General features: G+C 45.2%; 1 protein-coding gene across 2 annotated transcripts; it reads left to right on the plus strand.

Annotated features, from left to right (window-relative positions):
* The first annotated feature begins 40,800 nt into the window (after positions 1-40,800).
* On the plus strand, positions 40,801-106,005 carry LOC143815041 (interferon-induced GTP-binding protein Mx1-like). 2 transcript variants are annotated; one of them, XM_077293850.1, is made up of 16 exons: positions 40,801-40,887; positions 42,567-42,674; positions 43,480-43,594; positions 45,863-45,912; positions 52,082-52,277; positions 58,018-58,155; positions 58,275-58,429; positions 74,133-74,271; positions 78,258-78,456; positions 78,730-78,808; positions 79,572-79,694; positions 81,608-81,749; positions 93,901-94,059; positions 102,775-102,851; positions 104,370-104,582; positions 105,047-106,005. In XM_077293850.1, exons 1-16 carry the CDS (start codon positions 40,822-40,824, stop codon positions 105,278-105,280), a joined length of 2,193 nt encoding a protein of 730 aa, XP_077149965.1. In that variant the 5' UTR covers positions 40,801-40,821; the 3' UTR covers positions 105,281-106,005. The 2 variants fall into 2 exon arrangements, with proteins under 2 accessions (XP_077149965.1, XP_077149966.1); XM_077293851.1 differs by having other exon boundaries at positions 42,576-42,674.
* The last annotated feature ends 20,513 nt before the right edge of the window (positions 106,006-126,518 follow it).

The raw sequence follows: 126,518 nt of genomic DNA on the forward strand, positions 1-126,518 counted from the left end.
ATGTACCTGGAAAAATATCTCTCTAAAAATATGATTCCAAGGGGCCTCCGAGTTAAAGTTGTGCCAACCTTTCCTGTGGACGATACAGAGTTCATTGCTGAATGGGAGGAGGCCTGTGGATCATGTTCGGTGGCGTTAATGAAATTGCTAATTGGTTCCAACATTAAGACCATTGAAGGTCTTGATAAAGACATAGATTCGGCATTGTTGGAACTACGTAGTAAATGCTCTGAGGAACAGTTCAAAGCTTATGAGACACAGATGGATAAATCTCTTGAGATGGTTGTAAAAAGGATTAGTGAGACACAGACTTCCAAACTAAACAGGGATACGAGAGACTATCAGACCCACAACATATATCAGTGGAGAAAACCATCATCACAGCAGCGTCAGATACAACGGAGTGTATCCATTACATGCATATCATCAAATAGCACTCAATCAGACGTCTCTACATCATCGATGGTTACACGTAGGGTTGAGCGACTTTTATTTTTATAGGATCGGGTCGGGTTTCACAAAACCCGACTTTCTCAAAAGTCGGGTCGAGTGAAATCGGCCGATCCTATAAAAAAGTCGGGGTCGGGGTCGGCCGAAACACAAAATCCAATGCAGTGCAATGGGATACTATGGTTCCCAGGGTCTGAAGGAGAGGAAACTCTCTCTTTATTTTACACTTAAATATGGATTCCGATATCGCAAACATATCGGAACTCGGTATCGGAATTCCGATACCAGATTCAGAAGATCGCCAACCTCATGGCCGACCCCACACAGGGGTCGGGTCGGGTTTCATGAAACCCGACTTTGCCAAAAGTCGGCGACTTCTGAAAATGGCCGACCCGTTCCGCTCAACCCTAGTTACACGTTCTGGTCCTGGTTACAATAGGACAAGAAACCGTAATTATCACCCATATAAGAGATATAAACCTCGACATTTTGAGACATCGAGAGATGAGAACAAGGCAATAAATTTGAGTGAATATCCACTATCTGAGGCTGACTGTTCGCTTTTACATAGGGGATTGTCTTTTTCACCAACAGCTGGGCTGGATCGGTTTACAGTGGTGAAGGACTTACATTTATTTGCTCGTTCATTATTATTTAAAAGATATATTTATGATGACAATCTCCATCAATTGTTTCCCACAGAAAGCGAGCAGTCAGCCTTAAGAATATTGGAAGAATTGTCCAGGGAACATCATACAGAGGAAGGAGGTATGATTCCACAATCTATTCGGGTGCGATCTAAAAGGTTTCCTCCACTGTCCAACTGTGGAGCCATTGACACGTTTGTTAAAGTGGTCAGTGAGGAATTGACACGGATTCCTCAGTCTATCCAAAATGATAATCTATCTAGACATGAGAGAGTTCGGCTAAAACAGCTGAGAGATCTCCCTGGTGTTGTGATCAAGCCGGCGGACAAGGGGGGTAACTGTTGTGAATTCCGTTCTTGGGCTCCATCCTGTGGCTATGAATGGTATTTTTGGGAGTTCTGCTCTTGGGCTCCCTCTGGTGGTTTCGAGTGGAACTTAGCAGCTGCCTTCACTAATCGGTTCCCTGGCCTTGTTATTTAACTGGGCTCTAGTCTGTAGTCTTTGCCAGCTGTCAATGTTTTCCTGTTGGATTCAGTCCTCTCCTGGAAGTACTCTGTTGGCCAGTCCATTTCAGCTTAAGATAAGTTCTGCTAGTTCTTGGGTGTATCCCTGCTTTTGACCTTCTGTTCAGGTTTAAGTTATGTCTCTTTTGTCCAGCTTGTCATTATGAAATATTCAGGCTAGTTGGAAGCTCTGGAGTGCAGATTTGCCCCTCCACACCGTGAGTCGGTGTGGAGGTTATTTTTGTAAACTCTGCGTGGATTTTAGTTTTTATACTGACCGCACAGTATCCTTTTCTATCTCTGTCTATTTAGATAGTGTTGGCCTCCTTTGCTGAAATCTATTTTAATTTCTGAGTTTGTCATTTCCCTCTCCACTCACCGTTAATATTTGTGGGGGGCTATCTTTCCTTTTGGGGGTTTCTCTGAGGCGAGATAGTTTTCCGTTTCCATCTTCAGGGGTAGTTAGTTCTTAGGCTGTGTCGAGGCGTCTAGGCAGAGATAGGAACGTCCCACGGCTATTTCTAGTGTTGGTGTTAGGAGTAGGGATTGCGGTCAGTAAAGCTACCACCTCCTCAGAGCTTGTACATTTTACCCACCAGGTAATTTCTGTGCCGCTCCGTAATCACCAGGTCATAACTGTGATTGTTGTCGGTGGAGCTGCCACCTCCTCGGAGCTTGTCCATGATTGGTTTTACCCACCAGGTCATCTCAGTGCTACTCCGTAACCACCAGGTCATAACAGGTAACATCGTGTTGTGGCCTAGGACAATGTATGAAAAAGAGGCCATGCGTCAATTGTTAAATCCAACTTGTTATAAGAAACTGACATATAACCCCTTGTCCGGCTACTGTACAGAACTCAGGGAGATCCTCAGAAAAGCCACTGTTAGTGGCATTATTACAAAGGAATTGTGTACAGCATTAGTTGTAGCAGAACCCATGGTATCATAGTTACATAGTTATTAAGGTTGAAGGAAGACTTTAAGTCCATCTAGTTCAACCCATAGCCTAACCTAACATGCCCTAACATGTTGATCCAGGGGAAGGCAAAAAAAACCCATGTGGTAAGAGTAAGCTCCACCATGGGGAAAAAAATTCCTTCCCGACCCCACATACGGCAATCAGACTAGTTCCCTGGATCAACGCCTTATCAAGGAATCTAGTATATATACCCTGTAACATTATACTTTTCCAGAAAGGTATCCAGTCCCCTCTTAAATTTAAGTAATGACTCACTCATTACAACATCATACGGCAGAGAGTTCCATAGTCTCACTGTTCTTACAGTAAAGAATCCGTGTCTGTTATTATGCTTAAACCTTTTTTCCTCCAGACGTAGAGGATGCCCCCTTGTCCCTGTCACCGGTCTATGATTAAAAAGATCATCAGAAAGGTCTTTGTACTGTCCCCTCATATATTTATACATTAACATAAGATCACCCCTTAGCCTTCGTTTTTCCAAACTAAATAGCCCCAAGTGTAATAACCTATCTTGGTATTGCCGACCCCCCAGTCCTCTAATAACCTTGGTCGCTCTTCTCTGCACCCGCTCCAGTTCAGCTATGTCTTTCTTATACACCGGAGACTGTTGTGAATTCCGTTCTTGGGCTCCCTCCAGTGGTTGTAAATGGCACTTTTGTGAATTCTGCCCTTGGGCTCCCTCTGGTGGTTTTGAGTGGAACTGCTGCTCCTTGGGTTTAGCATTAGCAGCTGCTTCCACTGATCGTCTCTCCTGGCTCTGCTATTTAGCCTGGCTCTAGTCTTCAGCCAGTGCCAGCTGTCAATGTTTCTTGGTTGGATTCAGATCTCTCCTTGGATTTCTCTGATGGCCTGTCCATTTCAGCAAAGATAAGTCCTTGCTTCTTCTTTTGATTGTCCATTTGCTGTGGACTTAATCGCTCAGCTCATGTTATGTTTTTTCTTGTCCAGCTTGTCAGTATGATATTTTCAGCTTAGCTGGAAGCTCTGGGGAAGCAGATTTGCCCTCCACACCGTGAGTCGGTGTGGAGATTATTTTTGTAAACTCTGTATGGATTTTTAGTTTTTAATACTGACCGCACAGTATCCTTTCCTGTTCTGTCTATCTAGATTAGTAGTGGCCTCCTTTGCTAAAATCTGTTTTCATTTCTGTGTATGTCATTTCCCTCTCCACTCACAGTCAATATTTGTGGGGGGCTATCTTTCCTTTTGGGGATTTTCTCTGAGGCAAGATAGCTTTCTGTTTCCATCTTTAGGGGTAGTTAGTTCTCAGGCTGTGACGAGGTGTCTAGGGAGTGACAGGAACATCCCACGGCTACTTCTAGTGTTGGTGTTAGGATCAGGAACTGCGGTCAGTACAGATACCACCTCCTCAGAGCTCGTCCCATGTTGCTCCTTAACCACCAGGTCATAACAGGAGACCAGAACTGTGCACAGTATTCTAAGTGTGGTCGAACTAGTGACTTGTATAGAGGTAAAATTATGTTCTCCTCATGAGCATCTATGCCTCTTTTAATGCATCCAATTATTTTATTTGCCTTTGTAGCAGCTGCCTGACACTGGCCACTGAATGTGAGTTTGTCATCCACCCATACACCCAGGTCTTTTTCATTGACGGTTTTGCCCAGAGTTTTAGAACTAAGCACATAGTTATACATCTTATTGCTTCTACCCAAGTGCATGACCTTACATTTATCCCCATTAAAGCTCATTTGCCATTTATCAGCCCAAGCTTCTAGTTTACATAAATCATCCTGTAATATAAAACTGTCCTCCCCTGTATTGATTACCCTGCAGAGTTTAGTGTCATCTGAAAATATTGAAATTCTACTCTGAATGCCCCCTACAAGGTCATTAATAAATATGTTAAAAAGGAGAGGGCCCAATACTGACCCCTGTGGTACCCCACTACTAACCGCGACCCAGTCCGAGTGTGCTCCATTAATAACCACCCTTTGTTTCCTATCCCTGAGCCAGCTCTCAACCCACTTACACATATTTTCCCCTATCCCCATTATTCTCATTTTATGTATCAACCTTTTGTGTGGCACCGTATCAAAAGCTTTTGAAAAGTCCATATACACTACATCTACTGGGTTCCCTTGGTCCAGTCCGGAACTTACCTCTTCATAGAAGCTGATCAAATTAGTCTGACATGAACGGTCCCTAGTAAACCCGTGCTGATACTGGGTCATGAGGTTATTCCTCTTCAGATACTCCAGTATAGCATCCCTTAGAATGCCCTCCAGGATTTTACCCACAGTAGAGGTTAAGCTTACTGGCCTATAATTTCTGAGTTCAGTTTTTGTCCCCTTTTTTGAATATTGGCACCACATTTGCTATACGCCAGTCCTGTGGTACAGACCCTGTTATTATGGAGTGTTTAAAGATTAAAAATAATGGTCTATCAATGACTGTACTTAATTCCTGCAGTACTCGGGGGTGTATCCCATCCGGGCCCGGAGATTTGTCAATTTTAGTGATTTTTAGACGCCGCCGTACTTCCTGCTGGGTTAAGCAGGTGACATTTAATTTGGAATTTTTATCGCTAATCATTTTGTCTGCCATGGGATTTTCTTTTGTAAATACTGATGAAAAAATTCATTTAGCATATTGACTTTTTCCTCATCCTCATCCACCATTTCCCCCAGACTATTTTTAAGGGGGCCAACACTATCATTTTTTAGTTTCTTACTATTTATGTAGTTAAAGAATATTTTGGGATTATTTTTACTCTCTCTGGCAATGAGTCTCTCTGTCTCAATCTTTGCTGCCTTGATTTGCTTTTTTACAGAATTTATTTAATTTTTTGTATTTATTTAATGCCTCCTCACTACCTACTTCCTTTAACCCCTTCATGACCCAGCCTATTTTGGCCTTAATGACCTTGCCGTTTTTTGCAATTCTGACCAGTGTCCCTTTATGAGGTAATAACTCAGGAACGCTTCAACGGATCCTAGCGATTCTGAGATTGTTTTTTCGTGACATATTGGGCTTCATGTTAGTGGTAAATTTAGGTCGATAATTTTTGAGTTTATTTGTGAAAAAAACGGAAATTTGGCAAAAAAATTGAAAATTTCGCAATTTTCACATTTTGAATTTTTATTCTGTTAAACCAGAGAGTTATGTGACACAAAATAGTTAATAAATAACATTACCCACATGTCTACTTTACATCAGCACAATTTTGGAAACATTTTTTTTTTTGCTAGGAAGTTATAAGGGTTAAAATTTGACCAGTGATTTCTCATTTTTACAACAAAATTTACAAAACCATTTTTTTTAGGGACCACCTCACATTTGAAGTCATTTTGAGGGTTCTATATGGCTGAAAATACCCAAAAGTGACACCATTCTAAAAACTGCACCCCTCAAGGTGCTCAAAACCACATTCAAGAAGTTTATTAACCCTTCAGGTGTTTCACAGCAGCAGAAGCAACATGGAAGTAAAAAATGAACATTTAACTTTTTAGTCACAAAAATGATCTTTTAGCAACAATTTTTTTATTTTCCCAAGGGTAAAAGGAGAAACTGGACCAGGGACGTTGTTGTCCAATTTGTCCTGAGTACGCTGATACCTCATATGTGGGGGTAAACCACTGTTTGGGTGCACGGCAGGGCTCGGAAGGGAAGGAGCGCCATTTGACTTTTTGAATGAAAAATTGGCTCCAATCTTTAGCGGACACCATGTCGCGTTTGGAGAGCCCCCGTGTGCCTAAACATTGGAGCTCCCCCACAAGTGACCACATTTTGGAAACTAGAACCCCCAAGGAACTTATCTAGAAGCATAGTGAGCACTTTAAACCCCCAGGTGCTTCACAAATTGATCCGTAAAAATGAAAAAGTACTTTTTTTTCACAAAAAAATTATTTTAGCCTCAATTTTTTCATTTTCACATGGGCAACAGGATAAAATGGATCCTAAATTTTGTTGGGCAATTTCTCCTGAGTACACCAATACCTCACATGTGGGGGTAAACCACTGTTTGGGCACATGGTAAGGCTCGGAAGGGAAGGAGCGCCATTTGACTTTTTGAATGGAAAATTATCTCCATCGTTAGCGGACACCATGTCGCGTTTGGAAAGCCCCTGTGTGCCTAAACATTGGAGCTCCTCCACAAGTGACCCCATTTTGGAAACTAGACCCCCCAAGGAACTCATCCAGAGGCATAGTGAGCACTTTAAACCCCCAGGTGCTTCACAAATTGATCCGAAAAAATGAAAAAGTACTTTTTTTTCACACAAAATTTCTTTTAGCCTCAATTCTTTCATTTTCACATGGGCAACAGGATAAAATGGATCCTAAAATTTGTTGGGCAATTTCTCCTGAGTATGCCGATACCTCATATGTGGGGGTAAACCACTGTTTGGGTGCACGGCAAGGCTCGGAAGGGGAGGCGTGCCATTTGACTTTTTGAATGGAAAATTAGCTCCAATCGTTAGCGGACACCATGTCGCGTTTGGAGAGCCCCTGTGTGCCTAAACATTGGAGCTCCCCTACAAGTGACCCCATTTTGGAAACTAGACCCCCCAAGAAACTTATCTAGATGCATAGTGAGCACTTATAACCCCCAGGTGCTTCACAGAAGTTTATAACGCAGAGCCGTGAAAATAAAAAAATAATTTTTCTTTCCTCAAAAATGATTTTTAGCCCAGAATTTTTTATTTTCCCAAGGGTAATAGGAGAAATTGGACCCCAAATGTTGTTGTCCAGTTTGTTCTGAGTACGATGATACCCCATATGTGGGGGTAAACCACTGTTTGGGCGCACGGCAGGGCTCGGAAGGGAAGGCACGCCATTTGGCTTTTTGAATGGAAAATTAGCTCCAATCATTAGCGGACACCATGTCGCGTTTGGAGAGCCCCTGTGTGCCTAAACATTGGAGCTCCCGCACAAGTGACCCCATTTTGGAAACTAGACCTCCCAAGGAACTAATCTAGATGTGTGGTGAGCACTTTGAACCCCCAAGTGCTTCACAGAAGTTTATAACGCAGAGCCATGAAAATAAAAAATAATTTTTCTTTTCTCAAAAATGATTTTTTAGCCCACAATTTTTTATTTTCCCAAGGGTAACAGGAGAAATTGGACCCCAAAAGTTGTTGTCCAGTTTCTCCTGAGTACGCTGATACCCCATATGTGGGGGTAAACCACTGTTTTGGCACACGTCGGGGTTCGGAAGGGAAGTAGTGACGTTTTGAAATGCAGACTTTGATGGAATGCTCTGCGGGCGTCAGGTTGCGTTTGCAGAGCCCCTGATGTGCCTAAACAGTAGGAACTCCCCACAATTGACTCCATTTTGGAAACTAGACCCCCAAGGGAACTTATCTAGATGTGTAGTGAGCACTTTGAACCCCCAAGTGCTTCACAGAAGTTTATAACGCAGAGCCGTGAAAATAAAAAATGTGTTTCCTTTCCTCAAAAATATTTTTTTAGCCCAGAATTTTTTTATTTTTGCAAGAGTAACAGGAGAAATTGGACCCCAAAAGTTGTTGTCCAGTTTCTCCTGAGTACGCTGATACCCCATATGTGGGGGTAAACCACTGTTTTGGCACACGTCGGGGTTCGGAAGGGAAGTAGTGACGTTTTGAAATGCAGACTTTGATGGAATGCTCTGCGGGTGTCAGGTTGCGTTTGCAGAGCCCCTGATATGCCTAAACAGTAGAAACCCCCCACAAGTGACCCCATTTTGGAAACTAGACCCCCCAAGGAACTTATCTAGATGTGTGGTGAGCACGTTCAACCCCCAAGTGCTTCACAGAAGTTTACAACGCAGAGCCGTGAAAATAAAAAATCATTTTTCTTTCCTCAAAAAAGATGTTTTAGCAAGCAATTTTTTATTTTCACAAGGGTAACAGGAGAATTTGGACCCCAATGTTTGTTGCCCAGTTTGTTGTGAGTACGCTGATACCCCATATGTGGGGGTAAACCACTGTTTGGGCACACGTCAGGGCTCGGAAGGGAAGTAGTGACATTTGAAATGCAGACTTTGATGGAATGGTCTGTGGGCATCACACTGCATTTGCAGAGCCCCTGATGTGCCTAAACAGTAGAAACACCCCACAAGTGACCCCATTTTGGAAACTAGACCCCCGAAGGAACTTATCTAGATGTGTGGTGAGCACTTTCAACCCCCAAGTGCTTCACAGAAGTTTATAACGCAGAGCCGTGAAAATAAAAAATAATTGTTCTTTCCTCAAAAATTATGTTTTAGCAAGTAATTTTTTATTTTTGCAAGGGTAACAGGAGAAATTAGACCCCAACAGTTGTTGCCCAGTTTGTCCTGAGTACGCTGGTACCCCAAATGTGGGGGTAAACCACTGTTTGGGCGCACGTCGGGGCTTGGAAGGGCGGGAGCACCATTTGACTTTTTGAACGCAAGATTGGCTGGAATCAATGGTGGCGCCATGTTGCGTTTGGAGACCCCTGATGTGCCTAAACAGTGGAAACCCCTCAATTCTAACTTCAACACTAGCCCCAACACACCCCTAATCCTAATCCCAACTGTAGCCATAACCCTAATCACAACCTTAACCCCAACACACCCCTAACCACAACCCTAACCGCAACACACCCGTAACCCTAATTCCAACCCTAATCCTAACCCTAATCCCAACCGTAACCCTAATCCCAACCCTAACCACAACTGTAACCCCAACACACCCCTAACCCTATCCGTAACCCTAACCACAAGCCTAATCTTAACCCTATTTCAAACCCTAGCCCTAATTCCAACCCTAACTCTAATTCCAACCCTAACCCTAAGGCTATGTGCCCACGTTGCGGATTCGTGTGAGATTTTTCCGCATGATTTTTGAAAAATCTGCAGGTAAAAGGCACTGCGTTTTACCTGCGGATTTACAGCAGATTTCCAGTGTTTTTTTGTGCAGATTTCACCTGCGGATTCCTATTGAGGAACAGGTGTAAAACGCTGCGGAATCCGCACAAAGAATTGACATGCTGCGGAAAATACAACGCAGCGTTTCTGCACGGAATTTTCTGCACCATGGGCACAGCGGATTTGGTTTTCCTTAGGTGTACATGGTACTGTAAACCTGATGGAAAACTGCTTCGAATTCGCAGCGGCCAATCCGCTGCGGATCCGCTGCCAATCCGCTGCCAATCCGCTGCGGATCCGCTGCCAATCCGCTGCGGATCCGCTGCCAATCCGCTGCGGATCCGCTGCCAATCCGCTGCGGATCCGCTGCGGATCCGCTGCGGATCTGCTGCCCATCCGCTGCGGATCCGCTGCCAATCCGCTGCGGATCCGCTGCCAATCCGCTGCCGATCCGCTGCGGATCCGCTGCCGATCCGCTGCGGATCCGCTGCGGATCCGCTGCCGATCCGCTGCGGATCCGCGGCCGATCCGCTGCGGATCCTCTGCAGATCCGCTGCGGATCCGCTGCGGATCCGCGGCCGATCCGCTGCGGATCCGCGGCCGATCCGCTGCGGATCCGCTGCCGATCCGCTGCCGATCCGCGGCCGATCCGCTGCGGATCCGCTGCCCATCCGCTGCGGATCCGCTGCCAATCCGCTGCGGATCCGCTGCCAATCCGCTGCCGATCCGCTGCGGATCCGCTGCCGATCCGCTGCCGATCCGCTGCGGATCCGCTGCCGATCCGCTGCGGATCCGCGGCCGATCTGCTGCGGATCCTCTGCAGATCCGCTGCGGATCCGCTGCGGATCCGCGGCCGATCCGCTGCGGATCCGCGGCCGATCCGCTGCGGATCCGCTGCCGATCCGCTGCCGATCCGCGGCCGATCCGCTGCGGATCCGTGGCCGATCCGCTCTGTGTGCACATGCCATAACCCTACCCCTAACCCTACCCGTAACCCTAACCCTACCCCTAACCCTACCCCTAGTTCTAACCCTAACCCTAGTGGAAAAAGAAAAAAATATATTTTCTTTATTTTATTATTGTCCCTACCTATGGGGGTGATAAAGGGGGGGGGTTTATTTATTATTTTTTTATTTTGATCGCTGTGATAGAACCTACCACAGCGATCAAAATGTACCTCTATGAATCTGCCGGCCGGCGGGCGCACTGAGCATGCGCCCGCCATTTTGGAAGATGGCGGCGCCCATGATGGAGGCGGACGGGGACCGGGAGCCTCGGTAAGTATAAGGGGGGGGAGATCGGGGCACGGGGGGGGGGCGTCGGAGCACGGGGGGGTGACATAGGAGCAGGGGGGGAGCGGGCAGGAGGACGGGAGAGCGGACAGCAGGACGGGGGAGCCGGCAGGCGGACGGAGGGGACCGGTCCTTATAACGGTGCACTGGGGGGGCGATCGGTGGGGTGGGGGGGGTCACCTTAGTGTTTCCAGCCATGGCCGATGATATTGCAGCATCGGCCATGGCTGGATTGTAATATTTCACCATTTTTTTAGGTGAAATATTACAAATCGCTCTGATTGGCAGTTTCACTTTCAACAGCCAATCAGAGCGATCGTAGCCACGGGGGGGTGAAGCCACCCCCCCTGGGCTGAAGTACCACTCCCCCTCTCCCTGCAGATCGGGTAAAATAGGAGTTAACCCCTTCACCCGATCTGCAGGGACGCGATCTTTCCATGACGCCACATAGGCGTCATGGGTCGGATTGGCACGGGTTTTCATGACGCCTACGTGGCGTCATGGGTCGGGAAGGGGTTAATTCTCTAAATTCTTTCTTTTTGTCGCTTATTGCGCCCCTTACAGCTCTATTTAGCCATATTGGTTTCCTCCTATTTCTAGTATGTTTATTCCCATACGGTATATACTGTGCACAGGTCCTATCCAGGATGCTAATAAACGTCTCCCATTTTCTTTGTGTATTTTTATGTCTCAGGATATCGTCCCAGTTAATTGCACCAAGATCATCTCTCATCCGTTGGAAATTTGCCCTCCTGAAGTTTAGTGTCCTTGTCACCCCTCTACTACACATCTTATTAAAGGAGACATGAAAACTTATCATTTTGTGATCACTATTCCCCAAGTGACCTCCAACCCTTATATTTGCTATGCGGTCTGGCCTGTTGGTTAATATTAGGTCTAGCAGTGCCCCCCTCCTTGTTGGGTCCTGAACCAGTTGTGAAAGGTAATTGTCTCTCATAGTTGTCAAAAACCGATTACCTTTACTGGAACTGCAGGTTTCTGTTCCCCAATCTATTTCAGGGTAGTTGAAGTCCCCCATAATAATGACTTCTCCTTGAGTCGCAGCTTCATCTATTTGCTTTACGAAGATATTCTCCATTGCTTCCATTATTTTTGGAGATTTATAACAAACCCCTATCAGTATTTTATTATTTTTTCCCCCTCCCCTTATCTCCACCCACAGGGACTCTACATTTTCATTAGATTCACCTATATTATCACGCCGGATGGGTTTTAAGGTCGATTTTACATAGACACACCCCTCCCCCTCGCTTATCTGTATGGTCATTTCTGAACAGACTATAGCCCTGCAAGTTAACAGCCCAGTCATGGCTCTCATCCAGCCACGTCTCAGATATCCCCACCATGTCATAATTATGCTCCAACAACATTAGTTCTAATTCGTCCATTTTGTTGGCGAGTATACATGCACTTGATGTTCCTCTCTGTACCTCTATTCTTTCTTAAATTATTAACTATTTTAACCCACCCCCCATGCCACCGCCACCCCCAACTTCCTTATTTGTGCCCAGGTCTCTATCTGCACTATCTTCCCCTCCTATAAAATGAATACCGTCCCCCCAATCCCTAGTTTAAACACTCCTCCAACCTTCTAGCCATTTTCTCCCCCAGCACAGCTGCACCTTCCCCATTGAGGTGCAGCCTGTCCCTAGCGTACAGCCTGTAGCCAACTGAGAAGTCGGCCCAGTTCTGCAGGAACCCAAACCCCTCCTTCCTACACCAATTCTTGAGCCACTTATTAACCTCCCTAATCTCCCGTTGCCTCTCTGGCGTGGTGTCATGAATCCCAATGGCTAGGGATAGCACAGGACAAGCAAAGTACAAATATATTACGGACGAGCTCTAGGGTGATGGAACCTGGGCTGACCGCTGCCCTACGCCTGACAAACGCAACTAGAGATAGCCAGGGAGCGTGCCTACGTTGGTTCTAGACGCCACGCACCAGCCTAAGAGCTAACTAGCACTGCAGAGAAAATAAAGACCTCACTTGCCTCCAGCGGAATGAACCCCAAAAGATATAGTTGCCCCCCACATGTATTGACGGTGAAATGAGAGGAAGGCACACACATAGAGATGATATATATAGTTTTAGCAAATTGAGGCCCGCTGTAAACTAGAAAGCAGAACGATACAAAAGGGGACTGAGCGGTCAGCAAAAAACCCTAATCAAAAAAACCATCCTGAGATTACAAGAACCCATGTGCCAACTCATGGCACATGGGGAGAACCTCAGTCCACTAGAGCTACCAGCTAGCATAGAGACATAATAAGCAAGCTGGACAAAAAAAACAAACAACTGAAAATCAGCACTTAGCTTATCCTGAAAGATCTGGGAGCAGGTAGGCAGGAACCAAACAGAGCACATCTGAATACATTGATAGCCGGCAAGGGAAATGACAGAAAGGCCAGGTAAAATAGGAAACACCCAGCCACTGATGGACAGGTGGAAACCAAAGGCCGCAACCCACCAAAGTCACCCAGTACCAGCAGTAACCACCAGAGGGAGCCCACAAACAGAATCCACAACAGCGTGGCACGTGGTACAGGCAGTATTTCGGAAAATACCACGTTGGAGATCCTTGCTTTCAACTTGCAGCCTAATTCCCTGAAATCATCTTTAAGGACCTTCCACCTACCTCTAACTTTGTCATTTGTGCCAATGTGCACCATGACCGCTGGGTCCTCACCAGCCCCTCCCAGTAATCTGTCCACCCGATCAGCGATGTGTCGGACTCGAGCGCCAGGTAGGCAGCACACCGTCCGACGATCCCTGTCTTTGTGACAGATTGCCCTATCTGTTCCCCTAATAATTGAGTCCCCCACTACCAGCACCTGTCTGGCCTGCCCTGCTCTCCTATTTCCCTCCTTACTGGAACAGTCACTCCTCCGGCTTTCAGAGGACATGCCTGGCTGAAGCAGTGCTACCCCTGTACTGGTACCCCCCTCATCTGCCAACTTAGCAAACTTATTGGGGTGAGCCAGATCAGGACTAGCCTCCCTGGCACTCTTCCCTCTACCCCGCTTTCTGAATGTCATCCAGCTACCTACTTCACTGTCCTGCAGCTCCATCCTACCATCCCCCTCCTCATCTATCCCATTGAGCGTCTGCTCTGTGAGCAGAAGACTCCTCTCCATGTTGTCTATGGATCTCAGTGTTGCCAGCTGCACATTTAGATCCAGAATCTGGGATTCCAAATGCACAACGTGCTCACATCTCGCACAGCAGTATGCACCCTCGACCGGCTGGTCAAGGACTGCATACATGTGGCAAGATGTGCACTGGATGGCATTAACAATAGTGGAGCACATTTCATAATGAGGATTGCACCACACAGAAACGTTAAATAAAAAATAAATACAAGTATTAATTAAAAACAGACAGCAATTCCCCCCTTGGAAACTCCCTGATTACAAAGTCACTGAATCACAAGTCACACTTACCGCCGTCCACACTTACGCTCAGGTCACACTCAGCTCGCTCACACTCGCTGTGCTGAAGATTTATAGATTTTATTTTTTTTCTCTATTTCCCTTCAACAACAAGCCACCTTCCTGTTCAAATGCACTTCCAAAAAGGACTTGAGCCCCAAACAGCTGCCCCTTATAAACCCTTGATTATGACTGCCCACCCTAAGTTAACCCCTTGTGAATATAGCTACTCCCAATTCAGCAACTCACACAAATTCACACAGGTATTTGTTAAAGGCCTTCCAAATACCTCCTCACTGAATCACAAGTCACACACTTACCGCCGTCCACACTTACGCTCAGGTCACACTCAGCTCGCTCACACTCGCTATGCTGAAGATTTATATATTTTTTTTTTCTCTATTTCCCTTCAACAACAAGCCACCTTGCTGTTCAAATGCACTTCCAAAAAGGCCTCCCTCCCTAAGACACACAAAAATATTTTGACACCTCCTGGACGTCCCATAGTGTCGGGGAGAGGTAATTACTTAGAGTGCATCAACAAATGGATAGATTCGATCCTACAACCTCTCGTTGAGGAACTTCCCTCGTTTTTGAAAGACACCAATCAGCTGCTACGTAGGGTGGACGATCTAAAGTTGAGTGATTACATGATCATGGGAGCAATGGATGTGGAATCACTATATACTAGCATCCGACATAGTGATGGCCTGGCAGCCACGGAATTTTTTTTATCCACATCCAACTACTCCCTTGAATTTCAAGGTTTTTTCTTGGAGGTGTTGCGATTCACGCTCACTCATAACTTTTTCACGTTTAGGGGGTCCTTTTTCCTGCAGCTCCAGGGAACAGCCATGGGGGCGGCCTTTGTGCCCTCCTATGCCAATCTGGTCCTGGGGCTGTGGGAAAGGGACCTCCTACAGTCAGACGGCCTGTTGTCTATGGAGCGCGTCCTTTTATGGACGCGCTACATAGACAACATCCTCATTGTCTGGCAGGGCAGCCGTGAGGCCTTCTTTGGGTACGTGGATGCTTTGAACAACAATGATAGAAACATCAGATTGACAGCAACATCGAATAGTTCCAGTATTGAGTTTTTGGATGTGAGATTAACCAAAGATAGGGCGGATACCATCTAAACTACGATTTATAGGAAACCTACCGCCACCAACATGCTCCTACATGCTTCCTCCTCCCATCCAGCACATATGTTCCACTAGGTCCCAATTGGGCAATTTTTGCGTATACGTCGCATCTGCTCCACTACTGAAGAGTTTGAAGCACAAGCTAGGGATCTTAAATCCCGTTTTAAAGAGCGAGGATATAGCAACCGCGCCATCAAAAGGGCATATTTACGTGCGAAACATAGTGACAGGAACACACTACTATATGAGAGCCATGAAAGAGGGGATAAGTCTGATATTAGATTTGTAAACAATTTCAACTCACGGGCAGGAGCCATACGCAGTGCACTTGAGCGCGCTTGGCCCATTTTAAGAACAGATTCAACATTGGCTAAATTATTACCTAATCGGCCTTTGATCACATAGGGCAAAGAACATGCGTGATCATCTTGTACGTAGCCATTACGTGTGTGATCCATATAGGACATTTTTGAATGATCCAAGAAATAGACCAAGGGGAGGTTGTCGTGCCTGTGGCCAGTGTGTGGCTTGTAAGAATGTTGTGAGGGAGGACACGTTTGTGGACTCCTCTGGACAAAAAAGTTTTAAAATAACGAAATCAATCACATGCACGTCTAAAAATGTAATATATTATGCGTCCTGCCCATGCCCACTGATTTATGTGGGGTTAACCACGCGACAATTAAAAACGAGGGTGAGGGAACATGTCCGGAGGATCGAGGCAGCGGCACAGGAAATGGACATCCAATCGTTAAAAACGATACCCAGACTGAAACCATTAGCGCCTTGAAACAGGGTAAGAGCCCTGGCCCTGACGGGTTTTCAGCAGGCTTCTACAAGTCGTTCAACACGCTGCTCAGTCCAGTGTTCCTGAAAGCTTGTAACTCTATCTCTCTTGGAGGTTCTTTCCCCTCACAGGCACTCACCGCTCACATAACAGTTCTCCCCAAGCCTGGTAAAGACCCTTCTACATGTGATAATTACCGCCCGATCTCCCTGATAAATCTAGATATTAAAATATATGCAAAAATGTTAGCAAATAGATTAAGCCCTCTCTTACCAAAATTAATAAACCAGGATCAGGTGGGCTTTGTGCCAGGACGCGAGGCGAGAGACAACACGATTCGAACTATCTCTCTCATTGACAGGGCGGAGAGGGAGGGGGACCCACTATGCATCATGTCAATTGATGCTGAAAAAGCTTTTGATCGGGTCCACTGGGAGTTCATTTCTCAGACTCTAGAGGAAATTGGCCTAAAAGAAAACATGCTGAGCAGGATCTCCGCTTTGTACTCCTCTCCTAGTGCCCAGGTCAAGGTAAACGGCGCATTATCGGATGTATTCCCGATCAGGAATGGTACAAGGCAGGGGTGCCCACTCTCTCCCCTCCTGTATATTCTAACAATGGAACACTTAGCCGTGGCTATGAGAATAACCCCTCAATTACTGGTATAAAATTACATCCTGAAGAACATAAACTAGCACTTTTTGCGGATGACATTCTCCTATATATCACGTCTCCCTCCACGAGCTTACCAAACATTATTTCGGAAATACATAAATTTGGACTCTTAAGTAATTTTAAAATAAACTCCCACAAGTCCGAAATCCTAAACATCTCACTCCAACTCCCCTTGGTCGATCACCTAAGGACGGTCTTTCCATTCAAGTGGCGCTTCGACTTCCTCACCTACCTGGGTATCAAAATTGCAAACAAAACGTCTAAACTGTTTGGGGCCAACTTTGCACCAATCTTATTAAAAACAAACTCGGATTTGGAGAGGTGGCACAGGCTCCAATTGTCTTGGTTGGGTAGGATCAATGCAGTCAAGATGGACCTCCTGCCTCGTCTCTCATACTTTTTTCAAACAATTCCCCTATACCTACCAGCTTCCTTCTTTTCCCGCCTCAAACAAATAATTACCCGTTTTATTTGGTCTCACAGTCGGGCGCGTATTTCATATACGATATTGAGTAGATCTAAACTGACAGGTGGATTGGGCCTCCCGGATCTTGCGATCTATAGTTATGCATCAAAAGGAACATGTATCCTGGACCTTTATCACAGTAAAAATAGTAAAAAGTGGGTGAACTTAGAAAACGATCTTAATGGAAGAGACTCCCAGGTTGTTCTTTGGATGGGTTGTAAGGGGTTGGGGTCAGACATCTACATACCCTTCCTCACACGAAACATATTGCTCCTTATCAAAAACAGAAACAAAGACCTTCAGATTACAACTATCCCGGGCCCCTTGATTCCAATTTATGATAACCCTGCTTTTCCGGCGGGGCTACATAAAGAGATGTATCTAAACAAGAGAAAAGAATCCAAACCCATTATACACGATTATTTAAAGGATTCTGGGATGAAGCCCCTTCGGGAATTATTCCCAGAGGAAGAAACACATTCTGTTGATTGGTTCTTTTATGAACAACTTAAAAGCTATATCCACGCAATCTCTAAACAAACCAATATTACCAGGCCATTATCTTCCTTCGAGAGGCTTTGCATATCAACAAACCCTCCGGATCATACTGTCTCGCTGCTATATAAAATCTTCCAAGGAGGGAGGGCTCCACTGCAGGGTTGGCCAATGTTTTTCTCAAAATGGGAGGGTGACCTGGGAAAACCCTTGTCATCAGAAGATAGGGAAAAAATTCTTCTCTTCTCGTCCAGATCGTCATTATGCGCGGTATCACAGGAGAGGAGCTATAAGATTCTAGCAAGATGGTATAGATGCCCCTCCATGGTGCATGCAGTGTTCCCTACAACCCCTTACATCTGTTGGAGATGCTTAAAGGAAATAGGCTCTTACATGCACATTTGGTGGGACTGCCCTCCCATAAGGAAACTGTGGTTGGCCGTCTTCAAACTTCATAATAGGTTGTCTATTACACAGATCCAACCTTCAGCAAATCTAGCATTGTTGTCTTTATGTGACTTGTCGATATCTAGGTTCAAGAGGGGCATCCTTAGACACTTCCTTACCGCAGTTAGGAACCTTATTCCGCGTTTCTGGAAACAAGAAAAATCTCCCTCCCGAGCGGAATTTGTAGCTGAACTTAATAACATATATAGAATGGAGCAGCTGATAAGTCAGTCCTCAGGCAATGTAGAAAAAGCATATATCACATGGGCGCCCTGGATTGCTTTCAGGGAAACTCCTGATCTCGATCTCTGGATTTCCGGAACCTGATATATCATGTGGCTCACTCTTGTGTACTCTCGGGCCGTTTTCTCGGCCTGCGCCCTGTCCGCTAGACCGGATGGCAGCCTTACTCCCTCCCCGCATCCCCCGTACCCCTACCTATCACTTTCCTCTTCTTTCTACCCCCTTTTCTTTCCCTTATCTTACTTCTCTTGTTTGTCTCTCTCATATTCAGTTTGACTATACAGTATACTTTGGAATGATTACAAAGAAATTCAATAATGATTATTGTGTATCCCTGCCGTTAACACTTTATAATTTTGGGATAATTGACAACATTGGTAACAAGAAAGTTATATTACAAGACTTAAATGTTGTAACATTATTTCACTTGATTAATTTGTAACCTCTGCATATTATTGCACAGATTTACTATTTTGTATTATTCGTCATTATTCTTTATTGCTGTGACCAATAAAATTGATTTATACAAAAACGATACCCAGACACTTTAAGGCACATCATAATTGCGATAGTAGTGTTTTACGTGTCAAGGGAATTGATATGTTAGAGATGGATATAAGAGGTGGGAGGATTTCACAAAGATTGGCATGGCTCGAAACTCGGATGTGGATGCTTAACAGTATCCACCCCTATGGACTTAATGAGACCTTAAGTTTTGCGTCGTTTTGTGATCTTGGCTGCAACACGGAAGATGGTGGGGTACGCAGTAACATGCATTTGTGCGTGATTTTAATATTGTTTTTAATTTTTTCAGATATATTTATATTTGGATACGTCAGATGATACTATGTTATGTTCTGAGTCCTTTTACGTCCACCTTTGAAGATCTATGGAAGTCGACATCAGGAGAATATTTATTGAACTCAATTATGTTGTTCAGCATGTGGTCACCGGACATATTGTTTTAATGTATATATGTGTATGTAATGTTTATTTCTTGTTTGTTCATTTGTTTTTCTTTATATGTAAAGTCTATAGGATCTTTTAGGGTTATTATTCTGTTATGCATATTGATAGATCTGCTGTTGGGTTATCATGCTGTCACCCTTGGCACTATGGGTGTTAACTGCAGCATGCTATATGGCGGCTTTGTCCGGGTGTTCTTTGTATTTTGCCCCCATTTTGTACACTATGGTCATTGCATTAGTGCACAGTCCTTTACCTCTCGGCGCCACTTGTACGCAGGCGTGCTGGGCACCGCTGCTCTAGGCGGCTTGCGGCGTCTTTATACTTGGGCGGTTGCCATGACTTTGGCGGCGCCCCTGCATGACGTCGCCGCCGCTGTGAGTCGCAGGTTGCCTTGGCGACGCCTGCGTCACTTCCGGTGTGCGCCGATGACGGTATTGGCAATTAAGGATATAAACCCCGGCAGTAGAATTATCTGACACGCCCCCTGACGAAGGAGTTTCTCTCCGAAACGCGCGTCGGGCAGACGTGCAGTCCATGGATCTGGCACACATTTGATAGCCGCTCGGACCAGGTAATGTACACCATAGCAGCTTAGTCTGCCTAGCAATACTGGTAGCTTTACCATCCTGGTTCTAGTGGGTATGGGGTAGCGATTATTTAGTGATGTCTGGTATATAAGTACTGCCGGTCTGGCCTCCCACAGTTGGTTACCCTGGATTCTTTGTACCTCTGGGTTCGTTCTATGCACTAGCTCATTATCTGAACCAATTGGGGCATTTATAGTGGTCTTATTATTTATTCCAGGGCACTTTTGGGAGGTATATCTTGATACCAGCTGCATATTTAATAGTCACTTTGACCAGTTTGTTCTACCCCTCATATTTACACTAGTAGTCTACAACAGTGTGCCAGTTCATGGTTTGCGGGTCTATTTTTTGCACAATAGCATTCTTTCTGTGACTGACACGACTCCGTCATTGCGTTCCATGTTGTGCTCCATTTATTACTAAGTTTTTATGTATGTTTGCATTCAATAAAGATCTTTTCATTCTAGTTATCCTCTATTGGTCGTATTTTTGTGGTTTCCACAATTCCCCTATACTATGTAGCAACGACTGAGTTGGTAGTAGTCCGGCAAAGTGTGTAACATTGGGAGCACACAATTTTTCTACCTAGGTTATGTTGCCATATAATACCGTTAGTTTGACATTGCTCATTCACTTTGCATTTTGTTAATTGATAAAAAGAAATAATTAACAATTTTATTTTTTATAGCATTATTTTACTTTGAAAACACAAAAAAGCACAGTAAAACCAAAAACACTCTGTTGCAAAAAAAATCACAGTGGACATCAAGTGCTAGTAAAAAGATGGAAAAAACAGGGTATTTGGTTGATAAATTTTTTGCAAAAAATGTATATTAAGCTGCTCTACCAATCGCCAAGGTATACCCACATCAGAGCAGTCCTAACTAATGTATGTAATCCCTATCTGATGTATTTAAAACCTGGTCATATGTACAATACCTGTATGAGCAGGATTCAGAAAAGGAATGTCCATGTGGACACGCTGGACAGAACGGCTCCTGTGCGCACAGCTCAAAAAACAATTATGTGAAACCAGAACACATGAGCTGCGCACACAGTGAACAAGCCAGTCTCAAACATGTCTCTACTGGCTTGTTCACTGTGCGCGGAGCTCATGTGTTCTGGTTTTACATTATTTTACTTTGCAGCATTTTTGCCACACATGGCGAAAACGTTTGCACAGTGTTATATATATCTTGTTAAACAAGAGCGGAGTTTCCATCCCTCTAATCTAGTAATGACATCAATACTTGAGCAAAGACGTTGGCAAATATAGTGAATAAGGCAGAAATGTTCCTGGGGCGATGTTGAAATTATTTCCTGGTATTCTCACCACTTTCTGTGTGAGGACCCTGATTTCTGGCCCAAACTCAGCAGCCTCATGTGCATCTCTGTGATCGAGACCGAGCAGAACGTTTAATTACAGAGCGGCTAATTACTTTAGAAGTTCCAGGTTGATATCCATTCTTTGTTTGTGTCTGTTTCCTGCTGATTTGGTTTCCCAATTCCGTTTGTTATTTTTATTACCCAGCTGAGTATTCGTCATATGAGGATTGTGAAATGTGTGAATTATCTCCAGCAGAGGAGGCAGAAGAAACAATGGAACGTTCCCCACAGCGTGGTTACAGCAACCACTCCAATAAATACGCCTATAACAAGGCTAAGCACTCAAGGCGTCATGATCTTGTATAACATGTAGGAGGCGAGAATGAATTACAGGGAAGGGGTAATGATCGACATGATTGGGACTTACGGAGGTGTCACCTATGATAATGAAGGTGCGATATGCGATCTGCCCTCTGCACATTAGTTCTTATGTGTATATGTATTGTCTGATTAGTGAATTTAGTATGTTAGTAACTGCTCTCACTAGTGTAATCTTACTTCACCCCAGAAGAAGACAGATGGCGAAACGTACGTCGGGGGTTTTTCCTGGGTCTAACGCTGCAGTCCTGCTCCTGCACAGGTATTAAGTTACACCCTTTCTCTATCCTATGTGGATGAATTGATGTTTCATTATGTGATTCAATTTATGAATAGTTAATGTATGACCTGGAAGTTTGAAATCAGGTACTCTACAGAAGATTATACTTACTTGTTACTGCGTCATTTATGTGTTTTGTGGTGCCACCTAGTGGGCTCCCATTGTTTTTACACAATTTTGTAATTTTTTCCACTTTTCAATAAAGAATTGATAATGTTGTTCACAAATACAATTCTCTACTTTTCTTATATGACTTATACTATTACTATGAAGCAACATTTTTAGATTGCTTCAAATCGTGTCCTTGTCATGGCCATGCAGAATATCGGTGTGCTGTAGCGGATATCAGTACTCCAGTATGGCCGAATCTCTGGTTTTCTGATTACGCCCATACGCAGCACAATGCCCCAAAATGTCATCATTTCTGCTGCATTTACAGGGGCCCATCTGGCGTGGGATTTTGAGTGAAAAATTGATGGACATATAAATTTTTCTGGGCCACAATATTTATTATTTCCTCGATGAAAAAGAAATTGAAAAAGTCAATTTCAGTGAAGCGTGTAGCATTAAATTGGATTCCTGAGCTGCCCATGAATTTCGGAATAACAGGCTCATAATATTTTGGGGGGTGCAGTCCATATGGGATCGATTGCTGTAGGGGTTGCCTGGGTCTTAGGGCGCCATGATGGGGGGCCCTCCTCACTAGATAGAGGAGGATGACAAATAGATGAATGTGAGATCTTCCTCACTGCCTGAATCCGTACCTGAGGCAAGGAAAGTGTCTGCCTCCTTTGGTGAATGGCGTCTCCTTCACGAATGGGCCATTTTTTTATCCATTGAAAAACTGGGGATGTGTGTGAGTCGCCCGCTAGGGCCATGGGGTACTCGGTACCGGGTCCAATCCTTAAAGGGCTGTGTCACGGCGGCGGCGACCCGGTCCGTGGCCCTGGGCGCCCATGTTAAAGGGAAGGTCTTTAAAGGGGTTTTTGAAATTAAGAAAGTTCGTGACGCCACCTGTGGTATTCGGCCAGTGGGGACCGACGCTGCTTAAGGGGGTCCTCTGGGGTGATGTTATGGCAGCTGGATGGTATAATTTCCCACAGGTGAGGTGTATCCCCAGGGCTCCCGTGTGTAGATGGAGGATGGTGAGTGGTGCAGTAAAGAACGAGGACACAGATGTACAGTCTTTTTACCTGGTTTACTGATGGTAGCAGGCAGCCACAGTCCAGGGCACCAGATCACAGGTACAGGCAGGGTCCGGCAGGCTTGGAAGCGAGTTCAGAGTCCCCTTTACCAGGTGGAGTTCGAAGCCTTCCTCATAGCCCGGTGGTGTTATAGTCCCTTACTGCCTATGGCTTTGTAGCAAGGTCCTCTCAGTTATCTCTGTCCTTTGTTGAACTGGGACACAAACCCGTATGACAGGTGACTCGAGCCTTTTTACAGGGTCTCTATCACGACCCGGGCTCTATGTGTCACTGTGTCTCCTGGGTGTTAGGGCGGACAGGTGATGTATAATCCAGCTGTCCTGCCGGTTTCTGCTATGTGTCTTAGAGTCCCACAAAAGCTTCGGTCTTCCGGCTACCAGTGGGCAGTACGGCGGCTCAGTGGTTAGCACTGCAGCCTTGCAACGCTGGAGTCCTGGGTTCAAACCCCACCAAGGACGACATCTGCAAGGAGTTTGTATGTTCTCTCCGTGTTTGTGTGGGTTTCCTCCGGGTTCTCCAGTTTCCTCCCACATTCCAAAGACATACTGATAAGGAACCTAGATTGTGACCCCCATTGGGGACAGCGATGATAATGTGTGCAAACTGTAAAGCACTGCGGAATATGTTAGCGCTATATAAAAATAAAGATTTATTTATTAATCAGGGATGTAGCCCAGTCCCAGCTATTCTCCCCTGTTGTCACTCTCCTGTGCTTCGCTCTCCTGCACGTTAGCTAAAAGCTGTTCTTCCTTCTGTATCTCGCCATCTAGGAGCTACAGCACTTCAGGCTGTACGGCCCCTAACCCATCCTTCTGCCTCAGACTGCTCCAGTCTGTTGTCCGGTACAACTGTCTAGCAACTGCCTAGCAACTAACTCCTCCTACCGAACAGAGAGAGCAGCTCCCCTGAAATCGGGTGTAGAGCTCCCCCTTCTGGCCTGGAATCAGAATGGTGTTGTTTGTGCTTTGTGGTTACCTGATAAAAGGAATCTTCCATTGCTTCCAAGCGTGACATCACTCTCCCCGTGAGGAAAGCAATGCCACTGTGACAACCAGGACCCTGGGGCATTACATGTGTGTAAGTGGTGCTTTTACACTTGTATTGTGTGAGGCGTGTGTAAAGGCTACTATTTATTATAAAAAGCAGAGGAGAAAAAAGTAGAGAAAAAAATAAAAATAAAAATTTTGAAAGAAACACAGAAGAAAAAAATGAAGAGAAAATCAATGAAGGTGGAAAAAATGTTTATATAAAAAAATCAATTCCATGTTCACTATACTTTTTTTTTTGCAAAACAGATTTCACTACCACTGCGAAGTACACTAATGTGCTAGCTAAAAATGTACTAGTTACATAGTTATTGAGGTTGAAGGAAGACTTTAAGTCCATCTAGTTCAACCCATAGCCTAACCTAACATGCCCTAACATGTTGATCCAGAGGAAGGCAAAAAAACCCCATGTGGCAAAGAGTAACTCCACCATGGGGAAAAAAATTCCTTCCCGACTCCACATACGGCAATCAGACTAGTTCCCTGGATCAACGCCTTACCAAGGAATCTAGTGTATATACCCTGTAATATTATACTTTTCCAGAAAGGTATCCAGTCCCCTCTTAAATTTAATTAATGAATCACTCATTACAACATCATACGGCAGAGAGTTCCATAGTCTCACTGCTCTTACAGTAAAGAATCCGCGTCTGTTATTATGCTTAAACCTTTTTTCCTCCAGACGTAGAGGATGCCCCCTTGTCCCTGTCACCGGTCTATGATTAAAAAGATCATCAGAAAGGTCTTTGTACTGTCCCCTCATATATTTATACATTAAAATAAGATCACCCCTTAGTCTTCGTTTTTCCAAACTAAATAGCCCCAAGTGTAATAACCTATCTTGGTATGGCAGACCCCCCAGTCCTCTAATAACCTTGGTCGCTCTTCTCTGCACCTGCTCTAGTTCAGCTATGTCTTTCTTATACACCGGAGACCAGAACTGTGCACAGTATTCTAAGTGTGGTCGAACTAGTGACTTGTATAGAGGTAAAATTATGTTCTCCTCATGAGCATCTATGCCTCTTTTAATACATCCCATTATTTTATTTGCCTTTGTAGCAGCTGCCTGACACTGGCCACTGAATATGAGTCTGTCATCCACCCATACACCCAGGTCTTTTTCATTGATGGTTTTGCCCAGAGTTTTAGAATTAAGCACATAGTTATACATCTTATTACTTCTACCCAAGTGCATGACCTTACATTTATCCCCATTAAAGCTCATTTGCCATTTATCAGCCCAAGCTTCTAGTTTACATAAATCATCCTGTAATATAAAATTGTCCTCCCCTGTATTGATTACCCTACAGAGTTTAGTGTCATCTGCAAATATTGAAATTCTACTCTGAATGCCCCCTACAAGGTCATTAATAAATATGTTAAAAAGAAGAGGGCCCAATACTGACCCCTGTGGTACCCCACTGCTAACCGCGACCCAGTCCGAGTGTGCTCCATTAATAACCGCCCTTTGTTTCCTATCCCTGAGCCAGCTCTCAACCCACTTACACATATTTTCCCCTATCCCCATTACTCTCATTTTATGTATCAACCTTTTGTGTGGCACCGTATCAAAAGCTTTGGAAAAGTCCATATACACTATGTCCACTGGGTTCCCTTGGTCCAGTCCGGAACTTACCTCTTCATAGAAGCTGATCAAATTAGTCTGACATGAGCGGTCCCTAGTAAACCCGTGCTGATACTGGGTCATGAGGTTATTCCTCTTCAGATACTCCAGTATAGCATCCCTTAGAATGCCCTCCAGGATTTTACCCACAGTAGAGGTTAAACTTACTGGCCTATAATTACCGAGTTCAGTTTTTGCCCCTTTTTTGAATATTGGCACCACATTTGCTATACGCCAGTCCTGTGGTACAGACCCTGTTATTATGGACTCTTTAAAGATTAAAAATAATGGTCTATCAATGACTGTACTTAGTTCCTGCAGTACTCGGGGGTGTATCCCATCCGGGCCCGGAGATTTGTCAATTTTAGTGATTTTTAGACGCCGCTGTACTTCCTGCTGGGTTAAGCAGGTGACATTTAATGGGGAATTTTTATCACTAGTCATATTGGCTGCCATGGGATTTTCTTTTGTAAATACTGATGAAAAAAAGTCATTTAGCAGATTGGCTTTTTCCTCATCCTCATCCACCATTTCACCCAGACTATTTTTAAGGGGGCCAACACTGTCATTTTTTAGTTTCTTACTATTTATGTAGTTAAAGAATATTTTGGGGTTATTTTTGCTCTCTCTAGCAATGAGTCTCTCTGTCTCAATCTTTGCTGCCTTGATTTGCTTTTTACAGAATTTATTTAATTTTCTGTATTTATTTAATGCCTCCTCACTACCTACTTCCTTTAATTCTCTAAATGCTTTCTTTTTGTCCCTTATTGCGCCCCTTACAGCTCTATTTAGCCATATTGGTTTCCTCCTATTTCTAGTATGTTTATTCCCATACGGTATATACTGTGCACAGGTCCTATCCAGGATGCTAATAAACGTCTCCCATTTTCTTTGTGTATTTTTGTGTCTCAGGATATCGTCCCAGTTAATTGCACCAAGATCCTCTCTCATCCGTTGGAAATTTGCCCTCCTGAAGTTTAGTGTCCTTGTCACCCCCCTACTACCCATCTTATTAAAGGTTACATGAAAACTTATTATTTTATGATCACTATTCCCCAAGTGACCCCCAACCCTTATATTTGATATGCGGTCTGGCCTGTTGGTTAATATTAGATCTAGCAGTGCCCCCCTCCTTGTTGGGTCCTGAACCAGCTGTGAAAGGTAATTGTCTCTCATAGTTGTCAAAAACCGATTACCTTTGCTGGAACTGCAGGTTTCTGTTCCCCAATCTATTTCAGGGTAGTTGAAGTCCCCCATAATAATGACTTCTCCTTGAGTCGCAGCTTCATCTATTTGCTTTACGAGGATATTCTCCATTGCTTCCATTATTTTTGGAGATTTATAACAAACCCCTATCAGTAATTTATTATTTTTTCCCCCTCCCCTTATCTCCACCCACAGGGACTCCACATTTTCATTAAATTCACCTATATTATCACGCAGGATGGGTTTTAAGGAAGATTTTACATATAGACACACCCCTCCCCCTCGCTTATCTGTACGGTCATTTCTGAACAGGCTATAGCCCTGCAAGTTAACAGCCCAGTCATGGCTCTCATCCAGCCACGTCTCAGATATCCCCACCATGTCATAATTATGCTCCAACAACATTAGTTCTAATTCGTCCATTTTGTTGGCGAGGCTTCTGGCATTAGTATACATGCACTTGATGTTACTCTCTGTACCTCTATTCTTTCTTAAATTATTAACTGTTCTAACCCCACCCCCCATGCCACCGCCACCCCCAACTTCCTTATTTGTGCCCAGCTCTCTATCTGCACTATCTTCCCCTCCTATAAAATGAATACCCTCCCCCCCAATCCCTAGTTTAAACACTCCTCCAACCTTCTAACCATTTTCTCCCCCAGCACAGCTGCCCCTTCCCCATTGAGGTGCAGCCCGTCCCTAGCGTAGAGCCTGTAGCCCACTGAGAAGTCGGCCCAGTTCTGCAGGAACCCAAACCCCTCCTTCCTACACCAATTCTTGAGCCACTTATTAACCTCCCTAATCTCCCGTTGCCTCTCTGGCGTGGCACGTGGTACAGGCAGTATTTCGGAAAATACCACGTTGGAGGTCCTTGCTTTCAGCTTGCAGCCTAATTCCCTGAAATCATCTTTAAGGACCTTCCACCTACCTCTAACTTTGTCATTTGTGCCAATGTGCACCATGACCGCTGGGTCCTCACCAGCCCCTCCCAGTAATCTGTCCACCCGATCAGCGATGTGTCGGACTCGAGCGCCAGGTAGGCAGCACACCGTCCGACGATCCCTGTCTTTGTGACAGATTGCCCTATCTGTTCCCCTAATAATTGAGTCCCCCACTACCAGCACCTGTCTGGCCTGCCCTGCTCTCCTTTTTCCCTCCTTACTGGAACAGTCACTCCTCCGGCTTTCAGAGGACATGCCTGGCTGCAGCAGTGCTACCCCTGTACTGGCACCCCCCTCATCTGCCAACTTAGCAAACTTATTGGGGTGTGCCAGATCAGGACTAGCCTCCCTGGCACTCTTCCCTCTACCCCGCCTTCTATCTGTCACCCAGCTAACTGCCACACTGTCCTGCAGCTCCATCCTACCATCCCCCTCCTCATCTATCCCATTGAGCGTCTGCTCTGTGAGCAGAAGACTCCTCTCCATATTGTCTATGGATCTCAGTGTTGCCAGCTGCACATTTAGATCCAGTATCTGGGCTTCCAAATGCACAACGTGCTCACATCTCGCACAGCAGTATGCACCCTCGACCGGCTGGTCAAGGACTGCATACATGTGGCAAGATGTGCACTGGATGGCATTAACAATTGTGGAGCACATTTCCTAATGGGGATTGCACCACAAAGAAACTTTAATTAAAAATAAATACAAAGTATTAATTTAAAAAAAAAAAAAAAACAGAAGCAATTCCTCCCTTGGAAACTCCCTGATTCCAAAGTCACTGAATCACAAGTCACACACTTACCGCCGTTCACACTTACGCTCAGGTCACACTCAGCTCACTCACACTCGCTGTGCTGAAGATTTATAGATTTTTTTTTTTTTTTTTCTCTCTATCTCCCCTCAACAGCAATCCACCTTGCTGTTCAGATGCACTTCCAAAAAAAGGAAATGTTTTTCTTTTGTTTTTTATAGCTCAAAAATGAAAAAGTCATTCTACACCAACAAGCAAGGCTTTCGACTACCATAGAAAAAAAAAGGAACCTGAAGACCCAAATTTTCCGACAAGCGTACACCACACTTGGATTCCTGGTCCTTCCTGGCAATGTACCTCTCATCTCATATCATGTATTTTAATCTGAGCACCGGCATTTGTTGTGCCATGATGTTGCCAATTACACAAATAAAGCATTTTTTCATTTTCTCATTTACATGTTGTACTTAATTATGACCTCATGTTTGATGCTTTCTTTTTGTTTTGTTTTTTTATTATGTACACCCCTTTTCACATGTAAAGTGCCATGGAATGAATTATAATAATAATAATAATAATCAGAGCGTTGTGGTCACAGGAAGAATACGAATGCTCAGTGCAGGACCCGTGCACATGGAAAAGGCGCAAGAAAAGTGGGCCAAAAATACAACTGGGATTGGCGGGAGGTGAGGAACTGGAACATGGATTTGGGAGCTGCTGCTGTGATCACAGATTGGTCACATGAGCCACAGACGGCACAGGAGTTCGCGGGAGGCAGATCGCACTGGCCACCCAAGGCAAATTGTTTTTCTCAGATACACAGAGGATCTGCACAACCGCTCTGCCCGCCAGCTCGGAGAAAAAGATGATCGCTATTTTAAATCCACCCTTTTGGCACCGATTGGTCAGTAACTATTCAGCCAATCAGCGCCAAAAGGCCTATTCAGCTGAGGTGACGTCGCGATCACCCCATCCATTGTGACTACTGTGATTGGTGCTCTCAGACAGCATGTATCACATTGATTTATTTTTTTTTCTAACTTTATCACTTCGTTGTGATTGCCTGGTCAGAATTGATCAGCCAATCAGAGTAATTGCTGACACCGGGGATCGGTACAATGCCCCAGGGCGACGTGCAGGGATGGCCTGCTGTCAGCGTGCGTTGGGGCAGGTGGACCAGGACACAAGTACCAGACCCCCCCTTTCACTAACATACCATCTTTTGTGTAAGTACTTATGGATCGCCCCCCAAAGGCCGTGGGGTACTTAGTACCGGGTCCTTTGGTTCACAGGGGGATGTCATGGTGGCTGACCCGGTCCGTGGCCCTGGGACGTCCGTATAAAAGGGAAAGGTCTTTAAAGGGATAAAGTTTATGTTTGTGACGCCACCTGTGGTATTCGGTCAGGGTGACCGACGCTGCTTTAAGGGGTCCGCTGGGGTGATGTTATGGCAGCTAGATGGTATACCATCCCACAGGTGAAGTATGTCCACAGGGCTTCCCGGTGTGTAGATGGTGCTATGGTGAATGGCGCAGAGAAGAACGAGGACACAAGGTTGCAGTCTCTTTACCTTTACTGAAGACTTCAGCATCCACAGTCCAGGGCACCAGATCACAGGGCAGGCAGAGTCCGGCCGGTTTGGAGGCAAGTCCAGAGTTCCCTTATCCAGGTGTAAATCAGTAGCCTTCCCTTGCGCTGCAGTGGTGTAGTCCCTTACTGCCTATGGCTTCACATAAGGGTCTCACAGATGCGATGTTTCGTTCTCTCTGTCCCCCAATATAGGATAGGACAATACCCGTATGACTGGTGACTTGAGCCTGTTTATAGGGTCTCTTAGATAACCCGGCTCTGTAGGTGTCACCGTGCCTCCTGGGTGTAAGTGCAGACAGGTAACCTGCAATTAGCTGTCCTGCCGGTCTCTGAAATAAGGCGTAGAGGTCCTTACTCCCTCGGTGTTCCCGCTACCGGGATTTTGCGCCTCAGAAGGAGACAGCTTGAGCAGGGCTGGTCCCCTTCTGGTATCCTCTCCTTTGCTTTGACTTCCTTCACGCTCGCTACAATACAATTCTGCCTTTCAATGTCTCTTTCTGGGAGCTGCAGCTCTGAGGGCATGCACAGCTCCGCTGACCCTCTGTCCTCCTCAGACTCAGAGCTCCCCCTGGTGGCCTGGAGTGTGAATGTGTTGCATGTTTGTGATACCTGGATGCAGTTATCCTTCTTTGCCTCCAAACGTAGCATCACTCTCCCCGAGAGGAAAGCAATACCACTGCGACGACCAGGACCCTGGGGTGCCGCACTTACCTTATGCATTTTTTCACTAAACTATTTAGTACCAGTCATGACACTTGTTAGTTGACTTTAATTATTCTGCAGATGGGGTTCTTTGTCATATTTGGAATCTGTGGTGTTACTTTACATCTCTTACTTTGTACATATTACTGGTGCCACTTCTAGGAACATTCTGTTTTGGTATATGTATGTCTTTTGTATTTAAATCTTTTTAAAGTATGTTTAATAAATTGTTAGCTTTCATGAGACCTTTCTGCGACATCTAAGACACTGGTATGCATTTAGCAGTTCCTCAACACCTTCAACATATTCTGGAGATTTTTGTTTTTCTGAGAAGTTTTCACAGATCCACTTGAAGCTTTTCCAATATCTCAATTCCTTGTCATTTAGAGTTCCTTCAAACACATCTCTCATAAGTGTAAGGGGTTCATAAAGACGGTCTTGTGCCCCAAACACATCCCGGTTAACTGTGTGTATATTGCTGCCTTTTAATGTCGTTAAACCGTGTATTTATGGTTGTATTTAATATTCCGTATCTAGTGCTGCTATTTGTACATTATTGATAGGGAAAGTGCAGTACCTCAGATATGACACTAGATGGGGGTACATTAGGATATATAGTTATTTAGGAGGAGTCAACCATGAATAAGATAGATCGTTTTTCCCTTTTACTAGGAGAAGGGCTACAGAGACAGGGCTGATCACTCCGCAACATTGGGAAGTGGGAAGCCCAGCCATCCACGGCCGATGGGCTAGAAGCACAGCAGCATATGAACGCAGGTTGCTCTAAAATGTGGCAGCTTACTACTTGGGCAGATGCCCTCATGTCTGTTACAAAACGGACAAGGGAACTCCTGAATGAAGTGAAGCTGAACAGGGAGGATGCTGCAGTACCGGTCGAGACGGTACGACCCAGGTATCAACTGAAGGACATAGGGAAGAGCACAGGGAAAGCGAAATATTTGAACTGTGCAGAACTCTGTTGATGCTGTAACTGGTGGGGATGTGCTGTGATTGGAAACAAGTAAAGTTCTATGTTTAAAGTTGGAATTGGACTCTTTCTCTTTATGTGAAGAAGTGTCTCTGTGTCTAAGGGAGGCCTCTGAGAACCAGGCAAGTGAGACATATCATGTATATGATGCGGATAGCCAGGGTGCGCTAAATCAGACACCTTTGCGGGCCAGTACTACGGCCCTGGCTCCTGCTCACACAAGCTCTCTGATCTGAGGAGCAACAAATACCCCTTCCTTCAGTTTTGCTGGTGAAGTGCTTTAGAATTTCTGTGAAATGTACTGGAACCCTTGTGAATTTGTCTTTGCCATGGCTTTGACAAACTTTTTAATCAATCCCAACTATATATGTAGTGGAGGAAGAAAGATTTTTGTTGGAGCAAATAAAGGATTATGCTGAACATTGTCTCTACCTGGAGCATAGACGTTTCTATTTCCCCAATCATGATGAACATAATGCTCTAGTGTATTTCTACTGTCCCATAAACACAAGAAGCAACAATATTTGGTGGTCCCTTTCCAATCTCCACAGATATTCCATTAATGATGCTTATATTGTATAGCAAACAAAACAACTGACAGATATTCATAAATTTCCTTTAGATGACATGAGTGAGCAATAGGGATTGATGGTTTTATATTTCCATTGTGAAGCAACACTGCTTTCAAACTTCTCTGGGATGAGTCAATAAACAATCGCCAATCTGCAGCAAAATACTCTTGATTCAGTTCTTCATAGAGGCCATTCACATTGTTACAGTACACCATTGGTCCGTCAACTGTGAAAAATTGTGTTAAAGTGTTACTTCTGTTTCGGTAATAACACACTTTGACATCATCATGAAGAAGATTCTTCTGTTTTAACCTAGATGCAAGAAGTTCAGCTTTATCTTTTGACAATGAAAGACCAGATATCACCTCCCTACTAACCAAAATCCCTCAATGTCTGTCCACTATTTCATCCTTCTTCTCCGCTAGATTTCTGAAACTTAACATGGACAAAACAGAATTCATCATCTTTCCCCCATCTCACGCGAACCCCCAACGAACCTATCCATTACAGTAAATGGCTGCCCACTCTCCCCAGTCCCACAAGCTCACTGCCTCGGGGTAATCCTTGACGCTGATCTCTCCTTCAAACCACATATCCAAGCCCTTTCCACTTCCTGCCGACTTCAACTCAAAAATATTTCACGAATCCGTACATACCTCAACCAAGAATCTGCAAAAACCCTAGTCCATGCCCTCATCATCTCTCGCCTTGACTACTGCAACCTCCTGCTGTGTGGCCTCCCCTCTAACACTCTCGCACCCCTCCAATCTATTCTAAACTCTGCTGCCCGACTAATCCACCTGTCCCCCTGCTATTCCCCGGCTTCTCCCCTCTGTCAATCCCTTCACTGGCTCCCCATTGCCCAGAGACTCCACTACAAAACCCTAACCATGACGTGCAAAGCCATCCACAACCTGTCTCCTCCATACATCTGTGACCTCGTCTCCCGGTACTTACCTACACGCAACCTCCGATCCTCACAAGATCTCCTTCTCTACTCCCCTCTTATCTCCTCTTCCCACAATCGTATACAAGATTTCTCTCGCGTATCACCTCTACTCTGGAACTCTCTACCACAACACATCAGACTCTCACCTACCATCGAAACCTTCAAAAAGAGCCTGTAGACCCACCTCTTCCGACAAGCCTACAACCTGCAGTAACCACCGATCGACCAAACCGCTGCATGACCAGCTCTATCCTCACCTACTGTATTCTTACCCATCCCTTGTAGATTGTGAGCCTTCGCGGGCAGGGTTCTCTCTCCTCCTGTACCAGTTATGATTTGTATTGTTTAAGAATATTGTACTTGTTTTTATTATGTACACCCCTCCTCACATGTAAAGCGCGATGGAATAAATGGCGCTATAATAATAATAATAATAATCTCGATGAGATCATTTAATTAATATTGAGTAAAGCGTTCTGGCTGCTCGGCTGCTCTATCAGGTACATACTCATCTGGACTTGAGGTCTCCATGTCTTTGCCAGTAGCTTCAGCTCCATAGTCTTCATATTCTATTTCATATTCATCCAATCCGGACAACGGTGATACAGGAACTGGCAAGATACATCACGTGGAACTGGCCTAATTGCAGATTCATGTTCAGGGTAATTAATCTTATGTTTGTTCTTTGTAGAAAAGCCCTTCAATTTGACAGCCACTTTCCTCATATTCACCCAGTCACCAGGACCATTTGAATAACCTGAGCATATCACATGAGGGGCCCAGCTTTAGTCCTGATCACCAAGTGGACACTTAAAGTACATCTGGCACATCTTTTTAATGTCATGAGTGATTGAACATACTTGGCCTTTTGGTGTAAAAGAACCACACACACATAGCAGAATCTGTTCGGATGATTGATGCACTGTCGGGGAATTTTTCTTTTTGATATCAGATCAAACAGTAGAGTAAGTTCAGTGACAAACTTCAAAAAACAATGCGATGAGCCGTCCGACTATATGTAGATATTTCCCCAGCGAGGCAGCTTGTATTTAGAACTGATCTTACAGGAGGTAATCTGGCAGATAACTATATACAGTTGTGAGGTAAACGGGTCGGCCTATTCCTTACAGATGAACATTTGCAGACAGGCAGTTTCCCAGTGTGATATTGGCTGCTTTCAGGTTCTCTCTCTGTGGAGACCCTCACTCGGTTACACATCAGTGGCTGAGCTGTTTTATTCCTTCTGAGGTGACTTGCCCTCCCAGAAATGCAGTGAAAATCCTCTCACAATGGCGGCTGTCCGCTGCCTTCCTTTCTATCTCCACGTGGCAGGGCTCATATCCCTGTAGAGGCCTGTCATCCTGTCAGAGTCTCACATGCCATTCCTTGCTGCCATCACCATCCTTTTCTGACTGACTCAAATCTTACCGCCTCATAACAGTTAGCTGCTCCCCATAACATGCGACTTTCCGAGAAGTCATTGGTTGTCTGCACTGTTAATACTCCTTCTGATAAAACTAAAACCTTTACTCATGTTGTCCGTGTAAGAAAATTCACAATTAAGTAAGACAAGCAAAGAAATGGGAATAACATAGGAAAAACCGCATACATCGGAAATGCAGAAATAATGTAATAACAAAAATACTTCTATCTCAGAAACTTTATGTGATAGAGCAAAACTAAGCATATTTTTGGAATCAGCACATCGGACTCCATAAAACAGACATATTACCTTTGCTGATGATTTTTGTGTTGACCAGTGTTACCTTATTTTTACAGGACTTCTTCTGCTCCATCTGAACAATCTAGGCTATAGCGAAAGGGGATGGTAAACACACAAGGTTGGGGAAAACACTAAGACACAAGCAATTTTTAACAAATTTCAGTGAACATAAAACTACATTTCCCAGGAAGAACAGGAGTTATTCAAGGGGTTACTCCTGTGGAACAAAATGAGCCCATCAGGAATTTTATGTAAATAAGGTAACCCCAATATAAAATACTGTGGGGGCAGGGCCCGAAAATTTAACCCAAGCAGGTGGAAGAGAGATCCAAAGGGGATAACAAATAACAAACTCCTTTACAGTGCATCAGGCAAGAGCCCCCAAATCTATATTGTTTATAACACATGGAAACTCCGCATGCCATATAGATGGCTACACGAATATCAATAATCAGCATAAAAGTGAGCAAGTACCGGCCAGTATCTAAAATAAAGACACAGGCATATAATCTCAACCAGAGGCAACAGGAGAGAAGCCCCTACAATAACGCACTATTACAGTAAAAGCCAACTCAGAGAGGCCTATCAGGGGAACCTCTTCCTCCAATGCCCCTCACATTTGGTCCTCTAATATCTTTTCTTCTTCTTTTTTTTTACCAAATCGGCAGTGGTGCCCCCCGGAGGCAGAAGAACGTTCCAGTCCACTAATTTAGGAGGTTGTAAATTAAGGAAAAAGTATATATACCAGCTCACCCGTCAATGCATTAGCTGGGCTTTCAGACACGTCCTCCAATCACTAGGTCCCATGATGTCATGTGGACTTGATGCAGGTTATTGACATTAATGAAGTGGGTCGCCCCTCATATGGTCATAGCGAATAGGATAGGCACCATGTCTCTAACTTGCCATGGATCTAAGCAAAAACTTTATTCAATGAGTATCAGAAAATATGGGACCTGTGCTCCATGTTACGTCCTGAAAGGTCATCAGTTTCATTTTTGTGACAGGTAAAAAGAAGCATGGCGCACCCGTGCATTCCAATAGAATCCAATCATAGTGTTGTATACCGTAGACTCCAGAGCTCCCTCTAGTGGGTGCCGCCAACGATCAGATCTTCAAGTCTATGCAGGGAATAAATTAAGAAATTTCTGGGCTGCTTGTATGAGAAAATGAATACAAAATATTGAACCAGGGTGTCGCTAGCGTCAAACATCAAGGGCTCCTGGCCCGAATGTTTTCCCCAGAGCCCCGAATCTCCTGACAGACTGCAGTGGGGGGTGACAGTGAGTCAGGTGAGAGTTACTCTGCCTGTACAGTGACCGCTGCCACCCCACTGCCGTGATCCCTGCTTGTTACCTTCCCTCGCTGTTGGCACAGGTGCCCGGCTGCCGACAGGAGGACACGGTACCCTCCTGTCTCAGTATCTCAAGTATCGGCTCAGGAGGGGGCTGGGCCGAAGTCACAGGAAATGAGAACTCAGGAAGATGTGATCTGCCCAGCGTGACATCTGATCTAGGAGGTAAGAGTGTGTATATTGTGTGTGTGTGTATACACTTGAGTGTGTATATAATTGTGTGGATATAATTGCGTGTGTGTAGATGAGTGTATACACTGGTGTGCGTATGTAATTGTGTGTATCTATGAGTGTGTGTGTGTGTGTGTATATCATTGTGTGTGTATATGAGTGTACACAGTGGTGTGTGTGCAGGGCCGGACTGGGACTAAGATTCAGCCCTGGCATATGCAGGTGCACCGGTCCACTTGTCGCATGGTGACTGTGTAATATCTTTATGCAGCTGTAGGCTACAAGAATTGAAGTGAGTGTAACATGACTATATAACTTATAGTCACAGCTGTGTCCAATATTTATTACTTTTATTTGCGATGTCTGGCTCTTTTACACACAGCACTGGGTGTGGCAGGATGCTGCTCTCTGCATAGTGCCGCTGCAGCCTTTTCACAAGGGCTCATTTCCACATGTGAGGCACACGTCCGTGTCTCGCATGTGGGAACCAAGCTCTGGCGTCGGCACATTGGAGCGGAGCTGTGCAGCTCCATGTGTTCCTATGCGGCCGCACGCTCTGCTCTGGAGTGCCGACGCCAGAACTTGGTTCCCGCATGCGAGACACGGACGTGTGCCTCACATGTGGAAATGAGCCCTAAAGCTGATGCTCAGGGATGCAAAAAGTCAGATACCCACTGAGCTAATATTTATTATGCTCACTTATATAGCGCCATTAATTCTTTAGCAATTTACATTATTATTACTGTCCCGGACCACTGGGGCTCACAATCTAAATTCATTATCAGTACAGTACAGACCAAAAGTTTGGACTCACCTTCTCATTTAAAGATTTTTCCGTATTTTCATGACTATGAAAATTGTAAATTCACACTGAAGGCATCAAAACTATGAATTAACACATGTGGAATTATATACTTAACAAAAAAGTGTGAAACAACTGAAATTATTTCTTATATTCTAGGTTCTTCAAAGTAGCCACCTTTTGCTTTGATGACTGCTTTGCACACTCTTGGCATTCTCTTGATGAGCTTCAAGAGGTAGTCACCGGGAATGGTTTTCACTTCACAGGTGTGCCCTGTCAGGTTTAATAAGTGGGATTTCTTGCCTTATAAATGGGGTTGAGACCATCAGTTGTGTTGTGCAGAAGTCTGGTGGATACACAGCTGATAGTCCTACTGAATAGACTCTTAGAATTTGTATTATGGCAAGAAAAAAGCAGCTAAGTAAAGAAAAACGAGTGGCCATCTTTACTTTAAGAAATGAAGGTCAATCAGTTCAAAAAATTGGGAAAACTTTGTCCCCAAGTGCAGTGGCAAAAACCATCAAGCGCTACAAAGAAACTGGCTCACATGAGGACCGCCCCAGGAAAGGAAGACCAAGAGTCACCTCTGCTTCTGAGGATGTTTATCCGAGTCACCAGCCTCAGAAATCTCAGGTTAACAGCAGCTCAGATTAGAGACCAGGTCAATGCCACACAGAGTTCTAGCAGCAGACACATCTCTACAACAACTGTTAAGAGGAGACTTTGTGCAGCAGGCCTTCATGGTAAAATAGCTGCTAGGAAACCACTGCTAAGGACAGGCAACAAGCAGAAGAGACTTGTTTGGGCTAAAGAACACAAGGAATGGATATTAGACCAGTGGAAATCTGTGCTTTGGTCTGATGAGTCCAAATTTGAGATCTTTGGTTCCAACCACCGTGTCTTTGTGCGATGCAGAAAAGATGAACGGACGGACTCTACATGCCTGGTTCCCACCGTGAAGCATGGAGGAGGAGGTGTGATGGTGTTGGGGTGCTTTGCTGGTGACACTGTTGGGGATTTATTCAAAATTGAAGGCATACTGAACCAGCATGGCTACCACAGCATCTTGCAGCGGCATGCTATTCCATCCGGTTTGCGTTTAGTTGGACCATCATTTATTTTTCAACAGGACAAGGACCCCAAACACACCTCCAGGCTGTGTAAGGGCTATTTGACCAAGAAGGAGAGTGATGGGGTGCTACGCCAGATGACCTGGCCTCCACAGTCACCAGACCTGAACCCAAACAAGATGGTTTGGGGTGAACTGGACCGCAGAGTGAAAGCAAAAGGGCCAACAAGTGCTAAGCATCTCTGGGAACTAGAAATCCCACTTATTAAACCTGACAGGGCACACCTGTGAAGTGAAAACCATTCCCGGTGACTACCTCTTGAAGCTCATCAAGAGAATGCCAAGAGTGTGCAAAGCAGTCATCAAAGCAAAAGGTGGCTACTCTGAAGAACCTAGAATATAAGACATAATTTCAGTTGTTTCACACTTTTTTGTTAAGTATATAATTCCACATGTGTTAATTCATAGTTTTGATGCCTTCAGTGTGAATTTACAATTTTCATAGTCATGAAAATACAGAAAAATGTTTAAATGAGAAGGTGTGTCCAAACTTTTGGTCTGTACTGTATATATGTGTGTATATATATATATATATATATATATATATATATATGTATTCTATGTGTATATATCTATTCTATATTTTCTATTATAACCTGTCAGTGTGATTTTACTGTACCTGCATATGAATTACCTGCTTTTCAAAGGACACCGGTGAGAGTGCTGTGCGATTTTTATTTTTATTTTTTCTCGCACCTATTGACTTGCATTGGCGATTCTCGTCCAAGTTACGCAGCGTGCTGCGATTTTATTCTCAGTCCGATTTCGGCTGACAAAAAAAAATCACAGATGCGATGTCACCCATAGAATAACATTGGTCAGAGTGCAGATTTTTTAGCGGATTGCACTTGTCTGTATTTCTCGCAAATGGGTGTGAGCCCTAAGAACGGATTCATTATCTGGATTATCTCTTCTTGGGTGCATTTGTATTCAATAAATCTTCTCCACTCTTTGAAAAACTTCTCCATTGGTTTTGTTTTATCTCTTTCTGCTTCCAATCTTTATAAATATAGCAACTGTTTAATGTTATTCAGTAATTCAGTAATTCACTCATGGTTGGACTCTCGGCCGTAATCCAATGACTTAGTATACATTTCTTTGCCAAAATTGCTATATCGTGCAGAATCGACTTCTTATCCCCCCCGCCCATCCCCCTCCGCGACATAATGAAAAATCCAAGGCATCTGATTCAGTTCCCACTCCTTTCCCCCAATCCCAATGCTAAAATTGCGCACTGATACCGAGAATTTTTGTATGATGCTACATCCACACAGACCGTGAAACATATCCGTGCGTTACTTTTATTTTTTTATGTTTTTAAAAACATTTTTTTTACTTTTTGCATATTTCAGTAGTCTTCATGGGAGACTAGAAGTTGCACTTTTTTGATCTGCTCTGCTACATACAGGTGATGATCAGATTGCCTGTATGTAGCAGAATTGCTCACTTGCTATAAGCGCTGACCACCAGGCGGCGCTCATAGCAATCCGGCAGTGACAACCATAGAGGTCTGCTGGAAACCTCTGGTTGTCATGCCAACCCATCGGTGACCCGCGATCACATGACGGGGTCACCAATGAGCGGGATTTCTGGTTCGCTTGCTGGAAGCACGAGTTAAATGCTGCTGTCAGTGTTTGACAGCGGCATTTAAAGGGTTAACAGCCGTGTGTGGATCGTGATTCCACCCACGGCTGTTAGAGGCACATGTCAGCTGTTCAAAACAGATGTGGGCTCCGCCGTAGCCCACTTCAAAGGGAGGGAGTCAGAAATCGGCGGAAATATACACCCAATGTCGGAAAGGTGTTGAAGGGGATACTGATACTCAAGGGTATTTGTTGCTTGGACGGGACACTTTGGGTATTATTGGAAGTTATTATTTTTAGAGGCCCCCTCTATGTGGCACATTGTCTTTGTAGCAATAACTTATGGAGGGGTAATCATAGTAATGACATAATATTTGAAGCATTGGTGTCACTGCTCCACGCTGGAAGAGCAGGCAAGATGGGAAGGTTGTGCAGGTTGGGATTAGATGGGGACGGCGCTGGAAATGTGAGAAGTCAAAAGTGTTTTTACTGTAATCTGTGCAGACGAGTCCTGGCTAGAGAAGTCGTCATGTCGGTCCGGGACGGATGGAAAAGATGGCAAAAGAAAACGACTAAATCACAAAGAATGTCAGCTGTAAGTCCCTATACGGTATACATCTGAACAGAAATCTCCATAATAAGGTTGGCAGGACTGGTATCTACCACTATATGGTCACCATATGGCGATAATATCAGTCTTTTCAATAGCGTGTTTTTCTTTTTTACTTAGTGACAGCTTAATGCATTTCAGTCATGCAGTGGTAGGTGTATGGCTGCATTATTGGTCTTTGTACAGTGTGTTATGTAGAGGTAATCGTCATATAATATTATGTACACGCTGTGTAGTGGTGATGGTCGTGGGCATGGTGTAGCGGTATTATTTTGACCTTGGATTGTAGTAATTGGTCTTTGTATGGTGTATTTTAGGTTAGCAACAGTTGTATACTCTCATTATACACTGCTCAAAAAAATAAAGGGAACACTTAAACAACAGAATATAACTCCAAGTAAAGGACCGCTACCTCAGCCTTTGTGCAAGGGGGAACAGGAGGAGCACTGCCAGACCTGAATCCGATTGAGCACATCTGGGACATCATGTCTCGCTCCATCCACCAACGTCACATTGCACCACAGACAGTCCAGGAGTTGTTGGATGCTTTAGTCCAGGTCTGGGAAGAGATCCCTCAGGAGACTATCCGCCACCTTATCAGGAGCATGCCCAGGCATTGTAGGGAGGTCATACAGGCATGTGGAGGCCACACACAATACTGAGCATGTTTTCCTTGTCATGAGGCATTTCCACTGAAGTTGGATCAGCCTGTAATTTGATTTTCCACTTTGATTTTGAGTATCATTCCAAATCCAGACCTCCGTGGGATATTCATTTTGATTTATTTTGATAATTGTTATGTTTTATTGTTCTGAACACATTCCACTATGCAATGAATAAAAATTTGCAACTGGAATATTTCATTCAGAGATATCTAGGATGTGGTATTTTAGTGTTCTCTTTATTTTTTTGAGCAGTGTATATGTATAAATGCTCTTTTAGGTGGCTGGGAGGCTGGGAGGAAACACGTACTTTGGGCCTTGGACCCCTGATCTTTTAGGACACTAGCAACACCCCTGTCCTAACCCTAACCTTACCTTTAACTCTAGCACTAGTCTTTACTCAATTTCTAACCTTAAAGGCTGTCCTAACGCTAGTCTTAACTCTAACACTAGTCATTACTCAAGCTCTAACCTTAACCCTTGTCCTAACCCTAACCTTACCCTTAACTCTAGCACTAGAAATAAACCAGGTTCTAACCTAACACTACTCCTAACCCTAGCCTTAACTCTAACCCTAGTCATAACCCAAGTTCTAACCTGTACCCTTGTCCTAACCCTAATCCTTGCCATAAATCTAATCTGAGTTATAACTCAAGTTCTAACCTTAGCACTAATCCTAAACTTAACCGTAGCCTTAACTCTAACCTTAGTCCTAACACACGCTATAACTTTAACCCTTGTCCTAACCCTAGGCTTAACTCTCACCCTAGTCATAATCCAAGTTCTAAACTAAACCCTTGTCCTAACCCTAATCCTAGAATGAAACTTAATCTTAGTCATTACCCTAAGCCTAGTCCTAAGACTAAACATACTCCAGATCCTAACCTCGTCCGAACTCCATTGAGGGTTAGAAAAAGCATGTAACAATTTAAAGTTTGTTTTTATACGGTTATTGTTAGAAATGATCAGATCTGAGAAGATTAAAATTAACCAAATCTTGAGATTTTCCAGGGAAATATTATTGGCGACAAAATTTCTCCCTGGAGGATGTTCGGCAAACGGGATGGCAGTCAGTCAGCAGAATCGGCAGCCAGACAAGTGCGCGGTGAGGTATTAGTTATTTTTTTTGTGGCCCTTTATGGTTCAGCAAAATAACAAGCAATCTTGCTGCCATTTTGCTGTATTGTGTGGTGATAAAATCTGTATTCTGAAGAATATGGATTTTTGCAAGATTCATGTACAATTCAATATGTGTTTCCTTAATTTTTGCTTCTTTTAAAATATATTTTTTTATAAGTGACACTTTTTTAAAATTGCGACAGCATCCCAACCACGGCTATGTATCTCCTCTCACAAAATTACAAATGAGAGGAGAGGGAAGGGGATCTGTGGGAGAGCACAGGGCTTTGTCATCTCAGTTGCTGCCTATGCAGAGCGCAACAGTCGAGATAAGTTTGATATCCGTCCTCTCCGCTCTGTAAAGGCAGCAACTGAGATGACAAATCTTGCTTCATCACATTAAGCGCTCTTTTATCTCTCATATTCACCGCTGCACTCTGCAAAAAAACCTTTATCATTTACTTATTTGCCAAAGCAGCCACTGCATCTAGTTTACAGGCTTCTGAACGGGAATTTATGGGGCAAGAAAAAACAGCAATAGGGGTGAAAGTTTGCGCCTCCTTAGAATTTGCACCTGTTGCAACTGCCCCTGGCAAAGCAAAACTATACAATATGTATCCATGGCGACAGACTACAATCAGCCCCTGCGTAGTCAGATCCTGCCGTCATGTTCTGTATGTTTCAATGACTGACAGTTCAAGTAGAATCCAACAGTCACAAAATCCATGTTCTGCCCATATTATGGGACCATATTGTGCTCGTATAATATTTTCTTTTCCTGACTCTTTTTCCGCAGGAATCCTCTGCTTTGCTTCCTTCAGATCATCTTCCCTTTGCAGCAACGCCGGCTGATATGCAAGGCTCCCTGGAAAACATAAACGCAGATGGGAGACAGGCAGCTTTTCATCCAGGTCTGCAGATTGATATGTTTGATAGTGCAGCCCCTTAGGTTGGGGGCAATTCAGCAACTTTGAAGCAACACAGGTCAAAGATCACTCTGTGCCGCTGCTCCATCGCGGCGTAATGCCAGTGACTTGGCATCACATGGCAACACGCAACACACTGTGACGTCGGCAAGTACGTAAAAAAAAATCCAAACAAGTGCAACTTTTCCTATCTGCTTGTCACAGTCACCGTTCCTTGTAGTTTGCATTACGGTGCGATGTAGCAGCTGCATAGAGAAAACCTCGGCTGCACAACCGGTGCTATCACCAAAGTAGCCGCATAGTCACAGTCTTAATGGCGGAGTCTTGTTGGTACTTAAGTCTGAAGGTGATAACGCACAGGTTGTTGGGGGGTTCGACCACTGGACCTATTGATCTCAAGAACTGGGCTCCGAAAAGCCCGGTCTGAAGAAGGCAGTGATCAAAAGTACTATCCATATCCGAGCGCTGTTGGCGATCACTGCCAGTCCAATGGAGATTCATTCCAATGGTTCATTTCAGAACACTGTTCTTGGAATCATGAGGGTCCCAGAGGTCGGACCCCAAGTTATCACCCATCCTAGTGTTTAGAATAAACCTTAAAATGATACAAATATTTTATTTCACGTGGTTATAATAATACTCTTTTGTAACTCAGTACATTATGCCTTTCACTAATATATTGACCGCCATCCTAATAAGCTCACGTTACCCAAGTAACTTTGTTACGCCACAATCCCATTGCAGAGGTAAGAGTCTGTATGTACTATATGTATGTACTGCAAAACTACTGAGATGCTGCAGTCAGAATTGACCATGGCATCTATGGGTTAATGGAACGCCCGCCAGGGCACTGGGGGTACTCGATACTGGGTGGTAACGGTGGCTGCGACCTGGTCCATGGCCCTAGGCTCCCAGGTAAAAGGGGAAGGTCTATAAAAGGGTTTTATGAATAAAGTTTGTTCGTGATGCCACATGTGGTATTCGGTGACAGATAACCAACGCTGGCTGCTTAAAGGGGTCCTCTGGGGTGATCTTATGGCAGCTAAGATGGTATAACTTCCCACAGGTGAAGTAGGTCCCCAGGGCTCCCGATGTGTAGATGGAGATGGTGAGTGGTGCAGTAAAGAATGGAGGACACAGGTTTGCAGTCTCTTTACCTGATTTACTGAAGACTTCAGGCAGCCACAGTCGAGGGCACCAGATCACAGGTACAGGCAGGGTCCGGCCGGCTTGGAAGCGAATTCAGAGTCCCCTTTACCAGGCAGAGTTAAAAGCCTTCCTACTAGCGCAGTGGTGTAGTCCCTTGCTGCCTATGTCTTATGTCAAGGTCCTCACAGTTCTCTCTGTCCTCCTTAAAGGTGGGACACAAACCTGTATAACAGGTGGCTCGAGCCTTTTTACAGGATCTCTATCACGACCCAGGCTCTGTGCGCCACTGTGTCTCCTAGGTATTAGGGTGGACAGGTGACATATAGTCCAGCTGCCCTACCGGTTTCTGCTGTGCCCCTTAGAGTCCGACACAACCTCGGTCTTCCGGCTACAGGTGTCTGCGCTCTGCAAGGAGGTAGCTCAGTCGCAGCTATTCTCCACAGTTGTCACACTCATTTGCCTCGCTCTCCTGCACGCTCACTATATACTGTTCTTCCTTCTGTGTCCTCTCAATCCAGGAGCTGCAGCACCCTCTTGGCTGCACGGCCCCTCACACGTCTTTCTGCCTCAGACTGCTCCAGTCTGCTATGCGGCACTAACTAACTCACTTTCCCTCCAGACCAGAATATTTACTGTATACAGGGGAGACACAGATAAGCTGGATCAAAGCTTCTCCTTCTGGCCTGGAGTGTGAACATGTTGTGTGCTTTGTGTTACCTGATAAAAGGAGATCTTCCTTCGCTTCCAAGCGTGACATCACTCTCCCCGTGAGGAAAGCAATGCCACTGTAACAACCAGTACCATGGGGTGTTACATTAACATTCTTGGATCTGATCTATCTCCAGACTTATAACACTACGGGCGCCTGCAAGTGATATTATGGGCAAATCTTCTGCACCAGCGGCGGTTCGTGAAAAATGACCCGCAAACCGCAACATACTAGTAAGGAGTAATTGGTGGGCTTACGTTTTGCAGTTTTGCTGCTTTTTATTTTTTTGCTGCACTGTGGATTGTAAAAATTGCAGAACAAAAAACATCAAACATTGCACATGTGTGCACAACCTGTAACTGAGGAAGAGATATATTTTCTTTCATATCTTCCAGGCTTTGGTTCTCCAGTTTCACCCCAGTACTATCCAGACCAAGATACTACGGTAAGGACCACTCACATTAGCACTGACATGTCCATTTTCCACTCGTGTGCCACCATATGGCATGGTTTTCTTCCAGATACTTGCCTGCGCTCATTTTTTTTTATGAGGCCACGTTCACGCGTTCAGTATTTGGTCAGTATTTTACATCAGTATTTGGAAGCCAAAAACAGGAATGGAAGAAGAATACTGAAGTGGTGACGTGTTTCTATTCTACTTTTTCTTGTTCCTCTGCTGGTTTTGGCTACAAATACTGATGTAAAATACTGACCAAATACTGAAGGTGTGAACGTGGCCTAACAGATCCTCATTAATGAAAACAAATGAAGAGTATTAAAGCAAACCTGTCACTTGCCATAAATACGTATTTTTTAACCAGTGTGAATGCCGCTGTTCTCCTGAAGCCGGCAATGTTTTTCTTTTGTTTGTACTCCTCTCCGGTCCTGAGACACGGCTCTCTCTTCCCTGCATATAAACGTAATCAATTTTATCCATCTGGGCGTGGTGCTCAGGAAGATGCACACAGAAAAGAAGTGATGATAACGCCCACTTGGCTAAAAAGTCAAAAAAATTAAATACAGGGAAGAGAGGGTCATCTAAGGAATGGAGAGGAGCAGGAAGGGAGGTGATAATGGCAGCTTTCTTGGTGGTCTGGGATAATGGTGGGGTAACAACTGCTTCCGCGTGGTCTAGGTCAGTGGAGGGTTCCCTGCTGGTTTGGGTTAGTGGGGGGATGTCACCAGCTTTACTGTTAGTCTAGGTTACAGGTGGGATTAATGCCACTTTACTGGGGATGTAGGGTAGTCAAGAAGTAACACAACTTCCCATCAGGGTTAAGGGCAGTAGAAGGGTAACACCAGCTTTTCTGTTGGTCTAGGGTATAGGAAAGATTAATGCCGGCTTTCCGGTGGTGTAGGTTATTGGAGGGGGTTCTAGTATATAGATGTGACTAACACTAGCTTCCTGGAGGTCTAGGGTAGTGGTGTAAAAAGGGCAGCGATGTTTACCTGCCCAGGCCTCCAAAAAAATGCACTATCAGGGTGCAGCATGTAGTTAAGATGGCGGCAACACAGGTACAAAAATACCGATGAGACCACCACTTACGGCCTACCAATCCATGGAGGGGTGGCTGCTTGGTATATTAATGCACAATAGAGACTTGTATGGGGCGCTGTTATGCTGTAGCTTAGGGAGAGTGCAGTTAGTAGTTAGGACACTAGATGGGGCACGATAGTGTAAATAGTTAATGTAGGAGGGGCCAGCTGTGAATAAGATAGGGAGCTCAGACAGCCCAGGAGGGCCCTAGAGCCTGGGGCAACACAGTGGGCCCCGTAACGTTGGAAGTAGAAGCCCAGACATCCAAGGCCAGGAGATCAGGAATTGCCGCAGCACAGGAACGCAGGTGGCTCTATCATGTAACAGCTTACTACGTGGGCAGGTGCCCTTTTGTCTGGGGCGAAGCGGACAAGGGAACTCCTATGAGTAGTGAAGCTGGACAGGGAGACGCTGCAAACCGGGCAAGACGGTATGATCCAGGAACATGCTGAAGGACATGAGGGAGAGCACAGGGAAGGCGAAGGTTGTAAACTGTGTGGAACCCTATGTTGATGCTGCAATAGATATCGATGTGCTGAGAGAAGAAACCACTAAAGTTGTCTGTTTTAAGTTGAACTTGGACTCTGTCTCTTTATGCGTAACAGCACCAGCAGCAGAACTTCCGCAGCCCCGATGGGACCCAGGTGGTGCAGAAGGTATGCTGAAAAGGGGACATTGTATTTATGTGATGGGGAATCAGGGCACGATTGAGCAGTACATGTCAGCCATGACTATGGCCCTGGCACCCCTCACACTGCCTATGCGAGCATAACAGTTGAGATAAGTTTGATATTCGTCCTCTCCACTGTGTATAGGCAGCGACTGAGATGACAAATCTTGCTTCATCACATTAAACGTTCTTTTATCTCTCATATTCACCGCTGCACTCTGCAAAAAAACCTTTAGCATTTACTTATTTGCGAAAGCAGCCACTGCATCTAGTTTACAGGCTTCTGAGTGGGAATTTATGGGGCAAGAAAAATCAGCAATAGGGGTGAAAGTTTGCTCCTCCATAGAATTTGCATCTGTTGCATCTGTTGCAACTGCCCCTGGCGAAGCAAAACAGTATGTCTCCATGGTGACAGACTACAATCAGCCCCTGCGTAGTCAGATCCTGCCGTCATGTTCTGTAAGTCTACAATGACTGACTATAGTTCAAGTAGAATCCAACAGTCACAAAATCCATGTTCTGCCCATATTATGGGACCATATTGTGCTTGTATAATATTTTCTTTTCTTGACTCTTTCTCCTCAGGGATCCTCTGCTTTGTTTCCTCCAGATCATCTTTCTTTCGCAGCAACGCCGGCTGATATGCAAGGTTCCCCAGAAAACATGAACGCAGGCAAGAGACAGGCAGCTTTTAAACCAGGTCTGCAGATTGATATGTCTGATAGTGCAGCCCCTTAGGCTGGGGGCAATTCAGCAACTATGGTGCGACACAGGTCAAAGATCACTCTGTGCCGCTGCTCCATCGCGGCATAATGCCGGTGAATTGGCATCGCATGGCAACACGCAACACACTGTGACGTCGACAAGGACGTAAAAAAAAATCCAACCAAGTGCAACTTTTTCCTATCTGCTTGTCACGGTCACCGTTCCTTCTGGGTTGCATTACGGTGCGATGTAGCAGCTGCACAGAGCAATCCTTGGCTGCGGAACCGGTGCTGTCACCAAAGTAGCCGCATAGTCACAGTCTTAATGGCGGAAGGTAAAGGTGATAACTCACAGGTTGTTAGGGGGATTCGACCACTGGACCTATTGATCTCAAGAACTGAGCTCCGAAAAGCCCGGTCTGAAGAAGGCAGTGATCAAAAGTACTATCTGTATCTGAGCGCTGTGGGCGATCACTGCAAGTCCAATGGAGATTCATTCCAATGGTTCATTTCAGAACCCCGTTCTTGGAATCATGAGGGTCTCAGAGGTCGGACCCCAAGTTATCACCCATCCTAGTGTTTAGAATAAACCCTAAAATGATACAAATATTTTATTTCACATGATGTTATAGTACTACTCTTTTGTATCGCAGTACATTATGCCTTTCACTAATATATTGACCGCCATCCTAATAAGCTCACGTTACCCAAGTAACTTTGTTACGTCACAATCCCATTGCAGAGGGCGGCGGTAAGAGTCTGTATGTACTATATGTATGTACTGCAAAACTACTGAGATGCTGCAGTCAGAATTGACCATGGCATCTATGGGGTTAACATTCTGGGATCTGATCTATCTCCAGACTACACTACGGGCGCCTGCAAGTCATTTCATGGGCATAGCTTCTGCACCAGCGGCGATTTGTGAAAAATTACCCGCAAACCACAACGTACTATTAAGGGGTAATTTGTGGTTTTTATGTAGTTTTTTGCTGTTTTTTATTTTTTTGCTGCAAACATTGCCGAACAGAAAACATCAAACATTGCACATGTGTGCACAACCTATAACTGAGGAACAGATATATTTCCTTTCATATATTCCAGGCTTTGGTTCTCCAGTTTCACCCCAGTACTATCCAGACCAAGATAATATGGTAAGGACCACTCACAGTAGCACTGACATGTCCATTTTACGCTCGTGTGCCACCATATGGCATGGTTTTCTTCCAGATATTTGCTTTTACACATTCAGTATTTGGTCAGCATTTTACCTCAGTATTTGTAAGCCAAAACCAGTAGTGGGTGATAAATGCAGAAGTGGTGACGGGTTTCTATACATTTTGTTGTTCCACTCCTGGTTTTGGCTTACAAATACTGATGTAAAATGCTGACCAAATACTGAACGTGTGAACGTGGCCTAACAAATCCTCATTAAAGAAAACAAATGAAGAGTGTTAAAGCAAACCTGTCACTTGCCATAAATATGTATTTTTTTAACCAGTGTAAATGCCGCTGTTCTCCTGAACCCGGCAATGTTTTTCTTTTGTTTGTACTTCTCTCCGGTCCAGAGATACGGCTCTTTCTTCCCTGTATATAATCATTTTATCCATCTGGGCGTGGTGCTCAAGAAGATGCACACAGAAAAGAAGTGATGATAACGCCCACTTGGCTAAAAAGTCAAAAAAATAAAATACAGGGAAGAGAGGGTCATATCTCAGGAACGGAGAGGGGCAGGAACAAAAGAAATACATCGCCGGATTCAGAACAGCGGCTTTTAGTTTACATAAAAAAATACATATTTATGGCAAGCGACGGGTCAGATTTAAAACCTTAATAAGAATTTATGTGTAATAAAGAGGCCGCCTGCAGGCACTGAACAAGTAGGCAATGTAGAGATATTTTACCTCTGATGTAGGCAGTGATGGCGTCTTATTATTATCTTTATACATTATATGACCAATGTACCAGAAAGCGGGATGAAGGAAAAAAGATCATGGACAACACCAGGGGCAGACATACAGCATGTGCAGTCGGTGCAGCTGCATCGGGGCCCAGGGGCCCTGGAGGAGTCCTGCAGGGCAGCTAAAAATGAGGGCAATCTGACCTGTTTATTCGGCCCTAAGGGCTCCTGGCCAGATTGCCCTCATGTGCGGCGGGCAGGGAGAGATCGCTGCAGCTCCGCTGCCTACAAGAGAAAATGGCAGCGGAGCTGCAGCGATCCATCCTACTTCCTGCCCGCGTTTCCTGTCTCACACAGCAGTTAGCGGCGCGGCTGGATGACATCATCATTCAGCGTCATGGCCGCTGAGCCAGTGAGAGGAAGCTGCCGGCGACAGTGATGCTGTGGGAGAGCATGCGGAGAGGTGCTGTCTGGTGTGTGTGTGTGTGTGTGTGTGTGCGTAGAGGTGAATGGTGTTGTGTGTGTGTAGGTGGAGGAGAGGGCAATGATGGAGGTGATGGGGAGAAGGCAATGATGGGGTGGTGGGGGAGGAGGAAATGATGGAGGTGGTGGAATGGGCAATGATGGGGTGTGGGTAGAAAGCAATGATAGATGTGGGGAGAGGAAAATAATGGGATGCAGGGGAGGAGGACAATGAGGGGTGTGGGGGAAGGGGGAAGAGGAATTTATAATGGATTTAGGAACACGGGGAGGTGGAGGAAGACGTTATTATCGCTTATTATGTTTAACACAGTCCCTTAGTATATAGTGTACTCACTTATTATACATAGCACAGTCCCTTAGTGTATAGTGTACTCGCTTATTATGTATAGCACCATGTTAGGGTTGGCGGAATGCACCGAGTATATATATATATATATATATATATATATATATATACGTATACATAGATGCATTCGCAACCCAGGGTCCACCGTGCAGGAGAGGAACCTACTGCTGGCAAATGGCGGCACTATATGGCGGTATAAGCGAAATCTGTTAACTCCACAGGTTCGCTAAAAACAAGATACCGTGCCCTGTTAGCGTCACAGGGGAACACAGCTAACTGCTAAGCTGATGGCAGTCAGTGGTCACGCACCAGAAAAGCACACAAACACTCCTCACCGGAGGTGCCTGTATTCTAGGAGCTTATTTCAGCCGGGTCCCTGAATACATACATTCAAAACTCCTCACCGGAGGTGCCGATATTCAACTCCTGCCTTATAACTGGTCAGCATCATAGAAGAAGAAGAGAGAAGAAGAACATGCTCCCAGTGAAAGCTGTGTGATAACACCCATTTGATCTTAACAAAAGTTAACTTTTTAGGTGCCAGATACTGATTGCTAATTTCTCCCCAATGGAGAGGCAACATTTAAAAAAAATCTATTTATCTACATATTATGTCCAAAAATTGATAAAGGCAGGACTCCAGGGTCCAAAAGGATTTTTTGGTTTATTGACACAAAGTCATCATGGCGACTTATCTACAGTATCTATCTATCTATCTATCTATCTATCTATCTATCTATCTATCTATCTATCTATCTATCTATCTATCTATCTGTCTATCTATCTATCTATTATTGCATTATATCTATTTATTATCCATCTATTCATCTAGCTATTATCTATCTATCTATTATATATCTTCTATCTATATATCTATTATCTATCTATTATCTATCTAGCTATCTAACGTTCTATCTATAATCTATTTATCATATATTATATATGCAGTCTATTTCTTTCTTTTTTTTTTTAAGCCTGCAACAGTTGCACTTATGGACAAGGGATTCCAAGAGAAGATCCGCCCGTGTATTGACCTCATTGACTCCCTTCGGTCTTTTGGGGTGGAGAAGGATTTGGCGTTACCAGCGATTGCTGTCATTGGTGATCAGAGTTCTGGTAAAAGCTCAGTCCTGGAGGCTTTGTCTGGAGTCACACTTCCTAGAGGCACCGGTGAGAGATTTTCTATCTGTCCTAGAGCTTTCCAGCTTTCTCTATGTTCCCTGGATGTCTGCAGAAATGAAAAAGTAATGCCAGCTGCCATGCTGATCAACATCATTAAAGAGGTTAATTCATTTCTAGCCCCTCTGATGGTCTGGGGTAGGGAAATGGTAAATGTCCAGTTCCCTTGTGATCTGGAGTAATGGAAGGAATAATTCTAGCTTTCATGGTCAATGGCAGGATTTGTCATTCTTTCAAAGCAATGTGCCAGCAAATTAAAATACATTGCATTGAAGTACAACCAAAATTTGCACAGCGCATGCGCCGGTCTCCTCCATAGTGCGCAGGCGCCAGTAATACACGCTACCTCTGGATGCTGCGCAGGCGCCGGCATCCGCACTGACTTCCGGTCACAGGACCGATCGGTGCTCTATTTAAAACGGTGATCCTCTGACATGGCAATGCCGCTCCCACCGCCAGGACACAGTCTGTGTCGGCGCTTCCCACCGGACCAGCCCAACGGACTCCTCGATCCCGGATCGCTCTCACACTGTGCCACCAATCTATGTGAGACTATGGACGCACAATAGATAAGTACTATAGGCGGTTAGACTTCTCCATAACATATCCCCATCCATGGTTCTTTACAGGCACGTCCACCCCGTACTAAATAGTCAAATCTAGCGCGGAAATCTCTGCCTCCACTACCCACCTCCGGGTCCCGCAGGACTATAACATATATGTAAAGACTAAGGTATAAATACCATTGACATACACAACATGTTGCCTTTATGAACAACTCTAGTGCTATGCTCATCCTATATATGTATTTATATTACAGCCAGTCCAACACATGACAGATGTCTCAAAACCATTTACATACTGTCCTGGACAGCTACTATTGAAAGTGAAGGCCTTTTCTTTCACTATCTGGGTAAATACCTTTCTATGTGCTATAAAACCACTGTGTACAATTTTCTGCAATAATTTCACAGACCACATGTGTCTCTACACATCTCTATGGGATAACCGTTTGGTTATTCACACCAATACGAGGTCATATATTTCTATACTATATCATGTTCTCCTATTGCCTCCAAACAGGAGAAATCTGGGCCACCTCTAATTTTGAGTATACTATCCTATTATCATATGGCGAGCAAACCACTAAGGGTACGTCATTCCATCTTTACCTACCGCAGCATCTCTCTCTAGATGTTTGTATACTATCTTCTAGGAACCCATTCTTTGTTTTGATGTCTTTGTATTCAACATAGGTCTTTCGGCTTTTTGAGAGAAAATAAATTTTTTTATTTATTTTTTTGTCTGCCAATGGGGGTTTTGACATGTGGTCCATTTTCGTCCATAGTCTTATGGATAGCTCTTTGTATATTTTGTATATATTGTACATTCAACTACTGTATATATGATATGTTTATACACTTTTTGTTTCTATTTTGTTACAGCATCATTTGTGATCAAGGCCACAGAGTGGCCGAAACGTTAATTTTTGGTTGCCTTATTGTCTCTACTTCACCTTCAATAAATATACTCACTTCAGCAAAATTGACTTGAACTAAGATGAGTGCAGTGATTTAACTTTCTTAGATTGTGGGGAGTGGCCTAATACATAGCGCCCTTAGCTCCCCCTGGAGGCCAGACTGTGAAGTGTTCAGTGCCATCAGACGTACCATAGCCCCCCTTAGTGGCGGAGCGTCAGTACTGCAACGACCAGGATTCTGGGGCGCTGCAGTAACACAACTTCCCATCTGGTTTAGGGCAGTAGAAGGGTAAAACCAGCTTTTCTGTTGGTCTAGGATATGGGAAAGATTAATGCCAGCTTTCCTGTGGTGCAGGTTATTGGAGGGGGTAACATTAAATTCCCTGGGGTTCTTGTATATAGGTGTGACTAACGCTAGCTTCTTGGGGGTCTAGGGTAGTGGTGTAGTAACACCAAATTCTCTGTTGTTTGGGGGTTAGAAGGTGGTTAACACCAGCCTCCCTGGTGGTCTAGGGTATAGAAAGGGACTAATGCCAGGTTCCTGGTGGTCTAGGGTAGTGAAGGGTTAACATTAGAAATTAGCGAATATTTCAATGTTTGGTCCGGATTACGATCGTCGAATTTGCAATATTCACGAATTAATATGTCTAATATTCGCCGAACATAATCAAACCCATTCATGTCAATGGGAGGCAAAAACAAACGAATGCACAACACTTTAGAGCGGCCCCAAATGCTGCCAAAATACTTAAAATGAGGGACAGACACCAGTGGCCTCAAGTCACCCACAGTACAGATTTTAGCATGGCACTGCAGCAATCAGCCAGGCATGAGGTATCGGGGTCTGGGACAGCATTTACAGCTTTCAATGGAACGTCACAGTAAGACGAGGTGGGTGAGGGATCGGTGTAGGCCTCCTGTGCTGGGACCCCTGAGTCAGGAAGAGTTCAGAAATCAATATTTTGTGGAATAACCATGATTTTTAATCACAGCTTTCATGCGTCTTGGCATGCTTTCCAGCAGTCTGTCACACTGCTTCTGGTAAGCGGTTCTTCTTTGCTTGATGGTTTGTGACTATCCATCATCCACTTGATTACATTCCAGAGGTTTTCAATGGGGTTCAGGTCTGGAGAGTGGGCTGCCCATGACAGGGTTTCGATATATATATATATATATCCATGTACAAAAGAAGAAAAGTCGGACCGCACCAACAGTCCGCAGAAAGTATGGTGGGAAACCGCTCACCTGCACTTAGCTGGCCATAGCTTCCAATCCTGGGTGCCGAGTTCCACGGAAGAAATCCAGTAATCAGTATCAAATGAAGATAGAAGAAGGAACGCACTCACAGGAAGTCCGATGCAGGTGTCTTTTATTGAAACGTGTTACACATCTTCACGGCCGGGGGTGCTGAAAGGGGAGTGTGGCAGTGCAGGACAACAGCTGTTTCGCGCCTGGCTGGCGCTTCAACAGGTCCGTGAGAGTGTCGACCAGAACGCTGAATGAAATAGGGTCAGGTGTGGCGGGGGCCCGTCCCTCCCGCCTACTTCCTCCCGTGCGATTCCGCCCACACCTCACCATGTGACAAGATAAAACATACTTTAAAAACAATACACTTAGTACACTTAGTGTTACAATAAATGTCAACTAAATGGGGACATAGCGTACCATATAGAAAAAATACTATTGTGAAGAGAGACTTCTTCTGTTCTATGCTAAGCTCCGCACTATCAATGGTTAACTAATTGGCAATATTGGGACTCATATCTAGTTAATGAAATGAACAAATAAATCGATTATAAACGCTGTAAAAGCTATAAGAAAATGGACATGTCCACTCTATCATTAAAGCCCAAAGGGCCCATCGCCTGTGACCGCATAATCCATCTAGCTTCTTTTTGTAAAAGCATGTTATGTAGATCACCCCCTCTTTTAGGTAGGGTAACTTTGTCAATGCCTGCAAACGACAGGACATTAGGATCTCCACCGTGTCTTTCCCGAACGTGTTCAATTAGGCGGGGTACACCTTTGCCCGTTGAGATAGTATTACAGTGTTCACGGAAGCGCATGTATAGGCACCTAATAGTCTTGCCAATATAAAAACGTCCGCACGGGCAATACATTACATAAACAACGTATTTAGTTTTGCATGTTATGTAAAAATTAACTGTGTGTTTAATCGGTCCGATATTAAAGTGCCGTCCTATAAGATGGTTTTTGCAATACGCACAATGGCCGCACCGAAAGTTCCCTTTCGGTACGCTGGATTTCAACCAATTATTGCACTCGCCCGGTAAACGGTTTCGCACTAATATGTCCCTCAGGTTTGTGCTACGTTTGTTCGATATCAGGGGACCCCTTTTCACAATGTCGACAAGGTCTCTATCTTTTTCAAGAATGTGCCAATTCTTGCGTATGGCACTACGTATAAAACCATCAATTGGGCTAAATTGAAAACTGAAATTGCAGCGTTTACCCGCAGGCATGCACCTGTTACCGCCTGTATTACTATCAACAGATTTTTCTCGTGCTTCATGTAACAGTTTATCAGGATACCCTCTACCCTCTAGCCTGTGTATTAGCTCATTGGACTGTGCCATGGCCCCTTCTTGTGTGCTATTAGTTCTATTAACGCGTAGAAGTTGGCTATATGGGAGGGATCGTTTAACATGTGGAGGATGATAACTGTTATAATGAAGTAAAGAGTTGGTTGCCACTGGTTTCCGATACAATTTTGTACTTAAGGTGCCATTTATTGCCTCAACAGTATTTTTTGGACGTTACTGTAGTCCAATGAGCTAATACACAGGCTAGAGGGTAGAGGGTATCCTGATAAACTGTTACATGAAGCACGAGAAAAATCTGTTGATAGTAATACAGGCGGTAACAGGTGCATGCCTGCGGGTAAACGCTGCAATTTCAGTTTTCAATTTAGCCCAATTGATGGTTTTATACGTAGTGCCATACGCAAGAATTGGCACATTCTTGAAAAAGATAGAGACCTTGTCGACATTGTGAAAAGGGGTCCCCTGATATCGAACAAACGTAGCACAAACCTGAGGGACATATTAGTGCGAAACCGTTTACCGGGCGAGTGCAATAATTGGTTGAAATCCAGCGTACCGAAAGGGAACTTTCGGTGCGGCCATTGTGCGTATTGCAAAAACCATCTTATAGGACGGCACTTTAATATCGGACCGATTAAACACACAGTTAATTTTTTCATAACATGCAAAACTAAATACGTCGTTTATGTAATGTATTGCCCGTGCAGACGTTTTTATATTGGCAAGACTATTAGGTGCCTATACATGCGCTTCCGTGAACACTGTAATACTATCTCAACGGGCAAAGGTGTACCCCGCCTAATTGAACACGTTCGGGAAAGACACGGTGGAGATCCTAATGTCCTGTCGTTTGCAGGCATTGACAAAGTTACCCTACCTAAAAGAGGGGGTGATCTACATAACATGCTTTTACAAAAAGAAGCTAGATGGATTATGCGGTCACAGGCGATGGGCCCTTTGGGCTTTAATGATAGAGTGGACATGTCCATTTTCTTATAGCTTTTACAGCGTTTATAATCGATTTATTTGTTCATTTCATTAACTAGATATGAGTCCCAATATTGCCAATTAGTTAACCATTGATAGTGCGGAGCTTAGCATAGAACAGAAGAAGTCTCTCTTCACAATAGTATTTTTTCTATATGGTACGCTATGTCCCCATTTAGTTGACATTTATTGTAACACTAAGTGTACTAAGTGTATTGTTTTTAAAGTATGTTTTATGTTGTCACATGGTGAGGTGTGGGCGGAATCGCACGGGAGGAAGTAGGCGGGAGGGACGGGCCCCCGCCACACCTGACCCTATTTCATTCAGCGTTCTGGTCGACACTCTCACGGACCTGTTGAAGCGCCAGCCAGGCGCGAAACAGCTGTTGTCCTGCACTGCCACACTCCCCTTTCAGCACCCCCGGCCGTGAAGATGTGTAACACGTTTCAATAAAAGACACCTGCATCGGACTTCCTGTGAGTGCGTTCCTTCTTCTATCTTCATTTGATATATATATATATATCAAAAGCTGAGCCCAGTCCATATATATATATTTTATATGGACCGGGCTCAGCTTTTGAGCTATAAAACAATTAATCCAATTAAAAAAGGATGAAGACACCTCCACATCTTACAAAATGCTGGCACCAATCATATTGTTATACCGTGTTCGTTTATATTTTATTTTTTCCTCTACAGGTATTGTTACACGTTGCCCCCTTGAGCTGAAGCTGAAAAAATCTGCCACCAACTCCCCGTGGTTTGGAAGAATTATTTATAGAAATACAAAAACAAAGATTCAGGGACCCTCCGCTGTGGAAGCTGAAGTTCGTAGAGGTAAAGGGAAAAATAATGGTTTGGAGATTTTAGGAACTTAATTTTAGAAGAACTCGGATAGAGAACTGATATCTTCCTGACACTTGTCTTTCCTGCCTACTTACTATTTTTCTTCCTAGCACAAGACATTGTAGCCGGCTCAGGAAACGGAATCAGCGAAGATCTCATAACGTTGGAAATCATCTCTCCAAACGTCCCAGATCTGACTCTCATTGATCTCCCGGGGATCACAAGGATTGCTTTACCCAATCAACCCCAGGACATCGGAAGACAGGTTTGTCAGAATTTGCCTTGCAGACATCAAAAAGAAATGTGAAGTTTTTAATTTGAGTTACGGTATGTAGTTTTGCTAAATTTTTCCAAAATGTTCGATTTGCAACAAATGAATATTCCACAAATTTGAAATACTCTAAAGTCTTCAAATTCCCTGAAAAGACGTGTGTAACACTCTGAGGTCTCCTAGTACTGTATCCAACTCTTTTTAAGCTATTTAACTCAAATATAGCCTGTGGAGAAACGGGGTCAGTGGGTGCTGTCGTCCGCTGGCCCGGCTGTCTTTAGCAAGACCACTGGACCACTGAACGCCCGCTCTATCTCCCAGTGGGCAATACACTACACAGACAACACAGGGTTAAGGTAAAACAGTGTGGCAATACTTTATTGAACCACAGCACACAATAGCAAACAGAACAATCTCACCATGGCTGGAATTGTTTGGTTACATGGGCACATAAAAAAGATCACTGCGTCTCCACATATTTCCAGTATGACACGATGTTAGAGCTCCCAGGGTCACATGGGCGCATATAAAATATCACTGCGTCTCCATGTATTTCCAGTATGACATGATGTCAGAGCTCCCAGGGTCGCTACTCCATCTGTGGGTGCACGCACAGAGAAGGGGTAACGACAAGCATAGGGAGATGACCAAGAACTGTCCGTAGAGTCCATACAAGGTCCAAAGCCAGTTGACACGAGAGTCACCACCTGGCTTATCTGACCATCTCTATGGAACCAGGCGACCAGCGGGTCCCAACCCTGGCTTTCTCCAAACATATCCATGGTTCAGAGATGGTCACTGGATCAGATCTGTGTCCTTCCAACCGGAGCCAAAAACCCCTAGGTTGTATCCTATAGAATCATAGATCAGTGTCCCTCGTGATGGTGCCATGATGAATTGGCTGCAGTCCTTTCTCTTGTCTGTTGGGTGGTTTGCAGAATGTCTGGCTGGTAGCTCTGTCTTAGGGTACCGTCACACCGTGCAATTTTCGTCGCTACGACGGCACGATCTGTGACGTCGCAGCGTCGTATGAGTATCGCTCCAGCGTCGTAGACTGCGGTCACACGTTGCAATCACGGCGCTGGAGCGATGCCGAGGTTCGCTGGTAACCAGGGTAAACATCGGGTTACTAAGCGCAGGGCCGCGCTTAGTAACCCGATGTTTACCGTGGTTACCAGCGTAAAAGTAAAAACAAACAAACCGTACATACTCACCATGTGATGTCCGTCAGGTCCCTTGCCGTCTGCTTCCTGCTCTGACTGAGTGCAGCCGTACAGTGAGAGCAGAGCGCAGCGGTGACGTCACTGCTGTGATCTGCTCTCACTTTCCGGCCGGCGCTCACAGTCAGAGCAGGAAGCAGACGGCAAGGGACCTGACGGACATCACATGGTGAGTATGTACGGTTTGTTTTTTTTTACTTTTACGCTGGTAACCACGGTAAACATCGGGTTACTAAGCGCGGCCCTGCGCTTAGTAACCTGATGTTTACCCTGGTTACCAGCGAACGCATCGCTGGATCGCTGTCACACACAACGATCCAGCGATGACAGCGGGAGATCCAGCGACGAAAGAAAGTTTCATACGATCTGCTACGACGTACGATTCTCAGCAGGATCCCTGATCGCTGCTGCGTGTCAGACACTGCGATATCGTAACGATATCGCTAGAACGTCACGAATCGTACCGTCGTAGCGATCGTAATTGCACTGTGTGACAGTACCCTTACTTCAGACTCCCAGGATGTGATCTCAGAGTCTTTTTATGCCTAAGGCATGTAAGCCACTCCCAGAATCACCCAGGGTCCTTCAGTCCAACATCAAGATAAGGTAAACAATGGTGATGGGATCCAGTAGCACTATTAGCATATAAGCACACATCAATAAATAAAGCTTAACCCACTCAATGTACAGTCACCATTAGGCCATGTGCACACGTTCAGTATTTTTCGCGTTTTTTTTCGCGTTTTTTCGCTATAAAAACGTGATAAAAACGCGAAAAAAACGCTTACATATGCCTCCCATTATTTTCAGTGTATTCCGCATTTTTTGTGCAAATGTAGCCTTTTTTTCCTGCGAAAAAATCGCATCGCGGAAAAAAAAGCAACATGTTCATTAAAATGCGGAATTGCAGGGGATTCCGCACACCTAGGAGTCCATTGATCTGCTTACTTCCCGCACGGGGCTGTGCACACCATGCGGGAAGTAAGCAGATTATATGCGGTTGGTACCCAGGGTGGAGGAGAGGAGACTCTCCTCCACGGACTGGGCACCATATAATTGTTAAAAAAAAAAGAATTAAAATAAAAAATAGTCCTATACTCACCTTCGATGTCTTCCCGCCTCTCCACTGCACGCTGTCGCTTCGGTTCCTGTAGCTGGTGTGCGGTGAAGGACCTGCCGATGACGTCGCCGTCTTGTGATTGGTCGAGACCGGTCATGTGACCGCTCACGTGACCGCGACGTCATGGAAGGTCCTGCGCGCACACACCATCTATACGGAACGGACGCCGGTGAGGAGATCAGCTGTCTGCGGGTGAGTATAAGCATTTTTTTTATTTTTTTTATTATTTTTAAACATTCTATCTTTTACTATAGATGCTGCATAGGCAGCATCTATAGTAAAAAGTTGGTCACACTTGTCAAACGCTATGTTTGACAAGTGTGACCAACCTGTCAGTCAGTTTTCCAAGCGATGCTACAGATCGCTTGGAAAACTTTAGCATTCTGCAAGCTAATTACGCTTGCAGAATGCTAAAAAAAACGCGAAAAAAACGGAAAAAAAACGCAAAAAAAAAAATGCGGATTTCTTGCAGAAAATTTCCGGTTTTCTTCAGGAAATTTCTGCAAGAAATCCGGACGTGTGCACATACCCTTACAGACCTACACAGCATATTAGATAGTATATCAGTTGGCAAGTCTGTATTCCTGACCCACCAGACATAAACACCCAAATTCACAAGCCAATATACAGATAAAAAGCCAGTTCTTTTGGTTTTTGTAAAAATATGGTTGTCTGGGAAATTAAGATACAATCTGGTTTCTTCATGCAGCGCCCCAGAGTCCTGGTCGTTGCAGTACTGTGGCTCCGCCACTATGGGGAGCCATGGTACGTCTGATGGCACTGAAGGAGTTCATCTGACCAGGTATCACAGTCACCAATACATTTCACAGCCGGGCCACCAGGGGGAGCTAAGGGTGCTATTCATTAGGCCACTCCCCACCATTGTGGGTAAACTGGGGGTCAGGCAGGAAGTTAGGAGAGAAAGCTGACTGGATTAGACCAGGCAACACCTTGTGGCAGAGGGTGTTGCAGGGGAAGAGACGGTAGGGCCTCTGTCAGGTTTGGGACCCTGATGGAGACCTGCCTACAGGAAAGAAAGTAACGGGACCGTGCCTTCACTGAGAAGCGGCGGTGCCCTAAGGAAGGACTAGAAGAGAGATATATTGTGCTGAGTGAGAAACAAGATCGAAGCAATAGGAGTATACCAGTAGGAGTCGTGCTGTTAGACCGAGGCAACATCCTACTGAGGCGCACAACCGGTGGCCGGAACGCCGAGAGAGTATTATAACACTGAGCTTCAAGCAATACTCTAAACAGCGGCAGGACAGTCAGTCTCAGGCGGGCTGTCCGACTCAAATCACCTATGAAGTCTTGGGGGGCAACTTGTGGAGAGGGGCGACTCTAGGGTCCCGGAAGAGCTCTGAGCCTACCCGTCAAACGGGTGCCGTTCCAACCAGATCAACAGGGAGGGACGGAGGATTAGCAGAACATCATCTAATCGAGTTGTGAGGGAACTTAAGAAACAGACACAACAGTTGTGGGGTACTTTCCGTAAGCACAGCAGGGAAGGACTACAACACATAGCGCTAAGAAGGAAGGCACTGATTTCCACCTGCAAAGTGAACTCTGGAAGTGCCATTGGACCGGCCGGACTTGCGCAGCCTGGTGATCTGGATTCCGGACTGAGGACCCAGAGATCTTCAGTAAAGAGGTAAAGAGACTGCAACCTGGTGTCCTCGTTATTTACCGCGACCTGCACCCCACAACTGCACCATTATCCACACTTATTGCACTGGATGTCCCCCACTGACAGACAGGGCCACGGACCGGGTCTAGCCACCGTGACAACCCCAGAACAGAGACTCAGAGACCCGGCGCCGGGTACCCCTCGGCCCTGCGGCGGTGTGGGGGCGCTCCAAACTTGGCGTCACGAACAGGATCTACTTAAGCCTGAAGAATCAGGTCATGTGTGCCTTGGAACTGTGATTTGTTGCGCTTGAACTATACTTTATTGAAAAGACTGTGCTGTGCCATTAACCGCCAAAACCGCCGCCATTGCAGCGCTGAGGAGAGGCGCAGGAGAAGAAGAGGGGCGTGGAGTAGGCGTAGACAAGCTAGAGCGCGCGAAGGACAATGGCCGCCCAGTCTAAACATTTCTTGGTCCTGAGGACGTGTCCGTCAACAGCCGAGGTCCGCCTCCTGATCCTGTTTGGAGGGTGGAGACCATGGAGACGGGGCCGCCCACGAAAGAGACCGCGGAAAGAGGACACCGAAGAAGGAGAGAAGATGGCGACACCGAGAACCCCGCGTGGGACTGACCCGATCCAGCCTGAGGCTGCGCCGTCTGACACAGTCCCAGATGCACCAGCGTTGCGGGGACTGACCCTCACGGAGCTACCGATGGGCCGACCCCCCTTGCCACCATCAGAGGAGTGTGTAGCTGCAGCCGAGGCCCGCCAGATAGCGCGCCGCGTGGAGGCCGATGCCCGCGTGCTTGCTCGGCTAGGTCGGCCCACAGAAGTCCACCTATCTCCGGTGTCCCCTGTTCCTTCCCACCCGGCCGCGGCTGAAGGTACGCTGCAGGTACAGGGCATGAAGATCCTGCCGGAGGCTGAGCACCTGCGGCGCTTGATGGCTGCATGGCGGAACCGACCGCAACCAACAGCCCAGATTGATTTGACCACGGTCGCGGAGGTCCCATCGTCCCACTGGGGTGTAGTGGTCTCCTTCAACCCCCGATATGGAAGAGGGGTTATCCAGGAGATCGGGGAGCCGCTACAAGTCCACGTGGACAGGAAGGAGGTCGAGCACTGCGGAGGAAGGTTTGCTCCCGACCTGGAGCCCGGTGATGCCGTCACTTACACCAGGTGGAGGAGAGCCACAGGCGAAGCTGGCTGGATGGCGCGGGGCGTCCAGCGATGCGTTGCGCTCCAGGCCGCCACTGAAACAGCCGAAGATGAGCCTCCCGCCGGAAAGGCAGAAGAACCTGACCCAGCAGAACAGCAGAGAACCCGGACCCACCATGTGCCTTGGGGGCGTGCAGGATCCTCGGTGAGAAGAGCATCACGGCGAGGGATCTTGTCGTTGCTGGGACCAGAGCCACTTCCCGGATCGGCAGCGCGGCCCGTTGGCCTGGTGAGGCCCGGGAGGAAACCACCTGCTGCGCCAAAAGAGTAAGCATGAGTGCTTTGAAAAATGTAAATAGTTCTCCATTTAACTGTTTGTTTACTGTTTGCTGCTAAACCCGTCCAGGGTTAATTCTTTATGGATCCCTTTGCTGACCCGGGATCCCTGTTGTTTTGTTTATTTTTCTCAAGTTTGCACAAAAGTTTACAGAACTGCCGTAATCATGAACAGTGCATGATACCAACTTCCTGTATATAGTTGGCACCTTCTTAAAGGAGCTTCCTACTGGTTTTACTTCGAAAGAGACTCTTTGCGAAGATACCGTACTGGAGCCTTTGCTGAGTAAGGACTGGTGGCCAGAGAAGAAATGCTACCTCCTAAAGACTTGGTCCCTTCTTAAAGGGGACATCCACATTTTACATTTGAAGAACCGTATTGCTTTAAGATTGATAGATAGCAATAATGTCTTGATGAACGAAAGTGATGACAATCCTTACATGTAAAAGTTATATGTATTTGATTAGTTGAATTGTAAAGAAATGCAGATGATGTTTTCAGAAAGAAAGATGCAGTAGACCCGTAGGGGCAGACATAGTGTCCTGCATAGTTGTTAGCAAGGAAGTTAAAATAGAAAGTTAATGCTCTAAGAGAATGTTGATAATGTTGATAGAAGATGGGGATAGAAGGTAAACCCTGAGTCCTCCATAGAAAGCTAGTTCATTGTCGAGAAAGAGTTAATAATGTGTTGCAGAGGACAGAAAGTGAACCCGTAGGGGGTTAGGAAGTGAGTCCTCTTAGGAGCCATATGCAGATGGCTCAGTGTTCCTAAACCTGAAAGTATGTTATGTTCTATACTGTGTATAGCAGAGGAAAAGACAGAAGGCTCGGGCTGAAAGGAGCGGTCCTGTAAGAAAGGAGAGGCAGTAGGTCTGGTGCCGATAGGACAGGCGGTCCTGCAGATTAAAGAAGGAGAATGAAAAGTTAAATTTGCCTTATAATGTGATTATAAGAAGGTCTTTAATGGATGCCGAGTGTACGTCCTTAAGGGCGATGTTAAATTATTGTTCAAGGAATTGCACTAAGTAGAATACCCGGTTGGGTAACAGGAGTTATTTATAACCTGTAATTTATACTGTTTAACCATGTTTTGTAACGTTCAAGTGTCCTCACCTCCCATAAAGGGAAGCCTGTTCAAGTATACTTATTGTTATTTGCACTCACAAAAATTGTATGTCTTTTTGCTAACTGTATTGTTGTTTTCTTCCCAGTCCCGGAGTACTGGATTTAACCGGGGGGGAGTGCAGCGCCCCAGAGTCCTGGTCGTTGCAGTACTGTGGCTCCGCCACTATGGGGAGCCATGGTACGTCTGATGGCACTGAAGGAGTTCATCTGACCAGGTATCACAGTCACCAATACATTTCACAGCCGGGCCACCAGGGGGAGCTAAGGGTGCTATTCATTAGGCCACTCCCCACCATTGTGGGTAAACTGGGGGTCAGGCAGGAAGTTAGGAGAGAAAGCTGACTGGATTAGACCAGGCAACACCTTGTGGCAGAGGGTGTTGCAGGGGAAGAGACGGTAGGGCCTCTGTCAGGTTTGGGACCCTGATGGAGACCTGCCTACAGGAAAGAAAGTAACGGGACCGTGCCTGCACTGAGAAGCGGCGGTGCCCTAAGGAAGGACTAGAAAAGAGATATATTGTGCTGAGTGAGAAACGAGATTGAAGCAATAGGAGTATACCAGTAGGAGTCGTGCTGTTAGACCGAGGCAACATCCTACTGAGGCGCACAACCGGTGGCCGGAACGCCGAGAGAGTATTATAACACTGAGCTTCAAGCAATACTCTAAACAGCGGCAGGACAGTCAGTCTCAGGCGGGCTGTCCGACTCAAATCACCTATGAAGTCTTGGGGGGCAACTTGTGGAGAGGGGCGACTCTAGGGTCCCGGAAGAGCTCCGAGCCTACCCGTCAAACGGGTGCCGTTCCAACCAGATCAACAGGGAGGGACGGAGGATTAGCAGAACATCATCTAATCGAGTTGTGAGGGAACTTAAGAAACAGACACAACAGTTGTGGGGTACTTTCCGTAAGCACAGCAGGGAAGGACTACAACACATAGCGCTAAGAAGGAAGGCACTGATTTCCACCTGCAAAGTGAACTCTGGAAGTGCCATTGGACCGGCCGGACTTGCGCAGCCTGGTGATCTGGATTCCGGACTGAGGACCCAGAGATCTTCAGTAAAGAGGTAAAGAGACTGCAACCTGGTGTCCTCGTTATTTACCGCGACCTGCACCCCACAACTGCACCATTATCCACACTTATTGCACTGGACGTCCCCCACTGACAGGGCCACGGACCGGGTCTAGCCACCGTGACAACCCCAGAACAGAGACTCAGAGACCCGGCGCCGGGTACCCCTCGGCCCTGCGGCGGTGTGGGGGCGCTCCATTCACATAGCCTTATTAACGTCAAAGTGACTTAACGTTTATGGCTAAAGGTAAACGGATAGTAACCAACAGGTTGTTCCTCGCACACTAATCGTCTTCCATGCTGTTACACACACTAACTGTACAGTCTCTTTAGTATTTTGTAGTTTTCTCTCCATACCCTTATAGCTAACTTCTGAATTCCCTGCCTCTGCTTTTATACAGGCTATAATAGTCCATTCTGATTGGTTGTGCTATTCCATGTGATATGATAGCAGTAGGGCATTATGGGGAAGCCCCCACCCAGTTGCACCTGACTATTATGTGAGACTTGTCTGGTTGAAGCAATCAATTCTTCTACAATATGTAACATATCATTTCCATAAATAAATATTCAGAGAGAGAGAAGAGAATTTGCACATGTATATACCTTTTTATATAATGTAAATTTATATATTTATTTACATAAAGAGGTGAGATGACAACCACCTAGAGCAAGAACCAGTCAGACATCCAACAGCGTGTCAAGAACATGAAGAGCTGGACAACACCTGGCCCAGACGTGATCCACACCTACTGGCTAAAGAAATTAACAGCGGTACATGAACGCATGGCAAAGTAGATGAACCATCTGCTAGAAGCAGGGCATCACCCAGCTTGGCCAACAGAAGGAAGAACAGTGCTGATCATGAAGAATCCTCACAAAGTAACAGTTCCATCCAACTACCGCCCAATAACCTGCCTTACAACAACAGGGAAACTCCCGTCAGGCATCATAGCCACCAAGCTACAGAACCATATGAACCAGTACATGAATCCAGCTCAGAAAGGCATTGGGACCAACACCAGAGGCTCTAAGCACCAGCTCCTAGTAGATAGAGCATTCGCTCAAGACTCAAAATCCAGACAGACCAATCTCAGCACAGCCTGGATTGACTACAGGAAAGCCTATAACTCATGCCACAAACATGGATCTGTGAATGCTTGCCTCTCTACAATGTCAACAAAAATCTAAGAACCTCCCTCAGAAACTCAATGGGGCAATGGAGAACAACATTGGAAGTCAACTCAAGACAACTAACACAAGTGACCATCAAATGCGGCATATACCAAGGTGATAAGGTGATACACTGTCCCCATTGCTGTTCTGCATCGTCTGGCTATGGATGCAAGTTCAAGAGTGGAAGCATCAGCAGCCACCTCCTATACATGGATGACATCAAGCTGTATGCGAAAAAACGAACGAGACATCAATTCACTGATCCACCTGACAAGGATCTACAGTGAAGACATTGGGATATCTTTTGGACTGGAGAAGTGCGGCAGGTTGATCATGAAGAGAGGCAAGGTAGTCAAGACTGATGGAGCAGAATTATGAGCAGGACACATAGCAGATGTACAGACATGCTACAAGTACCTCGGCATCCAACAGGGATACTGTAACCACGATGACGAGGCAAGGAAAGCAGCAACATCCAAATACCATCAAAGGGTAAGACAGGTCCTCAAGAGCCAGCTCAATGGGAAGAATAAAATCTGCCCCATCAATACATATGCCCTGCCAGTTATCAGATACCCTGCTGACATAGTGTGCTGGCCAAAAGAAGAGATGGAAGCTGCAGATGTGAAGACACGAAAGCTCTTCACAATGCTTGGAGGTCTCCACCCTAAGCCTAACACCCAAAGATTGTATACCAACAGAAAGGAGGGTGGTCGAGGCTTGATAAGCATCCAAGCAACCAGATGAAGCAAGGAGTCTCCAGGAATACATCAGAAAAATGGCACCAGAAATGAGATGCTGAGAGAAAGTCTAAGGCAGCAATAACAACAGATCTGGAACGAAGAGCAGGAACATGAAGCGCCATGGCAAGACAAGCCGCTGCATGGGATGTACCATTGACAGATAATGGAGGTGGCTGACATGGAGAAATCCTACCAATGGCTGAAGAAAGCTGGACTCCAAGACAGCTTAGAGGCACTAATCATAGCGGCACAAGAGCAAGCACGAAGTACCAGGAATCTACCACACAAGACAAGACCCAAGGTGCAGACTAGTCAAAGAAACCTCAGAAACCGTCCAACACATAGTGGCAGGATGCAAGATGCAAGAACCGCGTATACCAAACGCCACAACCAAGTAGCGAGAATTGTATACAGGAACATCTGCATAGCATATGGTCTCAGTCCCCCTAAGTCCAAGTGGAAGATCCCAGAGAAAGTGGTGGAGAATGAAAGACTAAAATCCTGTGGAACTTCAAGATCCAGACGGATAAGCAGGTGTTGGCTAACCAACCTGACTTTGTGATAGTAGACAAGGACCAGAAGACATCCGTGATAATAGATGTGGCAGTACCAAATGACAGCAACATCAGAAAGAAGGAATATGAGAAGCTGGAGAAATACCAGGGCCTCAAAGGAGAACTGGAGAAGATGTGGAAGGTGAAGGCAACAGTGACTCCAGTGGTGATAGGAGCACTTGGAGCAGTGACCCCTAAGTTGGAAGAATGGCTACAACAGATCCCAGGAGCAACATCTGAACTCTCTGTACAGATAAGCGCAATGCTGGGAACAACTAAGATCCTGCTCAGAACTCTCAAACTCCCAGGCCTCTGGTAGAAGACCCGAGAATGAGAAAGGACAAAAAAGACCACTCCCATTGGGGGTGAGAAGGAAGATTGTATATTTATATATATATTTATATATACAGACGTTTCCATCCGCTATATAAAAATACACATCTGCATGTTTTTCTCAATATCTGACATGGAATCAGAATAAACCTTTCCCCTTTTAGGTCAATTAGTTTTACCATAAGTATTAATATTTGCCAAATGCCAGAATAATGAGAGAGGGAATGTTTACATACACTAAGATTGCTATGCCTCTAAACCATTCTAGACTGCCCATATGATGATGTCCTGTGTTTGAAAGCTTCTGATAGGTTTTTGGCAACATCTGAGTTAATTAGAGACACACCTGTGGATGTATTTTAATGTACACCTGAAACACACTGCTTCTTTGTGTATAGTCTCAAGAAATCAGCCAAGATATCAAGAAAAAGAATTGTGGACTTGCACACGTCTGGCTCATCCTTGGGTACAATTTTAAGATACCTGAAGGTGCCTCGTTCATCTGTACAAACAATTATATGCAAATACAAACAAGATGGGAATGTCCAGCCATCATACCGCTCAGGATGGAGTCGGGTTCTGTGTCCCAGAGATTAATGAGCATATCAACCTAAGGACAAAAGCAAAAGACCTTGTGAAGATGATGGCGGAAGCTGGTAAGATTGTGTCAATATCCACAGTGAAACGAGTACTGTATCAACAAGCGCTGGAAGGCCACTCTGCCAGGAAAAAAAAAGATTAATGTCTGCAAATGCACACATGAACGAAGACCTTAATTTTTGGAGACATGTACTGTGGTCTTATTAAACTAAAATTGAACTTTTTGGGCATATTGACCATCGTTACGTATGGAGGAAAAAGGGACAAGCTTGGGAGCCTAAGAGCACCATCCCAACTGTGAAACATGATGGTGGCAGCATTATGATGTGGGGTTGTTTTGCTGCAGGAGGGACTGGTGCACTTCACAAAATAGATGACATCATGAGAAAAGCAGATTATGTGGCAATACTGAAGCAGCATCTCAAGACATCAGCCAGGAAGTTAAAGCTTGGGCGGAAATGGCTTCAGGATAATAAAGTCAATGTTTTGGAGCGGCCATCACAAAGCCCTGATCTTAATCCTATTGAAAATTTATGGGCAAAGATGAAAAGGCCGATGTGAGCAAGGCGACCTACAAACCTGGATCACTACACCAGTTTTGTCAGGAGGAATGGACCCAAATTCCGACCAACTATTGTGAGAAGCTTGTGGAAGGAGATCCTAAACGTTCAACCAAAGTCATTCAGTTTAAGTGCAATGGTACCAAATACTAATGAAATGTATGGAAACTTTTGACTTTGCAGTGAGTAATCAAAATGCCTTAAAACATTCTCTCTCTCTCATTATTTTGGCATTTGGCAAATGTTAATAATTATGGTAATCCTAATTGTCCTAAAATGGGAAAGGTTTATTATGATTTCATGTCAGATATTGAGAAAAACATGCATATGTGTCTTTATATATAGTGTATGGAAATGACTGGTTTCAACTGTATGTGTATATACTGTATATACTGTATACTGCTCAAAAAAATAAAGGAAAACTTATGGAGTGCCCCGTCAGGGCAAGGGGTTACTCAGTACCGGGTCCTGCGGTTCACAGGGGGATGTCACGGTGGCTGACCCGGTCCGTGGCCCTGGAATGTCTTTGTAAAAGGGAAAGGTCTTTAAAGGGATAAAGTTTATGTTTGTGACGCCACCTGTGGTATTCGATCAGGGTGACCGACGCTCCTTTAAGGGGTCCGCTGGGGTGATGTTATGGCAGCTAGATGCTATACCTTCCCACAGGTGAAGTATATCCCCAGGGCTTCCCAGTGTGTAGATGGTAGAATGGTAAGAGGTGCAGTGAAGAGCAAGGACACAAGGTTGCAGTCTCTTTACCTTTACTGAAGACTTCAGCATCCACAGTCCAGGGCACCAGATCACAGGACAGGCAGAGTCTGGCCAGTTTGGAGGCAAGTCCAGAGTCCCCTTGTCCAGGTGGAAATCAATAGCCTTCCCTTGCACTGTAGTGGTGTAGTCCCTTACTGCATAAGCTTCAAATAAGGTCCTCACAGATGTGGTGTCTCTCTCTCTGTCCCCCGTAGTCGGATAGGACAAAACTCGTATGACTGGTGGCTTGAGGCTGTTTATAGGGACTCTAGCATGCCCCGGCCTCTGAGGGGTGCCACCGTGCCTCCTGGGTGTAAGTGCGGACAGGTAACATGCAATTAGCTGTTCTGCCGGTCTCTGAAGTAAGGCATAGAGGTCCTTACTAACTCGGTGTTCCGGCTACCGGTGTTCTGCGCTTTAGAAGGAGGCAGCCTGCTCCTGGCTGGTCCCCTTCTGGTATCCTCTCCTTTGCTTTGCCTTCCTTCACGCTCGCTGCAATACAATTCTGCCTTCAAAATGTCTCTCTCTGGGAGCTGCAGCTCTTAGGGCATGCACATCTTCGTGAACCCTCTCCTCCGTCCTCTGACAGGAATTTGCTCCTGCCAGGGACAGCTTCCCTGAAGAACTGCCTGACTTTCCATACAGACTACCAGTTATATATATATGGGGAGTCACCTAGTAAATAGGATCAAAAGCTCCCCCTGGTGGTCTGGACTATGAATGTGTTGCATGTTTGTGATACCTGGATGCAGTTATCCTTCCTTGCCTCCAAACGTAACATCACTCTCCCCGGGAGGAAAGCGACATTACTGCGATAACCAGGACCCTGGGGCGCCGCACTTAAACAGAATATAACTCCAAGTAAATCAAACTTCTGTGAAATCAAACTGTCCACTTAGGAAGCAACACTGTTTGACAATCAATTTCACATGCTGTTGTGCAAATGGAATAGACAACAGATGGAAATTATTGGCAATTATGAAGACACCCCCTATAAAGACCACAGACCACATCTCAGTACCAATGCTTTCTGGCTGATGTTTTGGTCACTTTTGAATGTTGGTTGTGCTTTCACACTCGTGGTAGCATGAGATGGACTCTATAACCCACACAAGTGGCTCAGGTAGTGCAGCTCATTCAGGATGGCACATCAATGCAAGCTGTGGCAAGATTTGCTGTGTCTGTCAGCGTAGCGTCCAGAGGCTGGAGGCGCTACCAGCTGACAGTCCAGTACACCAGGAGACATGGAGGGGGCCGTAGGAGGGCAACAACCCAGCAGTAGGACCGTTATCTCAGCCTTTATGCAAGGAGGAACAGGAGGAGCACTGCCAGAGCCCTGCAAAATGGCAAAATTACCTCCAGCAGGCCACAAATGTGCATGTGTCTGCACAAATGGTTAGAATCCTACTCCATGAGGATGGTCTGAGTGTCTGACGTCCACAGATGGGGGTGGTGCTCACAGCCCAACACCGTGCAGGACGCTTTGCATTTGCCACAAAACACCAGGATTGGCAAATTCGCCACTGGCGCCCTGTGCTCTTCACAGATGAAAGCAGGTTTACACTGAGTACATGTGACGTGACAGAGTCTGGAGACACCGTGGAGAGCGATCTGCTGCCTGCAACATCCTTCAGCATGAACGGTTTGGCAGTGGATCAGTAATGGTGTGGGGTGGCATTTCCCTGGAGGACCGCACAGCCCTCCATGTGCTTGCCAGAGGTAGCCTGACTGCCATTAGGAACTGAGATGAGATCCTCAGATCCCTTGTGAGACCATATGCTGGTGCGGTTGGCCCTGGATTCCTCCTAATGCAGGACAATGCCAGACCTCATGTGGCTGGAGTGTGTCAGCAGTTCCTGCAAGATAAAGGCATTGAAGCTATGGACTGGCCCGCCCGTTCCCCAGACCTGAATCCGATTGAACACATCTGGGACATCATGTCTCGCACCATCCACCAACGTCACGTTGCACCACAGACTGTCCAGGAGTTGGCGGATGCTTCAATCCAGGTCTGGGAGGAGATCCCTCAGGAGGCCATCCACTGCCTCATCAGGAGCATGCCCAGGCATTGTATGGAGGTCATTCAGGCACATGTAGGCCACACACTCTACTTAGCATCATTTCCTTGTTTTGACGCATTTTCACTGAAGTTGTACCAGCCTGTAATTTGATTTTCCACTTTAATTTTGAGTATTGTTCCAAATCCAGGCTTCCATTGGTTAATAAATTTGATTTCTGATTTCCATTGATGATTTTTGTGTCATTTTGTTGTCAGCACATTCAACTTTGTACAGAGCAAAGTATTCAATGAGAATAATTCATTCATTCAGATCCAGGATGTGTTATTTAAACGTTTCCTTTATTTTTTTGAGCAGTAGGTGTATATGTGTATATATATATATATATATAGTATCAAAAGAAGGCAGCACTCCATTACTTCCAGAAATGCAGGGTTTATTCAGACCCACATATCAGTGCCAGTGCGACGTTTCAGCTCTACTGAGCTTTTCTCAAGCTTGAGAAAAGCTCAGTAGAGCTGAAACGTCGCACTGGCACTGATATGTGGGTCTGAATAAACCCTGCATTTCTGGAAGTAATGGAGTGCTGCCTTCTTCTTTTGATACTATGAAAAGTGGATGACCGGTGGACAGGTTGCCTGGAGGCTTTGCACCCGTAGATAAGTAATACTGTTGTGCTGTTCCTTTTTTTATGAATATATATATATATATATATATATATATATATATATATATATATATATATATGTATTCTCACCTCTCTCTTTGTTTAGGAATTCAATAGTCCTGGTGAATTAGTAATATTTGTTTATGGAAATACCGTACTATGTTACATATTGTAGAAGGATTATATATGGGCACCCCTGCTATGACCTGCTACATAGACAAAGAGATAAAAGATTCTTACCTATAGCCACCACTAGGAGGAGCTTAACAGCTTACCGCATACACATTCATTATGCAGCATATTGTAGAATCCCCCTAGTGGTGACTGCAGGCAGAAAAAGTTTTCACATCTCAATCTGTCACTATGGAGGGTGATATGAAACTGTGTAATAATAATAATAATCTTTATTTTTATATAGCGCTAACATATTCCGCAGCGCTTTACAGTTTGCACACATTATCGTCGCTGTCCCCGTTGGGGCTAACAATCTAAATTCCCTATCAGTATGTGTACAAAAAATAATCTCAGACTGCTGTAAGATTTAAAATAAATAAAGTGAAATTAATGTATTCACTTTAACGCTAATAACCCTTATAGTGTTTAGTAGTAAAATGTCTTCTTTTATACACATATCTCCAGATTAAACAGATAATAAGAAACTACATAACGAAACAAGAGACCATTAATCTGGCCGTGGTTCCCTGTAATGTGGATATAGCGACAACAGAAGTTCTAGAAATGGCGCGAGAGGTGGATCCAACCGGAGAGCGAACTATAGGTAATATAAATAGTGATGGGTCCTTCCGTTATTTTCCTCCAACTGTTAGAAGAATTCGTCACTGATTCTGTAATTCTTCCAGTAAGATGATCATGGTGAAAGCCTGAAGAACACTATGACGGACACCGGACAGGTTAATGTCCAACATGTGACGGATTCTCCACCATCATCAATTTTGTTAATTAAAACCTTCCTGAGCTGAGATCTATGGCAGCAAATATTAGAAAAGTATATGCCTGACATAAGCCTAAACAAAGTCCATCCATTGGTCGTCTGTTGTCCATAAGATCCTATGCTAAGAAATGTACACTCACCGGCCACTTTATTAGGTACACCATGCTAGTAACGGGTTGGACCCCCTTTTGCCTTCAGAACTGCCTCAATTCTTCGTGGCATAGATTCAACAAGGTGCTGGAAGCATTCCTCAGAGATTTTGGTCCATATTGACATGATGGCATCACACAGTTGCCGCAGATTTGTCGGCTGCACATCCCAAAGATGCTCCATACAAGGCAGGATGGATCCATGCTTTCATGTTGTTTACGCCAAATTCTGACCCTACCATCCGAATGTCGCAGCAGAAATCGAGACTCATCAGACCAAGCAACGTTTTTCCAATCTTCTACTGTCCAATTTCGATGAGCTTGTACAAATTGTAGCCTCAGTTTCCTGTTCTTAGCTGAAAGGAGTGGTACCCGGTGTGGTCTTCTGCTGCTGTAGCCCATCTGCCTCAAAGTTCGACGCACTGTGCGTTCAGAGATGCTCTTAGGCCTACCTTGGTTGTAACGGGTGGCGATTTGAGTCACTGTTGCCTTTCTATCAGCTCGAACCAGTCTGCCCATTCTCCTCTGACCTCTGGCATCAACAAGGCATTTCCGCCCACAGAACTGCCGCTCACTGGATTTTTTTTCTTTTTCGGACCATTCTCTGTAAACCCTAGAGATGGTTGTGCGTGAAAATCCCAGTAGATCAGCAGTTTCTGAAATACTCAGACCAGCCCTTCTGGCACCAACAACCATGCCACGTTCAAAGGCACTCAAATCACCTTTCTTCCCCATACTGATGCTCGGTTTGAACTGCAGGAGATTGTCTTGACCATGTCTACATGCCTAAATGCACTGAGTTGCCGCCATGTGATTGGCTGATTAGAAATTAAGTGTTAACAAGAAGTTGGACAGGTGTACCTAATAAAGTGGCCAGTGAGTGTATATTAAACTGGATAATTTTGTCAGATGCCATCATTTGGCTATTTGTCTCCCAATGGTGAAGGGCAATCAACTCCTTTAGTTTCAGGCAGTCCGTAGTCCACTCTTACTTGCCTCCAGCCTCTCAGGGAAGGGGAGGAAGGGGATGCAGCTGCAGCTTTTTACCACTGGGGTAGTGAGGAGGAGGCGCAGTGGAGTGAAATATCTTATTGGCTCAGAGCACTGACATCACACCAAAATGTATACGCCCCGTCATGTACAGGAAAAAAAAGCATTTTATTGCAATCAGAAGATGCAAAATCCTCATTAATAAATATTTCTACAACAACGCATTAGATGAAAAAAAAAGAAACAGGTCACGACGAGCAATAAATACTTAGCAAACCTGAAAAACAAGAATGAAATATATAAGGTCTGAAAGGGCAGAAGACGTAAAAAACAGACATTGCGGTAATTATCTTTTTATATGTGATACCAATTAAAAAATATATATATATATATATATATATATATATATATATTATTTTAACAGTACAGACCAAAAGTTTGGACACACCTTCTCATTTAAAGATTTTTCTGTATTTTCATGACTATGAAAATTGTACATTCACACTGAAGGCATCAAAACTGTGAATTGACACATGTGGAATTATACACAAAAAAGTGTGAAACAACTGAAATTATGTCTTATATTCTAGGTTCTTCAAAGTAGCCACCTTTTGCTTTGATGACTGCTTTGCACACTCTTGGCATTCTCTTGATGAGCTTCAAGAGGTAGTCACCGGGAATGGTTTTCACTTCACAGGTGTGCCCTGTCAAGTTTAATAAGTGGGATTTCTTGCCTTATAAATGGGGTTGGGACCATCAGTTGTGTTGTGCAGAAGTCTGGTGGATACACAGCTGATAGTCCTACTGAATAGACTGTTAGAATTTGTATTATGGCAAGAAAAAAGCAGCTAAGTAAAGAAAAATGTGTGGCCATCATTACTTTAAGAAATGAAGGTCAGTCATTCCGTAATATTGGGAAAACTTTGAAAGTGTCCCCAAGTGCAGTAGCAAAAATCATAGAGTGCTACGAAGAAACTGGCTCACATGAGGACCGCCCCAGGTAAGGAAGACCAAGAGTCACCTCTGCTTCTGAGGATAAGTTTATCCGAGTCACCAGCCTCAGAAATCGCAGGTTAACAGCAGCTCAGATTAGAGACCAGTTCAATGCCACACAGAGTTCTAGCAGCAGACACATCTCTACAGCAACTGTTAAGAGGAGACTTTGTGCAGCAGGCCTTCATAGTAAAATAGCTGCTAGGAAACCACTGCTAAGGGCAGGCAACAAGCAGAAGAGACTTGTTTGGGCTAAAGAACACAAGGAATGGACATTAGACCAGTGGAAATCTGTGCTTTGGTCTGAGGAGTCCAAATTTGAGATCTTTGGTTCCAACCACCGTGTCTTTGTGCGACGCAGAAAAGGTGAACGGATGGACTCTACATGCCTGGGTCCCACCGTGAAGCATGGAGGAGGAGGTGTGATGGTGTGGGGGTGCTTTGCTGGTGACATTGTTGGGGATTTATTCAAAATTGAATGTATACTGAACCAGCATGGCTACCACAGCATCTTGCAGCGGCATGCTATTCCATCTGGTTTGCGTTTAGTTGGACCATCATTTATTTTTCAACAGGACAATGACCCCAAACACACCTCCAGGCTGTGTAAGGGCTATTTGACCAAGAAGGAGAGTGATGGGGTGCTACGCCAGATGACCTGGCCTTCACAGTCACCAGACCTGAACCCAATCGAGATGGTTTGGGGTGAGCTGGACCGCATAGTGAAGGCAAAAGGGCCAACAAGTGCTAAGCATCTCTGGGAACTCCTTCAAGATTGTTGGAAGACCATTCCCGGTGACTACCTCTTGAAGCTCATCAAGAGAATGCAAAGCAGTCATCAAAGCAAAAGGTGGCTACTTTGAATAAAATACATAATTTCAGTTGTTTCACACTTTTTTGTTAAGTATATAATTCCACATGTGATAATTCATAGTTTTGATGCCTTCAGTGTGAACGTACAATTTTCATAGTCATGAAAATACAGAAAAATCTTTAAATGAGAAGGTGTGTCCAAACTTTTGATCTGTACTGTATATATATATATATATATATATATATATATATATATATATATATATATATATATATATATGTAATGTCTCACAGCTGACATGCTTCTGATTGGTGTCCACTTTTTCCATTTTCCATTCTGACCTTCATGAAGACTTCTCCTTACCATGACTTGTCTGCAGAGTTTGCAGCACAGACACATTTGACCTCTTATGTCCCCATTTGTTCCCAACCGACACCTACTTCCCATCCCGGCGGAACCTCCAATTGTGTGCTAAAAGTCCTCATTGGTTGATAGTCCTATTAATGGCTAACTGAAAAGGTATAAACCACTGGGCACTCTCAATTTTTAATATTTTTCTATCTATTGGCTAACCTAACTTTGGTTCCCTGGCCAAGCGCAGGAGATGTAATGCAGTGACATTATTGCAGTGTCTGCACCAGGATGATGATGTCTTGAGTGGGTTTGCTGTCCTGGGGGGTTTGGGGCAGGCTTAAAGAAAACCATGGGTTACAAAACAGAGAATGGTGGAACCATCGCTTATCTTAATTTCCACAATATACAAGTGGGCAGAGGGCAGCCTCCACTCATATTCCCCCACTCCGGTTGTTACACCTGTGAACACAATATATCAATACCTTTATATTTGTGCTGTACTTTTCCTACAGGAGTCCTGACTAAACCAGACCTGGTAGACGCAGGTGCTGAAAGTGAAGTTTTACGTGTAGTCCAAAACAAGGTGTACCGCCTTAGTAAGGGCTACATGATGGTCAAGTGTCGGGGACAAAGGGAAATAAAAGAAAAAATCTCCCGTGAAGAAGCCATACAAAATGAGAAGAATTTTTTTGAAACCCATGAACACTTCAGGTAAAGATTATAAGGGTGCAAATGGTCTGGGCAGGAGACCCTACGTAGTTTAAGGGATGAGCCGATTCCAGATATGTTTTTGAGTTGGAGGCCACATGAGGTGGTTGGGACATGTGGGTTGAAAGACATGGCTGAATCCAAAGGTGATATCCTAACCTTCTGTCTCGGAACATGATGGGGGTATATTTATATGTGTATTGGCCCTCCGATGCTTGGATGGGTTGGTGTCTGCATCACACATAGTTCATGAAGGTACCATTGTTTTATTTGTAGCGTTCTTTTGAAGGAAGGACAGGCCACCATACCTCACCTGGCAGAAAGTCTCACCAAAGAGCTGGTGTGCCATATCTCCGTAAGTATGAAAAGTCGGTTAGTTATTCCCTACACGGACGTACTGTAGAGTCCTCTAATATAGATGTCATCAATCGAGGTCTTCAATATCAGATAGGGAGCAGGGGTCTGACTCCTGGCACTACCACCGATCACCACCACTTCGGAAGTGGCACAACTCTGTACATCGTGGTACTACAAGTTCTCTCCCACTCTAGTGAATGAAAAGCCCTAATTAATTTTTAACCTATGGAAGATAGAGCACCAGATTGTTCAGAAGGGTACATGATGATGCCTTAAGGGGGTTGTCTAATGAAAACGCCTTTTCTAGATAGACAATGGTGTGGTGATCAGTCGATTGTGCTGGTGCAGACAGGGACAAGGTTGGGGATGTGCAGAGGGGAATTTTCTCCTCTTATTGCATCCCATATTGTGCACATTTTGCCTTAACCATGGTATTTAGTCTCGGGGCTGTGCAGCCACATGCTTCTTTGCCTACCAATTTGCAGCTGCATCCATCTATACATTTTTCTATGAAGACCATTGGACGGTGTAATGGATGGATGAACTGACCGTGTTTGCCATATAGCGAACTGCTCTTATACTATAGCCCTTCTTTCAATAAGAGGAGCAAGAGCCGAGTCCTCCCCAAATAAAGTCTTTACTGTTAGCGCAATGATTAATGATCATACATTTTTTGGGAGGATTATGTAGTAACTTTTGGCTATTTTATTCTTTTTTACCATTCTTTTTCTCTTTTCTGATGTAAACATTTGCTTTTCTAGAAAATATTACCCAATATAGAACAACAGATCAGTAGTAAGCTCCGGGAGGCAGAGGAGCAGCTGAGAAAGATCGGCAGAGGCGTCCCCGACACAGACGAGGAGAAGTCTTATTTTCTTATATCAGTAAGTACATAGTAAAGGGGAGGCCTTTTTAAAACCTATTTTCCAGTACCCACATCCGACATTCAGGACCCTCATCTGTAATAGAGGTCAGAAAGCAACTTCAACAGCGTCATGTATTACACTGCACGTTCAAGCATTATAAAAGAAGAGGAAAACCGACCAAAAAGTCCCAAAAATATTTTTATTGCTTACATAAAGTTAAAATCAGAGATAACAATGGGACATAGTGCATAAGTACAATACCAGATTGCATAAATAAAAAGTATAAAAATTGCAAGGACGCACATCCACATGTGAAGAGTACATAAAAAGCCCGAAGGGCAATTGCTTTAATGTGCAAAATGTATAGTGCTTGAAAAGTAAATATATATATATATATATATATATATATATATATATATATATATATACACTGTATACACTCACCGGCCACTTTGTTAGGTACACCATGCTAGTAACGGGTTGGACCCCCTTTTGCCTTCAGAACTGCCTCAATTCTTCGTGGCATAGATTCAACAAGGTGCTGGAAGCATTCCTCAGAGATTTTGGTCCATATTGACATGATGGCATCACACAGTTGCCGCAGATTTGTCGGCTGCACATCCCAAAGATGCTCCATACAAGGCAGGATGGATCCATGCTTTCATGTTGTTTACGCCAAATTCTGACCCTACCATCCGAATGTTGCAGCAGAAATCGAGACTCATCAGACCAAGCAACGTTTTTCCAATCTTCTACTGTCCAATTTCGATGAGCTTGTACAAATTGTAGCCTCAGTTTCCTGTTCTTAGCTGAAAGGAGTGGTACCCGGTGTGGTCTTCTGCTGCTGTAGCCCATCTGCCTCAAAGTTCGACGCACTGTGCGTTCAGAGATGCTCTTAGGCCTACCTTGGTTGTAACGGGTGACGATTTGAGTCACTGCTGCCTTTCTATCAGCTCGAACCAGTCTGCCCATTCTCCTCTGACCTCTGGCATCAACAAGGCATTTCCGCCCACAGAACTGCCGCTCACTGGATTTTTTTTCTTTTTCGGACCATTCTCTGTAAACCCTAGAGATGGTTGTGCGTGAAAATCCCAGTAGATCAGCAGTTTCTGAAATACTCAGACCAGCCCTTCTGGCACCAACAACCATGCCACGTTCAAAGGCACTCAAATCACCTTTCTTCCCCATACTGATGCTCGGTTTGAACTGCAGGAGATTGTCTTGACCATGTCTACATGCCTAAATGCACTGAGTTGCCGCCATGTGATTGGCTGATTAGAAATTAAGTGTTAACAAGAAGTTGGACAGGTGTACCTAATAAAGTGGCCAGTGAGTGTATATATATATATATATATATATTAGGTAATACCACACCAAAAAATCAAAAACCAAAAAATGTACAAAACAGAATACAAAAATGTCTTTTGGTGAAAAAATAGGATAATGCAATTGAAGCAATCAGTGCTAAAATATTGGTAAGTGCAAGGATAAGGTGCAAGTGCTGAAGCAATGTGATTTGGACAGATGGAGGGACCAAACTCAGTGAAAATAAGTTCAAAAGTACATAAATTGTGGCCAATAATATACTTACACAAGTAATGCAGTCCCTCACACTGTGGATGGTGTGCCAACCCGACGCGCATTTCGGCTTGTAGCCTTCGTCAGGGTCTAGCCTTACTACCAGAGTCCTCGCTAGAGATTACTTCATATGTGTCCACTTTGTAATACTGCTTCATTCATTTTATATGGGACTTCCAGATATAGCGGAGCATAGCGTTTCATGTCTAGCAGTCCCACAGAGAATGAATAGAGCAGTAGTGCGCATGCACGGTCATCACTCCATTCTGATGGCATTGAAAGTCATCACCTTTCCTATGGCGAGGTGATAACTTTAAAGGGTGCCACATGATTTTACTTTTAATTTTTGGCAGAAAATCGAAGATTTTGAGGATGGAATTATGAAAGTAGTAAACGGAGATGAAGAAGGAAACACCGAAGACTTAAAACTCTTCAAAAACTTAAGAAAACTTTTCGACTCTTGGCAAACGACAATTAAGGATGAATGTGAAGTGTGTAAGTATAAAGCTGATCTCCAGCTCTCTAGTAGAACAAGTTAAGTCATTTTTTAAAATTTTCTGTTACTCATGTAAAGCTGGTAAAAGGATGCAGTAACACAGAAGCTCAGAGCAAGGGTTAACTATTGTTTACTTATTCAGCAGTAATGAACTCCTCACAGGGAGATAACGGAGGGGGAAAACATGTTAAAAAGTGTAAAGGTACCGTCACACATAACTATTTCGTTAACGATATCGTTGCTTTTTGTGACGTAGCAACGATATCATTAACGAAATCGTTATGCGTGACAGCAACTAACGATCAGGCCCCTGCTGGGAGATCGTTGGTCGCTGCGAATGATCAGGACCTTTTTTTGGTCGCTGATCACCCGCTGTCATCACTGCATCGGCGTGTGTGACGCCGATGCAGCAATGTCTTCACTGGTAACCAGTGTAAACATCGGGTTACTAAGAGCAGGGCCGCACTTAGTAACCCGATGTTTACCCTGGTTACCATTGTAAATGTAAAAAAAAAAAAAACACTACATACTTACATTCCGGTGTCTGTCACGTCCCTCGCCGTCAGCTTCCCGCACTGACTGTGAACGCCGGCCGTAAAGCAGAGCACAGCGGTGACGTCACCGCTGTGCTTTACGGCCGGCACTCACAGTCAGTGCGGGAAGCTGACGGCGAGGGACGTGACAGACACCGGAATGTAAGTATGTAGTGTTTTTTTTTTTTTTACATTTACAATGGTAACCAGGGTAAACATCGGGTTACTAAGCGCGGCTCTGCTCTTAGTAACCCGATGTTTACACTGGTTACCCGGGGACTACGGCATCGTTGGTCGCTGGAGAGCTGTCTGTGTGACAGCTCTCCAGCGACCACACAACGACTTACCAACGATCACGGCCAGGTCGTATCGCTGGTCGTGATCGTTGGTAAATCGTTAAGTGTAACGGTACCTTAAGGCTATGGGCACACGTTGCAGATTTTGATGCGGATCCGCAACGTTTTTTGGACGCGCGGAATTGCATAAAATCCGCAGTGTAGTGCACAAGCAAACTTAGTTAATGGGAGATTGTCAATTGGTGTGCACATGCTGCGGAAAAAAAACACGGATGTGCAGTGCTTTATTTTCAGCAGCATGTCAATTCTTTTTGCGGCTCTGCAGCGTTTCTGCACCCATTGACTTCCATTGATTCAGTCAAATCCGCAGCAAAACCACAGGTTTAAAAAGATCTGCGGTTTTGCACCAGAGTTGGGTGCGAGAAACGCTGCAGATCAGGAGGAGGAAGAGTGTGTGGGCGGAGACTGTGTGAGTGCGAAGAAGATGTGCGTGTCTGTGTGTGGGTGTTTGTGTGTGTCTGCGGGGGTCTGTGGGTCTGTGTGTAGGCAGGCATCGTCCGATGGGACTACTAGTCCCATCCGGCTATGCCTGCTACAGTGACAGCATCCAATGAGCCATAGTAGTCCCATCATTGGCTATTGTGTTCAAGTGTAAAAAAAAAAACCACATACACACATACAGTACATACTCACCAACAGCTAATCCCCGATGCCCTTGATCACCTGTAAAAAATAAATAAATAAAGTAAACCAGCAGTATACTCCCTGTTCTGATGTAATCCATTTAATAATGAGTGTCCCACGACGATCTCCCGTGGAGAGCTGTCAACCGCTCTCCAGGGGCTCCGGTGATACACTGACGGCAGGTATCATCCCGCATTGTATCACTCCGCCATCAGAGGTCCCTGTCACTTGCGCCACCACTGCATGGGAAAATTGTCACGTAGCAGTGCCGTAAAGTGAGAGCGTAAACCCTCAGTGATAACACTGCAGGAGCCATTGTCTCCTGTCAGTGTGTCACTGAAGACCTATAGAGCAGTCACATCTCCTGATGTGACAGCTCTATAGGGAAGATCGTCGTGGGACACTCGTTATTAAATGGACTATGTCGGACCAGGGAGTATTTGTGTTGGTTTATTATTTTTTACATTTTTTGTAGGAGATTGAGGGCGATGCAGGAATTAGGCGTACAATAAAGATGGCAAACTGTGTAGTGTTTTATTTCATTAAAATACTTTATTATGTCTGTGTGTTTATTAAATCCTTTCACAACTGTAGGATTAGTAATGGATAGGTATCTTATTGACGCCTCTCTATTACTAAGCCGGCTTGATAGCACCTTACAATTCAAAGGTGACATCAACCCCACAAATATTACCCCATATCCCTGCTACAGGGCAGTGGGAAGAGAGAGGCTAAGTGCCGGAATTTGCGCATCTTAGAGATGTGCCATTTCTGGGGCGGCTGTGAGCTGGTGTTGGAACTGGGGGAAATATCCATGGCCCCTTCGTAGGCTATGAATATCAGCCCGCATCTGTCAGCTGTCATTTTTTGGAGGGTCTCCCTATTTTAATAGCCAGTAAAGGCTAAATATACAGCTGCGGGCTGATATTCATAGCCTGGGAAGATGCATGGATATTAACCTTTTCCTAGGCTATAAACATCGGCCCCCAGTTGCTAGCTTTCCCTCTCTGGCGCAGAAAATTGCGAGGGAGCACACGCTATTTTTTTTAAACTTTTTTTTTACATTAAACAGATATTGTTTTAAGGCCGGGGTCACACTAGTGAGAAACTCGCACGAGTCTTGCACCTCAATACCCGGCACTGCCGCTGGCACTCGGGACGGGAGTGTGCGGATGCATGTATTTCTATGCAGCTCAACACTCCGGTCCAAGTGCCGGCGGCAGTGCCGGGTATTGAGGTGCGAGACTCATGCTAGTTTCTCGCAAGTGTGACCCCGGCATAACGCAGATTTTGTGTGTGTGTGTGTGTGTGTGTCTTTATTTAACTGTTTATGTACCATTTTATTATGTTTATTACTAAACATCGGGCTTGGTATTATCTATCTATCTATAGATATATCTATCCATCTATCTATAGTTAGATATAGATAGATATATCTATAGATACACTGGGTTCCAAATTATTATGCAAATAATATTTCCTCATATTTTCTCTAAATTACCTATCTGAATTGCAGTCATTGTTATTTTCCAGTCATCTACTATTCTAGTATAATTGCAATGTTTTGGAACAAACTGCCTATGAAAACAGTATCTTTAAAAAAAAAAAAAATAAACACTCAAAATGCATGTTCCAAATTATTATGCACAGCAGAGTTTTCAACCTTTTTTTTTTATTTTGAACAAAAAAATGGTCAGTTGTGAAGTTATAAGCATTATCAGCTTATTACAAAATGAAATCAAACAGTTTTCAAGTGAAAACTTTATTCTAGGTGATGTTACATTTGCACATAGGACCCCTTGTTCAAAAGAAGCTTCTGAACTCTCTCGTCCATTGAATTTGTCAGTTTTTGGATGGTTTCTGCTTCAGTTGTTTTGCATGTGGACAGAATCCCCTCCCAGAGGTGTTGCTTAGATGTGACCTGCCTCCCGTCGTCATAGACACTCCTTTTGATGATGCTCCAGAGGTTCTCAATGGGGTTGAGGTCGGGGGAAGATGGTGGCCACACCATAAGTTTGTCCTCTTTTATGCCCATAGCAGCCAGAGATGCAGATGTGTTTTTTGCAGCATGAGACGGTGCATTATCATGCATGAAAATGATCTTGCTGCGGAAAGCACGGTTCTTCCTCTTGAACCATCGCAGGAAGTGTTGTTTTAGAAACTCCACATAGATTATGGAGTTCATCTTTACCCCTTCAGGGATCATAAAGGGGCCGACAATCTCTCTCCCCATGATTCCAGCCCAAAACATTACTCCACCTCCACCTTGTTGGCGCCTTAGCCGTGTTTTCATGGGGTGTCCATCAACCAACCATCCTCCACTCCATCCATCTGGACCATCGAGCGTTGCACGGCACTCATCGGTGAACAAAACAGTTTGGAAGTCAGTCTTCATGTATCGTTTGGCCCACTGGAGCCGTTTCTGCTTGTGTGCAGTGGATAGAGGTGGTCGACAGGATGGCTTACGCACAGCTGCAAACCTCTGAAGGACCCTGCATCTTGTTGTTCTGGGGACGTTGGAGGCACCAGCAGCTTCAAAAACTTGTCTGCTGCTATGACAAGGCATTTTTGCAGCTGCTCTTTTAACCTTACGCAATTGCCTGTTGGAAAGAGTCCTCAATTTTTCCTTATCAGCACGCACAAGTGTGTGCTGGGAATCAGATACATACTTCTTGATTGTGCGATGATCACGATGAAGTGTCTTGGCGATGTTGATTGTAGTCATGCCTTGACCTAAATACTCCACAATTTGTTGCTTCTCAGCAGCCGACACATCCTTTTTCTTTCCCATTTTGGCCAAAAATGTAGGCTGCTTAATAATGTGGAACAGCCTTCTTAAGTAGTCTTGCCTTTATTTGGACACACCGGCCAAACTAATGTGCACAGGTATCTGCAATTGCTTTCAGTGATATAAAGAGCCCTGACACACATCACCATCAATGAGTTTAAATGACAAACAAAAGAATTCTAACCTTATCACTCCTAAACTCTTTGTGCAGAATCATTTGGAACACAGTGTAGATGGATAAATATATTTATAGATAGATGGATAGATATAACACTTACATAGCGCTGACTAATCGATTTGCAGTCCCATTCCATCAACCTCGACAGTGGGAGTACTGTTTTTAACAGGACGGCATTGATGGTTCTTCTATTGATTGGCTGGGCGTGATGACAATGGCATCGTGCCAGGCCAGATAATCAAAAGAAGAGATAGGATTCACTTAGCCACCACGCTGCCTACATTCTAAAACAGTAATCATAAAACACAATTCATATGAAAATGCCAAGAGCATATTTATATCAAGCTCTCCCACAATATCAGCAAGATATAAGTACAGTGGAGTACTCCAAATATACAATCAAACACTTAAAAAAACGGAGTAGCAACAAGTCACACTTAATAAATAAAAATTAAATTAATTAAACACAATTAAAGATTAAACAAAATGGACAAAGATACAGTACATACAGTATAAACTGATGGGAAATGAAAGTAGGCAGGGGATGTGGATCGCCCACCAGGGTACTCGGTACCGGGTCCGCTGTCTCACTTAAAGGGGATGTCAAGGTGGCTGTGACCCGGTTCGTGGCCCTGGGCGCGCATGTAAAAGGGGAAAAGTCTTTTAAGGGAAAAATAAAGTCTATGTTCATGACGCCACCTGTGGTTTTCGGTCAGGGTGACCGACGCTGCTTAAAGGGGTCCTCTGGGGTGATGGTATTGGATGGGCCCCCCCCCCAGTAGGGCAGTGGGGTACTCGGTACCGGATCCTTCGGTTCTCGAGGGGGATGTTACGGTGGCTGACCCAGTCCGTGGCCCTAGGGACGTCCGTGTAAATGGGGGAAAGGTCTTTAAAGGGAAAGTGTTCATGACGCCACCTGTGGTATTTGGTCAGGGTGACCGATGCTGCTTTAAGGGGTCCACTGGGGTGATGTTATGGCAGCTAGATGGAATACCTTCCCACAGGTGAAGTGTAACCCCAGGGCTTCCCAGTGTGTAGATGGTGGATGGTGAGAGGCGCAGTGAAGAACGAGGACACAAGGTTGCAGTCTCTTTACCTTTTTACTGAAGGCTTCCGCATCCACAGTCCAGAGCACCAGATCACAGGGTAGGCAGAGTCCAGCCAGTTTGGAGGCAAATCCAGAGTCCCCTTATCCAGGTGGAAATCAGTAGCCTTCCTTTGCGCTTAAGTGTTGTAGTCCCTTACTGCTAAGCTTCTCATAAGGTCCTCACAACTGTTGAAGATGTTACAGATGTTATGTCTCTCTCTGTCCCCCAGATGGATAGGACAAACCCGTATGACTGGTGGCTTGAGGCTGTTTGTAGGGACTCTAGCATGCCCCGGCCTCTGAGGGGTGCCACCGTGCCTCCTGGGTGTAGGTGCAGACAGGTAACATGAAATTAGCTGTCCTGCCGGTCTCTGGAGCAAGGCATAAAGGACTGTTGCTCCCTCGGTGTTCGGTGCTACCGGATTTCTGCGCCTCAGAAGAAGGCAGGCTGCTCCTGGCTGATCTTCCTCTGATATCCTCTCCTTTGCTTTGCTTTCCTTCACACTCTCTGCAATATGTTCTGCTTTCTATCCGTCTGTTTCCTAGGAGTTGCGGCAATTCAGGCCACAGGGCTCCTCTGCCTCCTTTCCCTCTGTCTTCCTGACAGGAACTCAACTCTGAACTCCCTTTTCCTCCAGATCAGGATGTTTTTATAGGGGAGTTCACCTAAAAACAGGCTTAGAGCTCCCCCTTCTGGTCTGGAGTGTGAACATGTTGCATGCATTGTGTTACCTGATAAAGAGATCTCCTTCACTGCCTCCAAACGTAACATCACTCACCCCTAGAGGACAATGATATTACTGCAATGACCAGGACCCTGGGGTGCTGCACTGTGGCAGCTAGATAGTGTAACTTCCCACAGGTGAAGTAGGCTCCCAGGGCCCCTGGTGTATGGCAATGAAGGTGTAAGCCGGTAAATAACAGAGGACACAGGTTTGCAGTCTTTACCTGGTTTACTGATGGCAGTAGTCCTCAGTCCAGAGTTCCAAGTGCAGGGGAGCTGTGGTCCGGCTGGCTTGGAGGCAGTAGGGGACCTCCCAGGTGAGGTCCATAAGCCTTTCCTACTTGTGCTACGTTAGTTGGCAGGGTCCCTGCCACTTGAAGCTTGGTTGCAAAGTCCCCTCTCTCCTGTCCTGAGACAGATGTCTGTCCGATAGGCAGTTTGAGCCTGTTTACAGGATCTCTTTCTTGACCCAGGCTCTCAAGTTACTGCTTCATCCCAGACTTGGTGCAGGTAATTGACTTACAGTCCTATGCCCTCCGGTTCTGATGCGCATCCTAGATGACAACACATCCTCGGGCTCCCGGTACCTGGTTTCTGCGCTCTGGCTCTGAGGGTGTCCTGCCGCTGTTCCCCTGCTGAGCCCCTTTCTCCTCTGTGCTTCTTCCCTCTAAGCTCCTTCACTATTCAACTCTTTCAAAATGCTCAGTCTTCCCAGGGGTTGCAGCTCCTTCTTGGCTACTCATCCATGGAGAAAAAAAAAACATTTCTCCACCTTCTCCGTTCTGACCCATAGGCCGGGGTCGCACTTGCAACTGCAATGCAAGAAACTCGCGCGAGTCTCTCTCCTCAATACCCGGCACTGCCGCCGGCACTCGGGACCGGAGCCTGTAGCTGCATAGAAATACATGCAGCCGCACACTCCGGTCCCGAGTCATTTTACACCCAGGAGCTCTGCTAATGCAGCTGTGCTCCTGACTGTAAAACTTGGTGAATGAATGGAATGCAGGGGAATGTACTGTAGTTACCTCGAGTCGTGGTGATGCACCCTCTGCTGGATGAACTCATATTAACTCGAGCATGGGAAAATATTCTGAAAAGTTCCCACGCTCGAGTTCATGAGTTCATCCAGCAGAGGGCGCATCACCGCGACTCGAGGTAACTACAGTACATTCCCCTGCATTCCATTCATTCCCCAAGTTTTACAGTCAGGAGCACAGCTGCATTAGCAGAGCTCCTGGGTGTAAAATGACTTAACCCCTTCAGATGGATTTACAGCGTTGGACAAGACTGTAACGACGAAAGGTATGGAATATTGTTGTTTGTTTTTTTAACTTTATTTCAGGTGACAAGGCTCTTCAGGTGTATTAAGAGTATAATAAAATATTAAAACACCAAGTGTCTTTATTTCATTAAAATACTTTTTAATAATGTGTGTGTGTTTTATTAACCATTTCGTACTATTGGATTAATAATGGATAGGTGTCCTAATTGACGCCTCTCCATTATTAACCTAGCTTAATGTCACCTTACAATAGCAAGGTAACATTAACCCTTCATTACCCCATATCCCACCACTACACGGGAGTGGGAAGAGAGTGGCCAAGTGCCAGAATAGGGGCATCTTACAGATGTGCCTCTTCTGGGGTGGCTGGGGGCAGATGTTTCTAGCCAGGGGGCCAATAACCATGGACCCTCTCTAGGCTATTAATATCTGCCCTCAGTCACTGGCTTTCCCACTCTGGCGGAGAAAATTGCGCGGGAGCCCACGCCAATTTTTTTCAGGATTTAACCCTTTAATTTAATAGCTAGAGCCCCCAAATTTGACACAAAGACACTTCTTACATTAGTAAAGAGGAATATGTCATAAAAAAGGGATATGAGATGGTTTACTGTATGTAAACCATGTCTCATATCCTGTCGCGTTTGTGAAGGAGATAGGAAAAGCCGGCAATTGAATTACCGGCTTTTATGCTATCTAGCGCTGAATTAAATATAAATATATATATATGTGTGTCTCACTGACATATATATATATATATATATATATACTCTGTATATATGTTTTTAAGAATATTTGAGCCGATGGATCCATGATATGTCCATTTTGCAAGCCTGCGAGAAAAAAATTGCTGTACGGAAGCCATACGGATGACACACGGATAAATTTGTGCGTAAAAATCGCATCCTCGCATTGAATACTGAACAGTGTTTTGGGACAATTACTGCATATTACGGCCGCAAAAAAAAAGGACCGTATTTACTTACACCTAGTGTGACGCCGGCCTAATGAATCGAGATGCGTAAATCAATTTGTAATTAGCATAGCGACATTTATTGTGAATTTCATGAAAAGGTCGGATTAGGTCAGAACTTGAATTTTGGTGGCAGGCGAGCCTCCATTTTGGTTGTCTTTTGAGGTTTAGGAAGGGGGTTATAAAAAATATAAAAAGACATATGAGGGCTTGTGTTTAGTGGACAAGTTGTACTTTTCAATGACATCATTCATTTTACCACATAGTGTGCGGGAAAACGGGAAAAAAATTCCAAGTGCGGTGAAATTGTGAAAAAAAAACCCCACAATTCTGACAATTGTGTTTTGTGGTAAAAAGGACCCGGCAATATGATTGTTTTCATCAATACGATTACGACGATAAAAAAAATATGCAGATTATTCAATATTTTACTGGTAAAAATCAGAAATTTTTGAATGTGTCGTCATTTTCCGAGACCCCTAATGTTTACATTTCACTTTCAGTGGAGCTGCGTGAGGGCTTATTTTTTGTGGGGCAAGACATCGTTTTTTATTTATATTATTTTGGAATAGATATGACATTTTGATCGCTTGTTTCAGCATTTTTGTGGTGTTGAAGTCCCAAAACCTGAAATTTGGGGATTTTTTAATTTTTTTCTCTTTATGGTGTTTACCGATAGGGTTAATTAATTTTATATTTTGATAGATCAGACTTTTACAGACACGGAGACATCACATATATGTATTGTTTATTTTCTCTATTTTTAATACGGGAAAAAGAAAGTGACTTAAACTTTTTTTTTGTACAAAACATTTTTTTACTGTATTTATTAGTCCCCTTAGGGGACTTGAGCCTTACGTCGCCAGATTGCTTGTACTATATACAGTAATATCACAGTATTGCTGCATATAGTAAAAATCACTGTCTCCATTGAAGCCCGGCCACAGGCTGAGTTTCAAGGGAGAGACATATTGACAAGCACGGAGGTCTTCAACAGACCCCTTGCTGTCAAAGCAACCCATCGGTGGCCCTCGATCACATCATGGGCACGCCCCGATGCCGGTGTGCTGTTAATGCGTTTGCCAGATATTGATAGCAGCATTTAACTGGTCAACAATCCATGGCTGCACTCCGCGCCATCACCCTTGGCCGTTAGTTGCAGATCCTGTGTAACACACAGATAGTGATGAGCGAGCATTCTCGCCGCTAGAGCAATATTGGGGTGCTTGGGTACACTTCGAGTAACTCGGGTGCTCAAGCGCCGGGGATTGCCTGCCATACAAACTAATGCCATAGCCAACATGATTTGGCAGACAAGACCCACATGTGTATTGGCTGTCTAACTGCCGCAAAACATACGGAACGGGGACTTGAACATGGCGGTTGAGCCCCTGCGACACTTCCTGAAGTACTGAAGTATCCTGCAAAAGCTGAATTAAGTGGAATACGCTCTGCAGAACTCTGGTGTCCTAGTTAGGTTATTCTGCAGGTAGTCAATATATAAAATACAGATCCCGAATTAGACCAGGCAAAAACAGATAGTCGCTATGTCTGTAGTGACCACATACTGTTAATAACTCATACTTATTCAGTAAGTTATATAGCTGCCATTTATTTATTTTACTCCATTAATGATGGCATCATATTCTACAGCACTTTACAGACATCATCGCTGTCCCCATTGGGACTCACAATCTACATCCCCTGTCTGTATGTCTATGGATGGAGGGAATAAACTGGAGAACCCAGAGGAAACCCACGTAAACACGGGGAGAACATACAAACTCCTTATGGAGCGCCCCCACTGCCGCAGGGCCGAGGGGTACCCGGTACCGGGCCTCTGAGTCTCTGCTCTGGGGTTGTCACGGTGGCTAGACCCGGTCCGTGACCCTGCCGAGGGGCGTCCAGTGAAAGGTGGTGGTAAATGGTGGTGATGTTGCGGTGCCGCGTAGGTCGTAGTAAATAACGAGGACACCAGGTTGCAGTTTCTTTACCTCTTTACTGAAGGTTTTAGAATCCTCAGTCCAGAGCGCTGTCAACAGGGCTGTCTGAGACCGGCCGGTCCAAAGGCACATCAGGAGTTCTCTTTACAGGTGGGAATCAGTGTCTACCTTCTAGCGCTGTGTATTGTAGTCCTTCCCTGCTGAGCTCCCGGGATAGTCCTCACAACTGATTCTGTTTGTCTCTGATGTTGGATCTCTCCGTCCCCCAGATGATATGGTAGGACGCACCCGTATGACGGGGTAGGCCTGGAGTTCTTCCGGGACCCTAGAGTCGCCCCACTCCCACAGCTGCCTCCGGTGTCTGCTTAGGTGATTTGTGTGGGACAGCCAACTTAGAATTGGCTGTCCGGCCGTGGTTTGCAGTAGTACTTAGAGTCTCTTACTTGCTCGGCGTTCCGGCCACCGACTGTTTGCGCCTCAGAAGGATGTTGCCTCGGTCTAACAGCACGACTCCTTCTGGTCCTAATTCCTCTTTACTGTATTCCCGTTGTTCACTGGTTAGTTCTGCTCTTAGGAGTCTGCCAGGATCCCATCCCTGACAGGTCCTCTCACCAGCTCTTCCCAGTTACTTCTCACTGTCTTCCTGTCCAACCCCCAGTTTTACCAGAGTGTGAGGAGTGGCCTACTAGATAGAACCACCCCCCCTGGTGGCCGGAGTGTGAAGTGTAGTGTGAGTGTTACCTGGTCAGAGAAACTCCTTTAGTGCAATCAGACGTAACATCACTCCCCTTAGTGGCAGAGCGACATTACTGCAACGACCAGGACTCTGGGGCGCTGCACTTACAGATGTTGACCTTGTTGGAATTTTAACCCAGGACCCCAATGCTGCAAGGTCACCATGCTGCCCACATAGTCTTCCTTCTCTCTTTTTTTTCCCCTTGTCTATTTTAGCATGATTTAAAAAAATCTACAATATTTATTTTTCAATCCTTCCCAAAAAAAGAGTACAACTAAATGAATTAGTGTTATGTACGGTGTGATTAAAATATACGGCTTGTACCACAAAAACTCCTTTCTATGGCTACCTCCACTACCGCTCCATTCAGATTCCTTTTTCACTGTGTTCGGGCAGGAAGGAGATATGTACATAGTGATTGGGATCAAAATGGTGGGATCACTAGTGAACATTTATCACATATACAATTATCAAATATACAATTTGTTTGCCTAGTGTGAAAGTTGCTTTCTCCTGAATTTATCATTTTTTTCCTTTTGTTTTTACACTTCTCCATTCCTGATCTATAGCCCCCTTTTCCCGATATATAAATCTAGTCTTGTTAGCCAACTGGGTGTGGTCTTCAATAAAAGAGTAGATAACCACACCTAATTGCATAAATAGACCAGGTTTACATAAAAGGAAGAAGGGATCATATCTCAGGAACCGAGAGGCGCAGGAACAAAAGAAAAACAATGCTGGATTCAGTAGAACAGCAGCATTTACATCGGGTAAAAAAAAAATACATATTTATGGCAAGTGACAGATCAGATTAAAGCAATAATAATTTGTGTAGCTAAACTAAAGTTATGCGCTAAGTTCTCACCTCTTAATATTTCAGAATAAATATACTTATTGCTTCAGTATAACACAGAGTCTTCACATTGCAGTTGTCAATGAGATGAGACAAGAAAAGGACGTGTACGAGAATCAGTATCGAGGCCGCGAGCTCATCGGATTCATCAACTACAATAAATTTGAGGACATTATGAGGAAACATATAGTGATGTTTGAGGAGCCGGCTCTAAATCTGCTGCACAACGTCACTGGTAAGATGATTCTGTGACGGAAATTACACCTGAGAATATTACACTTATGAACTAAAGAAGGAATTTGGCAAAAGCTCTGGATGCAAAATGTCCTCCTATCCTTTTGTGTATATAGCTCCTTTGCACAATTAACAGTAGATGTGATGAGGATGACGCGAACATGAGGACAGTGATTCTTCTTATGTTGGAGGTCTTCAATAGCATTAATCGAAATCTCCAACACGGCCCCCAACAATAACGGGTCTTCAATATTATTTGTATTGTCACATGGGCCAAAGGATACTTTTTGGACCCCTAAGCTCCATGTCCAAGGAACGACTGTGCAGCAACCTAGGTATGCGGCTGCTGCAGTGATGTCGCCTTTCTTTCGAGGAGGGTGATGTCACACTTGAAGGCAAGGGGGATCATCTCTATCAGGTAAGGCACACACATTCAACACATCTGAATCTAGGCCAGGAGATAGAGCTCTGAACCCGGACTCAGGGGAGCGTCCCTTAGACTTTGTGTCCTCCTAGAGGAGGAGCCAGCCAGTTGAGGAGAGGAGAGAGAAAGGACATCTGGAACAGACGTGGGGTCCGAGCTGCCACGAAGGAGCTGCTACCCCTGGAAAGAGAAGCAGAAGGAGTGGAATGATAGTGGGGCTTAGAGCGAAGGGCTCAGGAGGGGAACAGCGGAAGGACACCCTGAGAGCCAGAGCGCAGAAGCTGGGTACCGGAAGCCCGATGACGTGTTGTTCTCTAGGACGCACGTCAGAACCGGAGGGCATAGGACTTTATGTGAATTACCTGCAACAAGTCTGAGGTGAAACAGTAAACGTGAGAGCCAGGTCATCTGAGAGATCCTGTAAACAGGCTCAAACTGCCTATCGTACAGACAGCTGTCTTAGGACAGGAGAGAGAGGACCCTGCCAGTAAGCATTAAGCAGCAGGGACCTCGCCATCTAGCGCAAGTAGGAAAGGCTGATGGACCTCACCTGGAAGTGGGATCCCTTATTGCCTACTGCTACCATCAGTAAACCAGGTAAAAGACTGCAGACCTGTGTCCTCTCTTATTCATTGGCTACACCATCATTGCCACACACTTGGGAAGCCCTGGGGACATACTTCACCTGTGAGAAGTTACACCATCTAGCTGTTATACCATCACCCCAGAGGACCCCTTTAAAGCAGCGTCCGTCACCCTGACCGAATACCACAGGTGGCGTCACGAACAATAGACTTTATTTCCCTTTTAAAGACCCTTCCCCTTTTACATGGGCGCCCAGGACCACGGACCGGGTCGCAGCCACTGTGACATCCCCTTTAAGTGAGACACTGGACCCGGTACCAAGTACCCAGCTGCCCTGGCGGGCGTTCCATTTTTGGCATCACGAACAGGATGGACCGACCCAGCAAACTGGGTCATGTGCGCCTTAGAGACTGTGATTTACTAAGAGACTGTGTACTGTAAAATTGCGACAAAACTGCCACCATTATTATTATTGCACCATGTGGGGTGCAGGAGGAAATGGGCACGTTGTCGTGGGTGGCACCTGGAGAAACGGCGTGAAAACTATGGCCGCCCCTCATCAGTACTACTATGTCCGAGAAATATGCCCATCAACAAGAGAGGTCCGCCTCCTTGTCTGGGATGGCGGAGAGAAGAAACAGGACCGCCCACGAAGACGGGCGTGATACTGCAAAACCGCGGGAACTAACACCAAGGAGGAAGAACTGGAAATCAACATGGCGGGGGGTGGTGAGCGGACCCCGGAGCGTGGGATGGAGAAAGAGGACTGTCCCAACCGGGACCTGCAAGAACTGCACCCATCGCCGCTGATGAATCTGGACCTCCTGCGGAAGGAAAAAGAAGAACTCACCTGGCAGCTCGTGCAGATGCAGATGGAAGCTGTGCTCTGATGGAAGAAGACCATCATCGTGAGCCTCACCAGACATCCGTCGGCAGCCTCGTCTGGTCCGGAGCAGGAAAGAAGTTCCGGCGCTACAGAGCAAGAAAGAGCGGCGCTGCGGAAAAAGATGGTGGTGCCACCGAAAGACCTGCAGCCTGCACCTGTGACCCCAGCGGAGCCGGAAAGCAAGATGCTGTGGGAGAAGACAACAACACCGCGGCCTATCCAGCGACTGCAGCTTCAGCAGTGGAGCAGACCGGCACCAGAGGGACCGCATCTGAAGCAGGTATGAAGAACGACCATTCCCCGGTGACCGACCTCGCTCCAGTGACTGAAAATCCAACCAGGAGCAAAAAAAGTACCAACTGGGATTAGTTTTATTGATGATTCAATATTTTTTTTCTACTTCTTCTAAAACAAAATATGATATTACAGGGATTTCCCGACTATATTTTCAACTAAGAAAATGGCCACGATGTAAAAATGCTTAAAGAGTAACCGTCATTTTAATTTTAATTTCATAAATCTAGAGAACATATTAAAATTAGAAACTTTGTCATTTATCTTATCAGAAAAATCCACTTGTTTCTCCTCCTGGACTGATATTTCACTTCAGATGTAAAATCTGTGTTCAGTGAAGACAGATTTTCCCATTACTGATATGGGAGATGACAGTTGGTGCTTTTAACCCCTTTCTGACATTGGACGTCGGTGGTCATACGGGCCCACCCCACCTCGACGGGATAGTACGCCCAGCGCGATCGGCGGCGCTCACGGGGGGAGCGCGGCCGATCGCGGCCGAGTGTCAGCTGACTATCGCAGCTGACATCCGGCACTATGTGCCAGGAGTGGTCACGGACCGCCCCAGCACATTAACCCCCGGCACACCGCGATCAAACATGATCGCGGTGTGCCGGCGGTACAGGGAAGCATCACGCAGGGAGGGGGCTCCCTGCGTGCTTCCCTGAGACCCCCGGAGCAACGCAATGTGATCGCGTTGCTGCGAGGGTCTCTTACCTCCTCTTTGCTGCAGGTGCCCGGATCCAAGATGGCCGCGGCATCCGGGTCCTGCAGGGAGGGAGGTGGCTTACCAAGTGCCTGCTCAGAGCAAGCGCTTGGTAAGCCTGCAGCACTGTAAGTCAGATCGCCGATCTGACAGAGTGCTGTGCAAACTGTCAGATCAGCGATCAGTGATGCCCCCCCTGAGACAAAGTAAAAAAGTAAAAAAAAAATTTCCACATGTGTAAAAAAAAAAAAAAAAAATTCCTAAATAAAGAAAAAAAAATAAATATTATTCCCATAAATACATTTCTTTATCTAAATAATAAAAAAAAACCAAAAAAGTACACATATTTAGTATCGCCGCGTCCGTAACGACCCCACCTATAAAACTATATCACTAGTTAACCCCTTCAGTCAACACCGTAGGGGAAAAAAAAAAACAAGGCAAAAAACAACGCTTTATTATCATACCGCCGAACAAAAAGTGGAATAACACGCGAACAAAAAAGACGGATATAAATAACCATGGTACCGCTGAAAACGTCATCTTGTCCTGCAAAAAACGAGTCACCATACAGCGTCATCAAAGAAAAAATAAAAAAGTTATAGTCCTCAGAGTAAAGCGATTCCAAAATAATTATTTATTCTATAAAATAGTCTTTATCGTATAAAAGCACCAAAGCATAAAAAAATGATATAAATGAGGTATCGCTGTAATCGTACTGACCCAAAAAATAAAACTGCTTTATCAATTTTACCAAATGTGGAACGGTATAAACGCCTCCCCCAAAAGAAATTCATGAATAGCTGTTTTTTTGTAATTCTGCCTCACAAAAATCGGAATAAAAAGCGATCAAAAACTGTCACATGTCCGAAAATGTTACCAATAAAAACGTAAACTCGTCCCGCAAAAAACAAGACCTCACATGACTCTGTGGACCAAAATATGGAAATATTATAGGTCTCAAAATGTGGAGACGCAAAAACTTTTTTGCTATAAAAAGCGTCTTTTAGTGTGTGACGGCTGCCAATCATAAAAATCCGCTATAAAAAATGCTATAAAAGTAAATCAAACCCCCCTTCATCACCCCCTTAGTTAGGGAAAAATAATAAAATTAAAAAAAATCTATTTATTTCCATTTTCCCATTAGGGCTAGGGTTAGGGCTAGGGTTAGGATTAGGGCTAGGGTTAGGGTTAGGGCTAGGGTTAGGACTAGGGTTAAGGCTAGGGTTAGGGCTAGGGTTAGGGTTGGGGCTAGGGTTGGAGCTAAAGTTAGGGTTAGGGTTGGGGCTAAAGTTAGGGTTAGGGTTTGGATTACATTTACGGTTGGGATTAGGGTTGAGATTAGAGTTAGCGGTGTGTCAGGGTTAGGGGTGTGGTTAGGGTTACCGTTGGGATTAGGGTTAGGGGTGTGTTTGGATTAGGGTTTCAGTTAGAATTGGGGAGTTTCCACTGTTTAGGCACATCAGGGGCTCTCCAAACGTGACATGGCGTCCGATCTCAATTCCAGCCAATTGTGCATTGAAAAAGTAAAACAGTGCTCCTTCCCTTCCGAGCTTTCCCGTGCGCCCAAACAGGGGTTTACCCCAACATATGGGGCATCAGCGTACTCGGGACAAATTGGACAACAACTTTTGGGGTCCAAGTTCTCTTGTTACCCTTGGGAAAATATAAATTTGAGGGGCTAAAAATCTTTTTTGTGGGAAAAAAGATTTTTTATTTTCACGGCTCTGCGTTGTAAACTGTAGTGAAACACTTGGGGGTTCAAAGTTCTCACAACACATCTAGATAAGTTCCTTGGGAGGTCTAGTTTCCATATGGGGTCACTTTTGGGGGTTTCTACTGTTTGGGTGCATCAGGGGCTCTGCAAATGCAACGTGACGCCTGCAGACCAATCCATCTAAGTCTGCATTCCAAACGGCGCTCCTTCCCTTCCGAGCTCTGCCATGCGCCCAAACAGTGGTTCCCCCCCACATATGGGGTATCAGCGCACTCAGGACAAATTGGACAACAAAGTTTGGGGTCCAATTTCTCCTGTTACCCTTGGGAAAATACAAAACTGGGGGCTAAAAAATAATTTTTGTGGAAAAAAACCCATTTTTTATTTTCACGGCTCTGCGTTATAAACTGTAGTGAAACACTTGGGGGTTCATAGTTCTCACAACACATCTAGATAAGTTCCTTTGGAGGTCTAGTTTCCAATATGGGGTCACTTGGGGGGTTTGTACTGTTTGAGTACATCAGGGGCTCTGCAAATGCAACGTGATGCCTGCAGACCAATCCATCTAAGTCTGCATTCCAAATGGCGCTCCTTCCCTCCCGAGCTCTGCCATGCGCCCAAACAGTGGTTCCCTCCCACATATGGGGTATCATCATACTCAGGACAAATTGGACAACAACTTTTGGGGTCCAATTTCTCCTGTTACCCTTGGGAAAATACAAAACTGGGGGCTAAAAAATCATTTTTGTGGAAAAAAATATTTTTATTTTCACGGCTCTGCGTTATATACTGTAGTGAAACACTTGGGGGTTCAAAGTTCTCACAACACATCTAGATAAGTTCCGTGGGGGGTCTAGTTTCCAATATGGGGTCACTTGTGGGGGGTTTCTACTGTTTGGGTACATCAGGGGCTCTGCAAATGCAACGTGACGCCTGCAAACCAATTCATCTAAGTCTGCATTCCAAATGGCGCTCCTTCCCTCCCGAGCTCTGCCATGCGCCCAAACAGTGGTTCCCCCCACATATGGGGTATCAGCGTACTCAGGACAAATTGGACAACAACTTTTGGGGTCCAATTTATCCTGTTACCCTTGTGAAAATACAAAACTGGGGGCTAAAATATCATTTTTGTGAAAAAAAAGAATTTTTATTTTCACGGCTCTGCGTTATAAACTGTAGTGAAACACTTGGGGGATCAAAGCTCTCAAAACTCTTCTAGATAAGTTCCTTAGGGGGTCTTCTTTCCAAAATGGTGTCACTTGTGGGGGGTTTCAATGTTTAGGCACATTAGGGGCTCTCCAAACGCAACATGGCGTTCCATCTCAATTCCAGTCAATTTTGCATTGAAAAGTCAAATGGCGCTCCTTCCCTTCCGAGCTCTGCCCTGCGCCCAAACAGTGGTTTACCCCCACATATGGAGTATCAGCGTACTCAGCACAAATTGTACAACAACTTTTGGGGTCCATTTTCTCCTGTTACCCTTGGTAAAATAAAACAAATTGGAGCTGAAATAAATTTTGTGTAAAAAAAATGTAAATGTTAATTTTTATTTAAACATTCCAAAAATTCCTGTGAAACACCTGAAGGGTTAATAAACTTCTTGAATGTGGTTTTGAGTACCTTGAGGGGTGCAGTTTTTAGAATGGTGTCACACTTGGGTATTTTCTATCATATAGACCCCTCAAAATGACTTCAAATGAGATGTGGTCCCTAAAAAAAATGGTGTTGTAAAAATGAGAAATTGCTGGTCAACTTTTAACCCTTATAACTCCCTAACAAAAAAAAATTTTGGTTCCTAAATTGTTCTGATGTAAAGTAGACATGTGGGAAATGTTACTTATTAAGTATTTTGTGTGACATATGTCTGTGATTTAAAGGCATAAAAATTCAAAGTTGGAAAATTGCGAAAATTTTCAAAATTTCTTTTTTTTTCACAAATAAACGCAAGTTATATCGAAGAAATTTTACCACTACCATGAAGTACAATATGTCAAGAGAAAACAGGGTTAAAATTCTATGGAGAGGGAGGAGCTAGAGGCAGACACAGACATTCTATGCAGAGGGAGGAGCTAGAGGCAGACACAGACATTCTATGCAGAGGGAGGAGCTAGAGGCAGACATAGACATTCTATGGAGAGGGAGGAGCTAGTTGCAGACACAGGCATTCTATGGAGAGGGAGGAGCTAGAGGCAGACACAGACATTCTATGGAGAGGGAGAAGCTAGATGCAGACACAGGCATTCTATGGAGAGGGAGGAGCTAGAGGCAGACACAGACATTCTATGGAGAGGGAGGAGCTAGTTGCAGACACAGACATTCTATGGAGAGGGAGGAGCTAGATGCAGACACAGGCATTCTATGCAGAGGGAGGAGCTAGAGGCAGACACAGACATTCTATGCAGAGGGAGGAGCTAGAGGCAGACATAGACATTCTATGGAGAGGGAGGAGCTAGATGCAGACACAGGCATTCTATGGAGAGGAGGAGCTAGTTGCAGACACAGGCATTCTATGGAGAGGGAGGAGCTAGAGGCAGACACAGACATTCTATGGAGAGGGAGAAGCTAGATGCAGACACAGGCATTCTATGGAGAGGGAGGAGCTAGAGGCAGACACAGACATTCTATGGAGAGGGAGGAGCTAGTTGCAGACACAGACATTCTATGGAGAGGGAGGAGCTAGAGGCAGACACAGACATTCTATGGAGAGGGAGAAGCTAGATGCAGACACAGGCATTCTATGGAGAGGGAGGAGCTAGAGGCAGACACAGACATTCTATGGAGAGGGAGGAGCTAGTTGCAGACAACAGACATTCTATGGAGAGGGAGGAGCTAGATGCAGACACAGGCATACTATGGAGAGGGAGGAGCTAGATGCAGACACAGGCATTCTATGGAGAGGGAGGAGCTAGAGGCAGACACAGACATTCTATGGAGAGGGAGGAGCTAGTTGCAGACACAGACATTCTATGGAGAGGGAGGAGCTAGATGCAGACACAGACATTCTATGGAGAGGGAGGAGCTAGTTGCAGACACAGACATTCTATGGAGAGGGAGGAGCTAGTTGCAGATACAGACATTCTATGGAGAGGGAGGAGCTAGAGGCAAACACAGGCATACTATGGAAAGGGAGGAGCTAGAGGCAGACACAGGCATACTATGGAGAGGGAGGAGCTAGAGGCAGACACAGACATTCTATGGAGGGGAGGAGCTAGAGGCAGACACAGGCATACTATGGAGAGGGAGGAGCTAGAGGCAGACACAGGCATACTATGGAGAGGGAGGAGCTAGTTGCAGACACAGACATTCTATGGAGAGGGAGGAGCTAGAGGCAAACACAGGCATACTATGGAGAGGGAGGAGCTAGAGGCAGACACAGACAATCTATGGAGAGGGAGGAGCTAGAGGCAGATACAGACATTCTATGGAGGGGAGAAGCTAGGGGCAGACACAGACATTCTATGGAGGGAAGGAGCTAGAGGCAGACACAGACATTCTATGGAGGGGAAGGGTTAGAGGATCACACAGACATTCTATGGAGGGGAGGAGCTAGAGGCAGACACAAACCTTCTATGGAGGGGAGGAGCTAGAGGAACACAGACATTCTATGAAGGGGAGGAGCTAGAGGTAGACACAGACATTCCATGGAGGGGAGGAGCTAGAGGCAGACACAAACCTTCTATGGAGGGGAGGAGCTAGAGGCAGACACAAACCTTCTATGGAGGGGAGGAGCTAGAGGCAGACACAGACATTCTATGGAGAGTGAGTTCTCCATACAGCTTCATGAGCACCAACTGTCATTTCCTAACCCATTAATAAGAAAATTCACTGAAGACAGATTTTACCTGTGAATTGTGAATTTTGTGAATTTTTGTTAATGAAAGATCAGTCCAGAAGGAGAAGGAAGCAGATTTCTCTGATACAAAGTTTATTTTCATGCGTATTATTGACAATATCTTTTTTTCATATTTTGAAGCTTCCTCCTGGCTAAAAATCTGGTTGAGCAAACTTAACGGTTTAGCATTTGGATGGAAAGTTAAAAAATGTTCTTATTCGAAAATCGAGTGCACAACTTTCAAGTGATAAATATCCATTTTATTATTCTAGAACTCGTCCAGAAACGTTTTAAAGACGTAGCTTCTACACGTTTTACTCAGTTCGAGAAGCTTTCCTACGCTGCCACAGTAAGGTTTATAGAAATTGTGTTGTCTACCTTAAAAATATATATTTTTGCATCAAGTTTTACTTCTGAGATAAAGAGGTTTTCTGGGCTGAATGTAAATTTTTGCAATCATTTTATGTGACTACAAAATCCTGAATCCTAACAATGTGCAATATGCACACTGTCAGGGTTCCCCTTTATTGCCTGCTATGTCAGTTGTGACATGACTTCCTTTATGTAAGCAACTTTTCCTGCTTCACTCGATGTTTTGGGACAAGTTGATAAGCAGCCATAAAAGGGCAATCCTGACAGTTTGCATGTCGCACACTGTTAAGATTAGACAATCTGAAGTTACATGCAGAAGCCTAGAATTTTTTTGTTAATAGAAGAAAGGATTGGAGGATTATTTGCTCATAGAATCCTAGAATCTTAGAGTTGGAAGGGACCTCCAGGGTCATCGTGTCCAACCCCCTGCTCAATGCAGGATTCACTAAAACATCTCAGACAGATTTCTGTCCAACCTCTGCTTGAAGACTTCTATTGAAGGAGGACTAGTCACCATCTCTCGTGGCAGCCTGTTCCACTCATTGATCACCCTCGCTGTCAAAAAGTTTTTTCTATTATCTAATCTGTATATTCTCCCTTTCAGTTTCATTCCATTGCTTCTCATGTTTCCATGTGCAAATGAGAATAAGGATGATCCCGCTACACTGTGACAGCCCTTCAGATATTTGTAGACCGCTATTTAGTCTTCTCTTAGCTTTCTTTTTTCCAAGCTAAACATTCACAGATCCTTTACCCGTTCCTCATAGGACATACTTTGCAGTCCGTTCACCATCCTGGCAGCTCTTCTCTGAACTTGCTCCAGTTTTTCAATGTCTTTTTTTAAGTGTGGTGCCCAGAACTGGACACAGTATTCCAGATGAGGTCTGACCAAGGAGGAGTAGAGGGGGATCATTACTTCACATGATCTAGACTCTATGCTTCTCTTAATACATCCTAGAACTGTGTTTGCCTTATTTGCTGCTGCATCACATTGTTGTCTCCTGTGCATTCTGTGATCTATTAGAATACCCACGTCTTTTTCACACGTGTTCCTCCCATTCTGTAGATGTATTTTTCGTTTTTCTTGCCCAGAAGTAGAATCTTGCACTTCTCCATTAAATACCATTCTATTAGTCTCTGCCCATTGTTCAAGCTTACCTAGATCCTTCTGAAACCTTTCTCTGTCTTCTCTAGTGTTAGCTGTCCCTACTAGCTTTGCATCTTCTGCAAATTTGATTAGTTTACTTTCAGTTATCTAGATCATTTATAGAAATATTGAACAACACTGGGGCCAGGACAGAGACTTGTGGTGCCCCAATTGAAACACTCTTCCAATTGGATATGCAACCATTTGTGAATCCACCTAACCACAGCTTTGTCAATCCCATACTTGGCCATTTTTTCAATAAGGATAGTATGAGATATGCTCAGATTCTTCATCATTCATTTCCACTTATCTTTCATATTTGCATTCTCTTTTCTTCTGTGTTCCAAGCATAAAATTGAAGATATTTCTCACAAGCAGAAAAAAGACGCAGAGACGGCAATCACGTTACAATTCGAAATGGAGAAAATCATTTATTGTCAGGACACTCTGTACTGTGAGGCCTTCTCAGTTTTAAAATCTACAGAGAAAGATCAGATCCTGCATGACCTGAGGCAGCTGACAATAAAGGATGCGTCCTGCCATTTGGAATCTTATTTTAAGGTGAGTCACTAATGTACGGGATGGTATAGCATAAGATATCTACAAATATCAGTACGGCCGCAGAAGTCATCTCTTAGAAATGTTAGAAGAGGGAAAATCTATTTTTCTTTTGTTGGGGCTTTCACCTTCCTATGGATCCTCGTGTTAAGTGGATCTACTATGGGTTGGATCCACTATAGGATCTGGAGCCACACCTTAGGCTATAGGTTGAACTTGATGGATTTAGGTCTACCTTCAACCTTAAAAACAATGAAAGCTATAAAACTATGAAAGAAGAGGCAGCACGGATCCAAAGAAGGTTCAGAGTGACAAAGTGGAACAGTTGAGGGCCATCCTAATTTAATTTTTTTTAACCCTTCAGCCTTTAATAAGCTGCCATTTTGCTGGATTCATCCAGAACAAAATCAAAGGATGATTCCCATTTTTTTTTTGTTTGTAATTTTTGCGCTTTCTTCCTCTTCCAGAACACCACCACTCGTTTGGCTAATCAAGTCCCTCTGATTATTCAGTATCACATCCTATATCAGTTCAGGAAGAAATTACACTATGAAATGATCCGCCTGCTGGAAGAACGAAACCAAACTGACCTCCTAGAAGAAAGTGACGGTCTGTCCGGAGACAGAAAGAGGCTGAAGGATCAGATTCGGCGGCTCAAGATGGCCCGGGAGCGTTTACAAAGATTTTCACTTAGCAACTGAAAAACACATTTTTAAGAACTTTTTTTTTTCTTAGCACTATTTTATCTGAAGATTTTATTATAATTATGTGAGTTAAAAGGGGAAATCCGTCCTGATTTTTTAACAAGAAAAACCGTCCCAGTGTGATTTAAAAGTAAGAAAAAAATACCTATTCTCACTTATTGATCCATGGCTTCATTGTGCTGTTCCAGTCAAGCGCAAATTTCAGTCCATTCTTCATTTAAAAGAAGGGTGGTGAACCCTTCAAACTTTTTGAAGAATGATTGGTCGAAAGGCTTATAAGGCTGTTATGCTCTTAATAAATTTCTAAACATTTTACAGCTTTTTTCAGTTTTGCACTAGCTTGATTAAATGCCGCGGTTTAACAGGGTCAACCACATCACACATTTACTATGGCTTACGCAAAAAAATTAGAGTAAATTTTAGCTTCATTTCATTTTATCTTGCATGCACAACCCAAATATGTAACAAATTTATTAAGAGCTGTGCAATAAATTTCTCATCTGTCACTCCAATGTTTTTTTTTTTACTGACATATGTTTTCCAGATTTTTTTACTTATTTTTCTTACTCATTGCTGTATCACGTTATCCAGTAAACTGAATTAAGGAAAGGTCATTGCTTCCCTGATGATTTCAGAATTCTTGTGACTAAATACAGAGTTACTTACACAAATAATATTCAAATTATTGCAAAAATTGCTAATATATCATTCACAGAAAACATTTGCACACTATTATACTACTGAAATATTGTTGTATATTACCAAGGTTGTAACACATTAAACATAGCTCCCAACCGTCCCTCATTGTGCGGGAGTGTCCCGGATTTCATGCTTTGCCCCGCTGTCCAGCGCAGGACGCTCTCATCCCGGACACAGCAGGAGAAACTCCGTCACACCCCCTTTTGTTAGGCCACGCCCCTTCCCCTTCGTATGTTCCTGAGTCTCCCAGCGTCACTGTTCAGAGAGGGAGAGAGAGGGGGACACTTCTAGTTTGAGCATAGCTCCTTTGAGGTACATGGAATGAGTGGGGCTGAGCAGGGAGGGACGGACACACTCACAGCCTCCCTGTTTGCCTTGGCTGCTCAGTGCTCACTGCTGTGTTATTGCAGAGCGACAGATGCAGATCAGTGAGTAGTCGATGATGCCTTGTGTGGGGTCAGGTGTACAGTGTGGATGTAGCAGAGCCGTGTGTGTGTGCGAGGTGTATGGAGCAGAGCCGTGTGTGTGTGCGAGGTGTATGGAGCGGAGCCGTGTGTGTACGAGGTGTATGGAGCGGAGCCGTGTGTGTGCGAGGTGTATGGAGCGGAGCAATGTGTGTACGAGGTGGATTTAGCAGAGCCGTGTGTGTGCGAGGTGTATGGAGCGGAGCCGTGTGTGTATGAGGTGTACGGAGCGGAGCCGTGTGTGTGCGAGGTGTATGGAGCGGAGCCGTGTGTGTACAAGGTGTATGGAGCGGAGCCGTGTGTGTACGAGGTGTATGGAGCAGAGCCGTGTGTGTGTGCAAGGTGTATGGAGCGGAGCCGTGTGTGTGTGAGCTGTATGGAGCGGAGCCGTGTGTGTGCGAGGTGTATGGAGCGGAGCCGTGTGTGTACGAGGTGTATGGAGCGGAGCCGTGTGTGTGTGCGAGGTGTATGGAGCGGAGCAATGTGTGTACGAGGTGGATTTAGCAGAGCCGTGTGTGTGCGAGGTGTATGGAGCGGAGCTGTGTGTGTGCGAGGTGTATGGAGCGGAGCTGAATGTGTACAAGGTGTATGGAGCGGAGCGCGTGTGTACGTAGCGGAGCCGTGTGTGCAAAGTGTACGGAGCGCAGCCGCGTGTGTAGGAGTAGCTATGTGTGGCCATTATATGGTACGAAGTATCATGTGCGGCCAATATACAGTATGGAGCATCATGTGCGGTCATTATACAGTATGGAGCGTGATGTGTGGCCATTATACAGTATGGAGCATCATGTGCAGTCATTATACAGTATGGAGCATCATGTGCGGTCATTATACAGTATGGAGCATCATGTGCGGTCATTATACAGTATGGAGCATCATGTGTGGCCATTATACAGTATGGAGCATCATGTGCAGTCATTATACAGTATGGAGCATCATGTGCGGTCATTATACAGTATGGAGCATCATGTGCGGTCATTATACAGTATGGGGCATCATGTGCGGTCATTATACAGTATGGAGTATCATGTGTGGCCATTATACAGTATGGAGCATCATGTGCAGCCAATGTACAGTATGGAGCATCATGTGCAGTCATTATACAGTATGGAGCATCGTGTGGCCATTATACAGTATGGAGCATCATGTGCAGCCAATGTACAGTATGGAGCATCATGTGCAGTCATTATACAGTATGGAGCATCGTGTGGCCATTATACAGTATGGAGCACTGTGTGGCCATATTTTTTTGTTTAGAATTATTGTATATGAAACAGTGTGATCAGCAGTGCTAAATGGGTGTGGTTGGGACGTGGATATGGGTGTGACTAATTATGAATGGGTGGGGTCAGAGGCGTGGCCTAAAATTTGCCGCGTCGCACGCCAGCCTAAGAGCCAGGGCAGAGTTCAGGAGCGTTCGCTGCCGCCCTCATCGTGGAACCGTGGTCTGCAGGACCTCGTTGGAGAAGCATCGCGCCAGCTGTAGTCGGCGCTTCAGTCTTGGCGGGAACAGGCAGCGCACAGCACAGAGAGAGAAGTGCAGCGCGCCCAGTAGCTGGCAGAGAACGAGGTGCCGCGTGCTTCATGATCGTGAGCACAACACCCGTGCCGCATAGAGAAAGTCGAGTACTGGACAGACATTTGCGGCCTACCTTGCCAGTTGACACTTGCCAGTCCACGTTAGACTCTGTCAGTGTGGCAACCCTGTTTGCTTTGGCCGCACCAACTTATGGACTAGGGGCTCAGCGGGTAAAGACAAAGACCGCCCGCTGCTGCCAGAAGACGGACCGTTGTTTGCAGGACCCCACTGGAACAGCACTGCGCCAGCCGTTGTTGGTGCCACTGCATTCATAGCTTCAGTTGTGAACCTTTGAAGCCTCTGACAGGATAAGTGATTTAAAGAACTGCCGTTAACTTGTTTATTTCGCATTAACATTGCCTATTGTTTGCCATTGAACTGTTTAACCCTCATTTAACCATTTATCTCACTGTGAGGAGTTAATCCCCTGTTAAATTAAAACTGTGAAATTTGGTAACCCTTGCTCTGCCTTCTGTCTGTCGCTGCATCCCGCAACCTGCTTACATTCCCACGGTCAGTAAATGCTGCGGGTTGGACGCTGCGTACATCTGCAATGTCCAACATGCAGCATCCAGCTGTTACAGCATAGTGGATGGGATTTCAAGAAATTCCATCTCCACTATATATACACTGATGTCCGCAGCTCACCTGCAGAGATGGACATGCGGTACATCTTTCCAGACTGCAGCATGTCAATTTATGTAGTGGAGACGTTCTGTCTCCACTGCGTAAATTACCCATTCACTATGATTAGATGCAGTAAATCCGCATTATCTTCCTAGTCACATGTGTATTCGCAGCTTACTATGCATGTGTACTAATTTACATAATGGTGAATCTTGTGACACAGCTGGACGTACATGCACAGAGAGGTCCCCTCCTTTTTAATAAATAAATAATCATTTTAAAAAAATGGCATGAGGTCCCCCTATATTTGTTAACCAGCCAGAGTAAAGCAGACTACTGGGACTGTTATTTCAGGCTGGTAAGGATCCAATATCCATGAACCTGTGAGGGAGAGCCAGGGCCGTAGTCGTGGCCTGGACTATCTCTTTACACGTGCCGTGGCCTCCCACCACATGCACACAATGTCTCCGTTTTAGCGTACCTTCAGCTACATCATCTGCACCGTCTGAGTTCCTTCTGAGCAGCCAAAGTTCTGCTGCTGGCGCTGTTTTCCAAAAATTGAGACAGAGTTCACTTTCAACTTAAAACAGATAACTTTATTGGTTTATTCTCTCAGCACATCCATGTCTTTTGCAGCATCAACATAAGGTTCCACACAGTTTCTACCCTTCGCTTGTCGTTCACTTCATATCCGGGACGTCTCATCCTGCACGGTACCGCAGCGTCCTCCCTGTCTGGCTTGACTACCCTTAGGAGTTCCACTGTCCGTTTCGCCCAAGACATAACGGCGTCTGCCCAAGTAGCAAGCTGCCACATTTTTGGGAGCGACCTGCGTTACTGTCCTGCTGTGACTCTAGCTGTAGCTCTTGCTCTCACTACCGCTTTCACAGCTTCTTTCCCTGATGCTGTCACTGCGCCGCATGTCCGTTTACGTAGGGATGCTGTGGGAGTCTCTGAACACATAGTAGGCATGGGATTTCTCGTGGATTAGCACTGCAGCTTTGCAGCGCTGGAGTTCTGGGTTCAAATCCCACCAAGGAGAACATCTGCAAGGAGTATGTGTATGTTCACCCTGTGTTTGCGTGGGTTTCCTCTGGGTTCGCCGGTTTCCTCCTACACTGCAAAGACATACTGATAGGGAATCTAGATTGTGAGCCCCATCGGGGACAGCGATGATAATGTGTGCAAAAACTGTAAAGCGCTGTGGAATATGTTATTTAAAAAAAATTAAAAACATAAAGATTATTATTATTAATAAGTGGTTGTGTTGATATATGAGCTAATGAAGATGGCAGCCCCCTGGATATATAGAAAGCTTACATCCAGCATATACTCCAATAAGAGAGAAATCTGAACTTCTGATCAGGCTGAAAATTGTCTGAAACATGATGCAATTTTATTTTAAGGGTTTGGGCACAGGAATAAGAAAAGCAGTAAAAATATGTGTTTCTTCTGCTCCGACGATATGAGAATGTTGTTTTTTTTAAATTATTGCTGCTGTTCACAATACGCACCTGCTGTTTGCTGCAACCAGGATACTGGAACTGAGTAAAGAGAAACAACGCCTTTCTGGGAGAGGACTGTCGTGTTTATTTAATTTTTTTTCTCCTCCATGGGCCCATGAATACAAGGTTGAACAGTATTGTATGCTTTTTCAACTAAAGGGAACCATTAAAGTATCTAAATTGACCTCCTACAAATGTGTCAGCCACCTACATCTGCAGGTAAAGGTTCCCTTTAAGTACAAATTTAAAGCTGAAGAACTTCACCTGATCTATCCTCACTTTTGCACAGCTTTATCTTGTGACATTGTATCAGTTTACCTTCAAAGTTATCAACGGACAGAAGACAAGACAGGAATAAATAAGATTACATTATATTACCAGGCTTGGCTGATTCCCTATGTAACAAGGGGGCACGGGGTGGTAGACATGGGCGAGTCCACTAAGGCACAGGAAGTGATCACCTCGGCCCCTTGCACATAGAAAGACAGATAAAGTCCCAATCCTTGCAGCACAGTCAGTTACCTCTATCACAGTATTGCTCTCCGCACTGGAAACGCATCCTCGGTTACACGACAGGTCACGATTCTGTCCAACGTTAGAAACTTTTAATGAACATGAGGTAACATGAGGAAAATAAAGTAACGCTTCCTGCGCTATCCCTGCATCTTCCACAAGATATTCAGCATCAACATCAACAGCTCTCGTCTGGATTATGAGAGCCAACAGTCCATCTGCAGCTGCTCCCGCAGAAACAGCGTCCGTCTGCGCTGCACGACAGTCCATGACAGCTCCCATTCACTGGATCCAAACACCCTCAGCTACCAATGGTGGAGAGCGTCTTGCCGTGGGCAAGCCTGCCCAGGCACTGCTCCAGAGACAGGAAATCACTTCCCTCTAAGCCGGCTAGTCTGGCCCCCCTTCTTAACTCCTTCTGTCCCTGAGCTAATTATATACAAAGCAGTTACATGGCATTTACAACATATATCACAGTACATATTAATGTATAACAGGACAACACCAAAACACAGCAGAACAGTGTAAAACATAAGGGGACCGTTGAGATACCATAGGGGCCTAGTGTGAAGGAGAGAGGAGGCAGTCATGGGTCCCCGCCACCTCCTTACACCTACGTGAATACTGTACACTGGAACAAATCCTCAGCAGTGTAAGTTAAAACAGATCAGTAAGTATCCCAGGCTTTTAAATTGTTACTGTCGTTTCAGCAAACATTGCACAAATTGATAGTACAAGTACTGATCAGAAACTTTGTAATATATCTGATCAGAAAAATCTGCTTTCTTCACTGAAGAATCGCTTCTTCCTCTCCCCTGTCTGCTGAACTGATCATTCACTCTAAAAACTGAAGTCTACCTTGGCCAATAGGAAGGTGGATTGTCAGTACAGTGAGGAGTCAGGTTACACTACCTGTTATACTTTATGAAGAGAGGAATGGAGTAGAGAAGTGAGAAGCGCTCGGCACAGTCAGAGAAACACAAACACCGACAGACATGGAGATCGAGTTGCAGCGTGAAGAAACTGTTTTGCCTCACTCTAATGCTGGATTCACAGTCACACAGATCAGTACTCTTGTATATTGTCCTCCATGCTACTGCTTCACCTTCTGTACTAAAGAGAAAGAAGAGCTGGACTCCATCTCTGTGCCTGCGCTATATTTGTGACATCATAGCTGCTAATCTACCCCCAGTAGCTCAGAGAGAACTGAAAATTAGATTAGAGGTAAAAAACTAGAACCTACACCCCTTTTACTTAATTAGTAACATAGTAAGGCCGAAAAAAGACATTTGTCCATCCAGTTCAGCCTATATTCCATCATAATAAATCCCCAGATCTACGTCCTTCTACAGAACCTAATAATTGTATGATACAATATTGTTCTGCTCCAGGAAGACACCCAGGCCTCTCTTGAACCCCTTGACTGAGTTCACCATCACCACCTCCTCAGGCAAGCAATTCCAGATTCTCACTGCCCTAACAGTAAAGAATCCTCTTCTATGTTGGTGGAAAAACCTTCTCTCCTCCAGACACAAAGAATGCCCCCTTGTGCCCGTCACCTTCCTTTGTATAAACAGATCCTCAGCAAGATATTTGTATTGTCCCCTTATATACTTATACATGGTTATTAGATCGCCCCTCAGTCGTCTTTTTTCTAGACTAAATAATCCTAATTTCGCTAATCTATCTGGGTATTGTAGTTCTCCCATCCCCTTTATTAATTTTGTTGCCCTCCTGTGTACTCTCTCTAGTTCCATTATATCCTTCCTGAGCACCGGTGCCCAAAACTGGACACAGTACTCCATGTGCGGTCTAACTAGGGATTTGTACAGAGGCAGTATAATGCTCTCATCATGTGTATCCAGACCTCTTTTAATGCACCCCATGATCCTGTTTGCCTTGGCAGCTGCTGCCTGGCACTGGCTGCTCCAGGTAAGTTTATCATTAACTAGGATCCCCAAGTCCTTCTCCATGTGAGATTTACCCAGTGGTTTCCCGTTCAGTGCGTAATGGTGATATTGATTCCTTCTTCCCATGTGTATAACCTTACATTTATCATTGTTAAACCTCATCTGCCACCTTTCAGCCCAAGTTTCCAACTTATCCAGATCCATCTGCAGCAGAATACTATCTTCTCTTGTATTAACTGCTTTACATAGTTTTGTATCATCTGCAAATATCAATATTTTACTGTGTAAACCTTCTACCAGATCATTAATGAATATGTTGAAGAGAACAGGTCCCAATACCGACCCCTGCGGTACCCCACTGGTCACAGCGACCCAGTTAGAGACTATACCATTTATAACCACCCTCTGCTTTCTATCACTAAGCCAGTTACTAACCTATTTACACACATTTTCCCCCAGACCAAGCATTCTCATTTTGTGTACCAACCTCTTGTGCGGCACAGTATCAAACGCTTTGGAAAAATCCAGATATACCACGTCCAATGACTCACCCTGGTCCAGCCTATAGCTTACCTCTTCATAAAAACTGATTAGATTGGTTTGACAGGAGCGATTTCTCATAAACCCATGCTGATATGGAGTTAAACAGTTATTCTCATTGAGATAATCCAGAATAACATCCTTCAGAAACCCTTCAAATATTTTACCAACAGTAGAGGTTAGACTTACGGGCCTATAATTTCCAGGTTCACTTTTAGAGCCCTTTTTGAATATTGGCACCACATTTGCTATGCGCCAGTCCTGCGGAACAGACCCCGTCGCTATGGAGTCCCTAAAAATAAGAAATAATGGTTTATCTATTACATTACTTAGTTCTCTTAGTACTCGTGGGTGTATGCCATCCGGACCCGGAGATTTATCTATTTTAATCTTATTTAGCCGGTTTCGCACCTCTTCTTGGGTTAGATTGGCGACCCTTAATATAGGGTTTTCATTGTTTCTTGGGATTTCACCTAGCATTTCATTTTCCACCGTGAATACCGTGGAGAAGAAGGTGTTTAATATGTTAGCCTTTTCCTCGTCATCTACAACCATTCTTTCCTCACTATTTTTTAAGGGGCCTACATTTTCAGTTTTTATTCTCTTACTATTGATATAGTTGAAGAACAGTTTGGGATTAGTTTTGCTCTCCTTAGCAATGTGCTTCTCTGTTTCCTTTTTGGCAGCTTTAATTATTTTTTTAGATAAAGTATTTTTCTCCCTATAGTTTTTTAGAGCTTCAATGGTGCCATCCTGCTTTAGTAGTGCAAATGCTTTCTTTTTACTGTTAATTGCCTGTCTTACTTCTTTGTTTAGCCACATTGGGTTTTTCCTATTTCTAGTCCTTTTATTCCCACAAGGTATAAACCGCTTACAGTGCCTATTTAGGATGTTCTGAAACATTTTCCATTTATTATCTGTATTCTTATTTCTGAGGATATTGTCCCAGTCTACCAGATTAAGGGCATCTCTAAGCTGGTCAAACTTTGCCTTCCTAAAGTTCAGTGTTTTTGTGACTCCCTGACAAGTCCCCCTAGTGAAAGACAGGTGAACCTGTACAATATTGTGGTCGCTATTTCCTAGATGCCCGACCACCTGCAGATTTGTTATTCTGTCAGGTCTATTAGATAGTATTAGGTCTAAAAGTGCTGCTCCTCTGGTTGGATTCTGCACCAATTGTGAAAGATAATTTTTCTTGGTTATTAGCAGAAACCTGTTGCCTTTATGGGTTTCACAGGTTTCTGTTTCCCAGTTAATATCCGGGTAGTTAAAGTCCCCCATAACCAGGACCTCATTATGGGTTGCAGCTTCATCTATCTGCTTTAGAAGTAGACTTTCCATGATTTCTGTTATATTTGGGGGTTTGTAACAGACCCCAATGAGAATTTTGTTACCATTTTAGTCTGATATAGAATATAGTTATACTGGTTAAAATTAATTTTAGTGATCATTGATATCTTTAGCATCCTTGAGAATCGTGGGGGTCAATGATTGGGAATGTTATCACCCACTTTCATGGAAAAAACACTGTAGGTAATAAATTACGACAGCTGTAATAATGATACTTAGCAGCCTCACAATGTCAGGAATATTATAAATCAGGGACCTGTTAGTATGCACGGTCAGACTTTATTTAATTTTATTTGATATTAGTATCCTTATCTGATTCAAATTGTCAGATCGGATAAGACTGCTAAATAGTACGGTGGAATTAATATTTTTTATAGAGTTCATAATAAAAGTTATATTTTAATTTAACGAGCCCACCTAAGTCAGTGATTTCTTTAAATTAGTGGACTCCTATGCAGCATCAATAGTAAAAAGATATAATGTTAAAAATAATTAAAAAAAATACAAAATTGTGCTATTCTCACCCTCCGGCGTCCACCGATGCGCGCGAGCGGAAAGGTTGCCGCCAGCTTCCCTTCCCAGAGATGGGTGGACGCCGGAGGGTGAGTATATAACTATTTTTTAGTTTAATTCTTTTTTTTAACAGACATATGGTGCCCACACTGCTGTATACTACGTGAGCTATCTTATATACTGCATGACTGATATATACTACGTTGGCAGTGTTATATACTGTGTGGGCTGTGTTATATACTGCGTGGGCTGTGTTATATACTACGTGGCTGTGCTATATACTACGTGGCTGTGCTATATACTACGTGGCTGTGCTATATACTATGTAGCTGTGCTATATACTACGTGGCTGTGCTATATACTACGTGGCTATGCTATATACTACATGGCTGTCTGTGTTATATAGTACGTGGGCTGTGTTATATACTACATGGCTGTGGTATATACTACATGGCTGTCTGTGTTATATACTATGTGGCTGTGCTATATACTACGTGGCTGCTATATACTCAAGGCTGTGCTATATACTACGTGGCTGCTATATACTATGTGGCTGTGCTATATACTATGGGCTGTGCTATATACTACGTGGCTGCTATATACTACATGGCTGTGCTTTATACTATGGGCTGTGCTATATACTACGTGGCTGTGCTATATACTACGTGACTGTGCTATATACTACGTGGCTGTGCTATATACTACGTGGTATAGCACAGCCACATAGTATATAACACAGACAGCCATGTAGTATATACCACAGCCATGTAGTATATAACACAGCCCACGTACTATATAACACAGACAGCCATGTAGTATATAGCATAGCCACGTAGTATTTAGTATATAGCAGCCACGTAGTATATAGCACAGCCACGTAGTATATAGCACAGTCACGTAGTATATAGCACAGCCACGTAGTATATAGCACAGCCCATAGTATAAAGCACAGCCATGTAGTATATAGCAGCCACGTAGTATATAGCACAGCCCATAGTACACCTGCACCGGAGCCAAGGCAGGAAGTCAAGAAGAGGACGGGATCGTATGAAGATAGGAGGCGCTGGACCCGCACCGCGACGCCCATCGGACCGGACCGCAGCGGTACCGCCCCTGGGTGAGTATAATCTAACCTCTTTTTCTCATCTATCAGGATACATCAGGGCTTATCTACAGCATTACAGAATGCTTATAGATAAGCCCCTGATGGCGGTGGCTTTATCTCATATACGATTTTTGGGGTGACAGACTCCCTTTAACTGACCTATTCCTATGATAATGAGGCTCCAGGCTATGGCGTAGACTGGGACGGGCAGTCTCCGGATCTCCATTCTCTCTGTGCACATCCTCAGTCCCTGCCTCACTGCCTGTGCACAGACATCCCTCCACCAGACCCGGTAATCGCCGCTCGCAGTAGCATACCGGCAGAGGTGTATCTAGGTTTTCTGGCACCTGGGGCAAGAATTCATTTTGGTGCCCCCTCCCCTCCCCCCATGGACATATGTGATTTTCACACTCAGTCATGTGCCCACCAGTTCCTCTCCCTAATGATCTCAATGTTCAGTGAAAAACTGAGAGAAGCAGAAGAGAAGTTCGGTGTCACAGGACCATGAGTATGAAAATCGCATATGAGTGACGTGTCTGTAATAGGGTGCAGGGTTGCGTATGTCACCACGGAACAGACAGACCAACTTTTGAAGAGGATTTATTAACAGGGGTAAAATTCTCCTCGCAGGGAGTAAACGGGGTTAATAGAGTCAAGTAAAACAGTAAACAGTTAAGCGGAATCAAAGGGTTAACGAGTGTTCTTGTAACTTATCAGCCCAGGGAGGTCCTGACTGGAGGGTCCTTTTCCCAATGTGGATACAGTCACCAGCAGGGCTTGAGATCCTGAAGTCTCTTCTGTGTTTCCTGGAAAGTCCGGGGTTAAGTCTCTCTGCAATCTGTTCTTCGCAAAGTGAAAGTGAAACCAGGAAATAGCACAGTCTTGTCGCTGTTGCAAGAGCCTCTATGCACCAGGCTGACAGTCTCCCTGTATTAACGCTGTCACACACACTCTGGGTAGTTACTTATCACACTCAGGGATTCTTTGCTTGTCACTGCGGTCACCAGGGATTCTTTGCTTGTCACTGCGGTCACCAGGGCTGCACAGTCACTGTCTCTGATTCTGGAGGCTTCCAAATCTACACCCCCACATCCAGCCTTCACTCTGGTGGGTATCTCAGCCTCAGTGCCCTCACGGGGAGCACTACTTTTAGGGGAGCATGGCGCTGCAGCCTGCCCTCTCTTTGGCGCGCTGCCTTCTCTCTGCTCTCCCGCTCTTTTCTGACCACACCTCTCTTTTCCCAGCAATCCCCTGGTCCCCTCTGTCCAGGGCAGAAAGTCTTCCCCCCAGCAACCCAGCTGTCTGACTAAGTGGTTCCAGGCAAGGAGCAGGGAAAGCAACCTCCTTACATTCCCCCTCTCTTAAAGCTCGCCATTCCACGGGCGAGGACTCTTCGTGCTTCTCTTTGTTCTTTGGAGGGGAGTCAGATACCTGCGATTCTCGCATCTTCTTCTGCCTTTCTTCTTGTACATACTCCCAGACTAAATGGTCTAGGAGCTGCTCATCCGTCAGGTTGAGATATGCTTTCTCTGCTTCATCAACTACTGCTGTCTTCTTCTTTTTCTTCTTCTTCTTCTTAGCTTTGCCGCTAGCAGATGTCTGCGTAGATGATTCTTCTTCCTCCTTGTCGTTATCGGAAACTTTAGGGACTTCTTGTTCGGGCTCCTCAGTTTGGGGGCTTAGTACAAGCAATTCTTCTCCATGGCTCCCCCTCTCTTTGACAGGAGCATTCTCGTCGAAGCTTGAGTCAGATGGATTAGGACCATGCAGGCCGGCCTCTTTGTCATCTGCGCCGGACTCTGCGGGCATCATTTCCAAGGGCTTCTCAGCCACACGCCCTGTCTCACACAGCTGCTCCATTTCCCCTGTCCGATCAGGAACAGGTGGGCTGACAGCCAGCACATTCTTCACCTCAGGGGACGACATCAGTGGTTCCTCCTTCTCATCGGCTTGGACGCTGAAAACGAGTGTCGCAGGAACACTTGGCACTTTCTCTCCTTCTTCAGGAACTCATGCTGGACAGGGTAGTAAAGCACTTTGGTGGTCTTCTCGAGTGAACGTCACTTTCTTTCCTCCGGACTGAGTCTCACCAACAAAACCTTCAGACCCAGGCCGTAGATCCACCAGGTTCGCCTTTACACGTTGGGACAGCACAGTCATTTCACCAGAGATGCTTGACACCTTCTCCACCTCTCCTTGGCGTCCGACATTGTGGTACTGTCTTGTCCTAGGTGGAACTCTTCTCTTCCAGCCGTACCATTCCCTCCAGGGGGAACGTTCCTTCCAGTTAGCAGGACCCTCAGAGGGGTGAGTGGATCTCTGCCACCGCTGTTTTCGGGTAGGGCAAGTTCTGGACATGTGTCCCACCTTTCTGCACGTCCAGCACTCACGTCTGCGTCTGTCTGGAGGGCGCTTCAGTCTGGATCGTCGACCTCGGCAGGGGACATCTTTCATCTGCGGTTGCTCTTCACCCCAGGATACGGAGTTACACTCTGGGGTCACCACCGAAACCGCCTTCATGCTGCGTACCTCTCCTCTAACTCTTTCTGGCGGCTCCCGCATGTTACCTCGGGATATGCCGCTGGTCCCCAGAACGGCAGTAAGGGCTTTCCCCAGACTCTCAATCTCCTCCCAGATTCTTCTTATCTTCAGCTGGGAATCTCGGGTCCACATCGCCTCCTCTTCATTTTGACTGGGTGCTCCGCAGTTGTAGCATCTAGGCAGTCTTCTTCGCCGAGCAGTACTAGTCTCACTTTGGAGGGCGGTCTCTCTTTCTCGCACCGGAGGGCTGTACTCTGCAGCAGGGATCTTCTTATATTCAGCCACCTCCTTCTTCAAGTCTTCTACCCATTGAGGGGCTGTTACCTCCCTGCTCCATACCTTTCCCACTGGCACTACCACCCCTTGCTCTTGCTCGCGTGTGCGTGCCTCACTCCCGACCTCAGAGAAAGTCATGTCTGGCTTTACACGGATGCGCTCTCGCAGGGCCTGTTTCATCAATACATCTCGCAAGCCTGTCACCAGTTGGTCTCGCAGTACAATGTCAATTGGCCCCACACCTATGCCGTCCTTCCGTATAATGGCAGTCTGAAGCTCCTGCACTGCGTTCATATATTGCGTCACGGTCTCCCCCTCTCTTTGTACCCGGCGGAACAGTCGCATACACAGCTCCCTTACGTCAGTGGGGTCCCCATGCGTCTCCTCAAGTATACATAATACTTTGTCCAGGGTATCTCTCGCTTGGGGGGGTCTGAGCATAACAGAGTCCCATGCATCCCCCTCTAGGGCCATCACAGCTATTTCCGCCTGCAGAGCCGGTGTCATAGGATGCATCCGCATCATCCCTCGGATGCGCTCCGTCCAACCCCACATGACATTACTCCCTGAAAATTTTGGCAGGTTAGCTAACATGGCTCCCAGGGAAATGCTAGACCTGGGGCCTCCCTCAACTGCTTGGTCTGCCTCTTCCGCGCTACCGTGTGACATCCTGCCGACTACGCCAAGTGTAATAGGGTGCAGGGTTGCGTATGTCACCACGGAACAGACAGACCAACTGTTGAAGGGGATTTATTAACAGGGGTAAAATTCTCCTCGCAGGGAGTAAACGGGGTTAATAGAGTCAAGTAAAACAGTAAACAGTTAAGCGGAATCAAAGGGTTAACGAGTGTTCTTGTAACTTATCAGCCCAGGGAGGTCCTGACTGGAGGGTCCTTTTCCCAATGTGGATACAGTCACCAGCAGGGCTTGAGATCCTGAAGTCTCTTCTGTGTTTCCTGGAAAGTCCGGGGTTAAGTCTCTCTGCAATCTGTTCTTCGCAAAGTGAAAGTGAAACCAGGAAATAGCACAGTCTTGTCGCTGTTGCAAGAGCCTCTATGCACCAGGCTGACAGTCTCCCTGTATTAACGCTGTCACACACACTCTGGGTAGTTACTTATTACACTCAGGGAATCTTTGCTTGTCACTGCGGTCACCAGGGATTCTTTGCTTGTCACTGCGGTCACCAGGGCTGCACAGTCACTGTCTCTGATTCTGGAGGCTTCCAAATCTACACCCCCACATCCAGCCTTCACTCTGGTGGGTATCTCAGCCTCAGTGCCCTCACGGGGAGCACTACTTTTAGGGGAGCACGGCGCTGCAGCCTGCCCTCTCTTTGGCGCGCTGCCTTCTCTCTGCTCTCCCGCTCTTTTCTGACCACACCTCTCTTTTCCCAGCAATCCCCTGGTCCCCTCTGTCCAGGGCAGAAAGTCTTCCCCCCAGCAACCCAGCTGTCTGACTAAGTGGTTCCAGGCAAGGAGCAGGGAAAGCAACCTCCTTACATTCCCCCTCTCTTAAAGCTCGCCATTCCACGGGCGAGGACTCTTCGTGCTTCTCTTTGTTCTTTGGAGGGGAGTCAGATACCTGCGATTCTCGCATCTTCTTCTGCCTTTCTTCTTGTACATACTCCCAGACTAAATGGTCTAGGAGCTGCTCATCCGTCAGGTTGAGATATGCTTTCTCTGCTTCATCAACTACTGCTGTCTTCTTCTTTTTCTTCTTCTTCTTCTTAGCTTTGCCGCTAGCAGATGTCTGCGTAGATGATTCTTCTTCCTCCTTGTCGTTATCGGAAACTTTAGGGACTTCTTGTTCGGGCTCCTCAGTTTGGGGGCTTAGTACAAGCAATTCTTCTCCATGGCTCCCCCTCTCTTTGACAGGAGCATTCTCGTCGAAGCTTGAGTCAGATGGATTAGGACCATGCAGGCCGGCCTCTTTGTCATCTGCGCCGGACTCTGCGGGCATCATTTCCAAGGGCTTCTCAGCCACACGCCCTGTCTCACACAGCTGCTCCATTTCCCCTGTCCGATCAGGAACAGGTGGGCTGACAGCCAGCACATTCTTCACCTCAGGGGACGACATCAGTGGTTCCTCCTTCTCATCGGCTTGGACGCTGAAAACGAGTGTCGCAGGAACACTTGGCACTTTCTCTCCTTCTTCAGGAACTCATGCTGGACAGGGTAGTAAAGCACTTTGGTGGTCTTCTCGAGTGAACGTCACTTTCTTTCCTCCGGACTGAGTCTCACCAACAAAACCTTCAGACCCAGGCCGTAGATCCACCAGGTTCGCCTTTACACGTTGGGACAGCACAGTCATTTCACCAGAGATGCTTGACACCTTCTCCACCTCTCCTTGGCGTCCGACATTGTGGTACTGTCTTGTCCTAGGTGGAACTCTTCTCTTCCAGCCGTACCATTCCCTCCAGGGGGAACGTTCCTTCCAGTTAGCAGGACCCTCAGAGGGGTGAGTGGATCTCTGCCACCGCTGTTTTCGGGTAGGGCAATTTCTGGACATGTGTCCCACCTTTCTGCACGTCCAGCACTCACGTCTGCGTCTGTCTGGAGGGCGCTTCAGTCTGGATCGTCGACCTCGGCAGGGGACATCTTTCATCTGCGGTTGCTCTTCACCCCAGGATACGGAGTTACACTCTGGGGTCACCACCGAAACCGCCTTCATGCTGCGTACCTCTCCTCTAACTCTTTCTGGCGGCTCCCGCATGTTACCTCGGGATATGCCGCTGGTCCCCAGAACGGCAGTAAGGGCTTTCCCCAGACTCTCAATCTCCTCCCAGATTCTTCTTATCTTCAGCTGGGAATCTCGGGTCCACATCGCCTCCTCTTCATTTTGACTGGGTGCTCCGCAGTTGTAGCATCTAGGCAGTCTTCTTCGCCGAGCAGTACTAGTCTCACTTTGGAGGGCGGTCTCTCTTTCTCGCACCGGAGGGCTGTACTCTGCAGCAGGGATCTTCTTATATTCAGCCACCTCCTTCTTCAAGTCTTCTACCCATTGAGGGGCTGTTACCTCCCTGCTCCATACCTTTCCCACTGGCACTACCACCCCTTGCTCTTGCTCGCGTGTGCGTGCCTCACTCCCGACCTCAGAGAAAGTCATGTCTGGCTTTACACGCATGCGCTCTCGCAGGGCCTGTTTCATCAATACATCTCGCAAGCCTGTCACCAGTTGGTCTCGCAGTACAATGTCAATTGGCCCCACACCTATGCCGTCCTTCCGTATAATGGCAGTCTGAAGCTCCTGCACTGCGTTCATATATTGCGTCACGGTCTCCCCCTCTCTTTGTACCCGGCGGAACAGTCGCATACACAGCTCCCTTACGTCAGTGGGGTCCCCATGCGTCTCCTCAAGTATACATAATACTTTGTCCAGGGTATCTCTCGCTTGGGGGGGTCTGAGCATAACAGAGTCCCATGCATCCCCCTCTAGGGCCATCACAGCTATTTCCGCCTGCAGAGCCGGTGTCATAGGATGCATCCGCATCATCCCTCGGATGCGCTCCGTCCAACCCCACATGACATTACTCCCTGAAAATTTTGGCAGGTTAGCTAACATGGCTCCCAGGGAAATGCTAGACCTGGGGCCTCCCTCAACTGCTTGGTCTGCCTCTTCCGCGCTACCGTGTGACATCCTGCCGACTACGCCAAGTGTAATAGGGTGCAGGGTTGCGTATGTCACCACGGAACAGACAGACCAACTGTTGAAGGGGATTTATTAACAGGGGTAAAATTCTCCTCGCAGGGAGTAAACGGGGTTAATAGAGTCAAGTAAAACAGTAAACAGTTAAGCGGAATCAAAGGGTTAACGAGTGTTCTTGTAACTTATCAGCCCAGGGAGGTCCTGACTGGAGGGTCCTTTTCCCAATGTGGATACAGTCACCAGCAGGGCTTGAGATCCTGAAGTCTCTTCTGTGTTTCCTGGAAAGTCCGGGGTTAAGTCTCTCTGCAATCTGTTCTTCGCAAAGTGAAAGTGAAACCAGGAAATAGCACAGTCTTGTCGCTGTTGCAAGAGCCTCTATGCACCAGGCTGACAGTCTCCCTGTATTAACGCTGTCACACACACTCTGGGTAGTTACTTATCACACTCAGGGAATCTTTGCTTGTCACTGCGGTCACCAGGGATTTTTTGCTTGTCACTGCGGTCACCAGGGCTGCACAGTCACTGTCTCTGATTCTGGAGGCTTCCAAATCTACACCCCCACATCCAGCCTTCACTCTGGTGGGTATCTCAGCCTCAGTGCCCTCACGGGGAGCACTACTTTTAGGGGAGCACGGCGCTGCAGCCTGCCCTCTCTTTGGCGCGCTGCCTTCTCTCTGCTCTCCCGCTCTTTTCTGACCACACCTCTCTTTTCCCAGCAATCCCCTGGTCCCCTCTGTCCAGGGCAGAAAGTCTTCCCCCCAGCAACCCAGCTGTCTGACTAAGTGGTTCCAGGCAAGGAGCAGGGAAATCAACCTCCTTACATGTCCATGTAACGACTACTGGAACCTGCAGAGCTGGATCCTGACATCGCAGCTTCTGAATTCTCACTAGTGCACTGCACACTTTTAGGATTCTCCCTGGCCGGTGGACGGTCATGTCAGCACAAGCATGTGATTTGTATACTTCTGACCACATTCCGACTAGACGTGCCCGGCCTCGCTCAGTTCATTTTCATTGACGGAGGTCACACATGTCTAGTCAGCATGTGACCGCATGTATGTAAATCACCAACACGAGAGAATCCTGACAGCGTACAGGGCGCACTGTGAGAACTCAGAAGTCTGCAGTCACAAAGAATGACTGCAGACTCATCACAAACCTGGACATCCCCTTTACTGCTCCTAACATAAATAAAAACATGAGAGTTATTCAGTATCACAAATAACATTTACATCCAGGTACCTTATAGATGACGTCGTCTCTGGAGCCGTTCTCTTTCTTTTCTTCATCTTGTCCAGACCCCATGATGAGTTTTCTCATCCACAGCCGTCTCTGCAGACCTCCATCTTCTCCGCTCTTCAGTGTTCTTCCTCCACTGTTCTTCAGTGGAGGAAGAAGCAGATTTTTCTGATCAGTACTTGTACTATCAATTTGTGCAATGTTTGATGAAACGACAGTGACCATTTAAAAGGCTGGGATACTTACTGATCTGTTCTTACTTACACTGCTAAGGATTTGTTCCAATGTACAGTATTCACGTAGGGAATCAGCCAAGCCTGGTAATATAATGTAATCTTATTTATCCCTGTCCTGTCTTCTGTCCGTTGAAAACTTTTAAGGCTAGGTTCACATCGCGTTAGGGCATTCAGTTTAACGGATCCGTTTCTAAGCGGCACTAACGCTATGTAACAAATCCGTTAACACGCCCATAGACTACAATTAGCGTAATGCATCCTAACGCATGTCAAAATCGGCATGCGTTAGCGATGGTCCTTTATTATGTGACACACCCTCGAACGCGCACTACAGTGTTTCGGCACTCTAATGCTAACGCATGCCGGCGCAATGTAACCATGCGTTAGCGCGATCGGAAAAAATAAGGCAATTTGGGACACATCGTTATCGCATCCGTTTAACGGATCCATTAAACGGAATGCCCTAACACAATGTGAGCCTCACCTAAAGTACACTGATACAATGTAACAAAATAAAGCTGTGAAAAAGTAAGGTTAGATCAGGTTAAGTTCTTCAGCTTTAAATTTGTGCTTAAAGGGAACATTTACCCGCAGATCTAGGTGGCTGATACATTTGTAGGGGGACAATTTTTAGATATTTTAGTGGTTCCCTTTAGGCTACTTTCACACTAGCGTTATGCACTGCACGTCGCTATGCGACGTTGCAGCGCACCGACGCTAGCTGTGGAAGCGCCGCACAACAGGGGCAGCGGATGCTGTTTTTCCACGCATCCGCTGCCCCATTGTGAGGTGCTGGGAGGCGGGGGCGGAGTTCCGACCGCGCATGCGCGGTCAGAATTGCTGCACACAACGCACAAAAAAAGTTACATGTAACGTTTTTTGGTGGCGGCGGTCCGACACAATACGACGCAACCGTCGCACGACGGTTGCGACGTGTGGCAATGAGTCGCACTGCGTTGCTAATGCAAGTCTATGGAGAAAAAGCGCATCCTGCAAGCACTTTCGCAGGATGCGTTTTTTCTGCAAAATGACGCATAGCGACGTGCAGTGCATGACGCTAGTGTGAAAGTAGCCTTAGTTGAAAAAGCGTACAATACTGTACAACCTTGTATTCATGGGCCCATGGAGGAGAAAAAAAAATAAAATAAACATGACAGAAGTTCAGATTTCTCTCTTGGAGTATCGTTCCCAGTAATAAACAGCTCTGGCAAAAATTAAGAGACTACTACACAGTTGTATAAAAATCACCATCTCTACATGTCTGACAGCCATTCCATTCCAGTGTGAGTTGAATTCCCACCAGAGTACACCACATTCTACTTAATGTGCTTCTGATTAGGTGATCACCTGAACCAAATCTTATTTAACGAAGGAAAGTATAAAAAACCCTGCTGTGGTGTTCACAATCTTCTTCCAATAGGACAAGCTGGATGGCAAAGCAAGTGCTAGTAATATCCCAAAAGTAATAGGAATGAAAAAATAACTTTGAGCCATTCCAAAGGAGTTAAAAAGAAAAGTCTTGAGTGAGGAAAAGAAGGGCTCAATTCTGGCTTTACTAGCAGAGGGACACAGTGAGCGTCATGTTGCCTCCATCCTTAAACTTTCTAAGACTGCAGTCCATTACAACAAGGTGAAGCAAGCAGACATTGGGGACAACAAAGTTACAGACCGGCAGAGGTCGAATGTGACTCTCCACTGACCGGGATGACCGTCATCTTATTCTAATGTCACTCAGCAACCGCAGGATGACATCAAGTGACCTACAAAATAAATGGCAAATGGCAGCTGGGGTGAAGTGCACGGCAAAAACAGTTCGTAACAGGCTCCTAGAGGCAGGACTCAAGTCATGTAAAGCCAGAAAAAAGCCTTCCATCAATGAGAAGCAAAAGAGAGTCAGGCTGAAGTTTGCCAAAGACCATAAGGATTGGACCATGACCAAAAAGGACTGGAGTAAGGTAATCATCTCTGACGAGTCTAATTTTCAGCTTTGCCGAACACCTGGTCGTCTAATGGTTAGACAGAGACCTGGAGAGGCGAACAAGCCACAGTGTCTTGCACCCACTGTGAAATTTGGTGGAGGATCGGTGATGATCTGGGGAGGCTTCAGCAAGGCTGGAATTGGGCAGGTTAATCTTTGCGAAGGACTTATGAATCAAGCCGCATACAAGGTTATCCTGGAAAAACAGTTGATTCCTTCAGCTCAGGCAATGTTCCCCAACTCTGAGGACTGTTTTTTCCAGCAGGACAATGCGCCATGCCACACAGCTAGGTCAATCAAGGTGTGGATGAAGGAGCACCTCATCAAATCCCTGTCATGGGCAGCCCAATCTCCAGACCTGAACCCCATTGAAAACCTCTGGAATGTAGTCAAGAGGAAGATGGATAGTCACAAGCCATCAAACAAAGAAGAACTGCTTACCGGTACATTTTTGAATCCAGGAGTGGCATAAGGTCACCCAAAAGCAATGTGAAAGACTGGTGGAAAGCATGCCA

Source organism: Ranitomeya variabilis, chromosome 3 (genome assembly GCF_051348905.1).
Source record: "Ranitomeya variabilis isolate aRanVar5 chromosome 3, aRanVar5.hap1, whole genome shotgun sequence".
NCBI lineage: Eukaryota > Metazoa > Chordata > Amphibia > Anura > Dendrobatidae > Ranitomeya > Ranitomeya variabilis.

Excerpts from the sequence above, each read along its gene's own strand:
- LOC143815041 (XM_077293850.1), top strand. The coding sequence starts at position 40,822 with ATGTCGGTCCGGGACGGATGGAAAAGATGGCAAAAGAAAACGACTAAA. Across the intron at positions 43,595-45,862 it reads ACAGGCAGCTTTTCATCCAG|GCTTTGGTTCTCCAGTTTCA; the intron begins GTCTGCAGATTG and ends CATATCTTCCAG. Across the intron at positions 45,913-52,081 it reads ATCCAGACCAAGATACTACG|CCTGCAACAGTTGCACTTAT; the intron begins GTAAGGACCACT and ends TTTTTTTTTAAG.